We start from the raw sequence: 144179 nt of genomic DNA on the forward strand, positions 1-144179 counted from the left end.
CGGTGGAACAACAACAACTCAGGCAGCACGGGCCGTGCCCAGTCAGTTATACATCGGGCATGCCTAGCAGACAGTTCCCAGTCTACACTATGTGAAGTGCGATGGACAATGTGAATCATGTTACTACACTTCCCTTTCTAAACAGTGGTACGATAGATCCCAACTTATTGTGCAGGTCCCCATTAGGTCATCATTTTATTTGTCAACCCAGATGTACTCACAGTCTCCAATGTACATAACTCTTCTATTTTGATAATCAAGTTGAAATATCTTAACTATGCTGAAAACTGTATTGCAGAATTCTTTTGTCTGGTGGTAGGCCCCAGCTAAACCTATGTCTCTTCACTATAACCCAACTTAGGTGTTCATCAGAGGGTCCTTTGTGCACTACTATCTCTTCACCTTTCCTTTTTCAGTTGTGAATTATGTGCAGGGAGAAAAATTGTTGCTAAGACCATGTGTGAGTTCAGATCTCTACAGTTTTACCTGCATTGGTTTCTCAAAAAATATAGGTCTAATTTTGTGATGCTATTGCAATTAGTGGTTTGACAAAGCCCTTTATCCAGGAACATCTCATCTAAAAATTTAAATGTATAGAACCTTATAATTTTCCCATAGTCAGTGGTTATTCATCCTGGTACATAACTGTACCTTGTCTAGTGATTCATTGTGTCAAAAGCACTCTATAGTCTTACTCTCTCAGACAGATCCATCACATGGCTGAGCTGCTTTTTTACGTATCAGTGCTGTTGCTCAAGTGTGCTGTGTCATCAGTGAAGTCCATGCTGACAGTAATACAATTTTAAGTATGGCATCTGATCTATATTAATTCATTTATTACTTTGTTCACCTTTCACAATAAGGAACTATGATAACCATGGATATTACCAAGGCAGGGGGGCTTGCATTCCAAATGATACATTTACCCATACTGCAGTTGAAACCACAGCGGATGGGTATCTGTGGACTGGCCAGAATGACATGTGGTTCTCGAAGAGCAGCAGCAGACTTTTCAGTAACTGCAGAAACAACTGTGGATGATTTGACTGATCTGGCCTTGCTGCGATGGTACTCCGACTGGCTAAAAGCATGGGGAAACTATATCCGTTATTTTTCCTGAGGCCATGGAGCTCTGCTGTATGCTTAAATTACGATGAATAGCTAGATGATTAGATGGGTAGATCACATAACTAATGAGGAGGTATTGAACAGAATTGGAGAGAAGAGAAATTTGTGGCACAACTTGACTAGAAGAAGGGATCGGTTGGTAAGGCATATTCTGAGGCACCAAGAGATCACCAATTTAGTATTGGAGGGCAGCATGGACGGTAAAAATCGTAGAGGGAGACCAAGAGATGAATACAATAAACAGATTCAGAAGGATGTAGGTTGCACTGGAACATGAAGAACCTGGCACAGGATAGAGTAGCATGGAGAGCTGCATCAAACCAGTCCCTGGACAGAAGACCACAACAACAACAACAGCTAGAATACTCCCCCATTTGGATCTCTAGGCAAGGACTACTTGAGAGGATGTCATAATCAGGAACAGAAGGTTATTCTACTCACTGGAGTGTGGAATGTTAGATCACTTAATCATATAGGTACATTACCAAATTTGAAAGAGAAGGTCAATAATGCACAAGAAAATAGTAATGCAAGTAAGCTACCATGAATAACATAGTGAACACATTACCATAGACAAGACAGACACAAAGCTGACACCCGCCACAGTAGTACAAGTTTATATGTCAACTTGCTCTGTAGATGATGAGAGACTGAAATGACAAATGATGGGATAAAATAAATTATTTAATATAATTAAGGAAGAGGAAAATTTAATTGTGATGAGTGAGTTGAATTTGATACTAGGAAAAGGAAGAGAAGGAAAAATGTAGGAGAATATGGACTGGGGGAACAGAATGAAACAGGAAGCCGTCTGGTAGAATTTTTCATAAAGCATAATCATCACTATCACTTTGTTTGGGAATCATGAAAGAAGGTTGTATATATGGAAGTGACATGGGACACTGTATGTTTTAGATTGATTATATAATGGTAAGATAGTTGTTTCAGAGCCAAATTTAAATCGAAGGCATTTACAGGAGCAGATGTGAACTCTGACTATAATTTAATGGTTATGAACTGTAGATGAAAACTAAAGAAATTGCCAAAAATGGAGGAAACTGAGGAGATGAGACAGGTAAGTTGAAAAAAACGTTATATTGTTGATATTTTTGGGAGGTTCAAAGCAAGTGATAGTAAACGATTGTCTGAAATATGACAAAGGAATACAGTAGAAAATGAATGGGCAGCCTTGAGAGATGAAATAGTGAAGGCAGGCAAGGATCAAAGAGGTAAGAAGACAGATCCTAGTAGATGTCATTGTATATCATAGATACTGAACTTAATTTATGAAAGGAAAAAATATAAACTGCAGCAAATGAATCAGGTGAAAGGGAATACAGATGTCTAAAAGTGAGATTGACAGAAAGTGCAAAATGGCTAAATGGGAATGGCTAGAGGACAACTGCAAGGCTGTAAAAGCATATAGAACTAGGGTAAAGATAGATCCTGTCTATAGGAAAATTAAAGAGGGCTTTTGGGAAAGGAGAAGCAGCAGTACAACTATAAAGGGCTCAGATGGAAATCAGTATTAAGCAAGGAAGAGAAAGCTGATAGGTGGAAGGGATATATAGAGCAGTTATACAAGGGAAATGATCTAGAAGCCATTATTATAGAAAGGGATTTGGAAGCAGATGAAGATGTGTGTGAAGATATGGTACTGCAAAAAGGAACTGATAGAGCACCGATCACCTCAGTTGAAACAAGGCCACTAGAATAGATGACATTCCCTCAGAAGCATGGATATTCTTGGGAGAGCCAGCCATCACAAAACTATTTCCCCTAATGTGCAGGATATATGACTTCAGAATAATGTAATAATTCCAATTCCAAAGATATCAGGTGTGAATATTACTGACCTAATAGTTTAATAAATAATAAAGTGTGATGGGAGTTATTTACAAAAGACTGGAAAAACTGATAGAAACTGCCCTAGTGAAGAACAGTTTGGGTTCCAGAGAAATACAGGAATGTGCAAAGCAGTATTGATGCAAGGACTTATCATACAAGTTATGTCAAAGAAAGACAAACCTTTGTTTATAGCATTTGTAGACTTTGAATCTTTTGATAATGTTGACTGGAATGCACTTCTTTAAAATTATGAAGGTAGCAGAGGTAAAATAAAGGAAGTGAAAGATTAAATAAAACTTGTGCAGGAAATAGATGGCAATTATAAGAGTTCAACAGCATGAGGAGGATGTGGTTGAGAAGGGAGTGAGACAGATTTATAGCCTATCCCCAAAGTTATTTCACAGAAAAATGAGTAGAAGGAATTAAAGTTCAGGGAGAACAAATAAAAAGTTTGAGGTTTGCCATTGGCATTGTAATTCTCTTAAAAACAGCATAGGACTTGCAAGAGCAGTTGAATGGAATGAACAATTTTTTGTAAGAAGGCTGTAAGATGGAACACAATGACAGCAATACGAGGGTAATGAAATATTGTCAAATTAAATCAAGCATTGCTAAGGGGATTGGCTTAAGAAAAGAGACATTAAAAGTAGCAGCTGAGTTTTGCTGTTTGCGCAATAAAGTAACTGGTAGTGGCGAAATAGAAAGGATATTAAATGCTGACTGCCAATGGCTAGAAACGTATTTCTGAAGAAGAGGAATAAATTAACATTGAATGTAAATTTAAGTGATAGGAGGTTTTTCTGATGGTTTTTGCCTGCAGTGTAGCACCATACAGAAGTGAAATGTGGATGATAATCAATTCAGACAAGAAGAGAGTAGAAGCTTTTGAAATGTTGTGCTACAGAGTAATGCTGAAGATTAGATTCATGTAGCACATGACATATATTATATGCTGAATAAAACTGGGAAGAAAAGAAGTTTGTGGCTAACTTGGTTAAAGGAAGGAATCATTTGAAAAGACACATACTGAGATATCAAGGGTTCATAATTTAGTATTGGGGGGAAGAGAGGGGTACAAATTATAGAGGGGAACCAAGACAGACGAATTATTGTTAAATAAAGACCTCCGGCAAGGCTGCTGCATATAATCAATTTTTTATGTGATACAGATCACAACAGTTTGGGTGCGAGTCCTGAATCAACCCATAGTTTTAATGTGCGAGAAAATATTCTGTTAAAGAGTATTTCAGCATTCAGAAATGCCCAAGAAATTCAAATAGAACATATTGCAAGGAAAAAGTCATATAAGATGTGTTCTTAAGATTTCCGTCTCAAACAAAGAGTCTTCAAATGTACATACTTCTCCTCCCATATGTAGCTATTACTCAGAAACTGTGGTGGAAAATTGCTGACATTAGGGTATGTGTAGAAGAGTGCAGGGAGCTGTTAATCCTGCATAGTGTCCAGGAAAGGAATAATAATTAAAGCCATTATAGGGTGACAATTATTGGACTATATGAGAATATGTAAATTACTTGCAAACTACAGCATGCACATACTTTTTTTCAACATGTAAACATCACTACAGATATTCAGATTTAGGTTATGACATCATTGGCGATGGTGTGGTGCAGACGAGTAGTGAAATTCTGCATGACCTGCCGAAGTGTCACAACATTGATGCTGTTGATGATCTCCTCAATGGTTGTTTTCAGCTCAGCAATGGTTTTGAGGTTATTGCTGGACACCTTGTCTTGAACATAGCCCCACAAAAGGAGTCGCATGTGTTCACATCCAGAGAATGTGGCGGTCCCCAGAGTGCTCCCCCAGGACATCAAACACTGATGCTTCGATGGGATCAAGCTCCGTCTTGCATGAACCACATCTTGACGAAATCAAATTAGCTTTGGATAACAAGGATGAAATCATTTTCCATAACTTTCATGTACCATTTGATAGTCATCATGCCATCAAGGAATATTGCACCGACTATTCCTTGACTGGACATTGCACATCACACAGTCACCCATTGAGGGTGAAGAGACTTCTTGACCGTGAAATGTGGATTCTCGGTCCTCCAAATGCGCCAGTTTTGCTTATTGACGAACCCATCAAAATGAGAGTGGGCTTTGTCCTTAAACTAAACCATATTCACATCAAAGTCCTGTTCGTTAATTCTGTAGTCAATAGGGCGAAACACCACCGCTTTTCCATGGTCCTGTAGCTTAATGGCTGATGGGTTTGAATTTTGTATGGGAAGAGACGAAGGTCTTCAACAACAATTTTTCACAGTGTCTTCCCGTTGATTCTCACCTATTGTGCAGTTTGTCTGATCGATTTCCTGGGGCTGGTTTGAAACACAGCGCCTGTCTTCTCGATGTTTTCAGGCGTTTTCACCCTTTTTGGACAACCGACATTGCCGACACTGTCGTCACGAACACTACCCGTTCTCTCAAACTTGAGAATCAAAATCTTGATTGCTAACACACTTGGACCAGTTGCCTTCAGCTTGAACCCGGTTGCAAACTTCTGAGTCGCAGTTGGGATGTTATTGTTCGCTTCACAAGTGCAATACCCTCAGGCACACTGCAATGTGACATTTTCAAGTGCAAATGGCTGGCAACAATAAGGCGCATGTGCACGAGCATACTAATTCCCATTATATGTCGCGGCTAATCGTACAGTCCTAATGCAAACCATTCAGAACTTATGACGATTTTATTTCATATAATTCAATAATTGTCACTCTGTACTTCGCTATGAGTACTGTCTGTAGATGCTTGCAGGATGCAAATATGTACAGGCGCTGGGCGGAATAATGCAAACACGCAGAAAAGCCTCAGTTTTTAATAGTCAATTCATTGTATACCTCAGTAGGAGATTTATAAGAATTTATTTGTTCTTCTTAAAAAGTTATTCTAGTTTCGAAAGAGATCTTGGAAGAGGGTAACAAGCCTTACTATCTACAATGGCTCGATGATATCCAAATACATCGATTTTAGAGACTAAGGAAGATATATTATTTCATGTGCACAGAAACAAGTTCTCTGTATGCCTGTCTAAGTGAGTAGTGGCATCGTCTTGGATGATGCAGACAGTACTAGAGACGATTCCTGTGACAGTGAATATGGTTGTCTAAAATACTTCTGTAAACCTTACCTGTTATATTTCCATTCAGCGTGATCATATGAACAACTGAAATCACAATATGACCCTTCAAACTGTTAAAGTTAGCCAAGCTTCAGTGTTTCAGGAAGGCAGCCAAAAACATTTGTTTTTCCTGTTGTGCTTTAGGAGCAAGTAAGCCTATGCCTTATTTTAGAGAAAAATGTAAAGTTATGCAACATTATACTCTTCATTATTTGATAGCCCTCTTCCATGTACGTTTTTTTCCTCAGCTCACTGTTTCCATAGATACTGTGTTAAGATTGTCAGTCTCTATCTTGGAATTCTGTTCTAGGTCATTCTGTCTCTAAATTTAGTTTTTATTCATCTACTGTCTTCAGCTTTCAAGGTTTCCTAGTACAATCTGTATGCTATCGTCACACTAGATATACACTCCTGGAAATTGAAATAAGAACACCGTGAATTCATTGTCCCAGGAAGGGGAAACTTTATTGACACATTCCTGGGGTCAGATACATCACATGATCACACTGACAGAACCACAGGCACATAGACACAGGCAACAGAGCATGCACAATGTCGGCACTAGTACAGTGTATATCCACCTTTCGCAGCAATGCAGGCTGTTATTCTCCCATGGAGACGATCGTAGAGATGCTGGATGTAGTCCTGTGGAACGGCTTGCCATGCCATTTCCACCTGGCGCCTCAGTTGGACCAGCGTTCGTGCTGGACGTGCAGACCGCGTGAGACGACGCTTCATCCAGTCCCAAACATGCTCAATGGGGGACAGATCCGGAGATCTTGCTGGCCAGGGTAGTTGACTTACACCTTCTAGAGCACGTTGGGTGGCACGTGATACATGCGGACGTGCATTGTCCTGTTGGAACAGCAAGTTCCCTTGCCGGTCTAGGAATGGTAGAACGATGGGTTCGACGACGGTTTGGATGTACCGTGCACTATTCAGTGTCCCCTCGACGATCACCAGTGGTGTACGGCCAGTGTAGGAGATCGCTCCCCACACCATGATGCCGGGTGTTGGCCCTGTGTGCCTTGGTCGTATGCAGTCCTGATTGTGGCGCTCACCTGCACGACGCCAAACACGCATACGACCATGATTGGCACCAAGGCAGAAGCGACTCTCATCGCTGAAGACGACACATCTCCATTCGTCCCTCCATTCACGCCTGTCGCGACACCACTGGAGGCGGGCTGCACGATGTTGGGGCGTGAGCGGAAGACGGCCTAACGGTGTGCGGGACCGTAGCCCAGCTCCATGGAGACGGTTGCGAATGGTCCTCGCCGATACCCCAGGAGCAACAGTGTCCCTAATTTGCTGGGAAGTGGCGGTGCGGTCCCCTACGGCACTGCGTAGGATCCTACGATCTTGGCGTGCATCCGTGCGTCGCTGCGGTCCGGTCCCAGGTCGACGGGCACGTGCACCTTCTGCCGACCACTGGCGGCAACATCGATGTATTGTGGAGATCTCACGCCCCACGTGTTGAGCAATTCGGCGGTACGTCCACCCGGCCTCCCGCATGCCCACTATACGCCCTCGCTCAAAGTCCGTCAACTGCACATACGGTTCACGTCCACGCTGTCGCGGCATGCTACCAGTGTTAAAGACTGCGATGGAGCTCCGTATGCCACGGCAAACTGGCTGACACTGACGGCGGCTGTGCACAAATGCTGCGCAGCTAGCGCCATTCGACGGCCAACACCGCGGTTCCTGGTGTGTCCGCTGTGCCGTGCGTGAGATCATTGCTTGTACAGCCCTCTCGCAGTGTCAGGAGCAAGTATGGTGGGTCTGACACACCGGTGTCAATGTGTTCTTTTTTCCATTTCCAGGAGTGTAGTACATCTGAATACATGTCCGCCCCTGGTAGCTGAGTGGTATAGCTCAGTGTGCTCGGTCAGAGAGCTGTTTGGCCTCTGTAATAAAAAACTGAGTGGAAGGATCAACAAACGAACTTGAATGGATGTCATGTGACGTCCACAACGTCCAAATACATCCATCAACAACGAACAAAATGGGAGGGGGGAGGGCGGGGGGAGTGGTCACCGCGACAGGCTGTCAATCCTAAGGGCTCGAGTTCGATTCCCGGCTGGGTCGGAGATTTTCTCCGCCCAAGGACTGGGTGTTGTGTTGTCCTAATCATAATCATTTCATCCCCACCGACGCACAAGTCGCCGAAGTGGCGTCAAATCGAAAGACTTGCACCAGACGAGCGGTCTACCCGACGGGAGGCCGTCGTCACATGATATTATTATTATTATTATTATATTATCTGAATACATACCACTAGTAGATTTACAACTGTTGTTTAGAATGCACCAGTTAAGTGGGATCCTCTCTGGAAAGTCCGACCTCAAGCCAGATCAACATTATGGCGATTGTAGGTCTACTTATGTATCAGAACACTTACAGAGATTGCTGATATTTGTTTTATGGGCATAAGACTGTGGTCCAAGGCGTAATTATCTGCCTAACATTTCGTCTTCCATGCTGGACACACCATCAGAGAAAGCAGCTAAGCATGTTGAACTGTTATGTATCTACGTGACGGACGGTCTGTGACGCATCAGACCACTGCCTAAGATCGTGGAGTCGTGGGAAACTGAATGGTTGCAGCCGTTGCAGGTGACAGACAACAAACTGCGGTCGCTCAAATCGACCACAAAGGCATGGCGGACTTCAAGTCAGCCTCGCCACTGGAAGGAGGTTTTGCTTACCAGACTGTGCATCGGACATAGCCCTTTTAACACATGGCTTCCTTCTCCGGCTGGAGGAACTACCACTCTGTGAACTTTGTGACGTGGTGCTTTCAGTTCAGCATATTATAGCTATATGTGTCCTGTATACTGATGTTAGGGCAGCCCTCAGTCTCGCTGGAGATCTGCCCACCATCCTCGCAGATGCCGATTCCAGTGTTGCAAGGGTGGTGAAATTTTGTGAACTCACTGGACTCACCCCTAAATTGGCGGGAAAGGGCGGCAGGCTGTAATACATTATACACCTGTAATACATTATACACTGCTCCGCATGTGGGGACAGCCTTCGTCCCCATCCATTAGATTTGCATGCTGACTATTCGTCAGATCGCTGATGACCATGATGTCGAGCGACCCCTCAGCCCCTCAGTGCGGATGAGTTCGTGCTGTTTGTTTTATTTAACACTAAGGCCGACAATTTGTCTAATTTCAATCCTTCTTCTTTTCTATTAAAATTGTTTTTGTGGTTTTGAACTTTTGTGGCCTCTCTGTACATTCTAGCGTAGTAAACATGAGACATTAGGGCTTGCTAAAACCACGGTTTTAGAGAAACGAATTTGGTGGTTAGTACTGACCAAGAAATACTGTCATACCAGCAATTGATGTAGCACCGGAGCAGTAGTCAGTAAGTACGGTTGAATGCTCGAGACTTTTGGTTGTACATATTGATGAAAACTTGAACTGGAAGAAGCATATTACTGAGCTTCTCAAACAGTTAAGTTCAGCTACTTTTGTTCTTCGCATAATTGCTAATCTTGGCAACAAATATCTCAATCTCCTGACGTATTTTGCATATTTACGCACAGTAATTCGTACGGAATAATTTTCTGGGGTGACTCGTCACTTGGAAAGTAATGATTGCGTAAAAATGAGCAGTAAGAGTAATATGTGGTGTTCATCCACGGACGTTATGTAAACACCTCTTTAAGGAACTAGGCATATTAACTGCGCCATCATAATACATGTTTTCACGAATTAAATTCATCATAAATAATCCATCACAGTTTGAAAAGAACAGTGATGTACATACCTACAATACTAGAAGGAAAAATGACCTTTGTTAAATCTGTCAGTGAACGAGAGAGGGCTTCAGAATGTAGCGACAGAAGTTTTTGATCATTTTCCCAGTAACGCATAGTGTCTGACAGGCAGCGAAGTAAGGTTTAAATCAAATTTAAAATCATTTCTGCTGGACAAATCCTTCTATTCCATTGACGAATGTCTACTTAAAAACCGATACATTGCCAGTATTTTTTTTTAAACTTGTTTTTAAGTGTAGCTGTATGAGTAGGAATAAAATGATAATGTATTCATTAATGTTAACACTTATCAAGTATACATATCCAGTAACCTGACTAATTCCATATCATTTCGATAAAAGAACAGTTCAAATGATCTATGGAATATGTAACGAAGTACTTTGCTGGTGTGATCTGTGACTGTTTCTACAAATGGAAGGAAAACTTTCCCATAAGTTAGTTATTTTTCATTAGAAGCTATAGACTTTTTAGGATGCAGTGCCCTATTTAACTCTCTGTCAGAGAAGCCATCTCTTTTAGCCCAGCCACATCAATGTTTTGACCATTCCTCTTTCCTGCCTCGGATGGAATTTCCGTGTGGGTATCTATCTGTTTGAGTGGGCTTTCTGTAGACTTTATGAGGGTTTCTTCTCTGCCATCTGAAGGGCTGCTTCTTCACTTGCACTGAGTGAGTTCCGCCTAGCCACTCTATCAGTTTGCTCATAGATTTGTAGTTCCATTGAAAATGTGTTAATATGAGTAATTGTTAAAAGATATGTTCCGTATTAGTTTCCGAAAACACTTTCAACTGTGAGAATAACTCACGAAGAAGTGATACAACATCAAATCTGGTTATAGTATCACCTGGATTCAGCCTGAAGAATTTTAATTTTTCGTTAAATGACCGGAATCTTTAATACAAGCGTCAGTGTTTCTTATAAACGGCTGTAGGACAGCGGCTAGGTTTTGGCAAACCCACAGGTCAGACAATCAAGTGGCGCTAAGTGAGCTTTCATTTCACCTTTCGTTAAGTTACCACTAGGTAGTTTGCTCCTAAGGAATATCTTGCTTGATTCTATGTATAAATCTTTTGCAGCTTGTTCAGGTAGAAAACGGATTCCAGCTTCGAAATTAGCAAGAATATCTTGCAGAAAGTGCAACCATATATTTTCTTCCTTTAGCAAGCATGTCTATTTCATTCTTAGACAGAACTCTGTCAGACTTAAATAACGGCATGACTCATATCTGAAGGTGGGAAAGTTACTGTCTCCTCTTGCAGTCTATCGAATTTTTCTTTCTGTCTATTAACTGATATTCCAGAACCTTGTACTTCCATGGTTGGGTTATGTCTGTGGTTTTATAGATGTATTCTCATAAAACAACCACAGTCTAACATAACAGTCGCGACACTCACTGCAGTAAAAGTTGTTGCCGTTTGACAGATGGAGCGACACTAGCGCTCCAAGCGGCAAGTAAGGTGAAAGTCAGATGCGTCGTAAGCATAATGTTTGTTTGCGTCCATTTCCTACGTAATTTCCGAATTATTCGAGTGAGTTTCTTGCCTCCAAGAGTTTGTACAGTATCAGAAGGCATATATGTTTCTAAAAATGATTCTAAAATAAGCGCAAGTGTGGACAAAAACCATGAATAGAGTGACAAGGTACAACACATTCGTGAAGAAACACTTGTGACATTGGACAGAATTGCAGCTTACCACGTTGATATCAAAAGAATATCAACACACACATGTCTGTGCTTCTTACATGTGAATCTGTGTGGTTTTTTTTTTTTCCTTTATTGTAATTTTCAGCACCTCATACAAGGCGGGCTGGCAGCAGCTTAATACGCCGCTCTTCAGCCGTATGGGGTACAATAATATGAGATAGGTGACACAGAAAATACAAAAAATGGCGGGCAAAGAAAGTTTTTTTTTTTTTTTTTCTCCTTTATTGTAATTTTCAGCACCTCATACAAGGCGGGCTGGCAGCAGCTTAATACGCCGTATGGGGTACAATAATATGAGATAGGTGACACAGAAAATACAAAAAATGGCGGGCAAAAACTTTCTTTGCCCGCCATTTTTTGTATTTTCTGTGTCACCTATCTCATATTATTGTACCCCATACGGCTGAAGAGCGAAGAGCGGCGTATTAAGCTGCTGCCAGCCCGCCTTGTATGAGGTGCTGAAAATTACAATAAAGGAAAAAAAAAAAAAACTTTCTTTGCCCGCCATTTTTTGTATTTTCTGTGTCACCTATCTCATATTATTGTACCCCATACGGCTGAAGAGCGGCGTATTAAGCTGCTGCCAGCCCGCCTTGTATGAGGTGCTGAAAATTACAATAAAGGAAAAAAAAAAACTTTCTTTGCCCGCCATTTTTTGTATTTTCTGTGTCACCTATCTCATTTTATTTTACCCCATACGGCTGAAGAGCGGCGTATTAAGCTGTTGCCAGCCCGCCTTGTATGAGGTGCTGAAAATTACAATAAAGGAAAAAAAAAAAAAACCACACAGATTCACATGTAAGAAGCACAGACATGTACCTCTACATGCAAAAGCGATGGACAGCTCGTTTATCGTTCTGTAGGCCTACTGTGTTTGTGATTGTCGCCTGTTGCAAGTACGACCGTCATCTTTATATTATTCTAAGTGGGACAAGCAACTGACAGATAGTGGGAGAAATATGCTGAAAACATTATAATGAGCTGATTACATTACATTTCACGAAAAACCACATATTTGAATAATTTTCAAACAATCTGTCTGTAGGCACTTTCCTTGTCCTATAATAGTTTCGCTCGAAGTCTAGCGATCTGCACATTCTGACACTTCACACGCTTTTGTAAGACACGAACAGCTGCCCTTAATCTAACTACTTTTCTTAACAGATGGCGCCTAGTGTAGATCGGGAGTATGTTAGTTCCGTACAAAAGTCAAAAAATAACCAGGAAAAGTGTTCGATATGCAACAAATTCTGTGTGTATTATGACAGTACATGTATTCCATGTTATATTATCGCAAAAGTAGACGCCAAAAAAAACCTGGTAACAGGAAAATGTTATAATCAGGCATCTCATCCAGCAAGTACTTCGACTCATTCGTGGGAAATGGTGAACTCTGATACAACAAGAAACGTGTTGTAAAAGGTATAATGTGCTTAAATTGTAAAACGGTTTTTCATTATTCGTGTGTTAATGTCAGTCCTGAAAGGAAACTATGGTTCTGCAATAGCTGTTTCAAAGGCGACTTAGGCCAAAAACCTAATATGAGAAACACCAAAGACGAAGTTATCAGTGCTCTACTGGAAGAGTTTTCAGTTATAAAACATCACGAACACGAACAGTATGAAAAAGAAGCAAAGAGGCTTAGCGTTTTACCTCAAGATACTGTAACTTTTGTTAATAACAGTTCTGTTGTTTATGTTTGTAGAAAGTGCGGGAAAAACACAAACAGTGGTGTAACCTGTTGCGAGTGCGAAAGAAAACATCAGTCTAAAACTCCCGTCCATGTTCCAAAACTTTACATTTTAGGCGATAGCCACAGCCGCGGTATCGTCTCACGCATAAATAAAGCTTCAAATGTGAAATCGATGAGCTTTGTAAAGCCTGGGGCGCCCCTCTCAGAAATAAGAAAACTAGTTTTTTCTGAAGAAATAAAAAAGCTGTCTTCGAAAGATAATGTTGTCCTCTTTGGTGGATCTAATGACATTTATCAAAATGATACATCTAAAGCCTGTTGCGAATTAAACAAGTGTTTATCTGAACTAAGTCATACAAACGTTATCCTTGTAAATATACCACAAAGGTACGACTTGATGTCCTGGTCGTGTGTAAACAAGGAAATTAGTGCCGCCAATGAACTTTTTTCCAGTATATGCAAACAATATAGAAATGTTTCTGTTGTTAATATTAATACCATTGGACGCAGATTCCACACTACTCACGGGCAGCACTTAAATGGCCTTGGAAAGCAACTTGTTACATTAAAGCCAATGGAAATTATTCAGAGACTGCAATACTTACCAACAACATCATCAGTGGTACCTGTATCATCATCACAGAAAGTATCTCTAGGAGTGACTAATGCAGAATCAGATACAGTAACAGAAAATGCAGCAGAAGTACCTAAAGAAGCAATACCAACAGAAGTAGAATCAACAGCAGCGTCAGAAGAACCACGTTCAGTAACAGCAGAAGTAACTCCTCCAGCATTAGAACGAGCTCCTACAGCAGTAACACCATCTCCCTCACCAGCAGTAACAGCACAAACTACTTCACCAGAAATAGCAGAAGAAACACCATCGGCAACAGCAGAAGCAACTCCTCCAGCAGTGGAACTAGTTCCTATAGCAGCACCACCATCTCCCACACCAGCAGTAGTAGAACCAACTCCTTTACCAGTAATAGCAGAAACAACTCCTCCACCAGCAGCACCTAAACCAACTTCACCAACAGCAGAAACAGTACAAGCTCCTCCTCCATCACCTTCAAGAGTAGCAGAAAAGAATAGACCAGTCACAGTAAGTAAAGTATCATCTTTGTCTCATGATGAAGTGATACCAAATGATTTGGGAAAACATGTTCCTATAAAACTTGTGGACAGTAAAGTGAAACAAACTTCCAACCGTGTTTCAAACAGACCCAAAAAATTACCTAAGAGAAATGGAGATTTTTTATGGTTTATCCCAAGGAAGTCCAACCGCCACCTAACATAGATTCCAGGGCTGAAAAAACAATTAAATGTTCTCCATTGCCCCATAATACTGTACTCCTCCCCTCCTGTGACAGTAACTCTATCTTATTTCTGCACTTAAATGTCAGGTCTCTGAAAAATAAAGCTGATGAGCTTGGTATACTATTAAAAAGTAACAAAAGAATGATTTTATGTATAAACGAACATTGGTTAAAGGAAGAGGATATAAAACTGTATGTACCATCAGGTTTCAGATTAGCTACATACTTCTGCAGACCCAGTGAATCCTATGGGGTTCATCCATATATATTAGCAATGATCTAGACCTAAAGTTTTCTGTTCTTGAAGTTAGTGACCTATGCACTAAAGGTGTTTTTGAAGCAGCTGCTTTTATTATACCTAGTATACAGCTCATAACTGTGTCTTTATATCACACTCCTGAAAGTAATGTAGAACAATTTATAGAACGTTTAGAAAAACTTGTGATCAGTATACAAAAATATACTAAATACAAAATTTTAATCTTTGGGGATCTAAACGTAGACATTAGGAAAATGACAGCCAGAAATGTTAATTTAGTAAACATGTTAAGATCCTATAATCTCTTTTGTGCTAATGAAAGTCCTACAAGGCACTCCTCCTGTCTTGACAATCTAATAACAAATGTATACAAATGTGATTTTGAGCTAGGCTTACTTAATGTGGATTACCTGTCAGACCATAGAGGTATATGGGTGAAACTAATTACTAAAAAACCAAAAGAAGACGAGGAACAAACTCAGTGTGTCAGACTATCTACAGATACAAATATTAGCAAGTATAGAGAAGAACTTAAGTCTATAGATTGGAATACTGTTTTACATTCCTCCAGAAATGTTGATGAAGCCTTCAGCACATTCCTCAAAATCATTTCTGAAATCTTCCACACATGCTGTCCACTGGTTAAAAAACAAAAAAACAAAAAAGTTAGGAAACCTAGCCACTCAACTTTACAGAAGTGGTTTTCACTCCAATTACAAAAACTGAGAATATTGGTAATTACTTGTCACGATAAGGTCAAAAAGGGAGCAGTAGATAAAGAAACTTACAAAAACCTGAAAAGAAAATATAGATCTGAAATTAAAATAGCCAAGTGTAAGGCAAATGGTGATTTCATTAAAAAATCACACAATAAATGTAAGACTGCATGGAAAGTAATAAAAGCAGAGCTAGGTATGGATATAAACTACAAAGACAACACAAATGCTGCTAACATCACTGCTGATGATTTCAATCACTTTTTTGTCAACTCTGCCAATCTTAGCCTTCCAACCCATAGCAACCAGAATTCCAATTCAACACATACACCTATTTCTCACCCCATATCTGGCAGAAATTTTCAACAAAACATTACAAACATAGTGTCAGCTTGTAAATGGAGAGAAGTACAAGTAACTGATATAATTAAAGCAACCTCTAAATTAGGATACTCTAGACCTGAAGATGTGTATGGCCTGTCAAACTATGTAATTAAAAAAGTTGTAGATCTCATAACATACCCTCTTTGCATACTGATAAACTGGATGCTCTCGAGTGGACACTTTCCAGAATGTCTCAAAAAAACAGTTGTCATACCATTATACAAAAAGGGTGACAGGTCCTGTATCAATAATTATGGACCAATTTCACTTGTGCCTATTCTCTCAAAAATAATAGAACATTGCATAATGCAGCAAATATGCATACACCTATCAGACAATATTATATTAAATGATTCTCAGTATGGATTCAGGTCAAACTTATCAACAGTCAAAGCAGTTGAAAACCTTATCTCTTTTGTACTAAGCGCATTTGAGTCAGAATTATCTGCTGAAGCCATTCTAATTGACTTGAGTAAGGCTTTCGACTCAGTTAACCACAAATTATTATTAGATAAACTGTGTTGCTATGGAATCAAACGCTTGGAACTCTCACTAATTGAATCATACCTCAGCAATAGAAAACAAAAAGTAAAGCATAATGACCAACAGTCACAGACTTTAAGTATAAAACGAGGTGTTCCTCAGGGCTCAGCGCTTGGCCCTCTACTATTTATATTGTTTGTAAATGACTTTCCGAACAACTTACCCTGTAAATCTATCCTCTATGCTGATGACACAACATTAGCTAATTCTGGAAAGGATATAAACATATTGAAGGAGGAAAGTGAAGAGTGTCTCAAAATATCTAATATCTGGTTTAAAGCTAATGACTTATCTATGAACCATGAGAAGACTGTCAAGATAATCTTCAGTTTATCAAACAGTAACATGGAGTTATCTGTTAAACTACTAGGAATACACATAGACTCAAAATTAACTTGGGACACACATACAGATTATGTATGTCGAAAGCTATCACGAGTTATCTACCTACTAGCCAAACTACACACATGTGTTACACAAGATTTATTGCTTCAGTCATACTATGCCTTCTCTCATTGCCATCTACAATATGGCATTCTTTTATGGGGTAACTCTCCAGGAGCCAAAAAAATTTTCACTTGGCAGAAGAAAGCAATTAGACGCTTGTACGGAATCACTGACAACAAGACCTCATGTAGACCTTATTTTAGAGACTTAAAAATTCTCACAGTCCCATCTCTTTACATATATTGTTGCCTATTAAACATAAAAGAAAACTTAAACCACTACACTATAAGGAAATCAGTTCATCAACACAATACTCGACAAACAAATATGATTGATATACCCACAACCAGGCTTAAGAAAACACAATCTAGCTATGAATACATAGGCATAAAATTATTCAACACTTTACCCGTACAGGCTCAATTGGTTTCAATGGATATTTTCAAAACTAAAACCAAAGTGTGGATGAAGAAAAATACTTTCTACAGTGTAGAAGAATTTCAGAATAGTTGTAAAGATGATCTAATTTATTGATAAACTAAGGCTTACTGTTATGTATAGTTATGGATGTAGAGGCAGCTAGCTATAAGCTAATAGGGTACAACACTATCTTTTTTTTTCCATGTAATATTTTTGCTATATGAAACATAATGTACAAATAGCTATAATACTTCTGACAACATTGATTGCATGTTAATGCTGATAAATTATGGCTTACTGTTATGTATGGATCTAGGTGTAGAGGCTGTTGTAAGCTAATAGTTTACAACATTGCTATATTTTTACTATGTAATATTTTGGTATGTAAAACATAATGTACAAATAGCTGTAACTCTTCTGACGACATCGATTGCATGTAGGTGCTGAAAGATGGATAAAATAAATAAATAAATAAATACTTCATCGTCAAAGCAGGTCCGTGTTGACGCTTCTCACGAATCTGGCACTAATACATGGAGAGTTGAACTGGCTGCTTCTGCGTCATAGGACTGTTTTACAGCTTTAGATTGACTGTCGAATCTTTGTGGCAGTTTCCTCTTCATCGTCAGTTGAGGTGGCTTATTTGGAATGTCAAACAGTGTGGGTACTGCATTCCACACGAGTTTGTTATTGTCTGCGTTCATGAACTGGTTTTGTTCGAAATGTAGCGAACAAAACCTAATATTATTATACAGGTAAACCGGGTCTTTCTTCATAAGGTCTTCTTGTCTGCTATTAACTAGCCATTTTTTTGCTCCTAAAACGAAACATTCATCATTTATACACATACATTTGCAAGTGAATCCTGACGATACAGTTTAGTAACATGATGGTATATACCTCTCAGGATCCTTAGGAAACCTAAAAAAGACGGCTGTGGTGTCTTCTGCCTATTGCTCCTGCAATTAATTGCGCTACAAACGCTCCAGATGGTAAAAACCATTGTATAAATCAATATAACAATCACTATTCGCTTTCACGATCGCGCCGAACTCACAGTTCAACCTACCGGCTGCTGCTGGCGCTGAAGGCAACAAAATCGAGGCGAAGTGTCGCGACTGTTATGTTAGACTGTGAAACAACTATCAGTTATGCAAATATCGACCATGAATGCCTGCATTCTCTGATTCAGAGATGGTAAAATATAGCAGAAGGTAACACTAGTGTGTTGCATGTATTTCGTAAAACGAGATTCAGGAATAATGTGTATATACTGCGGACTACATTTATTTCTTTTGGTTTTTTCACACAGAAAACTACAAGATCAACTGTGATAGGTAATGAAATTGAAGTACTACAACGAGAAAAGAATGACAACATAGGTGGTGAGAGCTGACACAAAGGTCGTCAGTAGCCGGAAGTCCAGCGTGGCGACTCCAAAGATGCTAAACCTGGGGCTGCGGCGCTGCACTTGGAGGTCAAAGAGCTTCAGCTCGGCTTCGGGTCTGCTGCCTGATGGTGTTTGCAGCAGCACATGGAATACGGCAGTAGATGTGTCTTCCAACTGCCGAATCGTCATGTGGGCTGGGAGCAGCACCAGCAGGAACTGGGTGACTTGCACGAAGTGGGCACCCCACGTGTGTTCCGTTGTCTGGAAATTATCCCCGTATTTCAGGCGCTTGCACGTAAGGAAAACGGTGCACACCGATTCCATAAACAGTGTAGGCAGCAACAGTGCCAAGAACACCTTGTGCGCCGAAAATATTTCGTCCGAGAGGCTGCAGAGTGCCTCGAATCCTCGCCTGAGGGATCTTATACTTTGGCAGAAGTGAACCTCATCAACATCATTAGCCACTTGACTGAGAACGGTAAAACACTCTCTCTTAGAGCTGCCTTCAGTGAGTCTTTTCCTGCCATACTGCCGCATACTCATACTGAACAAGCCATTGTTGAGTGTAATTATTCTCTGTCTTGCCATCAACAGCAAAAAATAAAATTTGAAGAGATTTCCTGATGTTACCAATGTGTTCACTATGTAGGCCAGCATCAATTGCAATGTATTCACAGATTTCATTTTTATGGCAATGATAACAAGTTGCATGCTTGAGACAGTGATATTGATAAGTGGTCCCACAATCCACCCAATGCTCATTCTGTCAACAGCACCAATCTGTGATTGCGAAAACTCCCGATCACAGTTGCCAAGTAGAAGGACCATTTTCCTGTATCTGGAAGTATTGACTAACATTTCTAATAATACTACAATGATGTTGATGAATAAGAATACAAACGAAGAGATTGCATTTAAGTACACAGCAGCTGGAAGACCATGCATATGGACTCCCATCCAGGTTAGCACTAATGGAACTAGTGTGCTCACAAGGCATATGAAGATGGCCAGGGCATAAACAATATCTGTTGCCTTCATGTCCAGCTTGACGTTCTCCATGTCTATGCTGAAGGGCACTAGTCCTACTGCCTTACAGAACAGATGAAGGCGTCTCACTTCTCTCAGAATCTTCTGTCTCCTGGATATTTCTGCCATCTCCTCGTTGATTTTCAATCGGAAGATCTGAAAATGAAACAGAGAACTACTTAGCAATGTCCAGGAGCATCTCAGATGTACTGGACAATTGACAGGGAAGTATGAACGATGTAAGTAAGTACCTTGCAAATGGACAGCAGTGTGTGTAAGTTAGGAATATCTGTGGAGAGAACTTAAGATGTGCAGAACGAAATTTTTGTCGCCAACATACACTAACATCAAATGTCACGTAACCGTGGTGGGATGTAAGGTTTGTTCATAAACGCAGTGTACATTTTGAATGTCATTACATCGCCAGTGCAGTCAAAGGTACAATGTACTTGGATCATGCGTTTCATAGGCAACCTAAAAATTTGCATTTTAATCTAGAATGGAATTGACTTAAAGCCATAAAGAGGTTTGTCATAAGTGTCACAGTTCATGTGTCGATCTTTTGTAATAGAAAAAGAACAGTTAGCCACAGTACTGCACTTTATTGTATTGATTTTAAATGGCTTTCTAGTACAACAAAATGAAAGTGTGCCGAAAAACTTCGAATTTCAAGTAATGAAATGTAGCAGTTTGGCACTCTTTGCAATTATTTGCATCTTAATGTTGCAATTATTTACATCTTAATGTAGTACACTCTTCAGAAAACCAAAATACTAACTGAACATAATCAAGCACCATGACTCAGAATCTTTATGACTACAGTAAAATAACATAATAATTTGGAAAAGAGAATAACACGTCAGAAATGACCTATACTGTCATATATACTATCTGATCAAAAGTATCCAGACATCGATTGGTGGCTATTAATATGGAGTGTGTCCCTTTCTGACTTTATTTCAGCTTGAATTCTGCTGCAAACATTATTGAGTGAGGTGTCTGAATGTCTGTAGAGGAATGGTAGTCCATTCTTTCTCAAGAGCGGAAACCAGAGAAGGTAGTGATGTTGGGTGCTGGGGTCAGGAGCAAAGTTGATGTTCAAACCCATACCAACAGTGTTCCATTTGGTTCAGTTAGGGACTCTGAGCATGTCAGTCCGTTTTAGCAATGTTATTGTTCACATAACATTGCTTCACAGACGCTGATTTATGACAGGATTTGTAGTCATGTTCATACAACCATCATCTCCAATCTATTCCTCTGTTGTATTCTGTACACAATGTTGTAAAATGTATTCCTATTCTTCCAAATTTATCGTTTTATTAAGCAAATTTAGGGGACCACACTCTAACACCAGTCTTCCCGCGTCCGTGTTCCCGGGTTCGATTCCCGGCGGGATCAGGGATTTTCTCTGCCTCGTGATGACTGGGTGTTGTGTGATGTCCTTAGGTTACCAGAATGAGATTTTCACTCTGCAGCGGAGTGTGCGCTGATATGAAACTTCCTGGCAGATTAAAACTGTGTGCCCGACCGAGACTCGAACTCGGGACCTTTGCCTTTTGAGGGCAAGTGCTCTACCAACTGAGCTACCTTCCAAACTTTACAGAAGCTCTCCCAGGAGAGCTTCTGTAAAGTTTGGAAGGTAGGAGACGAGGTACTGGCAGAAGTAAAGCTGTGAGTACCGGGCGTGAGTCGTGCTTCGGTAAGCCATGTCTCCACAATATCCTTAGGTTAGTTAGGTTTAAGTAGTTCTAAGTTCTAGGGGACTGATGACCATAGCTGTTAAGTCCCATAGTGCTCAGAGCCATTTGAACCATTTTCTAACACCAGTCTCTACCTACTTCCCTGTTGGCATCATGCACGACGGCAGGTAACGTCAGTAGTAGGATAAAGCTGGCACAAGGACATTTTGTTAGTGTGGGCTGTCTACACCAGAGCCCAGCATTCATTCAGGGGCAAATGTATTGTTCTCTTTTGATTGACAGGTCTTTAACCTAATGTTTTGCCAAGTGGATTATGACCCCTGTGGATAACCCAACCTTCTGAGAAACCTCCCCCCACCCCTCCCTCCCCCTCATCCTTCCAACTTCTCTGGAAACCTCCAAACCATCCCTCCTACTCGCCAATACCAGTACACTTTCAGGCCTGAGTTATTCGAATATTCAGGCCTGAGTTATTCGAATAGACCCATTCTATCAATTTGATTGACCAACTAATTAAATTGATCAATTAATTAACCCATCCCCCTCTGGTAAATCCCCAGCATTCCCCTCCCCCACTTCCTCCTCCCCTCCCACCTAGAAATTGGCGTCTCTGTACTTGAGGGGAAGGATCTCAAGACAGGAAATTCAATTACATAACAAGGGTATATTATTTATTTATAAAAAAATTCAATTTTCAAGCTGGAGCTCTCTTGATCATCGTTATCTGGCGTTCAGAAAGATGCAGGTCTTGTAAAATACATCGAAAAGAAATAATTAAATCGATCGTTATTTTAATTTGATCATGCAAGGAATACCATTGACAAATCTTATCAGACATTAATTTCTATCCTCATAATAGCTCAAAAACAGGTTTACAAAGACCCATGGTCTAGGGGTAGCGTCTTTGATTAATAATCAAAACGTCTTCGGTCCCGGGTTCGATCCCCGCCACTGCCTAAATTTTGATAAATAATCAGCATTGGTGGCCGAAGACCTCATAAGAAGTCAGCCTCATTCTGACAACAGCCTTGTCAAAGAGGGCGGAGGAGCGGATAGAGGTTCAGGGCACTCTCTTGTCCTAGGGGTGGGAAATTGCCCCTAAAGGCGGAAGAATCAGCAATGATCAACGACATGAGGATGCAGAAGGCAATGGAAACCACTGCATTAAAGACATGTAACGTGTATCCACAGGACATGTGGCCTGTAATTGAAGAAGTGTCATTATGATCTCTCCATTGGCAAAATATTCCGGAATAGTCCCCCATTCGGATCTCCGGGAGGGGACTGCCAAGGGGGAGGTTACCATGAGAAAAAGATTGAATAATCAACGAAAGGATAACGTTCTACGAGTCGGGGCGTGGAATGTCAGAAGCTTGAACGTGGTAGGGAAACTAGAAAATCTGAAAAGGAAAATGCAAAGGCTCAATCTAGATATAGTAGGGGTCAGTGAAGTGAAGTGGAAGGAAGACAAGGATTTCTGGACAGATGAGTATCGGGTAATATCAACAGCAGCAGAAAATGGTATAACAGGTGTAGGATTCGTTATGAATAGGAAGGTAGGGCAGAGGGTGTGTTACTGGGAACAGTTCAATGACCGGGTTGTTCTAATCAGAATCGATAGCAGACCAACACCGACAACGGTAGTTCAGGTATGCATGCCGACGTCGCAAGCTGAAGATGAACAGATAGAGAAAGTGTATGAGGATATTGAAAGGGTAATGCAGTATATAAAGGGGGACGAAAATCTAATAGTCATGGGTGACTGGAATGCAGTTGTAGGGGAAGGAGTAGAAGAAAAGGTTACAGGAGAATATGGGCTTGGGACAAGGAATGAAAGAGGAGAAAGACTAATTGAGTTCTGTAACAAATTTCAGCTAGTAATAGCGAATACCCTGTTCAAGAATCACAAGAGGAGGAGGTATACTTGGAAAAGGCCGGGAGATACAGGAAGATTTCAATTAGATTACATCATGGTCAGACAGAGATTCCGAAATCAGATACTGGATTGTAAGGCGTACCCAGGAGCAAATATAGACTCAGATCACAATATAGTAGCGATGAAGAGTAGGATGAAGTTCAAGACATTAGTCAGAAAGAATCAATACGCAAAGAAGTGGGATACGGAAGTACTAAGGAATGACGAGATACGTTTGAAGTTCTCTAACGCTATAGATACAGCTATAGGGAATAGCGCAGTAGGCAGTACAGTTGAAGAGGAATGGACATCTCTAGAAAGGGCCATCACAGAAGTTGGGAAGGAAAACATAGGTACAAAGTAGGTAGCTGCGAAGAAACCATGGGTGACAGAAGAAATACTTCAGTTGATTGATGAAAGGAGGAAGTACAAACATGTTCCGGGAAAATCAGGAATACAGAAATACAAGTCGCTGAGGAAGGAAATAAATAGGAAGTGCAGGGAAGCTAAGACGAAATGGCTGCAGGAAAAATGTGAAGACATCGAAAAAGATATGATTGTCGGAGGGACAGACTCAGCATACAGGAAAGTCAAAACAACCTTTGGTGACATGAAAAGCAACGGTGGTAACATTAAGAGTGCAACGGGAATTCCACTGTTAAATGCAGAGGAGAGAGCAGATAGGTGGGAAGAATACATTGAAAGCCTCTATGAGGGTGAAGATTTGTCTGATGTGATAGAAGAAGAAACAGGAGTCGATTTAGAAGAGATAGGGGATCCAGTATTAGAATCGGAATTTAAAAGAGCTTTGGAGGACTTACGGTCAAATAAGGCAGAAGGGATAGATAACATTCCATCAGAATTTCTAAAATCATTGGGGGAAGTGGCAACGAAACGACTATTCACGTTGCTGTGTAGAATATATGAGTCTGGCGACATACCATCTGACTTTCAGAAAAGCATCATCCACACAATTCCGAAGACGGCAAGAGCTGACAAGTGCGAGAATTATCGCACAATCTGCTTAACAGCCCATGCATCGAAGCTGCTTACAAGAATAATATACAGAAGAATGGAAAAGAAAATAGAGAATTCGCTAGGTGACGATCAGTTTGGCTTTAGGAAAAGTAAAGGGACGAGAGAGGCAATTCTGACGTTATGGTTAATAATGGAAGCAAGGCTAAAGAAAAATCAAGACACTTTCATAGAATTTGTCGACCTGGAAAAAGCGTTCGACAATATAAAATGGTGCAAGCTGTTCGAGATTCTGAAAAAAGGAAGGGGTAAGCTATAGGGAGAGACGAGTCGTATACAATATGTACAACAACCAAGAGGGAATAATAAGAGTGGACGATCAAGAACGAAGTGCTCGTATTAAGAAGGGTGTAAGACAAGGCTGTAGCCTTTCGCCCCCACCTCTTCAATCTGTACATCGAGGAAGCAATGATGGAAATAAAAGAAAGGTTCAGGAGTGGAATTAAAATACAAAGTGAAAGGATATCAATGATACGATTCGCTGATGACATTACTATCCTGAGTGAAAGTGAAGAAGAATTAAATGATCTGCTGAACGGAATGAACAGTATAATGAGTACACAGTATGGTTTGAGAGTAAATCGGAGAAAGACGAAGGTAATGAGAAGTAGTAGAAATGAGAACAGCGAGAAACTTAACATCAGGATTGATGGTCACGAAGTCAATGAAGTTAAGGAATTCTGCTACCTAGGCAGTAAAATAACCAATGACGGACGGAGCAAGGAGGACATCAAAAGCAGACTCGCTATGGCAAAAAAGGCATTTCTGGCCAAAAGAAGTCAACTAATATCAAATACCGGCCTTAATTTGAGGAAGAAATTTCTGAGGATGTACGTCTGGAGTACAGCATTGTATGGTAGTGAAACATGGACTGTGGGAAAACCGGAACAGAATATAATCGAAGCATTTGAGATGTGGTGCTATAGACGAATGTTGAAAATTAGGTGGACTGATAAGGTAAAGAATGAGGAGGTTCTACGCAGAATCGGAGAGGAAGGGAATATGTGGAAAACACTGATAAGGAGAAGGGACAGGATGATAGGACATCTGCTAAGACATGAGGGAATGACTTCCATGGTACTAGAGGGAGCTGTAGAGGGCAAAAACTGTAGAGGAAGACAGAGATTGGAATACGTCAAGCAAATAATTGAGGACGTAGGTTGCAAGTGCTACTCTGAGATGAAGAGGTTAGCACAGGAAAGGAATTCGTGGCGGGCCGCATCAAACCAGTCAGTAGACTGATGACAAAAAAAAAAAAAAAAAAAAAAAAAAAAAAATGACGCCTAACCAGAAAATAATTTCCCTGGCAGAGACAACACTTGCACTAACGCGGGATAATTGAACCTGTGATTCTTGCAGGGTTAGTGAAGTTAACCGGAGAATAAGTTTTGACAATGGCAGGAATAGTTTACAGGCTTATTGATGACAAGGTAGTATATTAGAACGAAGAAAGAGAAGAAACTGGGACATCACACAAATTGTATGGAAGAGTATGATGATTCCAAACTGATATAAAAATTTCGTGCTGCTACTTTTCGATCTCATGCTTGAGAGACTGGAGCTTATGAATGAAATGTGAAACTATTTCCTATCATAAAACGTTTGACTTGTAGTAAGCCTAAAAGGCATTTGATATTGGTACTTTGTGAATTATATTCTGTCGTGTTATTTATGTAAATGAAGTTCATAAAGAGAACATTTGTGCCAAAACAGTCTTCTTTATTTGGCATGTGTTACAATTGCTGCAATATTAGAAAGCCCTATTTCGTTTTATCTAGCAGACAGTGACACAAAGGATTTAATCAAATCGAGAACCTACACCAGTCTTGTGTATATTCGTACGAACGGCTTTTTCAGTACTTGACAACGACATTTTGATTTTTCGTGTAGCAAAACGTTTGACAAACTTTGATTCTTGTCTCTTGTCTTTACTGGTTTTATGATTCCTATATTCTCTCACGCAAAAGAGAAAGTTATTAGCTAATAGGTGGGGCCTAATAAAGAGTGAAAATATTCTGAAGAGTTCTTATTTTCCCGATCACAAATAATCACTCATAGTATTAATTGCGAGTTTTTTTTAAAGAGAGGTGGGATGTCAGACAGGCATACTTGGAGCAGAAGCACCACAGGACGTTTTAATTTCCACTGTCCTGAATATTAAGACCGAATACCATATCTTACATTTCCTCGATCATATACTTTTATATTCAGAAAGACGTGCGTGATAAAATGAATATATTTTTGAAAAATCGAGCTTTTTAGAATTTCTGACGTCCTATCTCAAACACTCAAGGGGACTGGGGACACCACTATCAAGGTTTTGCCTCGGGGCTGACAATTAATAGTGATTAACTGAAAACTAACAATTTCCTGAGTGCGTGGTCTTACGACAGAATTAGTTCGGAACGCATTCTGTTGCCAACTGGCGACTGTGGCGTGCATGCTTGCACTTGTGATATTTCGTAGCCGTTTGTACATTTTAATTAGCTTAAAATAATTAATTTAATTATTAAATTATCGCTTTCTGGCATTGTTACATTGTTGTAAGAAAATACTTACGACCTGTAGGCTTCTCCTAATATCTGTATTGGAGAAAGCGACTTTTATTAGCAAATGTTTATTAAGCAAGATTACTTGCTTCGCGCTAGAATGTGCTTTCCCTTTGTACCTTGCTGCTGACGTTACGGGCGTTCTTATGTCCAACCACAGCGCCTCACACCACCATCCATTGCCAAAGTCATATGGTCCACCGGCTCCTTCAGTCAGTGTGGGAACTGATATCTCACTCTCAACTGTATGCGTTCTGTAGTACCGCTTCACTTACTGAAAGCTGCATGAATCTGCAGACGCGACACAAAATTGTAAAACTGGAAAATAAGGAAATGAAATTTGGCTACAAAGTGCATGTCTCTTGGCAACCCGTCACCAGCTGTTTTCAACTACAGAGAGATCTGCCGACCAGGACAACAGTTAAACACACTCTGTATTGAGATAAGTCTTGATAGAACAGTAGTTTACGGTCTTGCGCTACCTTGTTGAAAGATAATCCACCGGCTTTAGCACTTCAAAATCGTAACAATGCCTGCTGCCCAAAGTGCAGACTATGCAAGTCTTAGATGATTGTGTTTTGTACCCAATGGCAGCCCAAAGTCTTACACAGAATGGTGGGACCGCATGACGATAAAGAATGCAGTGTGGCAACATTCGTTCTCTTCGGAGCCTTCACACAGGGATCCGTCCCTCCTGTTAATGTACACAGCACTTGGCATCGTCATAAAAGGTGGCATAAAGCCAAGCATGTCTCCACGCTCGTCGTTGGGTGCGCCACTTGAAAATCCTCAAACCACTCAGCTTGTCTCTTTTCATTAAATACGAGGGTCACTCCAAAAGAAATGCACACTATTTTTGTAAAAATACAGAGTTCATTCTGCATCTGTGAAAGTTTTACAGTGTGTAGATACATCCTTCCCGCTTGTTTTCAAACTTAGTTCAACCTGTTCCCGTGAGTGGCGCCGTCACAGCATGTCTTCAAGATGACTGCTACACTTGACGTTCGTCAGAAGCAAGGTGCTGTCATAGAATTCCTGTGCTGTGAAAATTAGACAGTGGGAAACATCCACAATAGGTTGAAAAAGGTGTATGGAGAGCAGGTTACGCGATGAAAGCGGGCCCGGCAATATTGAAGATTGTCCTCGCAGCGGCAGGCCTCGTACTGCACACACTCCAGACAATGTGCAGAGAGTTAACGAATTTGTGACTACTGACAGAGGCATCACAGTGAACAAATTGTCACGTTATGTTGGGATAGGGGAAGGAAGTGTTTGCAGAATACTGAAAGTGTCGGCGTTAAAAAAGGTTTGTGCCAGGTGGTTTCCCAGGATGTTGACAGTGGCTCAGAAAGAAACAAGAAAAACGGTATGCAGCGAACTTTTGGAACAGTACGAGAATGGTGGAGATGAATTTCTTGGAAGAATTGTGACAGGTGATGAAACATGACTCTACCATTTTTCACCAGAGACGAAGAGGCTATCAATGGAGTGGCAGCATGCAAATTCACCCAAGGAAAAAAAAAAAAATTCAAAACCACACCTTCTGCTGGAAAAGTTATGGCTACGGTGTTTTTCGATTCTGAAGGACTCTGGCTTGTGGAGATCATGCCAAGTGGAACCACCATAAATTCTGATGCATATGTGACGACACTGAAGAAACTTCAAGCTCGACTGAGTCGTGTTCGACCACATCGGCAAAAGCAGGATGTTTTGCTGTTGCACGACAATGCACGGCCATATGTCAGTCAAAAAACCATGGAAGCGATCAAAAAACTCATATGGACGACACTGAAACACCCGCCTTACAGTCCTGACCTGGCTCCATGTGACTATCATCTCTTTGGGAAACTGAGAGACTCCTTTCGTGGAACAAAGTTAGAAGATGATGACTCCCTTGTTCACGCTGCGAAACAGTGGCTCTAACAGGTTGGTCCAGAATTTTAGCGTGCGGGTATACAGGCGCTGGTTGCAAGATGGCGTAAGGCAGTTGAGAGGGATGGAAATTATGTGGAGAAATGAAAATATTGTTCCTAAAGAATGTATCTACACACTATAAAACTTTCAAGCATGTAGAATAAAAGATGGATTAAAAAAAAAAATAGTGTGCCTTTCTTTTGGAGTGACCCTTGAATGATAATTCAGCTAGAGGATGATGAAAAGACAGGCTGTAAAAATAATAGCTTTGGAGAGTAAATATGATTGCAGTGACTGTATGTGTTGAATTCTTGGTGACTTCTTGTCTAAACCAACGTTTTCACATTTAACCTGGTGCTGCATCTGTACTTGGCTTTTCTGAGATACCTAGGGAATTGCACACATGGTCGACACAGGACAGGTGATGCAGAAAAAAGCAGGCATTGGTATGCAGCTGGAACACTGGTGTTCGTGAAAACAGAGCTAATTCATGCCGCATGTAGGCAGAAAAGTGTTGCTATGCTGAAAATTGCGTCGCCAGCCAGCTACCTGGCGGACTGCAGCTACTGTTCACTTTTATTGTCTGTTTCCACTTTGCCCAACGGAGCAGCTAACTGTGGGATAGGGGGAAGGACTTACATCAGCAGGAGGTCAGTGCAATGCCCATACTAAGAATAGTGCCTTCAGTAGATAAGAATCTCCAAGATTCCAAATCTCATGAAGATGCTGCAGATGCGGACAGCCTTGGGCAGAATTCTTTAACTTTCCTAGGACCTAGGAAGTAAGACTAGCTACTGGACGTGAAAATGCTGACTGGTAAATGTCATGAGGTCAGATCACTTAGAGGGAAGCTTTTTAGAGAAGAGGAGAGGATGGAGAAGTCATTGGAGTTTTTAACATGATGCACTTTCTTGATGGGGCATTTTGCTCAGCAAGAGTACTTGTGAAATGATTGGTGGTCATGTTTTCTTGGTGGTAGGGAAATAGGAGGCTGTTGGATTCAGATAGACAAGAGAGAACTTCGATGCAGGTCATGACACTGATCATATCGTCGGCAGGTTGAGGTCTCCACTGGAGCGGCTGATTGGGGATCCACAGTTCGAGTCCGGGGTAGGGCGCTCCTAGCACCATACGCTCTGCTCGTCTTGTGGTGATAATTTGTGGTGAGCAGTAATAGCAGCACCGGCACGTTAGAACGGTTTCCCAGCAGGATTCTGTCTGAACATTGAAGTTAACTGTTTCACATCCGTCGATGCATTGGTAGATGAAAGCGCTTTATTTCCAATTTAACATTCCTTCACGCAGTCTCTGTAATCAGTCAGTACGAAACTCTTAAGTTATTTCAGCACATCAGCTGTGGTTTTAGGTGAACAATTCAGATGTTTGAAGTATATTTGTCAACTGTAAGGTTAACTTTATTTGTAGTTTGTGGTCAGTTTTTATATGTTTTAACTTTATTTATTGTCAGATAATCAGATGCATTTCCGTATTTGTTCTTTCTTTGAATAAATTAATGTTCTCATTCAAATCTTGTTTTTGTTAGCACCGGAAATATTTTTGTTTTTGATATTAGGCAATTCCGTCCGTTTAGGATCCACAGCTTGGGCCCTAAAATTTCATTGCATTAATTAACGTGATTGTGTATAGTAATTTAGCTTAGGTCTTAAAAGCATGTCCTTCTCATAATTAGCTCTTTCATTGCTGTAGGCCGTTCTCCAGGTGTTGTGGACGCATATACAGAGTGATTTTTTTCACTGTGCGCAAACTCTAGAAGCTGATCAACGAGAGGATACGGACCAAAAAATATCTGGTGAACTTATGTCCGGAAATGCATGATTCCCATCCTAGAGATCATTTATTCAGTCATACTTTGTTACAGAGATTGCGGTCCAATGCATGCTGTACCATGCAGCGACGGTTACTGTATGTATGGTTTCTTCCTATAGGGCGGTACTATTCCTCATACATCATGCCTTAGCGCCCTTTCCTACCATAGTAATTGGTAATGTTGTATCACTTCTCTTGCTGACTCACCTTGCAGTGGATGTGACACAGTGTTGTACACAATGGTTCTGTTTTCTAAACGAGAACTTGTCGACATGGTGTTTACTTACTGAAAGGTAAATGGCAACTGGCGACGGACAGCAACGTTGTATCAAGAGACCTATCGCCAGCGACAACAACCAAAGCATTCGATGTTTGCAACAGTGTTTCACCTTTTGTCTGAGACAGGAGGTAGGAGATCAGATCTGGGGCAAAATGTGCTTAGCACTGTGAAAGGCGACCGCCGTGTCAGTACCAGGCAGTTGGCCCGCCAGTACAGGGTAAGTGTTGTAGTTTATGCAGGTCAACGCAGCTAAATGACAGGTAACACGATTTAAGGGACAAAACAAACTTATACTTTATTCACACAATACATATTAATACATCTGACTACCAAATTATATTACGTTGGCCCAACAACAAACACGGAACATGTATATTCCATAGAGTCTAATGCAGTCTGCACATCATATCTTGTGCGCCACTATGCACACTGGAAAATGTTTGTTCACGTATCCCCAACACTCCCCCTTGAACAAATATTTTTCAGCTACTCAACACTATACATCCCAGGTTAAACCATAATGTTTCACCAGCTTCTGAAATTTGTCCTTACTGAGACGCTTCGTTAGAAGATCAGATAACATTTCTTCCGTGCATAGATAACAGGATTATATTCCCCTGTTCCAAATGATGTCTTCTAAAGTGGTACCTTACGTCAATATGTTTGGATCTTACACTGGTGACATTATTTTTTGCTAGTTTAATAGCTCCCATGTTGTCACAAAATATCACAGTTGGTTTCAATGTGGGAGGAGATTCTATTTCACTCATCAGTGTACGCATCCAAAGAGCTTCTTGGATAGTGGAGGACAAGGCCATATATTCAGCTTCTACAGTACTCAAAGCAACAGTTATTTGTCTCTTACAAGACCGTGATATCAATCCTCCCATTAGTCTAAAACAACTTCCAGTGATGGAGTGTCTGCTTTCCAACTCATTTCCCCAGTCTGCATCACTGTGTCATTCCAAATTTATGTTTCCAGTTTTAGAATATTTTAACTTATAATCAGCAGTTTCATTTAAATGTCTGAATATTTTCTTGACTGCCATCCAGTGCTTTCCTCTCGGATCACTGCAAAACTTGCTTACTGCATTTGTGGCAAATGCAATGTCTGGTCTGGAGGTCTGTGCTAAGTACAGTAGAGTTCCTACAGCTTCCAAATAGGGTATACTTTCCTTACATTTCTTGTCATCATCAGTTATTAGCAGTTTTGCATTGTTTTCCATAGGAGTAGAAAGAGGTTTACAATTTTCCGTATTGAACTTTTCTAAGATCTTCCTTGTGTATAGAGACTGATCAATCCATAATTCTTCTCTGTTGGCACTTCTTAGAATCTTCATGCCTAAGCATTGATTAATTTCCCCTAAATCATGCATATTAAATTCTGACCGTAATATCCATCTGGCTTTCACTATTGGTTAAAATGAAAAATCATCTACCCATATGGCCATGATTGCAATTTCTTCATTGCTCCTTTTATGATATATATACTGGGATCTGCCTTTGACTGTAACATGCCTAGTTTTATCAAACTTTTATGCAAACATTTATTCCAGCGATGGCCACTCTGCTTTAATCCATATATGCCTTTCTTCAAACGCCAAATTCTCCTTTTCCCTTGATAAGGTCGCTTAACTTCATCAGGTGGAATCACATATATTTCCTCTTCCAGTCTTCCATTCAGGTAGGCTGTTTTCACATCCATTTGATGAATTAATAAGTCTTCCTTTACAGCCAGAGCTAAAAGGTATCTTAATGATGAATACTTCACCACTGGTGAGAAAGTTTCATTGTAATCTATTCCTTTTTTCTGGGAACATCCTTTAACTACCAATCTGGCTTTGAATTTTGGTATTCCACTCTCAGGATTTTTAATACTAAACACCTATCTTGTTCTTAGTGGCTTCTTATTTTCAGGTATGTCAACCCATTCATATGTATCATTATCCACAAAAGATTGCAGTTCCTTTTCAATAGCTTTTTTCCAGTCTTGAGCATTTGAACTTGCTAAAGGTTCCTCAACTGCGACTGGTTTATTGTTGATTGTTTGGGCAGCATACATTTCATAATCTGGATATTCTTTCGATTTTGGTATACGCGAAGACCGCCTTAAACTGACTTCCTCTGTTGAATCTTCTTCCTCAATTTGGTTCTCGGGTAGAACATCAGCTTCCTCTTTATTCTCGTCTTCCTCTGTTTCAGTTTCCATCTCTGTTTCAGCACTATCACACATTATGCTTGGCTGCATTACTGCGTCATTTTGACTACTTTATTTTAGGTCTATAATCCTCCAAAAATACTACATCTCTACTACTTATTATCTTCTTATTCACAGGATTATAAAATCTGTAGCCTTTTGAATCCTCACAGTAGCCAACAAAAATATATTTTTGAGATTTTGCACCCCACTTTCCTCTTAATGGTTTTGGAATCTGAACCATGGCTTCACATCCAAAGACTTTTAAGTGCTTTAGATCCAGTTTCTTCCCAGTCCATACTTCATAAGGTGTCTTGTGTCTCACAGCTTTGGTAGGCGATCTGTTAATTAAATACACTGCTGTTGACACAGCCTCTGCCCAAAAACACTTGGGTAGTTCAGCATCGCTTAACATACTTCTTGCTTTTTCTACAATGGTTCTGTTGGCTCGTTCTGCAACTCCATTCTGAGGAAGACCGTAGCGAATGGCAGTCTGATGCCTAATACCCATTCCATTCAACTGTTCCTTAAACCGTCTGTTAACATATTCTGATCCATTGTCTGACCTAATGATTTTAATTTTCTTCCCAGTCTGTCTTTCGACCATTTGGCAATAAACAACAAACACATCATTCACTTGATCCTTGTTACTTATAAAATAAACATGCATGTATCTAGAAAAATCATCTATGAACGTCAGGAAATAGAAGCTACCTCCTAAGGATTCATTCTCCATAGGTCCACAGAGATCTGAATGTATGAGTTGCAAGACTTCAGTAGATCTGCTCTGACTCGATTTAAATGGCAATCTAGCCTGCTTCCCTTGCAAACACACGTCACACTGAACATTATTGATTCCATAATTTTCCACACCAGTTGCCATATTCTTCACTAAAGTCATATTTTTCCTATTCAAATGTCCAAGTCTCCTATGCCACAAGAAACCTTTTGCAGCATAAACAGAGTGATTTCCTATTTCAGCAGTATTTTGAACTGTATTCACTTTGTAAATACCTCTAACATTACTTGTGGTAGCTACAATGTCACCACAAGAGTCTATCACTTTGGCTCCCTCTATATCGAAGATAACTTTATTACCCTTCTTTACTATTTCGCTTACTGACAACAAATTAGTTACGATATTCTTTACATAATGTACATCATCAACAGTAACAATTTCCTTTTCCCCATTCACAAGCAAATTAAGATCCACTTTTCCTGCGAGTTCACATCTTAACTTAGATCCGTCAACTATAGAAATTCCAATTGACTGAACATCATACAAACCTGACGGAGCTTTGGTAATGTGCACAGATGCTCCTGAATCTAGGAACCATTCTGCATGATCGTCACTCGCTTCATTAAAAGAGTAAAAAACAGAAAATGCCTTACCTTTATCGGTAGTCTTTCTCTCAGGACTACTAGAATTAACATGCTTCTTTTCTTTTATACTTAACTTTTCGTTACACTTTGAAGCAATATGTCCAATTTTCTGGCATCTGAAACATCTTATTGGCTTCTTCTTCTTGTACTACTTAGAGTATAAAGCCGACACTGTTTCTTTTTCTGAAGCATTAGTATCTGGTTCATTCTTCACGTCCTGTAAAATCTTTACCTTAACACTATTCGCTGTAATGGATATTCCCGAACTTTCCAAATCCATAATCATTGGCGAATATTTCCCAGGTAGTCCAGCTAACAATAAAGTTCCAATCGATTCATCCGCAATTTCAAAACCAATATTCCTCAGACGATTGGAGATTGAAATTATTTTATTCACATATTCATCGACGCTTTTACACTTATTCAATCTTGTGGTTATCAGCTCACGAAGTAATCCTACTTTTCTGGTTAAACCACCATCTTCAAATGGGTTTTTCAGTTTGTCCCATACCACCTTTGCTGACGTAGCCTTTTCTATGTGAACATAATTCACTGGATCAATCAAAAGGTTTAGTTCTGATTTCGCCTTGCGATCCTTAGTAGCAAAACTTGATTCCGTAGGTGCCAATTTACCGTTTACGACGTACCATAAGTCATCCAGGTGCAAATTCGCCTCAACGGAAAATTTCCAGGTCGCGTAATTTTCGCGCCCTACAAGCCGCTCTACTTGCGGTATCTGTGTTGTACTCATTTTACAATTATTTTCTTCTTCGTACAGCGTACACCATCCAAGTTTATACGAACTTCGGCGCACCTTTTGCGCAAATACACGTCACCTTAAAGCTTATTATTTCTTTAATCCAGTACCTGGGCCCATAACCTGTTGTAGTTTATGCAGGTTAACGCAGCTAAATGACAGGTAACACGATTTAAGGGACAAAATAAACTTATGCTTTATTCACACTATACATATTAATACATCTGACTACCAAATTATAGTACGTTGCCACAACAACAAACACGGAACATGTATATTCAACAGAGTCTAATGCACTCTGCACATCATATCTTGTGCGCCACTATGCACACTGGAAAATGTTTGTTCACATATCCCCAACAGTAAGCCAGACAATAGTGCGGAACATTCTCTATCACAACTGATACTACCCTTATCACTTATAGCTTTTGTTGGGCTTATTAGCGACAGAATTTACACATCGGGAGCAGTTTTGTTACTGGTTTCTTCAATAGGCAACCACGAATCCGAGATTTGTGTCATCCACCCTATTCACAGATGAGGCCCCCTTTGCGTGGAGTGATATCTTCAGCTTTCACAACAGTTATCTGCGCGACAGTAAGCAGAACCCTCATGACAGCGAATCATAAGCACCGGTGCACCAGGAATGTGTGGGCGCGATAATTGGCAACGGTATTTTGGGACTAATCTTCCTTCCACGTCGCCTAATGGTTTCTTACGGGAGACTTCGCTTTCCCTGCTGGAAGAAGTGCCATTGATGATTAGAAGGCTGCTACATGATGGTGCTCCACCCCACTTCGTCGTTAACGTCTGGAAGCATCTCAATCGTGTCTTCACTAGTTGATGGATCGGAAGATGGTGTCCAGTTCCATGGCCTGCTCGTTCATCAGATCTCAACCCATGCGATTTATGGTTATGGGGCCACCTCAAAAGTATCGTGTATGCAGAGCTCACTCCAGATGTGGAAAGACTGGAGCAGTGTATTCATGGTGCCTGTGATACTGTTCGGGTGCAGCCTGGCCGATGTGAACGTGTGATACAGAACATGTATATGACAGTACATGACAGTATATGACAGTACACGGTGTTCCAGATGTCCTCGCATTGTCGAAGTAGATACTTGTCTTACTACAACGCATGCGTTGAGGCGTGTGGAAACCATTTTCAGCACATACTGTAACTGTGGCTGCATGGTACAGAGCGTATTACACCGCAGTCTCTGTAACAATGTATGATTGAATAAATGACCTCTAGCATGGAAACCATGCATTTGCGGGCATTTCACTAGACGTTTCTTGTTCCGTGTCCTCTCATCAGCAATCTCTAGAGTTTGTACACGGCGGAAAAAAATCGCCCTGTACACACGCCGCTTACATTTTGTGACAGTGTTATGTATGTGTGAATGCGTCCTGAGCTACCATCCTCTCACTGCTGCGGACGAACTACGTTCATATCTCGGCGAATAAAAAAAGTTTCGGTTATTTATCGTGGAGCATATGTGCCTCAGTGTGTGCTATCATTTGCAGAAAATCGTCGTTTCGATATTTTGTATCGTTTATGAGATATGACAGTTGTTATGACCATTTGATTCGCGATGCACAAGGATGTAAAAGGACACATCTTACATGTCCATCCTTCAGATACAGAACCCAATAACTCGAGAACGCAATGAGATATCCTTCTGCTCTCAATTTGAAATAAAATTTCGATATCTTATCTACATTTCAATGTATGAGCTAAAATCAGCTACAGGCAAAGTTTATGCAATACATTTTTCCCTCTGGGAACTCATAAAAATTTCATGCAACGTTTTACTTAATTTAATGCAGCTTAGTAAATATGATGGATAACGAAAAGAAATTAAGTTCTGTATCGAGTGAAGATATCAGAGTGTAAGATGTGCAAATTTTTTTTTTACTTAATAGTTTTCGAAAATCCGTATGCTACATTTTTTCATTTCGCCAGGAACGCCTTTCTCAGCAGAGGTACCAGCATTTGGCGAGCAGTACAGCCACGACAAAAACAGCCTCAGCACGGAATACAAAGAGCTCGTCTGTAGCAGCGATAGGGTTCACTTTCTGAGCCACTTATTACGTTCTACATCCGTGGGGCTTTACACACTGTCAGCGTGCCTCTCTCAGCTGCAACGTCCAGGGAAGCTTCAACAGTAAGCGCTGTCTTCACAGTACACGGTGTTCCAGATGTCCTCGCATTGTCGAAGTACATACTTGTCTTACTACAAACAGGCAAACTCAGGGTGCGTGGCGCTACTATACAATCCAATTCGGCTGAGCGAGAAATATGTATGCCCCCCACGTGCCAGTGTCTTGGAACCCTTGAGTTCCTGCATGGCGTCGAGTGTAGCGCTCTTGAACCCACTGATTTCCTATTCGGATGAATGTTATGGGATCCTCACCAACACGAGCCACAACATCGTAGAACGTTAAACCGAAGACTCGATACGCCACAATCTTGCAGCTGTCGAATTTCGGCACGTGCAGGTACACATTTCTCCTTTTTACACGATCATGCAGTACGTTTCATGTCAGAATGACGTTTACTGAATGACGCGTTCATGGCGTTGCAATAATGGCCAGCAGTGTACTAATACATCAACTGTCAGAATTACTTCTTCGCGGTAAAACGTCATTGTGATGTAGATGAGATGAAGTTGCCGACACGCTTGAGAAGGAGCAGTCCCGTAGCAGGACGAAGACATACGACCATGTTCCAAAGGTAGACCCACTCCAGCGACAAATTGCATCCAGCTGGAACAATAACCTACGTCATTCACGCCAATAAATGGGACAGAAATATGAGGAAACGGTCCAGAACATTCCATGACGACCATGGAATGAGCCTGACACATATCCTAGAAGTTTCTCCTAACATTGTTCGCCTGCGCTGCAGTCACGGAAATTTTGGACAGCACCTTCATCGATTATAAGGCACTACATCACACTGTGGATGTGCGGTGAAAATGACTATGGATATCTTATGTGATCACGGAAACTAGCATGTTTAATAAGTGTCTAGAGAAGTGTTATTTGTTATTTGTTGTGTGTGTGTGTGTGTGTGTGTGTGTGTGTGTGTGTGCACGAGAAAAAGAGAGAGATAGAAAGGGAGAGAGATTATTGTGGAACTAGCTTTAGAATAATTTACGTAATATGCAGTACGACTCCGCTTGTATACTGAAGCGCCAAACAAACTCGTATAGGCATGCGTATTCAAATACGGAGATATGTAAACAGGCAGAATACGTCGCCGCGGTCGGCAACTCCTATATAAGACAACAAGTGCTTGCGCCGTTGTTAGATCGGTCACTGCTGCTACAATGGCAGGTTATCAAGATTTACGTATGAACGTGGTGTACAGGTAACACGATTTAAGGGACAAAATAAACTTATGCTTTATTCACACAATACATATTAATACATCTGACTACCAAATTATACGAGTAGTACGTTGCCCCAACAACAAACACGGAACATGTATATTCCACAGAGTCTAATGCACTCTGCACATCATATCTTGTGCGCCACTATGCACACTGGCGCATGATCTCTAGCATGGAAACCATGCATTTGCGGGCATTTCACTAGACTTATGCTTTATTCATATGCCCCCCACGTGCCAGTGTCTTGGAACCCTTGAGTTCCTGCATGGCGTCGAGTGTAGCGCTCTTGAACCCACTGATTTCCTATTCGGATGAATGTTATGGGATCCTCACCAACACGAGCCACAACATCGAGTGAAGATATCAGAGTGTAAGATGTGCAAATTTTTTTTTTTTTTACTTAATAGTTTTCGAAAATCCGTATGCTACATTTTTTCATTTCGCCAGGAACGCCTTTCTCAGCAGAGGTACCAGCATTTGGCGAGCAGTACAGCCACGACAAAAACAGCCTCAGCACGGAATACAAATGGTGTGGGACGTGTGCAGTTGGAGTGATATGGGACCCATGTTACGTCTATTTCACGAGTGTACCGTGAATATCAGGAATTCGGTAAAACATCAAATCTCAGACACACTGCGGCCGGAAAAAGATATTGCAGGAACAGGTGCAACGACGAATGAAGAGAAGCGTTCAATGTGACAGAAGTGCAACTCTTCCACAAATTGCTGCAGATTTCAATACTGGGTCATCAACAAGTGTCAGCGAATCATTCAACGAAACACCATCGATATGCGCTTTCGGAGCCGAAGGCCCACTCGTGTACCCTTGATGACTGCACGACACAACCCTTTACATCTCGTTGGGCCCGTCAACACCGACATTGGACTGTGGAAGACTAGAAGCATGTTGGCGGATCGGGCGAGTATCGTTTCAAATTGTATCGAGCTGATGGATGTGTAAGTGTATGCAGAGAACCACATGAATCCATAGACCCTGCATGTCAGCAGGGACTGTTCAAGCAGGTGTAGGCTCTGTAATGGTGTGGGACGTGTGCAGTTGGAGTGATATGGGACCCATGTTACGTCTAGAAACGACTCTGACAGGTGCACAGCAACATGTAAAGTTTTCCTATGTAAACACTCTGTAATTTTTTTTATCTTCTGTACAAATAGTATCTGTGTAAGTCGCAAATTATGTTTGCCCGTGTTAGGCCGGGCGGAGTGGCCGAGCGGTTCTAGGCGCTACAGTCTGGAACCGCGCGACCGCTACGGTCGCAGGTTCGAATCCTGCCTCGGGCATGGATGTGTGTGACGTCCTTAGGTTAGTTAGGTTTAAGTAGTTCCAAGTTCTAGGGGACTGATGACCTCAGAAGTGAAGTCCCATAGTGCTCAGAGCCATTTGAACCATTTTGTCTGTGTTACTGGTTATAGGTTCCGCCGTTTATACAAAACACTATTTTAACTGCAAACACGAAAAAATACAATAGCTGCAAAACCAAAACATGAACATGTCTGATTTGCGACATTCAGTTCTTATCTGAAGGTGGTCTGCGAAACCGAAAGCTGGTTCGTAACCAGATAAATACAATTTTGTAGAACATTAGGAAGTTTTTTCTTTTTTAATACTACTTAAAGGTGATTTTTCTTAGTTAACAATACTGCCCCCTTTTATTGGAACCTACCTAATCAATATGCTTGTAGCTGGGAAGAGAAGTGAATCGAAAGAGACCCTTCATCTAACACTGGATATTAAATAGTTGTTGATGATGACGTAATATGAACTACATGTTCGCAGCTTCGCTGGTAGAACAAGATTTCCCTGTGGTACACGCAGAATTGCTCATTCACCGACGTTTATGGTTGTAGATTATCACCAAGCCAAAACCATCTGCGAAAAGGCGGTGTTCTAGAAAGGAATACTCGTCCTAGCACATTTTCTGAAAAAATAATAAATCGGTTGATAAATGAAAGAACCACAGAAAAGTTTCTAAAAGTCTGAGATAAGAAGATACAAATGAAAAATTTGCAATCTTTCTCATTACTTTACTTTAGTCGTATATCACTAACAGTACAAACGCGTGCAATAAATTATCCCTTAAAAAGTGGCTTTGTATTAGCTACAATGTTGGTATTAAATACGCACCTATCAATGTTTTTCCCAGAGTTGCAGCTTCGGATGGAAACAATGCGAGGTCCGGAGTCGTCTCCAGAAAATGGCCTTCATACCCGAGAAGACAACTGAAGTAGATTGCGACGGTAATCTACGAAAGTGCTACTCGTGTTCGAGACAAAGCCACTAACGCGGTCCCTTAACTAGAGCCTGTCACTCAGCCTGTGGGAAACGTACTTGACTAACAACACTTTCGTTAATGACATTCAAGTCATTTACAAGACATTGGTTTACGGAAGCATTGAACTCTGTTCCGCAGTGATTGTCTGTTCGCGTTGTGCGATATTTTTTTTTTTTTTTAATAGTCCATTGAATCGGACAACCCTCTCCAGTAAATGTCAGTGAAATTACTTTATTGTTATACTCATCTAAGCACACTCACAATAGTTTTTTGTCTGTGATAGTACAGTTCTACTAACAAATTAAAATACATCAAATGCTGCAGTTTTGAGGTGATTAAGACAAATGATAATCCGCTTCCCCCCCCCCGCACACACACGAAATTGGAAACCAACCTTGCTCGCAGGTAGCTGGGATCTGGTAAAAAGAGACGAGAGTTCTTAAAAAAGTGATTTGAAATCTATAAATCTATGAGTAAAAGTAAAGCAAGTCACCAGCTTTGCTTTTGCGAAATGAAACTTTCACTCTACAGCAGATATGTGCTGTTTTGAAACGTTCTGACAAATAACTACTGTGTTCTGGACCCGCAAGGGGCAAAGCTCGTAATGATTGATACAACTAGGCTTTTGTAAACACACACACACACACACACACACACACACAAATGCTTGCACACGCATACACTTCAAATGAATTTTTTTTCTCCTTTATTGAATTTCAATTGCTGGCAGCAGCTTAGTACGCTGCTCTACAGCCTACAGACTTTTTAAAAACGTAAGAAGAAAAGAAACAAGAAAAACGGGCGACAAAACAGTGACTTAAATCGTAAAACGGCGGAAAATTGTGGGAAGTTAAAACATAAAGCAAAGGGGTTGGCAATGTTAATAAAATAGACTGGAATCAGGCAAGTAACATAGTAGACACACAATTAAAAAAAACATGGCGACAGTCTGGTTTCTGTTCGCAAGAGATAAAAAAAATCACACCCAGCGACCGTATGATGGCCGTTCGCAACACTTCCCAAAAGACACACAACACGGAACGGAGGGGAGGGGACCTGGTTGAGGGGGAAAACAAGGAGGGAGGAAAGGAAAAAACGAAAGGGGGAGGGGAACCAAAGGAGAGAGAGGGCTCATAAGGGGGGATAGGGGCAGGGCAGACGCGAGCGGGAATGGGAAAAGGCAGAGGAGGGAAATGCAAAAGGACTCAGGGGAGAGAAGAGGGGGGGGGGCAGAGAGAGGGTAGGTGGGGAAAAAAGAGGATGGAAGGGGGAGAGAGGGAGCCCAGGAAAAGGACAGAGGAAAGGAGGGGGAGTGAGGATCAGAGTTGATAGGAGGGATAAATGGAGGGAGAGAGGGCATCATCTGGGAAGGGGGAGTTGATGGAAGCCACCTTGGGAAAGGAGATGAAGGGTGTAGAGATGGAGGGTAGGGGGGACGCAACAGTGAAGACGTGGCAGGGGGCAGGCATGAGAGAGGAGAGGAGCAACCAAGGGGTGAGGGGGATCAAGGCGGCGGGAGGTGTAGAGTATGCAGATATGTTCGAGGAATAGGAGCAGATGGGGGAAAGGAATGAGGTCATAGAGAATCTGCGTGGGGGACGGGAGGCGTATAGGGAAGGCGAGGTGGAGTGCATGATGCGCAAGCATCTGGAGGGACTTATAGAATTTGGGAGGGGGGGGGGGGCAGATATCCAGGTGGGACTGGCATAACAGAGGATGGGACAGATTAAAGATTTGTAGGTGTGGAGTATGGTAGAGGGGTGTCTGGCCAGAGAGGAGTGTGAGGAGTCAGAGGCGGTTGAGGGCTTTGGATTGTATGGAGCGGAGACGAGGTATCCAGGTGAGGTGACGGTCAATGGTGAGGCCAAGGTAGGTGAGGGTGGCGGTGAGGCGGACGGGATGGGTGCAGACAGTAAGGGAGAAATCCAGGAGCCGGAAGGAGCGAGTGGTACGACCTACGATGATTGCCTGGGTCTTGGAAGGATTGATTTTCAGGAGCCACTGGTTACACCATTTGGCAAAAAGGTCAAGGTGATTCCGGAGAAGGCGTTGGGACCGTTGGAGGATGGGAGCGAGGGCGAGGAATGCGGTGTCATCGGCATATTGCAAGAGGTGTACTGGAGGGGGGGGGGGGTTGGGGCATATCTGCCGTGTACAGGAGGTGGAGGAGAGGAGAGAGGACAGAGCCCTGGGGCTCACCTGCAGAGGGGCAGAAGGTGTGGGAATTGGCATTATGGATGGTAACATAGGAGGGGCAGTGGGGGAGGAAGGAGGCCATCAGACAAATGTAGTTGGCAGGAAGGGCGTAGGTCTGGAGTTTAAACAGGAGACTGGGATGCCAGACACGGTCGTAGGCCTTTTTGAGGTCGAGGGAGACAAAATGGCGGAGCGATGGGAGTTAAGCTGGAGGGAGAGGAGATGAGTGAGGCGGAGGAGTTGGTCATTGGCAGAGAAGAAAGGTCGAAAGCCACATTGGGTGTCGGAGAGGAGGTTGTTTTGGTGGAGGTGGTGAAGCATTCACTTAAAATGAAACAGTATGAAACGTCTTAATAACCAAACCGGTCGAAACGTGCATGTGCCGCTTTGGGATACTGTAGTGAGACATATAGGCGGTGGAAGCACGCATCATCACTCTCTTCTAGGAGATTCAAAGAAGTGAATAACCATATATATATGCAGGGTAGTCCACTGATAATGACCGGGCCAAATATCTCACGAAATAAGCGTCAAACGAAAAAACTACAAAGAACGAAACTTGTCTAGCTTCAAGGGGGAAACCAAATGGCGCTAGGGTTGACCCGCTAGATGGCGCTGCCGTAGGCCAAACGGATATCAACTGCGTTTTGTATAAATAGGAAACCCCATTTTTTATTACATATTCGCGTAGTACGTAAAGAAACATGAATGTTTTAGTTGGACCACTTTTTTCGCTTTGTGATAGATGGCGCTGTAATAGTCACAAACGTATAAGTACGTGGTATCACGCAACATTCCACCAGTGCGGACGGTATTTGCTTTGTGATACATTACCCGTGTTCAAATGGACCGTTTACCAATTACGTAAAAGGTCGATATCGTGTTGATGTATGGCTATTGTGATCAAAATGTCCAATGGGCGTGTGCTATGTATGTTGCTCCGTACCCTGGACGACATCATCCAAATGTCCGGACCGTTCGCCGGATAGTTACGTTATTTAAGGAAACAGGAAGTGTTCAGCCACATGTGAAACGTCAGCCACGACCTGCAACAAATGATGATGCCCAAGTAGGTGTTCTAGCTGCTGTGGCGGCTAATCCGCACATCAGTAGCAGACAAATTGAGCGAGAATCGGGAATCTCAAAAACGTCAGTGTTGAGAATGCTACATCAACATCGATTGCACCCGTACCATATTTCTATGCACCTGGTATTGCATGGCGACTTTGAACGTCGTGTACAGTTCTGCCACTGGGCACAAGAGAAATTACGGGGCGATGACAGATTTTTTGCGCGCGCTCTGTTTAGCTACGAAGCGTCATTCACCAACAGAGGTAACGTAAACCGGCATAATATGCACTACTGGGCAACGTATAATCCACGATGGCTACGACAAGGGGAACATCAGCGACCTTGGCGGGTTAATGTATGGTGCGGCATTATGGGAGGAAGGATAATTGGCCCCCATTTTATCGATGGCAATCTAAATGGTGCAATATATGCTGATTTCCTACGTAATGTTCTACCGATGTTACTACAAGATGTTTCACTGCATGACAGAATGGCGATGTACTTCCAACGTGATGGATGTCCGGTACATAGCTCGCCTGCGGTTGAAGCGGTATTGAATAGCGTATTTCATGACAGGTGGATTGGTCGTCGAAGCACCATACCATGGCCCGCACGTTCACTGGATCTGATGTCCCCGGATTTCTTTCTGTGGAGAAAGTTGAAGGATATTTGCTATCGTGATCCACCGACAACACCTGACAACATGCGTCAGAGCATTGTCAGTGCATGTGCAAACATTACGGAAGGCGAACTACTCGCTGTTGAGAGGAATGTCGTTACACGTATTGCCAAATGCATTGAGGTTGACGGACATCATTTTGAGTATTTATTGCATTAATGTGGTATTTACAGGTAATCACGCTGTAACAGCATGCGTTCTCAGAAATGATAAATGATAAGTTCACAAAGGTACATGTATCACATTGGAACAACCGAAATAAAATGTTCAAACGTACCTACGTTCTGTATTTTAATTTAAAAAACCTACCTGTTACCAACTGTTCGTCTAAAATTGTGAGCTTTATGTTTGTGACTATTACAGCGCCATCTATCACAAAGCGAAAAAAGTGGCCCAACTAAAACATTCATGTTTCTTTACGTACTACACAAATATGTATTAAAAGTGGGGGTTCCTATTTAATAAAACGCCGTTGATATCCGTTTGTCCTATGACAGCGCCATCTAGCGGGCCAACCATAGCGCCTCTGGTTTCCCCCTTGAAGCTAGACAAGTTTCGTTCTTTGTAGTTTTTTCGTTTGACTCTTATTTCGTGAGATATTTGGCCCGGTCACGATCAATGGACCACCCTGTATGTATATATTTACTCACAAGTAGCTCTGGGGTTTCTGAAGACATTTGTACGAAAACTGCGAGACCTATAGGAAACAGACACATATCAGTGCGTTCTGTTTTTAACTCTCATCACAACATGGGCACTATTCGTGACGTTACAAACATCAATATGTGTGTGTATTTCATGAACGTCGTTGGCATGAATTACTTGGGGCGGCGCGTTAGTAACACGCGTTGGAAATCCGTTCATTGGGTTACCTGCCTGCAGACACGAACTGATTCGATACAGCAATCTGTAGGATACGATTTGCTCACATGTTATGACTCGCTTGTCGCCTACTGCATCTACACCACGGCCTGTATTACGAACAGATACTTGGAGGGATGCTCTGTCCATTGACGTGTGTCATTTTTATGCACGCCTCGTAGTTTTCGTAAAGGCGTCTTCTGGAACCTCAGAGGTACTTACGAATAATCCTGTATATAGTCTAACTACAGCTTTTTGACTGGGACGTGACTGTATAGACGTTAAGTTAAAATAGCTCCAACCCCTCCGTTCCAGGCAACATTTCTGAGGGACTGACAGGAAGTGAAGGGAGCTGGTGTAGGTGAGGTTCTCGGATGGTTAGTAATGTTGTAGCTTTAGTGTATTGTGGGAATTTTATTCAATAATTATAAAGTGGAATTTCCACCTCAGTTCACATTTCATGTTATTCAGTATGTTAATTAACTGGACATGACAGTTATAAAATGTTAGGTAGAAAAAAAACAGCCATCAGCTCATTCTGTGATGGTTGCCTGGAATTTGGAAAGGTTTATCTCAAGGAGCCATTCGTTGCATCATTAATTAAACTGGTTACGATGGAGTAGGAGGGATCATTCAATCTTCTGGAGTGTGGAGAAGAGGTGGCTCAGGAAAGCAACAATGACGTCGTTGGTGTTCGGTACAAGGTGATCCAGATGTGCTGATGGCGTATAAACTTTCTCAAGTTCAATACACACAAAAATGGTGGATTATCTCTTTGTTGTTGATGGGACAAGAGTTGGTTATGAGAGGGAAGTTGGAACAAAATCCTCCAGTTTGACAGGGGAGGATAGGTGCAACTTTTCTTACATATAGGATGCCCCAGGAGAAACCGTCAATATTCAGTGATACGACAAGAACGATCATTTGAAGCAAAACAGTCTAGTAAACATGAGTTCTAAAACGGCCATCTTAGGAACTATGAGAGCTTTTTCTCTTAGACATTGCGAAACAAATCTCTTCTACAGAAATCTCTTTGCTTTCCATATTTTGTAAGGGGGTAGTGTGGACCAAAAAACGAAATACATTGTCTAGAAAACATGGACAGTAAAATGCGTACCTTAAGGGCCATGAGCACTCGTTCGGTAGAAGAGAACAGTTGTTCATTGCTCTTAAGTTATATATTTTATTGCTCATGTTTACTAGACTTTTTTTGCTTCGAATATTCGCCCCTGTCAAATCTTTGAATATTGACCACTTCTTGGGGGACACCCTACACTAATGCACCGAATGGAAATACACTGTTTGTGGTCACCAATACAATATTTATTAACATTTCACCGTTGTGCGGTTTCGGATATCCTCATCATCAGGTCTCTGGCATAAATATACATTATAAGACCAGAAATGAAATTTCAAGATGCACATTTCTACAACACAATAAAGCTGACAACCATATCTGTCAAAAACCACGTATGTACGTCCCCTGTCCCATCCTTCTACGTCCCTGGCAGACTATCAGTGCCCCATCTGACACAGGCATTACAGCACAGCACAAAGTAAACAATTTTACCAGTGGGTATACTTCTAACGACAGGCTAGACTGTTGTTTGACAAGGCTTATTGAAACTTGAATTACTTAACCAACACATATATAAAATTTTGTTAATAAAGGAATATGAATTTTTTATAATAAAAGAAGCACATTTTAATAAAGCGGCAGCTATGGGATTCCAAGCTACTGGATTTTAAATATAGCCTGTGACACAACGTTAACAGCAAGTGGCACAAGGAAAAGACAAATACACTCCTGGAAATGGAAAAAAGAACACATTGACACCGGTGGGTTAGACCCACCATACTTGCTCCGGACACTGCGAGAGGGCTGTACAAGCAATGATCACACGCACGGCACACCGGACACACCAGGAACCGCGGTGTTGGCCGTCGAATGGCGCTAGCTGCGCAGCATTTGTGCACCGCCGCCGTCAGTGTCAGCCAGTTTGCCGTGGCATACGGAGCTCCATCGCAGTCTTTAACACTGGTAGCATGCCGCGACAGCGTGGACGTGAACCGTATGTGCAGTTGACGGACTTTGAGCGAGGGCGTATAGTGGGCATGCGGGAGGCCGGGTGGACGTACCGCCGAATTGCTCAACACGCGGGGCGTGAGGTCTCCACAGTACATCGATGTTGTCGCCAGTGGTCGGCGGAAGGTGCATGTGCCCGTCGACCTGGGACCGGACCGCAGCGACGCACGGATGCACGCCAAGACCGTAGGATCCTACGCAGTGCCGTAGGGGACCGCATCGCCACTTCCCAGCAAATTAGGGACACTGTTGCTCCTGGGGTATCGGCGAGGATCATTCGCAACCGTCTCCATGAAGCTGGGCTACGGTCCCGCACACCGTTAGGCCGTCTTCCGCTCACGCCCCAACATCGTGCAGCCCGCCTCCAGTGGTGTCGCGACAGGCGTGAATGGAGGGACGAATGGAGACGTGTCGTCTTCAGCGATGAGAGTCGCTTCTGCCTTGGTGCCAATGATGGTCGTATGCGTGTTTGGCGCCGTGCAGGTGAGCGCCACAATCAGGACTGCATACGACCGAGGCACACAGGGCCAACACCCGGCATCATGGTGTGGGGAGCGATCTCCTACACTGGCCGTACACCACTGGTGATCGTCGAGGGGACACTGAATAGTGCACGGTACATCCAAACCGTCATCGAACCCATCGTTCTACCATTCCTAGACCGGCAAGGGAACTTGCTGTTCCAACAGGACAATGCACGTCCGCATGTATCCCGTGCCACCCAACGTGCTCTAGAAGGTGTAAGTCAACTACCCTGGCCAGCAAGATCTCCGGATCTGTCCCCCATTGAGCATGTTTGGGACTGGATGAAGCGTCGTCTCACGCGGTCTGCACGTCCAGCACGAACGCTGGTCCAACTGAGGCGCCAGGTGGAAATGGCATGGCAAGCCGTTCCACAGGACTACATCCAGCATCTCTACGATCGTCTCCATGGGAGAATAGCAGCCTGCATTGCTGCGAAAGGTGGATATACACTGTACTAGTGCCGACATTGTGCATGCTCTGTTGCCTGTGCCTATGTGCCTGTGGATCTGTCAGTGTGATCATGTGATGTATCTGACCCCAGGAATGTGTCAATAAAGTTTCCCCTTCCTGGGACAATGAATTCGCGGTGTTCTTATTTCAATTTCCAGGAGTGTAGTTCCATACATGAAGATTGTATAAAGACGGTAGTATATAACAGTCAAAATAATAAAATATCAGAAATATAATTTCAAGAACTGTGGTAAGGAAGCGAGCAAAGTATTTTTTATGATAAAAGGAACATCAAAAATTCATGGCTAATAAAACGTCAAACTCCTAGCATCAAGGCCATTAATTAAATTCCATTTCATTTGAAAAGGTGGACAGGAATGGAGCAAGTGCATTTTATCTCAATATTAATATTTATAGTAGGGCGTAGTATATGCAATGAAGAATCACTACGAGCCGGCCGAAGTGGCCGAGCGGTTAAAGGCGCTACAGTCTGAAACCGCACGACCGCTACGGTCGCAGGTTCGAATCCTGCCTCGGGCATGGATGTGTGTGATGTCCTTAGGTTAGTTAGGTTTAAGTAGTTCTAAGTTCTAGGGGACTTATGACCACAGCAGTTGAGTCCCATAGTGCTCAGAGCCATTTGAACCAATTTGAAGAATCACTACGGTTTGACTTTAAAATGATGTATTGATACAAACTGTTTGATACATAATGCAACATACATCAATAATGCTGTCACAGTGGTTGGCTGATACGACTTTGTTATGTGTTCAAAAAGAATATACCATCGTCTTTTTCAGATATAAAAATGGTACAAACTTCTTCCCTAGAAGTGCTAAATCGGAATTTAATTACTTTTCAAGTGGTCTTGTCATTGTTCCTGACAGCAAGACGTAAGGGGATCTTCTGAAAGGTCAGATATATCTAATGAGGGCATTATATACTTCCGACAATGCTTGATACAGTTATACGTTCTGTTATCGGGAGCTCAGCTGTTCTTCAAAGTGGAATTGAAAACAAAACAAAAGTAATTCTATGAAAACAAACACGAGAAAACACATAAAAGTTGAACAACATCCTACGACTAGAACATGCTTCAAAATAATTGCAGAATAGCATTTCAGAACACTGTTCAGATATTAAAAATGTTTTCAATATGTGACCTCTCGTGATGCATGGCTATTGACCTACGGCTGGATCAGAAATGGCCACCATATATCTGGTATTCACTAGCGGCTTCGACTTGTGGCTCATTTACTTCCAAACTCCACAGAGACTCACCATCAACACTCTGGGAATGTCATTCCATAAGAATGAATACGGCGATGAGTTTAACATCAACGCTGCCAGAGGTTTGTAAAATGAAATAAAATATTTCTACTCTTTGCGGTTTATGGCGCTGTATGCATGGTTTATGATGTGTGGAGTTTGGAAATGATGTGGTGTAATCGACAAACGGATTCAGTAACTTGTGACACGTGCATCAATCGGAAGAAATATGACCACGATGGGACTGTGCAGATTTCACACAGTTATGTAGTGTCTAGGATCTGGGTTGAAAGACGGGTGGGTGTGGCGGGAAGGATAGGAGGAGAGGGAGAAGGAGGAGGAAAATGGCAGGGTGAATGACTTAATAGTTTCGATATTTAATGATAAATATTTGTATGTAAATTTGCTGGTAGTTAGTATTTTTCTCCGTTCTTCAAACATACTGAATTATCCACTGCCTGACGAAAACGGGAAGCACCCAGAAGACATGGTCACATGCCAAAGTAATTTCGTACATGGATACTCTGTCGATGGGTATGTAATTCTCTAGAGTTGCAATTCTCTGTGAATGCCACCAGAGTCCATTTGTATTGCTCGTCTTTAGTGTTTTTAGCAATCCAAGTAGGATACATAAGGGTGTGAACACCATCAGATACTGAATTATCGCCGTGAAGGATACGGAGATGTCGTGTACTCGTATGAGACAGAGTTAACAGTGCCTGACAGAGTTTAAATGGGTCGTCACTGTTGGTCTCCATTTGGTCGGCTGGTCGAATTGTGTAATAACCAGATTTGCGGAGCATTCGGATCTGACAGTGGCTCGATGTTGGACTACATGGAAGGTTGAGTGCTGGCGTATTTATCGTCCAGAGAGGGAGGATCGCCATACTATGTAAGAAGCACATCATAGCCTCATCATATTCGCACCATTGGTCGGCGACTAGCGGTAGCCCGACTAGCGAATTACAGTCCTATGCATACACTCCCATTAACACCAAAACACAAAAGTCTGCATTTCGAATGGTGCCGTGACCTGGAAGCGTGTTCCTCTGATGAATGGTGTCGTTTTGTGTTGAGCGATGAATATTGGTTGTGCGCTATCCCAGATGACCGTCGTCGGCGAGAATGGCGGCGATCTAGGGGGAGGTCCCATTATTCCAATGTTTATTAGAGGCACAGCGGTATTACTCGTGGGTTCATCGCGTGGGGAGCCTTCAGGTATGACAGATCACGGCTGATAGTGGTTGAGGGAACTCTGACGGGATGACGGTACATCACTGGTATCGCCTGTCCTGACGCCTTGTCATGCGACAGTATCATGGTGCCACTTACGCTCGTCCACATTTGGCACATGCCAGTGTGAACTGACTATGTGGCGTTGAGGTACTCGCGAGACCAGCAAGATCTCCAGATATGACCCCAATTGAAAAGTGCAGGACGACATCTCTGTCCTATTGACAGTGTTCAGGATTGGAGGTGCGACAATAAAGTAATGAGACTGATTTTCTTTGCAAGGTGTGGCAACCCTGCAGGCTTGCGTAGGTACAATATCTTTGACCTTAGTCTATAAGCTGCTTCTAGTCCAAGTGGCACATCGATGCAACTGCTCAGTCGTGAGTTGTGCTGTAATAAGTTAACACATGTTTGTGTCTCTCGTCACCGAAATGGAACCGCATAATATTGCGCAACGGTATGCCATTTCTTTTTGCGTTAAATTGGGTGAAAACGCGACGACAACTTACAGTAAGCTTCAGAAGGCTGTTGGAGATGAGGTTATGTCAAGAGCTCAAGTTTTTCGTTGGCATAAAATGTTTAGTGAAGGCAGAACGAATATTGAAGATGAAGACCGCAGTTGACGACCATCAACCTGACGGACGGATGTCAACTTGGCCAGGGTGGGTGAACTCGTACGATCTGATCGAAGATTATCCGTGAAAATGATTGCAGAAGAACTGAACATCAATCGAGAAACGGTTCATCTAATAATAACTGAAGATCTTGGTATGAGAAAGATTTATGCAAAAATGGTCCCCAAAAATCTCACACCCCAACAGCGAGAAACACGGAAAAATGTGGCAGCCGATCTGTTAGCACAAACGGAAGTCAATCCAGAATTGTTGAGTCATATTGTCACTGGTAATGAAAGTTGGTTTTTTCAGTACGATCCAGAGATAAAACGCCAAAGTTCGCGATGGTGCTCAAAGGGATCACCCAGACCAAAAAAAGCTCGTATGTCAAAGTCAAAAGTGAAATACGTGCTTGTGTGCTTCTTTTATTCCAAGGGAATTGTTCATAGAGAGTGGGTGCCTCCTGGACAAACAGTTAACCAATATTACTACATAGAAAGACTTCGTAAAAGAGTTCTTCGTGTCCGTGCCAGCATTGCTGATAATTGTATTCTGCATCACGATAATGCGCCATCCCAAACTGTTCTGTCAGTACAGCAATTTTTAACCTCAAAACAAATTTCAGTACTACCACAGCCACCTTAATCACCATGTGCGACTTTTTTCTATTTGCAAGAGTCAAAACGGCGGTCAAGGGACATCATTTTCAAACAGCACAAGATGCCCAAAAAGCTGTGACGAGGGTCTTAGAGGATATTACAAAAGATGAGTTCCAGAAATGTTACCATCAATGGCAGAAGCGCTGGAAAAAGTGTGTGCAATCAGAAGAGAACTACTTTGAAGGAGACAATATTAAACTTGACTAAAACGGTAAGAAATATTTTTTTTCACATCATTACTTTATTGTCGCACTTCGTATAAAGGACCAGTTGCTGAGTGATTCAGCTCAGTGGTTAGAATTTGGGAGGAAGACGGTTCAGATTCGCGTCCGGCCATCCTGATGTAGGTTTCCCATCATTTCCCTAAATCGCTGCAGGAAAATGCCAGGTTAGTCCCTTTTAAAGGAAACGGACGATTTACTTCTGCATCCTTCCTTAATCTTGTGCTCCGTCTCTAATGATCTCGTTGTCAATTGTACGATACACTTCAATCTTCGTTCCTTCCTTCAAGGACGAATTGTAACAGTTACGGGTCGGCTTGTCACAGGAGAGGATACAACGCCTTCATGACACTGTTCCCAACCGAATAAGTGCATGCATCCACGACATAGGGGGCGCTATGTCACTCTGATAAGTGGGCTCAAATACTGTCAAGTTCTTTGTAAATCCAACTGGATATTGTAGTCACAGAAATAACATTATATACCTTCTCAGCCTGTTAAATTTAACTTTTTTCCTCCCTCCCCCCCTTCCGGATGCTTCACTTTCTTTCGTCAGGCAGTGCACTTTACATAAGGGCGGGTGTTCGATTTGTGAAGATAATTTTTTCTACCTGGGAGGGGGCACGTAGACAGTTTTAATTTGGCACAGATGATCGTTACATTTTCAGTTGTTTTATGTTCGTGCATTTCATTTTCGTTGATTTATAATAAGTTGTTAAAATATAAGTTATTGGAATTTGCCGCAATTTTACTCGGATGCTAGTTTGATGTTTCTTTCTTTTCTTTAAAATGGTAGTAACTTTGCCCTCCGTTGCAAGTGAATTTTACTTTCTACATCTAAATTTATACCCGGTAAGCCACCTGACATGTGACGGTGGGTATCTCTGGTACCGCTACCTGATCCCTGTTTCCTGTTCGACTTGCGAATGGCGCGTGAGAAGAATGATTGTTGCTAAACCTCCGTATCAGCTCAAATTTTTTCTCGTAGTGTTCATTTCACGAGACGTACTTTGGAGGAAGTTGTATGTCGCCCGACTATTCACGGAAAGTATTCTCTCGGCATTTCATTAGTAAACCTCTTGAGATGCACAACGCCTCCCCAGTAGCGTCAGGTGCTGCAGTTTGTTGAGAATCTCCATAACGCTCTCGCCCCGACTAAATGATCTTGTGACGAAACACGCCGCTCTGCGTTATATCTCTTCTACTCACAAAATCTGGTTGAGTAATACTCAAGAATCAGTCGAAGAAGTGTTCAGTAAATCACTTCTTTAGTGGATGAATTGCGTTTCCTTAAGAGTCTTCCAATGAACGTCAGCCTGGTATCTGTTTTTCCTACAGTTTGTTACGAGGGCTGTCCAATAAAGAATGATCATAATCTTTTATGGTCATAATTTCTCGTACTAAAATTTAATCTTAATGTGCAACAAACACGCCGTAGTAATTTCATTGTTGGGTCTCCTGGTTCCCGCCTGTGAGAGGCAGGCAAGGTCAGACATGTTCAATATCGCCTATCGCTGCAATGGAGGTAACACGCGAGGAATAATATGCGACTTTGAAATTCTGCTTTCGTCTCAACAAATCTTCAGCTGAGGCCTATACAGTGTTACAGGAGGCCTATGGAGAGTCTGTTCTTCCCTACAGCAGAACTCGAAGGTGGTTTAAAATGTTTGAAGGAGGGAGACAATCAATTTCAAAGGAAGGTGGACCCGGTGCTCCAGTTACTGCTCTTACGGAAGAAAACATCAACACTGCTGCTGTCATTGTGAGAGAGGGTCGACGAATTACCGTAAGAACACTTTGTGAAATACTGAACATTTCATTGGGTGCCACTCAAACGTTAGTGACAGAAAAATTACACATGACACGTGTTTGTGCGCGAGGGGTTTCAAGACTGTTGATTCCCGACCAAAAGGATATTCGCTTGCAGATCTGCATGAAGTTAAAGTTGATGTTAGTGAAGATCCGGAGTTTCTTTCAAATACAATCACTGCTGATGAAACTTGGCTACATAATTTTGATCCTGGGAGCAAACAGCAAAGCTCAGTGTGGAAATCTCCTTCATCACCAACCCCCAAAAAACAAAAGTGGTTACTTCTGCTGGGAAAGTTACGGTCATCTCATTCTTCGATATTCATGGAACGGTTTATCAGCATGTTGTACCTGCACACACATCAGTAACTGGACAATACTACAGGGATGTCCTGAAAACACTGCAAGTCCATATCAGGCGCAAAAGTCCACATTTCCGTGAAGCAGGCTGGATGCTGCACTACGACAATGCGCGGCCGCATATTGACAATGTTGTTGCTGAATATCTCGCAAAAATCAACGTGAAGCGCATCCCTCATCCTCCCTATAGTCAGAATTTAGCCGCATGTGACGTTTTTCTATTCCCTACCATGAGGAAAGGCCTTCGTGAGAGGCATTATCAATCATCAGAAGCAGTGGTGAAGACTGCGGAGGCGATTTTGAAGGACCTCTCAAAAATGGTTTCCAGCATGTATCTGAAGACTGGCAGAATAGCTGGGACAAGTGCATTGCATTCCTGGGAGACACAAACGTGTATGTTTGGCAATGGAAGTCATCAAGCCTATATCCAGGGCAGTGGAAATTAAAATGCCCTGTGGTGCCTCTCCTGCTCCCAGGCGGTCTACTTTGCGAAGGACCATCAAAATTATGAGGATGAGTAAAGGTATGTTGTAAAAAAAGAAAAAATGACCATTCTTTGTTGAACAGCCCTCGTATATGTGGTCATTCCACTTTAGGTCACACCGGATGGTTGCTCCTGGGTATTGTACGATAATTTCTCTCCACGTCTTCCCGCAGTTCGCTGTAGGTTTCTGGCGTTGCTACCTCCGCGTGATGCTCGAACAGGTTCATGGCGATTCCGACGTTATTCAAGAGATAATTTACGAGGGTTGTCCAGAAAGTAAGTTTCGATCGGTCGCGAAATGGAAACCACTGGGAAAATCCGGTAAAGCTTTGCGCAGATTTGTTGGGTAGTGTCTCTAGTATGACCGTCGATTCCATCAAGACGCTCTTTTCAGTTGTGAGGGCACTGTGAACGAGTAGAGGTGCCTAGAACAACGATGTCTCCCGCCAAGTCGGAGGGCCCGCTGAGAGGCTTCGCCTTAATGAATGCAGCCCACCTAACACAACTGCCACACACTTCTTCCTTCATGGCAATTCTCAGCCGCACTCTGCAGGGGCAGTGAAGACGCTCCTGCAGCCTTCTTGATGGGAAGTGTTCGATGACCCACAACACAGCCCTAATTGGCTCGTCCTGAGTATCATCTCTGTTCACATGAGACACTGCATACGAAGACATCACTTGGTCACAGGCTACGCACTATAGTCCAGCTTAGAGAATTATCGGAAAGCACAGGCGGTTGCCTTCTTTGACGATGGTGTTGGAAAGCTGGTATAACGCTCCGGCAAGTGTCTAAGTCGGAGCGGCGACTATGTAGAGAAGTATCTGGAAAGTGTAGCTAACTCTAGCAAATAAACTGTTTCTTTCACTATGGTTTCCATTTAGCGACTGATCGGAACTTACTTTCTGGACAACCCTCGTATATACACTGCGCAACACAATTAAACGGTCGCTTTTCGAAATCCCGTAATTGTCTACACTGCGAAGCAGAAGTTTGAAATTTGACTCAAAGGCGCCAACAACCTTCTTCTCTGCGAAGGCATGGACCCCTAAGAAGTCACCTTCGGGATCGGCGACGCTTTAAACTGCAAGATGTCGATATATCCGGAAGAAAGGCCACACCTCAGAAGTTCATGTGATGTGTCAGGTGGATTACCGACGTCACATCGCCACCAAATTTCACCACAGTTCTACCCAACGCCACGGTGGACGTGTTACACAAAGGAAAGATCGTCACATCTCTCGCCACTTCCTTCGACGCCTCTGCGAAGGAGGTCAAAACAGCAACGCCCTGCGTTGAAATCAGGCGGTTTCTTTGTGGGTGAGCAGGAAAGCATTTCAGACACACTGCAGCCCAGTGCCGAGATGAATAGGCCACAGGGGGCGCCTTGAACGGCATCTGTGAAACTACCGCTTCCCTTTTGGCATTAATTCCCACGTATTTCGCTGTCGAAAACGACAGTTCTCAGTGTAATGAGCAACAAAAACACGTTCCTGACAACTTTTGCAATTTCTTATCCCCCTCCCCGGACCATTCAGCCTCCTCTAAGGACATCACGGGCCTGCAAGCCCATTGACAGTGATGACACTCTTTTGGAGTGTAGCGTGACAGCAGTTATTGCTCTGGTGTACAGAGAGGACAGCTCAAAACCATTCCACGAAATCTGATGGGAATCGGGATCAGCAAATGGTCTTTATGCTTTTCCAGCCTTCCTGCTTGGGGCCCTTGTGTGGCGTGATTACGGTGAGGGGCGATGTGGGTAGGGAAGTGAGGGGGGGCGGGGGGGGGGGCAACATTGACACATGCATGAATAAAATGGCAAAGGATCCCTCTAAGAACCCCCTCCAACCCCAACCCCCCCTCCCATCCCCCATTTCTACATATACATCTGCGTCATAAAGCGCAAGCCACCTAATGATGTGTGGCGGAGGGTACTTTTTTTACCACTAACTGAGCCCTCCAACCTTGTTCCATTCCCGAATAGCTCTTAGGATGAATGATTGTAGGTAAGTCTGTATTGGATTTAATTTCTCAAATTTTCTCCTCGTAGTCACTATGCGAGACATATGTGGGGGAGGGGGAAGTAACATGCTGTACGACTCTTACTGGAAAGTGCTCTCTCGAAATTTCAATAGTAAATATCTCCGGGATGCATAACACCTCTCTTGTAACGTCTGCCAGTGGAGTTCGTTGAGCATCTCCGTATCTCCGTAACGCTCTCGTGCCGACTATACGATCCCATGACGAAACGTGCCGCTCTTCATTGGATTTTCTCCATCTCTTCTATCTCTCCTATCCCGTAGGGATTCCAGATACATGAGCAACACTCAAGAATCGGTCGAGCAAGCACCTTATAATCCACTTCCTTCTTGGATGAGTTACACTTCCTTAAGATTCTTTCTTTGAATCTGAGTGTTTCATCTGCTTTTCCCGTTATTTCTTTTGTACTGCTGTTCCACTTAAGGCCGTTCTGCATAGTTACTCTTTGATATTTTACGGCAGAGACTGTTTCCAGCGGTTTTTATCAATAGTGTAGCTACACAGCAGTGGATTTCTTTTCCTATGTATGCTCAATATGTTACATTTATTTACGTTCACGGTCAACTGCGAGAGTCTACACCATTAATCAATTTTCTGGAGGTCATTCTGCAAATTATTACTATCTCCTGGCGTTGCTACTTTGTTACAGACAACCGCGTCATGTTCGAACAGCCTTAGAGAACACCCGACACTTTCTACTAGATCATTCGTATATATTGTAAACAGTAAAGGTTTTATCACATTTCCTTTGGTACTCTGGAAATTACCTTTACATCTGTCTATTTTGTTCTGTTAAGAGCTATGTGTTGAGTTATTCAAGCGCGTCGCTTGAGACACCCCAGGTGTCGATTGCTGCGTCCGCTGACTCAGCCGCCGAGGCACCTTCTAGTGTACCGGCATGTTGGGGCCGCCCTCACCTCAGGGTGAGTGGCGGACTGCAACGCGTTCGCGTCGCTCGAGGCGGAGGGTCAATGTGGAGGCTGTCCGGCTGGCCTCGCCCGTTCGTCCTGTCAGTGGGCAGGTGGCCGCTCCTACAGCAGGGCCCGAGCAGGCACACGGGGGCACAGGCTTGCTGGTTATTGGGAGCTCCAACGTTAGGCTGGTGATGGAGCCCCTTAGGGAAATAGCGTACAGGGCTGGAAAGAAATCCAACGTGTACTCGGTTTGTCTGCTGGGGGGCCTCATCCAAGATGTGGAGGCGGCATTGCCTGCGGCTATCGAGCGTACGGGGTGCAGTCGTCTGCAAGTAGTTGATCACGTCGGCAAGAATGATGCCTGTCGCTTGGGTTCTAATGCAATCCTCAGTTCGTACAGGCGGCTGGCGGATTTGGTGAAGATCGCTGGCCTCGTACGCGGGGTGCAAGCAGAGCTCTCTATTTGCAGCATCGTTCCCAGAGTGGATAGGGGTCCTTTGGTTTGGAGCCGAGTGGAGGGTCTCAACCAGAGGCTTCGTCGACTCTGTGATGGTCTCGGCTGCAGATTTCTAGACTTGCGCTATTGGGTGGGGAATTGTAGGACGCTCCTAGATATGTCAGGGGTGCACTACACAAAGGAAGCGGCTACTCGGGTAGCAGAGTACTTGTGGCGTGCACATGGTTTTTTTTTAGGCTAGGCAGTAGTGCGAGGTGTCCTGATGAACACTCACCAATCGACGTGCAGGCAGGGGAATCAGGACGCGCTCAGTGTAAAGACACTTCAGCTATCAAGATATTAGCAGTAAATTTTCAGAATGTTTTGAACAAAGTTCCTGAATTTACTGCCCTCCAGGAAGCGTGTGGCGCGCAAATTATTCTCGGGACTGAGACCTGGCTGAACCCTGAGATAGGAAGTTCTGAAATATTTAGTGAGGGTTGGAACGTGTATCGGAAAGACAGATTAGACACCGTAGGAGGTGGTGTCTTCTTTGCAGTTGACAAAAATATTGTGTCTACTGAGGTCGAAGTAGAGTGTGATTGTGAAGTTATCTGAACACGTTTAACAGGGCTAGGGTTCAAAAGTGGCTCTGAGCACTATGGGACTTAACTTCTGAGGTCATCAGTCCCCTAGAACTTAGAACTACTTAAACCTAACTAACCTAGGGACATCACACACATTCATGCCCGAGGCAGGATTCGAACCTGCGACCGTAGTGATCGCGCGGTCCCAGACTGTAGCGCCTAGAACCGCTCGGCCACTCCGGCCGGCCAGTGCTAGGGGAAATAAAGTTAATTGAGGGGTGTTATTATCGGCCACCAGGTTCCACCGTGACAGTTGTAGAATCATTCAAAGGGAGTCTACATTCTGTATCGCAGAAGTACCCAGATCATGCTGTATTAGTTGGAGGCGACTTCAGCCTACCTAGTATAGACTGGGATGTCTATGGATTCATTACAGGTGGTACAGACAAGCCGTCGTGTGAATTCCTTTTGAACACATTATCCGAAAACTGCCTTGACCAGCTAAATCGACAGCCAACGCGTAATGGAAATATTTTAGATCTGGTAGCCACGAACAGACCAGACCTCATCGACGGTGTCAGTGTTGAGACAGGGATTAGTGATCATGATGTTGTCATTACGACTATGGTTACGAAAGTTAAAAAGTCGGTCAAGAAGGCTAGGAGAGTATTCTTACTAGAAAGAGCAGATAAGCAATTGTTAGCATCTCACTTAGTAAATGAATCGACGTCATTTACTTCCAGTACGATGGACGTGGAAGAATTATGGACAAATTTCGAACACATTGTAAATCACGCATTGGACAAGAATGTGCCGAAAAAGTGGGTTACGGACGGAAAAGACCCACCGTGGTTTAACAGCGCAATTCGGAGAATGCTCAGGAAGCAAAGGCAGTTGCACTCGCGGTACAAGAAAGATCGGGAGAATGAGGACAGGCAAAAGTTAGTAGAGATTCATGCTGCTGTAAAAAGAGAGATGCACGAAGCATTCAACCACTACCACCGTCATACCTTAGCAAAAGAACTTGCTGAAAACCAAACGAAATTCTGGTCTTACGTAAAATCGGTAAGCGGGTCGAAGGCTTCCATCCAGTCACTCACTGATCAGTCTGGCCTGGCAACGGAAGACAGCAAAACGAAAGCTGAAATTTTAAATTTAGCATTTGAGAAATCTTTCACGCGGGAGGATCGTACAAACATACCGCCGTTTGAGTCTCGTGCAGATTCCCGTATGGAGGACATGGTGATAGACATCCCTGGGGTTGTGAAGCAGCTGAATGGGTTGAAAATAAATAAATCGCCAGGTCCTGATGGGATTCCAATTCGGTTTTACGGAGAGTACTCTACTGCATTGGCTCCTTACATAGCTTGCATTTATCGCGAATCTCTTGCCGAACGTAAAGCCCCGAGCGACTGGAAAAAAGCGCAGGTGACGTCTGTATATAAGAAGGGTAGAAGGACGGATCCTCAATATTACAGACCAATATCCTTAACAACGGTTTGTTGCAGGATTCTCGAACATACTCTCAGTTCGAATATAACGAATTTCCTTGAGACAGAGAAGTTGCTGTCCATGCATCAGCACGGCTTTAGAAAGCATCGCTCCTGCGAAACGCAACTCGCCCTTTTTTCGCATGATATCTTGCGAACAATGGGTGAAGAGTATCAGACGGATGCCATATTCCTTGACTTCCGGAAAGCGTTTGACTCGTTGCCCCACTGCAGACTCCTAACTAAGGTACGAGCATATGGGATTGGTTCCCAAGTATGTGAGTGGCTCGAAGACTTCTTATGTAATAGAACCCAGTACGTGGTCCTCGATGGTGAGTGTTCATCGGAGGTGAGGGTATCATCTGGAGTGCCCCAGGGAAGTGTGGTAGGTCCGTTGTTGTTTTCTATCTACATAAATGATCTTTTGGATAGGGTGGATAGCAATGTGCGGCTGTTTGCTGATGATGCTGTGGTTTACGGGAAGGTGTCGTCTTGAGTGACTGTAGGAGGATACAAGATGACTTGGACAGAATTTGTGATTGGTGTAAAGAAGGCAGCTAACTCTAAATATAGATAAATGTAAATTAATGCAGATGAATAGGAAAAAGAATCATGTAATGTTTGAATACTCCATTAGTAGTGTAGCGCTTGACACAGTCACGTCGATTAAATATTTGGGCGTAACATTGCAGAGCGATATGAAGTGGGACAAGCATGTAATGGCAGTTGTGGGGAAGGCGGATAGTCGTCTTCGGTTCATTGGTAGAATTTTGGGAAGATGTGGTTCATCTGTAAAGGAGACCGCTTATAAAACACTAATACGACCTATTCTTGAGTACTGCTCGAGCGTTTGGGATCCCTATCAGGTCGGATTGAGGGAGGACATAGAAGCAATTCAGAAGCGGGCTGCTAGATTTGCTACTGGTAGGTTTGATCATCGCGCGAGTGTTACGGAAATGCTTCAGGAACTCGGGTCGGAGTCTCTAGAGGAAAGGAGGCGTTCTTTTTGTGAATCGCTACTGAGGAAATTTAGAGAACTAGCATTTGAGGCTGACTGCAGTAGAATTTTACTGCCGCCAACTTACATTTCGCGGAAAGACCACAAAGATAAGATGAGATTAGGGCTCGTACAGAGGCATATAGGCAGTCATTTTTCCCTCGTTCTGTTTGGGAGTGGAACAGGGAGAGAAGATGCTAGTTGTGGTACGAGGTACCCTCCGCCACGCACCGTATGGTGGATTTCGGAGGATGTATGTAGATGTAGATCTGCAAGGATGTCTTGAATACAGGTATCTAGTCTGCTCTGATACTCGATAGGCTCGTATTTTTTTTCACTGAACGGCAGTGCGGGACGGTGTCCTGAGGTCAAGGAGCACGGCGTCAGCCTGAGAGCCATTGTCTACGGTGCTGTGGCCCTCATGAAGGAAGAGAGCGAGCTGCATTTAACAGGATCTCTTTTTGTGGAATCCATGTCGATTTTTGTAGAGCGATTTTACTTCTCCAAGAACGTCATAATTCTTGAGTATAAAACATGTTTCATAATTCTATAACCGACTGACGTCAACGATATGGGTCTGTAATTGTAGGCATCTGTCCTACGGCCCTTCTTAAAACGGGAACGACCTGCGCTTTCTTCCAGTCACTAGGTACCCTTCGTTGCTCAGGCGATCTACGATAAACTACTGCTAACAAGAGAGAGACTTTTTTCACATAATCTCTGTCGAACCTCACAGGTATCTCATACTGTCCAAATATCTTTCCATTATGAGCACTGAGGTGCTTTTCTATTTCGCGTTCATTTACCTCAATATCTGACATTTCGAGGTTAGTGTGATGATTGAAAGTCGGAACTGTTCTTCGATCTTCTGCCGAATTGCTGAGACATGGCGAACATGCAGTGATGGCAACACCTTTCCTTGTATGTCACACAGTGAAGAATCGTCAAATCCCATGGATTTGTTAAGACAAGTACTAGTATGTCTCGTTGAAATGAAAGCGAGCAACATTATCATGAGAATGAGTCGGTTCAAGAAAAGGCAACTCGTATTGTTTTGTCACGAAATAGGTGAGAGAATGTCAACTGATATGATATGCGAGTTGTGGTGGCAGTCATTAAAACAAGGGCGTTTTTTGTTGAGGCGAGACTGTCGTAGCGGCGCCTTATCGGTTAGAGGGCCCGCACAACAGACAAGCAATGTGGGCTGCTGACCACTCTTCGAGTGTTCATATCAAAACATCGCCAGTGAATGTGAACATCAATAGACCTTCCGCATACACACTGCATTACTTCGAGAAAAGCCATGTGACAGAGATCGAGCAATTGGAACTAATGTGACTAAGTGTAGCACTCCGCCGCATCAGTGTTATAAGCACGCCAGCAGATTCAGACCGGCAGTGTGTACCCACAGTTACAACAGCTCCGGCCAATACCTACTCGACTCTAGCCCAGTAGAGACTGGCCGTAGTCTTCTGTAGAAATTTGTACATGTTGGGCGTAACGCCACTTTGGAATTGTGCAGCATAGTATTTTGGTTGTTATTATTTATTTTCATTGTCTTGTAACTTTCATCTGGTTTTGCCATCACTAGAATTATTGTTTCTTGTTGTCCTTGGGTTTGGAAATTAGTGCACGCCACGAAGGGGTTTTAGTTAAATAATGTGTGTTCAAACTTAAAAGTTAGTTCTTTTCTGCCGACTGCAGGACGCTGCAGTTACTGGTGACGAGGATGAAACTATCATTTTCAGTCGAAATGGCTACCTTAGGGGAATTTCTTCATTCCTTGACGGAAACTGTACAGAAGGTTCAGGCAGCACTCACAAAGTCAGAATAACGCCTTCACTCCCCAGCGTTGCAAGATGTAGCTCATAGAGTTGATTTCATCACGGGTAAATTACACACTTTGTACGTGGCTTCACCGACGCTTCCAGCTTTCGATAGGTCTATCTAACCATCGTCAAATTATGTCGGACGGTTGGAACAAGATTTACTAGCACATGGGATCCACGACGAAAAACGAAGTCGGGCTTTTTTTTTTAGCAACAGTCGAACCACAAGTGTATTGTTTAGTTGGACAATTGAACCCTGAGCAGTCACCTCGAGATCTCTCGTTTATCCATATTAATGGCTGCCTTTTTGAGTACTTTGGCGCATAAATACACGTCACCTCCGCCCGTCAGACTTTCTTTTCTTGCTGAAAGTCCACAGGTCAGACATATCGGAAATGGATTACGGCGCTCCAGGGTCTCTCCCGCGATTGCAAATTCCGGTGCGCCAACATTGCCTGCAAGCAGTCTTATGCCTCTTCGTTGATTCCCGATATGGTGGTGTTTCATGCACCATACGAGGGTCTTCGAGCTGATATTTTGAAGTTACAGGACCCGACCCTCGACACCTGTCTGCCGATCAATCGTGCGTTTGAACAGTTTCACCATCGGCATTATAGTCCCATGTTAGTTCCGCTACAGTTCACCGCCTGTCCTGTTTTAACAGTCTCTCCAGCCTACGATGTTCGACATTAGTCATAAGGGGTGGCCACCCAACCCCATGATGTCTGCACGTGGTTTCACCACGTGTTGAAGACACTCACCACAGCACTTCTCGAACTGCTGATAAGTCGTACAGGTTTTGAAATGTTCGTGCCGAGCCTCTGGGTCATCACAATCTGTCCTCGGTCCAACTCAGATCGAGCGCCTTCCCCACTCTACATTTGAGCAGCACGCTAACTGATACTACATGCACCGTGCGTGTATCTGACTAACAGTCATTTTTCGCCAGGTTTATGTCGATTGTAGGTCGATGGTCATAATGTTCTGGCTGATCAGTATATGTGGAGCTACGACTGCGTCTGTTTGGAGAGACGAATGCAGCATGTGGTGAGGAATTCGCCTTCAATATTACGATCAAACAGCAGCAGCGCAGTGCTTACCATGCGCCACCGGGGTGAACTGCAGGCGACAGTGGTGATTCGACCGAAGTACCACAGCCTCTGCTGCTCGAAACAGGACTCAGAACTGCATCTCCAAACCTTGTGAACCAAGGTTCTCGTTCAGAAAATTCGCTGAAATTTGCTTCACGGCAACAAACCGAAAACCGACAGAGTAGCCTCACACCTAACACTGAATGTATGGTGGGCCCTGCAGCTAGTACACAACACTTACACCTCTGTCTGATTACGAGTCTGACTCCAGCAGTCTGATCTCGACTACCCTCCATCTCTCCTTCGTACTCTCCCGAAACGTTTACACTCCACGTGGAGCTTCTTCAAAAAGCCCAGTTCACCAATGGCGATGTTTTTCGCCATGAGCATGTTTTTAATACCCAGTGCTGCCTCGCTCCAATAGATGGACACATCCTTTTCCATCAATCCTTTCTTTATTCTGGCATCGTACAGGGTGCCATCCGGTACAAGCCATTATGTCACAGTGAGCTCGTAAATCGAGACAGATACTGACAGAAAAAAATCACAACATCAAGAGAGACTTGTGTGACGTAAACGGAAGTTGGCAGGCGTGTTTCTGCGTCTGGAAGATGATGTCTGTTCAAATTACTCGCCAGTCGCATAAGAATGGCGCTAGTAGCGCCACTATCAGGACGCAAATCGCGTTAGCTTTAAATACACTCTATAATGATCGTGAGTGTTTGTTACCTTTGAGATTGGACAGGGTGAGTTGATCAATGCCTTTATGGCGACAAAGACTCCATTATCAACACCTCACTGACTTTGAACGAGTTCATGTAATAGGACTACGGGAAGCCGGATGTTCCTTCTGCAATACTGCAGAAAGACTTGGCAAGAATGTAGCCTCTGGAAACAACAGGCTTAAATATGTTACCTAAACAAAAGTATTCCCAAAATTTCATTACTCTGCATTAATTATTTTTGATGGTCGCGATTTTTTTCACCGTGTGCGTGGAGAATCAGGTGTGGGTGCGTACATGTTTCTCAAAACACGCAACAGTTCTTGGAACGCCTGTGCAGTGGACGTCAAGGTGTGTCTGCCCATTATGGCGAGCAAAGCAAAATGTTTTCTTTCACTAGCCGATACGGAGTTTTAAGAAAAAAAACACGAAAAAAACATTGTCAGAGGTACCTGCTAAAGCTGGTGCTTGCTCTCTCCTCTGAAGGGATCACAATTACAAGAGTCCCGGCACGTCTGCTACTGTTCCTCCCGTAGCGAGAAGTGGTGACAAAGAATCCTCGCCCGTCGCCCCTTTGTACCTGAGCTCTGTCTTCGACGATCTGTAAATTGCCGCGAAGAAACTGGCTGTCGTGACATCTACGTCGATGGGCGGCTGCCGCGCCGAACAGTGCTTTTAGCTGTCCGTGAGCAAGACAAATGTCCAACATCGGCACAGTTTGTTCACCTAAAAACGTTGCACGCAAAATTACATTACAACCAATACCGTGCCTAATCACTGTCAATCCCCTATACTGTTCACGAAATTGGTCACTGTGCCTTCTTAATGCGACAAGAGTGTTCTAACCCGCATCCAGTCCACAAGTGTGGTTGATTAAATGAAAAAGAGGCGAACCCAAAGATCTAGCCACCATGACAAAACGATGGCTACAGCAACAGCTTTTCAGGGCTCGAATATTACGAAGTCCCTGAAAACGAACACTGGAAAACCTTAGAGGTTGTCAGATGGGGATTATATGGAATCCAGTTATTGCAGCTATCGGCTCTCGGTGTAGACAGCAAATCCGGAGAAGCTCTCAGTGAGCGGCAACCAATTGGAGAGCAGTGATTTACATTTTCATCACTGATGGCGTTGCCTGTCACCAGTCAATGTGATTAGTCTCGTTATTACGATCTTGACACACGTGCGAAATGCGTGCGGGGCACTTAGAAATACACTATCCGAGAAAAGTATCCAGGCACCTTTATGTAACGCAAGACTGACCGCCAGAAGTCACGTGAGGTTGACAGGCCAACACAAGAGGAGGCGGGGAGTACCGAATTGTCAATAGAGTAGCTGCAACAGCACAATTGGTCGGTCAGGAGAGCTCAGTAACTTCGATCATGGACTAGTCATCGGATGTCACCTGAGTAACAAACCCACCAAGAACATTTCAACCATACAATGAAGGCTTTCACGACCGGATGTTTCAGCTGCAGAGAATTTCTCCGGGTTGTATGGCCGTGGTCCATGGAACTCTTCTATCCCTAACGTTTCGCCCAAGGCTACGTTGGACATCTTTGGAGGTGTTCCTGGTTGTGCCGAGTAGTCGGCAAGACATGCTAAGTAAGGAGCCAACGCCGAACAGTACTCTTTGTAAAACCGAATTGGAATTCTATTTGCAGGTGACGTGTTATTAGTTTTCTACTCCTTCAGTAGCTTCTCAAGATCAGGGATGACGATCATATCATATGATATCTTTGGTCATCTTTGGTCATCAAAAGCCATATAGCATTTAAAAGGAAATTAAAAGACTTTCTTAATGGCAACTCCTTCTACTCATTAGATGAATTTTTGGATATGGTAAGTGGGTAATTTCCCCAACCTCCACAAAAAAAATTAACTGTCATGTAACATTTTGTGTAATGTAATATCTTGTATAGACACCTTTTATTAACCTGACACGTTCCACATCATTACGAAGTGTCGTATTCGTGATCTATGGAACAAGTACTAATCTAATCTAATCTAATCTATGAGGTCATGCTGAAAAGTAACGGCCTCCCAATTTTTTGTGTGAAAACTGTTAACATTCTACATCATTATTTTTCACGTCTAGTTGTTTATTTATCAACATGCTCCTCTTACGACGAACACATTTCTACCAAATAGAGATCAATTTGTTGTTACCGTCAATGTAGAGTGTTAGACTTTGTTGTCTGAGCCACAACCTAAACTCTGCATGCACCACTTCGTTACTATTATAATGAAGTCGCCGATGGTGTTCTTTAAGTTTCGGAAACAGATGAAAATCGGGTGGGGCCAAGTCGGAACTGTATGGAGGATGATCGATGACAGACAGGGAACCCAAGGCGTCGGCTAGTTGCGGATGTCGGAGTGCTCATATATGGTCTGGCATTGTCAAGTTGAAGGAGAGAGTGCCCGATTTGTGGACGATATCTTCGAATTCGAAACTCGATTACAGCACGCTGTTTCTCACGCACCAACATAGTTAGGTTATAATCCGCCATATTACGTACTGCAGTTCGAAGCTCTCTAATAGTAGAGGTCTGCAAATATATAGACCTAAAGAGCAAAGGTGTAGAATGTTAATAACGTTTGTTTTTATTTAAAAGCTGTAAAAGTTTTCACATAAAAAATTCAGAGGCATTATTTATCAGTGCACTCTCGTGATGAGGGGAAATAGATCACACTTTTTCGGGGCGCACAGTAACTTCGTTCTTTCCAGGAACTGTTCCAGCACAGGAAATGCGCAATATTTTGCTCTCCAGCACGCTAAACTCGTCATGTTGGCACTTTGTTTCTTTGCGCTGCCCTTATTTATTGGATAGCTAATGAAAAATGCGTCACTAAGTAAACGCTTGAGAGCGTTTTGCCCATTAAAATAGTTTCGTCACGAGTATTCTAGCTGAAAATTACAAAAAGTCTCATATTTGAATTAAAGTACTTGTAAACGGAATGTATTAAAAGTCTGATTAAAAACTGTTGGATGCAGAATTATAATATTTCTTGGTTTGGACCACTTTGCACCCCAGTCTTATCCCAGGATATCCTACCTTTTTTCCCCCATTCTATCTGACCTCCTGCAAAGAAAGCCTCAGTACTATAACCTTTAGTCCCGTTAATTAACATCTTTTCACTCCATACCACACGTGATTGTTTCTCATATATCGTGAGTACCACGATTATATCATAACAGCATCAACACTGCCGTCTCTGTGCATTTTAGCTGTCATTTAAGTCGTCTCTCTGTGTTTTAAATTTCTCAGATTGTCATTTATCTTTACTTTCAAAAACAAATTATTGTCTCATATATTTTATATAACGCAACATCTGCAAAACAAGTAAACTCTTTGGCTAAATAGTGGCTTTACCTGTTGACAGCTCAGCCATTCGTTCGGAACTGAAAATTTGGAAATTTGTGGTAAGTTCTCATGGGACCAAACTGCTGAGGTCATCGGTTCCTGAGCTTACGCACTACTTAATCTAACTTAAACAAACTTACGCTAAGGACAACTCACACACATCCATGCCCGAGGGAGGACTCGGACCTCCGACGGGGTGAGACGCACGGATCCTGATGAGACGCCCTAGACCACGCGGCTACCCGCGCGGTCGGGAACTAAAATGAGAATTATAAAAAGACTATATCAATCCTCTTCGAGTCACCTGAAGAAGACTGACAACTACCCAGCTGACACATCGTGTTCGGAAGTAACCGACGCCTGTCTGCAAAACCGACAACTCACCTAGTAAGTAAAGAATGATGTGCAGTGAACAGCTGAACGATGCGTATCAGAACACTGGCAAATGGGTTCGTGCATCCTGCTGCAGCAACCGACTACAGCCGCCTCCCACGCGCGCCCTGTTGTGGCGACAAAGGCCGTGGGTGGACAGAGAGACTGCTGTCGTTGTGGTAGGGCAAAGTTTATCGTTGCACAAGCCGTACGACGTATACGTTTCACATCCGCCTCTAAGTGCCATATGGAGTGAACCGGTTTTCTTACTCCCCAGCAGACCTGGACTCCTTGTACCTGGTGCATAAAGTCACAGCTCTATCAGCATCGCATGCACGCTGGGGATCACTTAAAGCTCTGAGATAATAAAGTACTAAACGGCAGCAGAAATTTTAGGTGTTTTTCACGTCAGAAAACAGTTCGATGTAAATTATTCGGTTTATCGACGCTGAGACTACAGTCGTCAGTCCGAACACTAGATCAATGGGGACCACAATCCTAGTCTATTTTATACAAGTTTTTTACATCAGTGTAACTGCTGCTCCATACATCCATTTGAACCTGCTAAACTCAATTCAAGACTTGTCTCCCTCTAATATTTCTACACCTGCGTTACCAGATCCAGATTGTGTCCCACCAATCAATTATTTCGTTTGGCAAACTTGTATGATAAAGGTCTTGTTCTTAAATTCGATTCACTAACGCTTCATTAGTTACTCTACCCCTCTCTACATTTCATAAACCCCTACTGTCTTTTTGTCTGTACTGTTTATTAACCATATTTCACTTCCAGACAAATACTTGCAGAAAAGACTCAGCAACACTAACAATTTGTGTTCGATGATACCGTACTTAACATTTATCTTATTCAAAAAAGCTATTATTGGCGTTAACAGCCCACTTTTTATATTCTGTTAACTTCTACGGCCGTCGGTTACTGTATTGTCCATACAGGAAAATTCGTTTACTACTTTCAGCTGCTCATTCTCTTATCTAACGATTCAAAGCCTTCAGCTAGTAGTTGCGATCTCTGGCCGCCAGAGAAATAAGTCGTTTACTATCTACACGGTACAGTCACATTAATGTGACGACCGCCTGTGTGCGGCGTCAACGTGGAATAAACACTCACAGATGCCAGATGGCAGCACTTGCAGTGGAGGGTATGTGAAGCGTGTCGTGGGAGGGCGCAGAAAACAGTGCAGTCATTGTCGCAATGCGGAAACGGAGCGATTTACCTGACGTCGGAAGGACGTGATCATTGGCGTTTGGGGCAAGCGTGGAAGCATTTTACGAAGCGGCTAAGTTTTTAAACTGTTCACGCGCCGTTGTGATTAAAGTATACCGTGCATGACAAAATGGCGTCATCGAAAACCGGTGCCGAGGTGGCTGTGGTCCACCATAAGCCATACATGATAGGGGTGAACGAAGGCTGCGGAGATATGTTTGGGAGAACAGACGTGCCACTGTTGAGCAGTTAACCACCCAATGAATCAAGTGGCTACCAACAGTAGTACCCATGATTGGTTGGTTTGATGTTTAAACGGACCAAACTACGTGGTCATCGGTCCCACCCATGGCTGACTGTTGTTCATTAGCGACGAAGGCTGGACTTTTCACGGCAGTACCGTACCTATACGTCCACTGAGTAGAGACAGGTGATCTCTTCAGATGTAAGTAGGCTGTTTAGGTTTTGATGTTGGTAACGCCACGTAGCGCTCTGTATGAAAATCACTGACTGTGCTGGATGCAGTCTGTGGCTGGTTTGCATTGTTGGAATATTCTAGTGTTGGGCAGTTGGATGCGAACAGCGCGTAGCGTTGCGCAGTTGGAGGTGGACCGCCAGCTGTGGTGGATGTGGACAGAGAGATGGCGGAGTTTTGAGAGCGGATGATCTGAACGTGTGACCATCAGAGACAGTAAATTTGTAAGACTGGATGTCATGAACTGATATATATATATATATATATATATATGACTTTTGAACACTATTAAGGTAAATACATTGTTTGTTCTCTATCAAAATCTTTCATTTGCTAACTATGCCTGTCAGTAGTTAGTGCCTTCAGTAGTTAGAATCTTTTATTTAGCTGGCAGTAGTGGCGCTCGCTGTATCGCAGTAGTTCGAGTAACGAAGATTTTTGTGAGGTAAGTGATTCATGAAAGGTATTCTTTTGTAGGTATTTTTGAAAGTCAGATTGAGTTGCGCTAAAGATATTGTGTGTCAGTTTAGTGTTGATCAGAATAAGTAAAGAGCGAAATATCTGAGTACGTTCAGTTCTGCTCAGCTGTTTGAAAATCAAATAACGTAAGGGGTTTACCAGCGCAGGAATTCAATAATTTTTCTAATGGGACGTTTCAAGATGAATAAAGTTTTATGCTCCGTCGGACACATATCCGTTGACGTATACAGCGTGAAACGTCTGAAAGCAAACACTCTGTAGGCGCTATGGTCTGGGGAATGTTTTCATGGCATTCCCTGGGTGATCTCGTTATTCTGGAACGCGCAACCGATCAACACAAGCATGAATATATCCCTGTGGACCATGTCAACCCCTACATCCAGTCCCATTTTCCTCGGAACGATGTCATCTACCACCAGGACAAAGCAAGGTGTCACAGCCCGTGGTGAAAGTCCGTGATTGGTAGAGCACCAGCTTGAGTTCACCGCACAGCCCTGGACACAAAATTTTCCCAGTTAAAACTCAGTCGAGAATCTGTGGAACCATCTGGATCGGCATGGTTCCACATCCCTGTCGGTACCTTCCTAACCTGACTGACTCTCTTCCTCCACTTCCCGCAGCGGTCTACGATGCAAAAAGTGATTTTTAAGGTTTTTGACAAGTGATCACATCAATATGACTGGACAATGTGCATACACACTGTGCAAACGGCGGGAAACCTTGTACCGCTGCTAGTCATTGCCTGTCCTATTCTGCTTTCAAATGAAACGAGGGAAACAGGACGTCTTATGCTTCCGTACGAGTCCTGATTTCTATTGCCTTCGCGAGATGTTTATTGGCGGCAATAGGATCGTACTGAGGGCTGTCGCAAATGCCGGTTCTCTGAACATTCTCAATGGTGCTTCGTCAAAAGAACGTCTTCTTCCCTTCAGGGAATCGCATCAGAATTCATTTCTGTAATACTAGCGTGTTGATCTAATCTACCGGCAACAAATCCTGCAGCGCGCCTATGAACTGCTTTGTCGAGAGAGGTGGCGCAGTGGTTAGCACACTGGACTCGTATTTGGAAGGGCAACGATTCAGTTCCGCATCCTGCCATCGAGATGTAGATTTCCCGTGATTTCCCTAAATCGCTGCAGGCAAATGTTGCGATGGTTCCTTTGAAGGCAGAAAGCCGATTTCCTTCCCCATCCTTAAAGCATTCCGAGCTCTTGCTCCGCCTCTAATGACCTTCTACATCTACATCTACATCTACATCTACATCTACATCTACATGGATACTCTGCAAATCATCTTTAAGTGGCTGGCAGAGGGTTCATCGAACCACCTTCACAATTCTCTATTATCCCAATCTCGTATAGCGCGCGGAAAGAATGAACACCTATATCTTTCCGTACGAGCTCTGATTTTCCGTATATTATCGTGGTGATCGTTCATCCCTGTGTAGGTCGGAGTCAACAAAATATTTTCGCATTCGGAGGAGAAAGTTTCGTGATTGGAATTTCGTGAGAAGATTCCGTCGCAACGAAAAACGCTTCGATATCGACGGGACGTTAAAGCATAGCCTTCCTTACTTGCTTCCTTCTAAATTGCTTCGGCATCTTCCTTTAATTCGACCTGTTGGAGATCAGAGATACTGGAAGAGTATTCAAGAATGCTTCCCCTAAGTTTTCTATACGCTGTCTCCATTACGGATGAGCTACACGTTATCAGAATTCTCGCAACAAATACAAGTCGAAAATATTCGCCTTCCCTACACCCGACTTTACGAATTCGTTCCATGTCACGTCGTTTTGCAATTTTAAAATCTAGGAAGGAACGTTTAGCGTCCCGTCGGCAAAGAGGTCATTAGATTTTCAGTACATGGTCGGAATGGGGAAGGATGAAGCCGTGCCTCTTTTTCAAAGGAACCATCCAGCAATTGCCTGTTGTGGTTTAAGGATTGATCTGTCGTGTTTTTCAATGTGAACATGGTTTCTTAGCATTGCACCACTATCTCGGTCCCAGGTTACATGACGAAGCCTATGAAGTATGTGCAACTGCCTACTTTCAACAACAATTTTAGTATTTGCTTGATCTACGTTAACTATTGCCCTCCAAGAAAATTCCATAAGAAGAGTGGACGTGAAAAATTTGTAAACTAATATAGTTGATTGTCTTCAATATGACACAGTAAGAGGTATTACCAAGTGGAAAACATAGTGACCTGATACGTTTACCTACGTGCTCACTCCCTTCTCGATGAACTCAGCCGGACGGAGTTAATGTTACACACAGTCTCCTATAGTGTTCGGCTATTAATTTCTATTTGTGATACTCGTAAGACATTTTTGTTGGTGTGCAATTGCCTAATGAGCTTTTCTGTTATTAAGACTAAGAATGTGTGCTGTAAAGCAGCTTTGAGAAGAAAAAGAAGTTTGGGATTTAACGCCCCGTCGACGAAGAGCTTATTAGAGACGGAATACAAGCTAGTGTTGAGGAAGGATGGGTGGAAATAGGCATTCAGTTAAAGCAACTGAGGAGAGCCACGGGATCCTAAATCTGAATAGACGGACCGTGGTTTGAACCCTGTTCTTCCCAAATGCGAGTCCAGTGCCAATTCAGTTGGCGGACAAGTTGTAGGCTTCTTCAGCTGTTATTTGGCTGTGTCTGACATGGTTCAGTTTTGGTTCTTGATTATTTTGAATGTATAATTAGCAAATATTACCGTTGTTGAATAGTTCTTGAAATTCATTACATGGTCACTAACGTAGATTAGGAATATGAGCATAAGAGCTGCATATAAATTACTGTTCAGTCTACAAATAATGGACTTCTCCTCCCCGCTCCCTATCAGCAGATTCTTAAATCCGCAAATCTCGTGTATATACCGGATGGTTATAATTAAACTGACGGTGTTCCGAGGGCTTCAGCGTAGGCTGTATGCACCGCAGGGCGCTGAAACATGTATGTTCATTAATGGATGCGCTTGCAGAGTATGATTACGAAATAACACTTTCACTTTTTGTCACCAGGGGAAAAAGTGGCACCGTAAGCAGTCAGGATGTGAAATGTTTCCTGTTTTGACGTCAATACGCTGTTTGTCGTTTGGTTACGTCTGTTGATTATTTTTGAAATGTAACTGTTCGTGTAAAAGCTTAAGAAGGTTGAAGTTTTCCGTAGCCAACGCGATGGATATTACTAGAGACCGTGCACTGCTGGTAACATTGTTTTACCAAAGAGGCAGCAATAGCAGCGACGCATTACGGGAATATCGCGACGGAAACGACAGCGAAAAGGTCCCGTGTCAACAAAAGGCTAAAGAAAATGATCAAGTAATTTTAAGAAACAGATCCCCACTCCCATGGCAGTTGTTGATGAAGTTGCTGTAGCTATAGCCAACCGTACAGCACATGCTTCAAATTCTGCAGTCAGTGCTCGACTTGTGTCATGGGAATTGTCTATTGTCTCTTCCCTGGTCAGCCGGGGGGGGGGGGGGGGGGGGGGTTAGCCGAGCGGTCTTAGGCGCTGCAGTCATGGACTATGCGGCTGGTCCCGGCGGAGGTTCGAGTCCTCCCTCGGGCATGTGTGTGTGTGTTTGTCCTTAGGATAATTTAGGTTAAGTAGTGTGTAAGCTTAGGGACTGATGACCTTAGCAGTTAAGTCCCATAAGATTTCACACATATTGAACACTGAACTTCCCTGGTCAACAGTTCAAAAGATTTTGCGGTGCATTTTACACTGGTATCACTACAAGATTCATAAAGTGCACTAAATGAAGCCTCAAGATAGAATAAAACGCCAAGACTTTACCTTTCGTTTTTCAGCACCCATGAAAATGGATGACATGTGGCCAGGGAATATCGTTTGGACGGACGAGGCACATTTTACTCTGCACTATACCGTGAATGTACAGAACAGTCGCTTATGGGGCTCTACTCCGCCACGGCGTGAGCAGGAACATGAACTACACTCAGCTTAGGTGACTGTGTGATGTGGTTTCACAGGCTCCTTCATTCTCGATCCGTTTTTCTTCGAGGAGATGACACCGCATCGGTCTGTTAGGTGTACAGTGCCATCTACACATTATAAGGACCGCCTTGTGCAATACATGATTCCACATTTGCAAAAACGCAGAAGCCTTCGTTAATGACCGCATCATCTCTAATCAATTTCAAGATGTGTGGTCTAGATCCGTCGACCTAAATCCACGTGACTTCTGGTTATGGGGATATCTGAAAGACCGTGTCTACCAGGGATGTATGAGGAGTCTTCCTGATCTGAAGGATAGCGCATGATGACATATCGCTTTGATTAAACCGGATAGGCTGCGAGCGGCTGTCGACCACACCATGTCAAGGATGCACTAAATTGGTGAGTTGGGAGACGATATTGAATACAGGTTGTCGCTTGTGACCATACCAAGAAAAAACGTGCCAGAACCACCGTTATAATGTATTTGACCATTCCTCCCATTCCCTGCACCCACACCATACTGATTTTTTACAGCATCATCTTTTCACCTGGTGGCAGAAAGTGGAACTATTATTTTTGTCAGCATACTCCCATAGCGCACTGATTAATGAGCACACCTACAATGTTTCAGCGTCCTGCGATGTATACAGCCCAGGCTGCAGCACTCGGAATACGATCAGTTTAATTATAACCACCCAGTACTTAGCTTGTGATAGCGGATTGTTTACAGCACCAGGTCCAAGGTCTTTGACTTTTGTTTTTCAACTTTACAAATAAGAGACAAAAACTTAGTGTTGTGTTTTTTGTTATTGTTTGGTACAAAAAATATAACAAGAGTGTGATATACTGAAATATATCACTGCATCAGTGGTGCCTCCTTCACACTAGGCATGAACTTGAAAACATTCACAACTGTAGCTGTCCAAGTGAATCTTTGCTATATCTGTAGATATCATGTCAAGCCTCTCACCACAACTGCCCAGCTGAGGCTGCTTTGTTTATTTCAGTGGTTTGTAATGTTACTCCCATGACGCCAACAGTCCCTACATCAGGAATAAAATTAAGTTTCCTACAGTTTACGATTACGCTGATGGCTATAATCATGAGGCTAATTCAATGCATCCAATCAATATTCCGGGACCCTCAAAGATTGCTATCTCTGTTTGCATGCAAATCGTCGTTACAATATAGTGTCTGAACTGCGATGAAAGGGAGTGAAATGGTTAAAACATACAAAAACAAAAATCACCAAAACTGTCAAAATAAAGTAAAAAAGAATGTAATTGTGATGTAAATCAAATTCCGTTTGATCAGAGAATTACAAGACTGAAACTAGGTTTCCTCCAGACAAATTTTTACAATGTTATCAATGTATCTTTATTGATATCTTAAATATTCAGAACATCTTTAACTGCACTGGGCAGCGCAAGTGCTCATTGCCATTATCACACCACTTGAAATAATCAGTTAGTGAAGCATTTCGCTTTCATACCTGTCTACTCATATGACCCCTCAGTCACCAACACTATTACCAAAAGACTCATTCTTCTGGAGCGTTGCGGCGAAAGGCTATGTGACACCTGGGGCATCTTCTTCTCAAAGTGCTCCATGCTGGCACGTATAAATATCATCCAGCCTACAAGTGGCACTAAATCGGCAATTGCTTTGGAGTGGACTACTGCTGTGAATGGCTCTGAGCACTATGGGACTTAACATCTATGGTCATCAGTCCTACTGCTGTGAAGCTGAGGAGACATTATCATACACCGGCTATCCTCTGGAGACCCTATCTCCGTTCGCTATCCAAGGGGCCATCGGGCTCGGGGATCTAGCTTCATCACCAGTTGTCTGAAGGCTGAACTGTAAGCTTCCCATCCGCTGAACTGTTCAACCCCTACCACTGTCAAGTTCTGCCAGGTAGACGTCGAGCCGGGGGTTTGCTCTGTGGATCACATACTCGCCACCAGGCCTCCAACCTGGCTTGCTACCAGCATAGCAGTGCCTCACCAACTGAACAGCAGCTGCCGCAGCTCTGCAGCAGGCCTGGAATGCCCGCCGTGCAAAATCGCTCCACTCCTGGTCTGCACTGAGCATAGGATAGACCTCTGATGATGATGTATCACTGCTGAGGACCATGGTTGGTTGTTTGGTTGATCTGGGGGGAGTGGATCAAACAGCGAGGTCATCGGTCCCATTGGATTAGGGAGGAAATCGGCCGTGCCCTTTGAAAGGAACCATCTCAACATTTGCCTAAAGCTATTTAGGGAAATCATGGAAAACCTAAGTCAGGACGGCCGGACGCGGGTTGGCACAATACCTTTGTTGTAGACTGGATCAAATAAATAAATCAACTGATACCAGGCTGAACTTGACTAGATTTGCCCTCACCAGCGCACTGGAGAACTACGAGACTGTACATTAGATTTCTGAAAAGGTAGTGTGCCCTACAGTGGATGTCTGACATCAACATAGAGTAACAACGGAAGATCCAGGAGCAGCAGTTTGGTGTTAAAGTTCAACAGAAAAGTGCAACTAAGCGCCAATCATAAACACTTTATAGGGTTGTAGGATTGTTTGTTTTGGCTCCTGGCAGTAATAGATTAGCATCAAATAAGAGAGAAGAAGGTACAGACTCAGGAAGCAATCCTCCTCTTAGCTAGGAAATTGAAGAAGTTGTGGGAGGAGAGAAGGGAACTGTTCACTCCTAGTGTGTCCCTAGCTGTTCTAGATGCTAGCACTGCCACATTAGGTACTCCTTTTTCTGGTAAATCGGGGGAGGATGTTTTGACTTTCATGGACAACCTATACACGGCTGCGAAATTAGTGGGATGAAACAATGAGCAGTTGTTGAGCATGACTCACCTAAGATTAACAGGAGATACAAGACCATATGTTACGCATCATGAAAAGCTTAAGAATGTGTATTCACTCCATGATTTGCAAGAGGGTTTATTGGAGCACTGTCGAAGGAAGAATACTACTAGGTACTATTGGGTACAGTTTAATGGTATGTCGGGGGAAATACATACATAATTTTGTGGACAGAATTAGGAGATTAAATATTAATATCCACGAGGTTACAGACAACGAACACATTAATAAAGGTATTCTTCTGGAAGACGAGCAAAGATTATTTGACTCCTTCTTTGGGGAGTTTCTGGCTGAAGTTTCCCATCAGGCTACAGGCAGAATTTCTGTAGTCATTAAATGAAGCTGTGGCAACTGCAATGGCTCTGGCCAGACCAGATATACAGAGAGGGGAGTGGTCTTTAATACTGAAGTCACGTGTTATCAGTGTGGTCAGCCTGGTCACATTCGGTGCAATTGCAGGAAACGTTAGTGTGAGAAGTGTAAACAGGTTGGACTTTCGAAGTGGGAGTTTCCACAGGCACGTGGTAGATGGATGTAGGATGGAATTCGCACTCTGACGCTAAACAGTAGCAGGGACGTTACTACCACTGTGTGTTGTTCCTAGCAACCTTAGAACAAGAGACCCATCCATTTGCGGAATCAGTCGTGGATTATGGTTGAGTGGTGTTGTAGGAAGAAGAGAACGTAAGTTCTAGCTGTATGCAGGGTCGCAGGTACGTGTAGCAAACAAGACGTACTTGGGGTAAGAAATTTTGACCCGCCTTGTACACTGAATGGCCTGTGTGGTAGTGACTTCTGGGTTCTTGTTCAAGTTCACAGCAGCAACAGTGTCATACTTGGACTGGATATTCTGAGTAAACGTGACACTGAAGACGATCTAGAATGGCGAACGGTAGAGCAGGATGGTACATTGTTTGATTTAAGTCTTACTGCAGAGAATACCACACTGTCACAAGGCACGAACCTAGGTAAAGGGAAGCCACCTAAACGGCGTGCATCAGTCCTTAAAATCGACTCACAGGATTAAATGCTGGAAAGTGCAGGGAATATATCCTCAGTAGTCGTAGGAGATGATCTGCCAGTCAGCACTTGGTGTGTAGCGAAATCTTCAGTGGAGGTTGAAGAACCGCACAAGGTGCAGTGTTTTGTGAGCCATGATGTATCATATGTGAATGAGGTGGGTGTGAACCGCGTAGTTCCTCTCAGTGTGGATAGTTTTGGTTTATTAGAGGTCGAACTATCATGACGTGTACTGATAGACGACCTATGGTACTGGAGGAGGAAAATCTGGATAGGAACTGGAGTATAGAGTATTTTGAGCTGGAACAATCTGTAAATTTAGCTGCACTACGGCAGGAATTATCACTTTTACAGGAAAGTGATGGGGAGGAAATAGAAAAATGTTAAAAGAATATGCAGAGTTGTTTAACCCTCCCTGACCATTGAGAGAAAATCTGATAACTCTGCATAGGAATCCCACTGGAAATCAATTTCTGATGTACAAGAAACCAGTAATGGAAGAATTCATAAAACAGCACCTCTGTGATGGGATTGTTCAAGAAAGTACTGGCCTTGGGAGTAAGGAATGTCAGTTTCTTCATGACTGTCGGTATTTAAATCATTTAAATCGGTAATTTTAAAGGGTTTGTTGCCATATTCCGGCTAGAATCTATATACCCGCTAAGGTCAAAATAAACCAATCTCTCGTGTCCAATTCAACCGTTTCTTGTCTTACTGGCATCCACACTTGACCAACATGGTAGTCAGAATATGCACAAGAAATGAAAAAAATCTTTATGATAAATAGAAACCTCTCTCTCTCTGCTCACGACACCGAACAGATAAACGACATCGTATGAAGTTATGAAAAGAGGCAGAATATTAAATGAGTCGCATGAATCTTTGAAAACATGCTGTTACTGAACCGGTATTTCACTATAGACCTTTCACTACGTATAAGTTGCCTTTATGCAGGAAGATAAAATTATGTCAAGACAAGAAACACAATACATTATTATGCCTGATACGATGTAGGAAACCCAATGACACTCAAAACAGCTTCCAGTCCTCCCAGAATAGACAGATACAGGTCCTTAATGGTATTCAAGGGAATCTTATGCCATTCTTCTTATAAAAAGACGAAGATGGACGCAGGTAGCAATCCCGCACCCTTTTCTCCGAAGCAGCCCACAAAGATCAGGTGACTGTGGTGACCAGGTGAAATGTTACAGTTTATCGCCGTGCTCACAAAACGAGCCCTAGAGGATGCGAACTGTCGTTTTGGAACGCAGCATCACCATTGGGGACTAAACATTGTATGATGGGATGGACCTGATCAGCGAAAATGGTCACATAATCCTTGGCTGTGATGCGGCCTTGCAGAATAACCGTGGGTCCCATGGAGTACCACGATATCTCTACCCAAATCATCACGTAACCCCATCCATATATCAATAATTGGACGTAAACTCGGCCACAAGTTGGAAACAGTGTCCTACAACACTCATCTGACCAAATGACTTTCTTTCATGGTTTGTGCATATCGTTTTCCTGATACGGGCATTTGCGTCGCCGATGAGTGGCTTTGATATTCTAGCTCCACCTGTAATTGCCTGATTGCTGAGCCCCCATCGTGCTGCCGCGGTGCTAACAGGGTTCGCAAGTACTACATCCGGTTCTGCAGTGATTTTTAAAGCTGTCGTTTTCTTATTTTTCGTAAATAACCTCCTTAACGATCATAAGTCAAATTCAGTCAACAACTACTTTCGTCCTCGTTGTGACTAGCAGATGTTTTGTCTATTTTTTTTTCTGTCGGCGAAGTGAACGTGCCATAGGGTCCCTTTTGAAACACCATAAACGTCGGCTGCCATGGTTAAACAAGCATTCACGACACGAGAACCAACCATTTTCCCATGTTCGAATTGACTTAGCTCTGACGTAATGAACTGATGGCTGCACACAACACTGTTCTGAGCACAACTGATACTTTTAAGACGTACTGAGGACATTCCAAGGGTGCCGTTCGGGGTAAAATACAACGGCGCCACCGGCAGATTCGGCTAACATCTGCTTTTATGTTCAAGCGTGCATTTCTCGCGGCGTTTCCATACTTTTGTCCAAGACAAGTTGTAGTCACGTAAAATAGAACTAATATTTTAAAAACAGAGTATGTAACATACTCTCATCGTAAATCATTTCCGGTAAACGAGGACGATGATGAAGATATTGCACCTATTCGTTTTCGGAATAGCAGAGCTGGTCATTGTGGAGGAGGAAGGTCGTGAAACGAGCGGTGTGTGTAGCGAATTGATGATCGCCGGTTCCAGCACAGCACAGCAGTGACCTGGATGCGGCACCCCATGGAGCTGACAGCTGGACAGCCAAGGTGAGCCCCCCGTCGCATTTCCCGTGACTCGCCGCTTAGTTTGTTCACTACAAGGTCCTGCCGCTGTTATCCGAATCTCTCCGTCTGTAAAAGCCTGGCGCAACAAGACGACTCCTCCTCCTTCTATCCTGCCGTGTTTTTCCAAGCCTTGTTGCCACGATGTCCGCAACGTCCAACATGGAGCTTAACTTACTTCGGTTCAGCAATGGTAGCTGTTGATACTATGTAAGATAGGGTGTTAGGTTTAGTTAAAAATTTTCTTGCGTTATTATTCTATTTCCTTTCAGTTTGTTTCTGCGTCTCTGGTTACATTGACCTCGACAGAATCTTATCGAAGCAAATGTTAGTCATCTTCTTGCACATTTATCTGTTTGGAGCTACATAGATGGTACTGAACTGGTACCAGGTAGACATGTGACTACCGCTGACTTAAGTTACGTCAGTGCCAGTCTGCAGCATGGAATCCGCGAGGTAGGTTGGCTCGATGTAGATACGTGACACAATATCAGAAAGGAGCTATCGTTTTGGATATGCCCATGACCACACGTGAATGAGGTTGCCAGATTTATTGGTGTATCTACACGGGCTATCCAAGATGATTACAAGGAATGGTGTACCATTCGCAGCATAATGAAGAGTCAAAGAAACTGGAACACTTGCCTAATATCGTGTAGGGCACCCGCGAGCACGCAGAAGAGCCGCAACACGATGTGTCATGTCTGAAGTAGTGCTGGAGGGAGTTGATACCATGAATCCTGAAGGGATGTCCATAAATCGGTAAGAGTACGATGGCGTCGAGATCTCTACTGAACAGCACGCTGCACAGTATAACGGATATGCTCAATAATGTTCATTTCTGGGGAGATGCGTGGCCAACGGAAGTGTTGCGACTCAGAAGAGTGTTCCTGGAACCACTCTGTAGAAATTCTGGACTTGTGGGGTGTCGCATTGTCCTGCTGGAATTGCCTGAATGGATGCAGGTGATCAGAGAGGACGCTTACGCACGTGTCACCTGCCAGAGTCGTATCTAGACGTATCAGGGGTTCCATATTACTCCAACTGGACACGCCCCACACCATTACAGAGCCTCCGCTAGCTTGGATAGTCCCCTGCTGACATGAAGGGTCCACGGATTCATGAGGTTGTCTCCACACCCGTAAACGTCCGCCCGCTCGATTCAATTTGAAACGAGACTCATCCTACCAGGCAACATGTTTCCAATCAGCAACAGACCAGTGTCGGTGCTGACGGGCCCAGGCGAGGCGTAAAGCTTTGTGCCGCGCAGTCATCAAGGATACACGAATGGTTCTTCGGCTCCGACAGCCCATATCGATGATGTTTCGTTGAACGTTTCGCGCTCTGACACTTATTGATGGCCTATCATTGAAATCTGCAGCAATTTGCGGAATGGTTGCACTTGTATCACGTTGAACCATTGTATTCAGTGTCGTTGGTCCCGCTCTAGCAGGATCTTTTTCCGGCCGCAGCGACGCTGGATATTTGATATTTTACCGGATTTATGATATTCACGGTACACTCGTGAAATGGTCGTACGGGAAAATCCCCATTTCATCGCTACCTCGGAGATGCTGTGTCCCATCGCTCGTGCGCCCTATGAAACCATGTTCAAACTCTTGATAAACTGCCATTGTAGCAATAGTAAACGATCTAACAACTGCGCCACACATTTGTTATCTTATATAGGCGTTGCCGACCGAGCGCCGTATACTGCCTGTTTACATAGATCTGTATTTGAATGCGCATCCTATACATGTTTCTTTCGCGCTTTAGTGTGAATAACGCGGCTTAAGAACAATGCTCCTGAAGGTCATACGGGAATGGGAAAGTGAGCTTAGAAAACGTGGCCTATGGAAACCAGTGAAGATTGGAAGGAAAACTGAAGTCACGTGCCTAGCCTTTGCTGATGACCTTGCAATTTTGACAGACAATGAACAAAATGCAATAAATCAAATAGAAATACTCAAGGAATGCGCCGAGAAGGTTGGCTTCCAAATTTCTTTTGAGAAAACGGAATTTATGTGTTCACTCTTAAACACACACAATCTGACCACAAAATATGGACTGATAAACAGAGTTCCACTTTTTAAATACCCGGGGGAAATTTTGGAACCCAGTGGACTAGAAAAAAATCTCAACAAACTCGAGCACAGAAACTAAAGAGAGACTAAGGTCGGACACACCACTTTATAACAGAAAGTGCATGTCCAAGCATGCAAAAATCAGGCACTACAGCACAGTCATTAAACCCGAGGTGCTGTACGCAGCAGAAACCTTGTCACTCCATAACAAGATGCTACTACAAAATCTACAAAATGAAGAACGAAAGATCATTAGGAAAATACTTGGACCACGAAAAACTGAAGCTGGATATAGACCGAAAACCAACAAAACTTCAGAGGAAATTTCAAATATTGCAGCTGACATTAGAAAAAGACGCCTTAAATTCTGTGAACAGACACACAGACATTCTGAATGTAGACTCACACGCCAGGTACTCACAGCCACTGAAAACCTTAAAGCTATGACATGGGCCGAACAAGTACGAAGAGACCATTCAGGACACTGCAGACCGTAACATCTACAGAAAAAAAAAAGATCGGTACAAACTGGACGGATGAAAAAAAGAAAGCTATGAGCGAGAAAGTGAAGGTCTCATGGAAAAACCGCAGGAAGAACATGATCCACAAAGGGTATACTAAGTGTATAATAATATATTAGTACACCTGAAGATGACGTTGATTTTGATCCGATGACGGCGTGTGCCACCCTGGGGAATAGTAGGTGTACTGGTAATGGTTTCAACGTCGCCTGCTAACAGATAGTGCCATAGGGACCAGAGCGCCATCTATGTCTATCACTTAATAGGGAATGCTCACAGCCAGAAAGTTCAGAGAGGTACAAACGTGTGAAGTGTGAAGTAAGCAGGCAACCATGCCACGGAGAGGAACTCGTGCTTCCTACGGCCAACTGAGCGAGTTTGAAAGGAGTCAAATTACAGCCTTCCGAATAGCAGTATGGTCCTTTCGGAGAATTGCTACACAAGTTGGAAGTGTTGCGTCTGAGGGTGCGATAAGCTACAACTCTGGTTCACCTTTCGTGTTTTTGGAGAGAACACTAACCACCGCTCGGTACGTGTAGAATGTCGTTAGACCCGTCCTTTCCGTTCTAGCAACAGCAAGGTGAAGTGTTGTTCCAACAGGATAATGCACGCCCATACAATGCCCTTGAAACTCAATGTTCTCTGTAACATGTGCAGCAACCCCCTGACCAGCACGATATCCGGACCTGTCTCCAGTCAAGCACGTGTGGGACGAGAAGTGACTCGTGCGATTTGTCAATCAACAACTCTAACTGTATGAACAGGTCGAGCAGGTGTAGCATAACGTATCCCAGGACAGTATTCGCCCTCTGTACGATCGGCTAGATGCCACAGTCAGCGCCTGCATTGCAGACTTTGTACTTCAACAGCAGTGAGACTAAAGAGGACCATACAAGAGAGCTTGTACCACAGCACATAGAAGCCTAAGTTAAGTAGCTCTTTGTTTATGAATAAAGAACCCAGTTAATAATTGTGTGTAGTTTGTGTTCTAGAAAGAGGATACCGGCCACCGATCAACACCCTCTCGTTGTTTCCCTTGGTACAGCTGCACAGATACAACGAGACGACATAAAAGCTGGTAACGAGGATTCGACCATATTTACCCAGTAGAATAGGGCTTTGTGGGAGAGATCTTCCATAGCGTACAGACACAGTAGACAGGCTTCTAAGAAAACGGAGACCACTGCATAAAAACAAAGCATAGGGTTGTAGAAAGAGAGAAGCTTAATGACATGCGTTTGGCAATAAATAGAGGAATTTGTGAAGCCTTCAGTGACTGCCACAGCAGAATATTGTAGAAAGATATTCATAAAACCAAAAGAAATTCTCGTTGTATTTAAAAGCTGTTAGTGGCACCAAACTTCGTGTCCACTTACTTAGAGGCAAGACAGGAACTGAAACTGAGAGTACCAAGGCAAAAGTAGAAATGCTTAACTCTGTTTTCAAGTGGTTCTTACAAAGGAAAACCCTGGAGTATTGCACCAATTTAATTCTTATACCAATGAAAAGATGAGTGAAACTCATATTAGTGCCAGCAGCTTTGAGAAACAACTGAAATACTTAAAACTGAAGAAAGCCCCAGGGCCCGATGGCATCTCTGCCAGGTTCTATATACAATTTGTGCTTGAGTTAGCCCCTTTGTTAACTACAATATATCGTGGATCCCTAGAACTAAAAACCGAGTCGAGCAGCTGAAAGAAAGCACAGTTCGCAGTGTTTACAAGAAGGATAGCAGAAGAACAGCAGGAATAGCAGAAGAAATCCACAAAACTACCGTCCAATATTCTTGTCATTTCACTTGTTGTAAAATCTTAGAACATATTCTGACTCAAACAAAATGAGGTATCTAGAACCGAACAACCTCATCCATGCCAACCAGCATTGCTTTCGAAAACATAGAGCATGTGAAACCCATCTCTCACTTCTCTTACATCAAATTCTGAAAGTCATGGATCAACGCAATCAGGTAGACGTAGCATTTCTCGGTTTCTGGGAAGCATTTGACTCAGTACCACAACTGTGCTTATTACCACAAGTACGGTATCATAGTGTCTTATGAATATAATCTCAGTGAGGTACAGCTGAAATCGATGAACTCAGACAAATATCTGGATGTAGATGAAATGGAACAATCACATAAGCTCATCAGATAAGCTCAGTTGTTGGCAAAGCAGGTAGCAGACTTCAGTTTATTGGTAAGGTACTAGGGGAAATATCAATCTACAATTGTCATTCGTACAACCAACCCATCCTAGAATATTGCTTAAGTGTGTGGGACCCGTACCAAACGGGACTTAATAGGGGATACCGAACATAAACAGAAAAGGGCAGCAGGAGTGGTCAGAGGTGTGTTTGACCCCTGGAGAGTGTCACAAAGATGTTCAATGGCAGACTCTTGAAGATAGACGGAGACTATCCCGAGAAAGCCTACTTACAATGTTCCAAGGACTGCCTTTAAATGATGACTGTAGGAATATATTACAAACCCCTACACATCGCTCCCAGAGGGGTCGTGAGGACATGATTACACTAGATACAGCACGCACACAGGCATTTAAACATGCATCTTACCGCACTCCCTGCATGAATGGAATGGGAGAAAGCCCTAATAACTAGTACAGTAGGATGTACCTCTGCCATGTGCTTTACAGTGGTTTGCAGAGTATAGGTGTAGGTGTAGTCATTACTGGGGTAGTGAAATATCTTCTCCGTGTGTGAAAGGTCATTTAGTGGGCAGACTTAAATTTGTTATGTGGGCTATTCTTCAAACCACGAAATAGTTCTTGTGTTCGATGAAAGTTTAAGGCAAGGGTGATGACCTTGGGCAACCGCAGGATTTTATTCTGGGGGGGAGAGAGGGGGGGGGGAGGAGGGGGAAAAACTGACGCCTAAGTTGGCCACAATTTATAGTACGTTTAGTATGTTCAAATTATGAACAGACAGACTTCAGAGAGGGAGAGTGCATGTAAGATTTATGTACTTCTTTCTCTCGTGCGAAAAAACTTACGTTTCTATGTTCGTTCACGGAGAATCATTGTATACAAAATTGAATTCTTTTTGTGGATCTGTGAACATTTTGGGTGCGTCGTAAGTGTTAATGCCCAATGCTTGTCTTTTGGGGGGTTATTTTTGGATTTGTAGTACGTTCAGTTTGCACATATTGAACATTTGTCGCCACAGGGTAGAGCCTTTGTGAATTGGGAGTAGATCTATCAACAAAAGTGCTGATTCAAAGTTTTTGAGAAAATTGTGTATATTCTACAGCTCAATTTGTGTTCAAGCGATGATCAATTAGAGCTGTAAAGATTGTGTACAGAACAGCTGCTTTCAGACCGTTCTTTTCTTAGAGTGAAGCCAGAATATTTTTGTGAATGTATTAGTACCCTGCATACTTTGTTTTCTGGTATTGATCAAGATGTTAGTGTTGCCTGAATCACACAAGATAAGATCAATGTTACTGAATGTTCCTCTGTGATGGATATGTCAGATTTTTTGAATATTCTTCAGTTCCATTCTACAACATTTTCAGATGCTTGTTCTACCATTAAACATTTTGAGTATGCCTTTCGTATGAAAGATTACAAGCCATATTTTTTTCCATTGCATTAATTCACAGGGGAAAGGATGAAGCAGAAATCAAGACAAGGCAACAGCGAAGTGTCACAGAACCCGCTGTCAATTCTTATAATAGTCCTCTTTCTGTTGTACCAGAGAAGCATAATTCTATTCGGCTTGTATTGAATTCATGACAAAAGGAGCAACATTTCAAAACACATGTCTCGGAAAGTAAAATATTTAAGAGAAGGAATAAAAGTGTAGCAAAAAGAATTTTATAATTTTTTTTGAATTTTTCACAAAATACCCGGTAGGGCTGTTGATAGGTCTGTTTATTAAAATGTAATTTTTTCCTACTTTCAAGATATGCGGATTTTTGTGATGGACTAAATGCAGTTTGTTGTGTTCCACTGGACAATTCTCTTCTCATTCGTCTTCTCGTTCCATGATTCCTTTCCTCTCTAATAGACATACATTCACTCTCTAGTACACTCTACATCTTAACAAAACAAAGTTTTCACATCTGACTTCTGTATTTCTAATACTCATAACGGAAAAAATGTGCATAACAATGCTGTAATAATGAAAACGAATACTACTTGATCGTTGTTGGTCAATTAAAAGTTTTCACATGTGGTCACGAGTATTACATTCTAGCCACCATTGCTTAATGAAACAAAACAGTATAAATTGACGGGGGCATGTAGTTTGATTCATTCACATTAGAGAACAAAATGCTATTTTTTGCATTGCCTACTTTTAAAGCTCTGCTTGAAGATTCTGAAACGCGTTTTGAAGGGGTCTGACTGAAGAAGTGTGTAGAATGGGTCAGAAAATACATGATTTCATATCAAACTCAATTTTATTCACCAGTGAACACTATTCGTTTCGAGAAAGCTACAGACTTTTGAATTTTGACGTGCTATTGCAACGTTTTCATGGTGTTAACATTTATCCTCAGTAAACTCCTGTGAAAGTTATTGGAAAATAAGGAACATCCATTATTTCACTGTGTACTGCTTTTCTTTCTTTTGGAAATGGTTATCAATTTCATAAGCTTCCTTTTGGTTGGAATGTGTGTTCTGCTGTTGTTATTCAAAGTTTAAATAGTGTTTTATCTGATGATTTGAAAAAGAAAGTTACTTAATGTGAATAACATATCTATAAGAGAAAAGCCCTGACCAGAGCATAACAGAAGAGCAGATAAGTAGCTACATGTTTTCAGAGAACGTATGGATTGTAATTTGGATAAGTCAGAGTTTGGTAAACACAGTATTAAATTTTTGTGACATTACGTATTGGCTGCTGGAAATCGAACAGATTCGGTTGAATTACTGCCGCTTATAGAATTTCCAGTGTCCAGAACTAAATGTCTAGTACTAGCATTTCTCAATCTGGTTTATTAATTTAAACATTATTGCAACACTCAAACTATATGCACTGGCTGGAAAGAGAACGCCGTGGAGCTGGTATGCAGAAGCCGGAGATGAGTTTAAAAATACTAAAGATGCGCTGCTTGCTGCTCCTCTCCTTTCTCATCCTGATTGAGATAAGTAATTTTATTTAGCTCAAAAACTGATCTTGGTATAGGCCAAGAGGTGTTCTAAGATTAGAGGAAGATGGTATTACGTTTTGTACCAGTTTAATTCGCTCACATTAATTTATCAATTTTTTTTACATTTCCTTATGCTAACAAAAGCTATGGCATTCCACACAAAATGTTTAATGCAATTTTGTGTAAGTCTCTATTTTCATATATTTGCGTAATGTGAAAGAAATCTAATGAGATTAGGTTGAGATATGTGACTATTTTGATAAACACTTCGTGAATTCGGACCTGGCCAAGCAATTCGGAAAGGAGCACTACGGTGAAGCCTTGTGTCGCCCATAATGAGAATTTTCTGTGAAAGCAGAGAGGAGAGAATATTATTGAGGACAGAAATATTTATTGCACAAATGAGTCACGAAGGTGTACACTGATCGTCGTGCTTTTCAATGCTTAACGTCTGTTGACACATGTACGACTAGCTCTCTGGGCCTGTATTTGTCTGAATTTCGTTTTGTTGTTATTCACGTACCTGGAAAAGCTGATGCTGTTGTCAACTCTTTTTCAAGGTTTCCTGTATGATTAGTGAGAGGTACAGGCGAAGATTCTCAAGAACACAATGTCAATATATTGTACATGACACAGGTAATTTTCGAGATTTTTGCTACAGTGTCTCTTGCTGACATTGGACGTGAGCAGACTAAGGATCGTGTTATACGAGAAGCGAAACAATATTGAATAGACAAAGAAAATGTAGCCATGCGACCGCGTTATTTATTGAGAAATGGGATTTTATTCACGCGTAGTGATCATCGACATTTTCGTTGGGTAGTCTACATCCTTGAAGAACTGATAAACACTCATTCGGAGCAACTCGACTGAGATAACCTCATTTGGCTTTCACATATGTTTTCGCAGGTTACGTGAAATCTGCTACTTCATTCAAATGGAGAGACAGATTGGAAATGCGCTCTCCTCATAAGCCATATCAAAAGACCAAGCCACCCACAATATCGCATCACACCCCTTTATTTCCAGTTATTTCAGTGAAACTGACTTGAATCTTTAGGTGCGTCACTTATGGACCGCCTGTCGATTTCGTTTCATTTTCGTAGCAACTGAGTTGACATGCAACCTTTATCACGATTCCAACTACAACTGCCATTTATATCACGAATGCATTCTTGCAGCATTTCCTCCATCAGGCTGGACATTTGGACAAGATAATCTCCGGCAGGAAAGAAATCACGAAGAAAATTGTATTACAACCATTTAATCAATTTTCAGAATACCATCAACGGAATTCCGACTGATTCAACCACTTTTCCACTTGTCCTAGTTTTCAATAATCGTCCACAGTCGGTTGTGTCGATGTTGATGGAATGCCACCAGCGTCATCGAGAGGTAGTGCAATTAGCACTTGGCAGTATCAAGAAACGAGCAGAAAGAGACAGGTAGCATGTGAAGTGCAGCAAAAGAATCTGTAGGTTGGGGATGAAGTGTTAAAGAGATCTCATAGCCTTTCAAGAAGGTTATATGGAAATTTTTAAGGTCTATGTGGGACTCCAGATAACGTATCCTGAAGCTATTGAGGCAGAGGCAATGATGAAAGACGTGAGGTCCTCACCTATCTATACATTAGGTGACGTGTTGGTGATGAAGAGTGAGCTTGTATGAGAACGATGAGAGACTTCACAACAGAAGCACCTATCTGCATTTTTGCATACTTTTTCAGGGGTACCAGTATTTTTTATAACTTTTTGTACGGTATTTTTTGGCGATCATATTGAGCTACAATTTATTGTAACCTTAATAGGAATTTGGACCAAGATATGATTATGTTACTATCTTTCTGTAATATCTTTCCGTGCAGGTTGTAGACCTTAGAGTAATTACAATGAGAGAACAGTAACACATTACGTTGTGTTACTGTTCGAGACGTGTTTATCTTTTGTCAAGATGTGATTTTTTTCTCTGTTTAACCACTAATTAAATTTTGTAAATTTCTATTCAGTATCGTAAGAAAGGATGAGAGACTTCAAACTTAAACCTTAATGATTTTTTGTGTCATTGTCTATTCCCTTTTGTAGGTGCGAATATCATATGTTTGGCAAATTCCTTGTTCTTATGTGTATACATGAATACGTGCATATTCTGATGCAACTCCGTCATACATAGTGACAGACAAGATCTCTTAGGATTTAGACTGATCCTGTAGAGGCGAAGAAAGTAGTGGCGCTGTAGTAAAGTAGCCGGCCAGAGTGGCCGTGCGGTTCTAGGCGCTACAGTCTGGAACCGCGAGAGCGCTACGGTCACAGGTTCGAATCCTGCCTCGGGCATGGATGTGTGTGTTGTCCTTAGGTTAGTTGGGCTTAAGTAGTTCTAAGTTCTAGGGGACTGATGACCTCAGAAGTTGAGTCCCATAGTGCTCAGAGCCATTTTTTTTTGTAGTAAAGTAATTAAATGCATATATGTTGAGTAGTGACAGCAAAACTGCCTCATATAAAAGTTGGAGGGAGCGGCGAACGTGTGAAACTTCATAGGAAGGCTGGTTGGATTATCTATCGGCTAGACCTAAGTAATAGGTACACGTGTTTTTCTAGATTGTATATGTCATGCGTTTTATTTAAGTCTCTGTACAGACGTTAAGAGAAATTGTCTATTACTTGCAAAAATATAGGGACATGATTTGTGGGGCATGATTTTTTTATACAGGCACTTCCTAGTGATATTGGTCGTGACTGTATATTTTCTTCTAAAAGTCAGTACGATTATTCGAAAAATCTTGTCGTCTGCGTATTAAGATACATAAAGCTTGGCTTGTAAAGTAACAGGTAAATTTTTTTTTCCTCATGTACAATTTTGTAAAGGAGCTGGCGGCCATCATGAGGTACAAGTGCACAAATGTCTCTTCATAAGAGGATCTAGACAAAGCCAACCATTGCCGAGGGTGAAGTTACACTACTGGCCATTAAAATTGCTACACCAAGAAAAATGCAGGTGATAAACGGGTATTCATTGAACAAATATATTATTCTTTAACTGACATGTGATTACATTTTCACGCAATTTGGGTGCATAGATCCTGAGAAATCAGTACGCAGAACAACCACCTCTGGCCGTAATAACGGCCTTGATACGCCTGGGCATTGAGTCAAACAGAGCTTGGATGGCGTGTACAGGTACAGCTGCCCATGCAGCTTCAACACGATACCTCAGTTCATCAAGAGTAGTGACTGGCGTATTGTGACGAGCCAGTTGCTCGGCCACCATTGACCAGACGTTTTCAATTGGTGAGAGATCCGAAGAATGTGCTGGCCAGTGCAGGAGTGGAACATTTTCTGTATCCAGAAAGGCACGAACAGGACCTCCAACATGCGGTCGTGCTTTATCCTGCTGAAATGTAGGGTTTCGCAGGGATCGAATGAAGGGTAGAGCCACGGGTCGTAACACATGTGAAATGTAACGTCCATTGTTCAAAGTACCGTCAATGCGAACAAGAGGTGACAGAGACGTGTAACCAATTGGCACCCCATACCACCACGCTGGGTGATACGCCAGTATGGTGATGACGAATACACGCTTCTGATGTGCGTTCAGCGCAATGTCACCAAGCACGGATGCGACCATCGTGATGCTGTAAACAGAACCTGGATTCGTTCGCAAAAATGACGTTTTGCCATTCGTGCACCCAGGTTCGTCGTTGAGTACACCATCGCAGGCGCTCCTGTCTGTGATACAGCGTCAAGGGTAACCGCAGCCATGGTCTCCGAGCTGATTGTCCATGCTGCTACAAACGTCGTCGAACTGTTCGTGCAGATGTTTGTTGTCTTGCAAACGTCCCCATCTGTTGAGTCAGGGATCGAGACGTGGCTGCACGATCCGTTACAGCCATGCGAATAAGATGCCTGTCATCTCGACTGCTAGTGATACGAGGCCGTTGGGATCCAGCACGGCGTTCCGTATTACCCTCCTGAACCCACCGATACCATATTCTGCTAACAGTCACTGGATCTCGACCAACGCGAGCAGCAATGTTGCGATACGATAGACCGCAATCGCGATAGGCTACAATCCGACCTTTATCAAAGTCGGAAACGTGATGGTACGCATTTCTCCTCCTTACACGAGGCATCACAACAACGTTTCACCAGGCAACGGCGGTCAACTGCTGTTTGTGTATGAGAAATCGGTTGGAAACTTTCCCCATGTCAGCACGTTGTAGGTGTCGCCATCGGCGCGAACCTTGTGTGAATGCTCTGAAAAGCTAATGATTTGCATATCACAGCATCTTCTTTCTGTCGGTTAAATTTCGCGTCTGTAGCACGTTATCTTCATGGTGTAGCAATTTTAATGGCCAGTAGTGCAAAATTCTGGGAGCTCGGTGTCAGGGACACACTAATTTCGTGACCACAAGAGAGACGATATGGAGACGCTCGTGCCTCTAACAGGAAGAGCATCAAGCGAACGCCTGCGACGTCGGTGTCATTGCACTGGACATCCTGTGCGTGGGTGGATGCATGCATGTCATCAGGTCAGCTGTGGGTGTCATCTTAGCTTTTGGCTTGACTACCACAGACGATCAGCACTTGAAACCATGTGTTGTTACTTTATCACCACTGCTGACTGGCGTCTCCAACAAGTGATAATACGCGCTATAGTTGCTGTGCAGTCAGCAGTGTGCGCACTTGGCTGGGTGACAGTAAAATGTCAGTTCTCTGCACCGCAACTGAGAGGGCGCGGGGAGTGCGATGAAAAAATACGTTTACTAGGGATGTGTCCTCTGACGACAGAGGGGAAAGTATACAGACAATGATGGGCTCTTGTGTAGTTTTCCGTCTGTGAGATATAGCTTTGCTTTTTGTGTGAAATGCATTGCTCCAGTTGAGGCTTCTGATGAGTTTGCACGAGTGACCACATGAGCGAATGTATCCAGTCAGTATTCATCCATCCGCATCTATATCGGGTCTAACTATCCTCTTTCAAATGGAAATGAGAAGAAATTCTCGTTTGCAGATGATATCTTATGATGACAGCCTGTAGATTTTACGCTAGGATGTTTTGTGATATTATCTTTTTTAATATGACCCATGACCGGATGAATTGTGAGTTTGCTTTTCCTTTGCACGACACCTCTCATGTTTACTTTGCATACATGATAGGAAAATTATTGCTGGTGTTTTTTTGTTAACGTTTCTCTTGTCATTTTTCTGTGTGTGAATAACTTTTTATACCGTCTTCTGAATTTCAGTCAGAGAATTCATGTGTCATAAATGTTGTTTCCATTGCTGGTTGGCGAGAGCATCAATAGTGCCCACACGTGTAATTTCTTTTGTAAATGTACTGATGTGTGTAAATTAATATCTACCTCACGAGTGTAGAAGCATTCCCCCATCACCATCACCAGATACCAGCGTTATCTTATGCCAGCTCCTAACTATTCTGATAACTGTAATTGTTTGTTTAATCTATTCTCTGCTATAAGCATCCACAGCAGCAAAACTAGTTTTCTTGCTTTTTGTACTTCTTTGCTTTTGTTTGTAAAGGTAAGTTCAGCGAGCCGAGTCGACGTGCAGTACAAAACTTTGAATGTGACTCAGCTCTGGAATTCAGCTGCGGCCTACAGAAGCAGCCAAACACTTGACAGTGCTTCAGGATTTTTGGCCTTGTAGATAGATCAATGGACATATTATTATCCTAGTTATATGTATTAATATTTTTTAAATAAATTATTCTCTACATAGTTTTGACTTAATACAGATAGCACAGACATTTACCTTGCAAGGGTTATTCCCATAAGGAATGACCTATTAATTATTTCATTAACCTCTACTGTGTCTATCTCAAGATAGAACTAGAATCAAGCATTACACGCTTCCAGGGCTTAACCGTTTAAATTAGTTATTTTATTCAAACCCTACGCTGCCTACTTCAAGGCCAGTTCAATTATAAGATCAAACTGGCAGCAACTGTGACGTGTTCTGGAAACCCCTATAAAAATTAAACTAAACCTATACCACACACGTAAATGTGAAGTGTAAAGAAAGTACAAAACTCAATGTATTTCTGTCGATAAAAACTGTAGCTAATACGACAGATAATCACAAAACCTACAACTTGTTAATATGATAATTTTTGCTAAAAACGTTGATAAAATATGTATTTCAGTATTAAAGAGTAACAATATTGTGGAAAAACATTCTATGTAACCATGGAAATCCTATCTCTTTAATGTTAAAGAGACTTGGTTCAAAGATCTAAACCTACATTTTTTAGTCTCTGCTACTGAACAATTAAGTCGCTTAGCTCAAACTAAGTATTTGATGTACGTATTTTCTGTTACAATATATATGATAAAAAGTGAATTTCTCCTGTTCGTATTCAAAACCTTTCCCTCCCTGTGAAAACATTTGCAAATAATTATTTAAATTGAGTTTTGTGGAAGATTGCCCATCTGGCTTTCTGTTGTTCTAATGGCGCAAAGGCGGCCAATTCGTGGAATTTAATTAAAATGTTAAACATTGGGCTTCACCATCAAGTTAACACAATAAATACTTTTAATATTGATAGTAATCTTGAAGTATTAATATTAACAAAGTTCATTTTATCAGAATTTTTCGGAATTGCGTAGATAAATTTAACTGCATTGGGCAAAGCTTAGGTTTGCTTCACGATATCTTGGAGTTAAATTCATTAGTGTCAAGTACATGCTTAAACAAACTGAAGCCAGTGTGATATACATGAAATTATTTAGCGTGGTTACAAATCCTTACGCTACGTAGGGCTTATATTGCCTCTCTCTTCGTAACAGTTAATTTAGAAGACAATGATAGCAATAGTCTCATGCTACTTCTGATTATCTTTGAGCTAACCGTGAGTTTGGATAACGTAATTAATCCCTTGCAAGCAGAACTGTACCAATTTTTACTAAAATATTTGCCTCCGAAGCAACTTTGATTATCGTCTGCGTCCATGTAAGCAGCATTTTGGAGCGTGCAGTGTATTAAATAGTGTATTACAGTGTATTAAATATCCCTTACCTTCTTCCAAACAATCCCGACCACATCTTGGATTAAAATCAAAACTTTAACACCAAAGAAGAGAGAGAGACGATATACAACACAGATAATTCTCAAGTTCACGAGAGACACATATACGATGGAGTTAATAACTGTTTTTAGTTGTTGCTGAATCATGTGCCTATTCGCAATAGGGAGTATTTATGTCCTATGCAGATAATGCAACTCCGGTTACGGAAAAATCTTGTTAGTTATTTAGGGCCATTCTTTAACTTTTTATCTTTCTATTTTCCTGTTTTTGCTGTTATGCTTAATATCTGACATCGAGAAAAAACAAACAGTTGTAAGTAAGGAAACTTTTGAAAAGAAGATCTAATACTCATATTAATATCTGGAGACAATTCTATATGAATTATTTGTGTAGAATTATATATTAGCAATTAAAAATTCAGGTTCGAATAGCTCAAAGTGTTAAGCAGGTACTTGGCACTTAAGAGGAAAGTGTTATACAAAATGAAAATCAAGTATTCTTAACAGGAATGGGAAAAAATACGTTTGTTCCTACGGCGATCTGTTAATCTGAGCAATTTTCAGAATGAAGTTTTGAACATATCTTTAAAACAGTCTTTGAAATTAGTATAAAATACTTTAGAAGTCTATAGCTGGAAAATGTTTAACTAAGCAGGAAACATATAAGAATGAATTTTGGCGTTACGAATACACATAAATGAACTGTTCTAGCCAAAGACATGTCTTAAATATAGCATGTGTGGCGCTACTGTTTTTTAAAAACCAACAAAAGTGATGGCAATTTCGCACGATAATACTGTTGTCAAGATATTCTGGATTACTGAATGCTGAGCGTTGCAATTTATAGTGCAATGTAATAAAAACAGTAACTCTGTGCTACATGGCGAAAGTAGTACTAGTAACATTAAAAACTTTGACCGACAGCAGATATTTTACAGTCGTCCATGTGGATATTTTTATTTCAGTGAAATGAGGGATACTGGTGACTGGAAAACAGGAATCGGTTCCTTGAGTAATAAAACAAGAAACCAAACAAATCTAAAGTAAAAGTGTGTTTTATTACAAAAATTCGTACAGTAAGTACGTACATTTGATGAGTCATGTACTCTAAGGCATATGGTTGCATGAAAAAAACGTGTATAGACAAAATGATCCTTGCGTGTATGTTGGCACATGTAACACCTGTACTTAACTCTGACTACTGAGAATTAAATACGTAGGTGTCTTAATATCACGAAATATTGCACATGATAGAAAATAAATAACGATAAACATTGTTCTCACAAAGTCGTCAAACATATTTAGATCAATTTCAACAGGGAACTGTAGAAAAATCACAGAAATGCTATCCTTTGGTTGGTCAGTTTCTCCACGTGGGATGTACGTCGCAGTCGAATCGAACAGTGGTAAGTAAACCTTGTGACCTCATTAGCATCCAGACAGTTTACATAGGCTTCCAGGGAAGCCAAAGTGTGGAGCAGGTAACACTGGCTGTGAGACGGCGAAACCACCGCTAGAACTGGAACTGGAGCTTGAACTAGAACTTGAGGAGGAGGAAGAGAAGCCACCAGATGAGGAAGATGAGCTGAATGAAGAACTGCCGAAAAGCTTCTGGAGGGGTGAGCCAGGCTGCCCAAAGTATCCGTGAGGACTTGCAGAAAATCCTGAGCTTGAGGAACTGCTGCTGGAGCTACTTCCACTGCTACTGGAACTAGAAGACTTGCTATGGCTAGAAGACCCAGAACTGCTAAATCTACCACCATCGATATTTGCCAGTTGATTTACTAGTGGCTGGTGACTACCGAGAAACGGGCCAGGCACGACAGAGGGTAGAAAATTGCCGATTAGCGGGTAGTTACCACCAGGTACATTGGTGGCTCCACTGGAACTGCTGGAAGAGGAACTGCTGATACCATTCTGAGCTTGGCTGTTTGAGTATGCTTGACTTGATGATCCTGAACTGGAGGAGAGCCCACCACTGTAGCCATCAGTGCTACTGCTCGCTTGAGACGCAGAGGCAATGTGAGATACTGCTGGAGACAGAATTTTTGCTACAGTAGGAAGAGGAGCACTTCCGCCTTGGCTGCTCGACTGGCTGTAGGATGCTTGACCTCCCAGTCCTAGAGACTGACTGCCGGAGGAGCTTTGTGAGTAGGCTCCGTTTGCTCCAGCAGCCCCACTTGCTGACGATGATGATGCAGAACTGCCACTGCCACTGGCGCTAGTCGCTTCACTGCCACTAGTGCTGACGGGGAAACCAGTAGGATATGTCAGGGCACTGTTTACCTCTCCAGCTAAGGGCAATGTCTGAATCGGAATCTGAAGATCAGCTGGGCTGTAAATGTTGCCAGTGTTGTGGTTAAATGATTCACTCGACGACTGTGACGCCGAGGCAGTGCCCTCAGAAGCGGAGCTACTTGACTGAGAGGAGCTCGCACTGTAAGACTGACCATTGTTGTAAGGCACAGCATTAGTCAGCTGTCCCACAAATTCAGTTCCTTGTATAGGTATCTGCAGTTCTCCACTGCTGAGTCCGTACTCACTGCTTAGACTACTAGATTCACTTGATGCCTGCGATGCTGAAGCTGCGCTGCTTAATTGGCTTGAACTTGAGCTGGAAGAATGAATACCAGTGACAGGCACAACAGTATTTGGATGTCCTACGAATCCAATGTTTTGAAGAGGGAGCTGCACATTGCCAGTCGAGATAGTATGTCCACTGCTTTGGCTGCTAGATTCACTTGACGACTGAGCTGAAGAAGCTGCGTTGCTTGATTGGCTTGAACTGTAAGAAGAGCTGCCATAAATGGGTTGAACATTTTCTGTCTGTCCCACAAAGCCAACGCCTTGTAGAGGTGCCTGTAGGCCACCAACAATATGTGCCTGCCCACTACTGTGACTGCTCGATTCGCTCAATGACTGCGATGATGCAGCTTCACTCTTTGACTGGCTCGAACTTGCACTGTAAGACTGACTGCCTATTGTCGGAATGACTCTATTCACTTGTCCCACATTGTCATAGGGCTGAAGAGGCAAGTGCAGGTCGCCAGTAGTGAGTGTTTGTCCATTACTTTGACTGCTGGTGTGGCTCACCGACTGAGCACTGCCTTCAGAATTACTGTTGTGGCTTGCGCCGTACGAAATACCGTTTGGCAATATGCTGACTAAATGTCCGGTGAATCCAGAAACTGGAACTTGTGCCTGTATGTCACTGGCGAAGTATTCATTGCCAGCACTTTGGCTGCTAGATTGACTCGCCGACTGTGAGGATGATAAACTGCTAGACTGGCTGTTCGTATGCGACGCTGCTGTCGATCCACCAGGCACAACATCATTTGTGAGATCTATTAAGCCGAAGCCTCTGATGGGAACCTGCACATTATCGATGTTATACAGTTCTCCGTTGCTGTAACCACTTGCCTCCCCTGAAGACTGTGATATAGCTGCACTGTTGGACGTGCTACTGGCCTGGCTGTTGCTGAGCGAATGACTATCAGCCTCTGCCCCCGCATTAAGAACTGGTACAGAGAGTTGTAATTGCTGGACAGGCACAAGTGCGTCTCCATAAAAAATTGGTCGAGCAGCTTCCTGTGGTATGGATTCACTCGATGCGTGAGATGAAGAGCTACTCTGGCTTAGGCCGTTAGATGAAGCTCCACTGCTTTGGCTGCTGCTTTGCGAGATAACTCCTCCGCTCGAAAGTGCCTTGCTTGTACCGTGGCTGCTACTCTGAGATGCGGAATTGCCACCAGCTGCGTTTGTGAAACTCTGACTGAAGGAGTAACTGGTTGGTACCCCCGGTGCAGGATGCCCATAAACTGGGCTCGTACTGTGGCTGGCAGAGTGAGATCCACTGTGGCTCGAGGCTTGCGAACTGGATGACTGAGAACTGCTTTGACTTGAGGCCTGTGAACCTCCCTCCACTTGGCTGACGATTCCTCCATGAACGAGTGCAAGACCATTTACTGGGCTTCCAGGGGCAACCAACACAGCACTCGGTTGAGAGATTAGTTGTTTTGCGGATGATCCTGATGATGAACTGCTGCTCTCGCTGCTGCTGTGAGACCCCGTGTTTCCTTGGCTATAAGAGCTACTCGAACTCTGTGAAGAAGATGCGGCGTTAGCGCTGGCCTGTCCACCGTGGTGAATTACTCCGGAATGGTAAGTCGTCTGTGCAGATGGTAGCACAGTCAGCACACTTTGGGGAGAGCCTCCTGATGCCAAGTGTTCAAAGCCGTCCCCGTAGTGAATAATTGTTTGCTGGTAATCGTCATCTCCATCTGGCAGCAATACAGCTCCACTAGTGTACTCTCTGTCTCGGACAAGGATGGGGACTTCTCCGGAGCCTCGTGCAGCGCTTTGGCTGTGGCTCTCTGATTGGCTGGAGCTGGAGGAGCTGCTGGCTGCTGATTGGCTGGCGCTGCTGCTGTGGCTGTTGCTTCCGCTGGCGCTACGGTGAAGGTGGTGGTGACCGCTGATGACTTTTCCGGATGGTCCATCTCTTAGGGACCACACCACGCTGGCGGAGCTGTCGTCGGGGAATACGATGCCAGAGCGCGTGCTTCGTAATCTGGATCCTGCACAAAAACAGAATAAGAAATTAATCTACTTGGTTCTCTAACATCTGCATGTTATCAGAACTGTAACGTGCCACTGCGAAGAAAGTAATGTGTCTATGGCTCACTTAGACTATTTACAGAAGCTGCTGTTGTTTATAGGAAGGTGATGTAAGAATATAGAGCTGCGTTGCTGTTCGTATAGAAGCTAGAAGCCAAATAACTGCCCTGCCATCTTTAGTGGAGACACTGTCTGTCAAGCGAAAGTGGCATCATTGGCGTCAAGTCGCATTAGTTCTCAAGCACGGGAAATTCTTTAGGTCACAGTGGCTGTCATTTTTCCAGCCCAATTTACCGAAACTCTTTACTCTCTGTACCATCACTTACTCCTTTGCCGAGGAACGGCGCTGAGTACAGCGGCCAGTGGTAGAGACTCACCATTTGAAAAACAACAGAACAGAAACGTACAGAACATCTACGACAATGTTTAAGTTCAGCACCAATCGATAACAGCAGAGCAACTAGGCACGTTAGATATTGAAGCATGATCATCCGAAAGTGAATTTTACAGTCTCGTGAAATTGACGATGATGCGTAGGCGGCCTACGAAGAGGCCATTCCCAAAAATTTAGTTCGAATTGATCTCGAGAACAGTCCATCTGCGTGTCATCCTCTATCAGAAAGACTGAAGAATAGGGAAAGTATACCTAGGACTACGATACTTGCAGCGGGGTTAGAGGGTCAGCTCCAGCTTACTTCAAGAGTCTAAGAAGATTTATCATCCGAAGTATATGCACCTCGGTCGCGAGAAGTATTGATACCGATAGTGGTAATGTACCAACTCTCCCGTAAATAAATATCAAAATTATTGATTTAAATCACATACAAGTTCATACAACCACTTTACTTCAAAAGTACTGACGAAGTGTGCAAAGTGGTGACCACGAACCGAACACGCTTACATGTAATGATGAATGACGTCCTGATATGTGCTCTCAACAATCCTTGGTGTTTGTTGTGTGAATTATCTGTTCACAGTCATATCTAAGTGTCTGGACTCTTGTATCGCCTGTTTCATTTCGAATCAATAAATTGGAGAATATATGGTCACGAAATTGAAAGTCAGCGGCTACACTTGTGATAAAGAAAGACTTGCAAGTGTTAGTAAGAGGTAAACAGCATCTACCTTGACATCCTGTAGCGGCACAGGCGAACCGTGGACCGTTTGCATCGTATGCCGAGGTTCGCAGGCAATTTTGCATACTCCAACCTTACGGAGCTTCAAGTCACCCTTGACGAAACCTAAAAGCGCAGCTGTTCTCGATGGAGGATGAATGATCACTTTTACTATACGGGGTGTTCTGAAACTCCCGTTACAAATTTCTAGGACTTGTAGAGGGGAGTGACTAGACAATATTATGAATTTTGAATTGTACCCCTTGCCCTAGGGGCAGGGGGGGGGGGGGGAGGCGCTTACGTCGAATCGGATCATGCCATTTGACGTATGTCCTACCTTCCTGACCTGGTTCAAACCTCATTCACATGTCTGTGGGTGTCAGAGCAACATAGTTGAGTACACGTCTGAGGAATACACCGACTTGATCCTTCTGTAAGGCGGAGCCCATGGTAATGGAAGAGGTGCTCGCCGCCTTTATCCGGATCGTTATCCACAACGTCCGACTGTATCGCATACCCTTCCCCCCCCCCCCCCCCCCAAAATTACACAACGGCTTCAAGAAAGGGGTATCTTCACTATCAGCCGGCGTGACTGTGGTGTTCCAGGAAGAGGCGGCACACACGAACTGGAAGAGTGTCTGTTGTGTTGGCGAAAACGGGTTAAGTTTACTTTCTCTTTCTTTGGTTATGAATGAGTGGACTTGTAAAATAAGTGACTTACTGGGTCAAGCCTAATCAATTACTTGCAAAAGTAGTCGTGTTATCAACATGTTTTCAAATGGTTCCGTAAGTTCACTTTAGATTTTATCCGTAGTGCGTTGCGTATCTGTCGTGAAGAGTACTCGTTTACTTCAAAAACTCTTTTTCAATGTAAATGCTCATCCTGCAGACTGTTCTCGTCAGCAGTGCCGTATGGCATGCGAACTAAAGTTTTAAGAACACTCATCGCAGCCGTTTGCATTTAAAGTACTGATCAGTACGAGTCAACATGGGATAAATTGCTTCTCCCAAGATGTCATCATCTTTGCGACGAACCAAAAGTTTGATAGGATCGTCTTGTCATGGATTCTGTGTGTACAAAGTGCTTTGTAACCGAACATGTCTATTCTGTGGCCGCAAGTACGTTGTCTGAAATGACGGATTCGAGTGCTGTAGCTGCAGTCGGTCAGCCCACTCGGAAGATGGGCGAACATTGATGTATCCATCATTCAGAGCTGAACACGTCCCATCTTTTCTGCGGTACAGCTTTCTGTTTCCATGTGGGAGCCAGAAATTGTTACATGCTTTACTGACTGTGAAAATTGCAACATGTTGAAGGAATGATCAGAAATTAATTGAATACACATATGAGCAGTGTGATTAAAAGTAACCATGAAATCTTCAGACCAAATATTTTATTAGAGGATGAGTATTTGATGAAGCCTAAGAACATATTCACGCAGTAGAATCGAACCAAACAGGCTTTGCATGTATCTTTGAGATATGACATTTCAGGTATCTTTCATCTCAAGTATGAAAGTTCAGTTTTATTGGCTTCTGGAGAAGCCCCATGAACGAGTAGTCAATGGATAAAATCCCATTTATGTTCATTGGAGGGTGCGTCGGCTGAATTGGATGATTAAGAGGAAGGAATATCTCTCTAGTGCAGAAGTCACCTTCGACATTTATATGGACTGGCTGCGTCCTGTTGGAATAATGCTACAAGAGTGCACTGAAGGAAAGGTCCCATTTTGGAATGTTTAACTTCGATGTCAGAAGTACCGGGAACAAGGAGCACCTAGGATCACTGACGGTAGTCATCCGATGGTTCGGCCACCATTACAGATCACGCATTGCACCTAGGGACTTAGCGCTTACCTCTGCGGCTTCTCACAGGCATCGCCATCATTCAGACTGAAGGGAGCATCGTCGCAAAAGGTGCTGTCAACCGGCGCTTTACGTCTTTGTTAACAACTGTTATTGGGCCTCTTTCGTTTGGCATCAGCGTTTCCTCTGCCCAAGAAACGTCTCTGAAACCTCAAAGTGGAGAACTGTAGAACTGTGGCCCTGACTGCAGTCGAGATGAAGCTACGCGTCATATCACGTGGATGAAGTATTTGTCACACATTCTGACGTTGCTCCCGTGTTCTATTGCTTGTTTTACGATTTGTCTTGTTTTCTGAATCCCAGTCTCCATTGGACTTCATTACGCCCAATAATTCTGCAATCTGTTGAAATGACGGACCAAATCTACGAAGACGGACTATTAGGTTCAATGCAGATCAACTGCAGTAAGCCAGAGCACAATTTCACGACGCGAGAAACCATACGCATGCAGCCGTTCACATTTTCTAACTCGTTATTTGCCTGATACACAGCGTTCTGCGCTCTTTTGAAGCCCTTTACATGAGTGTAAATGGATTATAACAAGGCAGTTTACACGCCATCCATAGTCCTCAGACGCGCTATATCTATTTAATTCTTATAATTTTCGTTTCATTTGCATATTCGTCGTGACAGAGTTTTTGCGCTCAGTAATGCAGTGTATATTGGTATGCATCCATTAACATTCGATCAAGATGGTAGATCACTGCTCGAAATCTGATCTTTGTGCCCATGAGCTCTTAGCTACAAAGGTAAGCAGGCACACCTGATGCAGCCTAAGAGTTCTAGTCTACCAAATCCTCTATTTTACTTGCAAGCACCAGTGCAGAACGAAAGATTCATTCTCGGACGCAGGTCCTATCCGTGGGCAATCGAAAACTCCTTCCTGGATCGGTACCTTGTACCTAAGTTGGGCTCCTAGTGCCAGCTCCTCACATAGATTGTCTATATTAAACCATTCAAGTCCGGCTCTCTTCTCCTGTTCAAACTCTTCAACACACAACACTCACGCCTCTGACGTACTCAGCCCTCAGCCCTCTATATCGTACCCCATACCTGCTACCTTCATTAGCAGCTGTCAGCCACAAGATGCATCGACTGACTACCACCACGAGCATCGTCAGCCTCAATGCGTCGCCACCTCAACATCAAAAAATTCTGAGATCAAGGTCAACAGTGTTTTCTAAACAAAAATTCGTCATCGTAAATTGATCTCTTACTCTATTTTATTCACACCGTTTCAATATTTTTCAACTAGAAGATAAATTTCAGTATGAATAGCAGCAATATGGCCGCCATTGGATGCTGACCCCCTCCGCTTGATGAGGGGAAGTGGAACTATCAATGAGGATAAGGACAGTTCTTCAACGAGAGGTCTGCAGGTATTGCCGTGCCTGGCAGAGTAAAAGGTGATCTCGAAGCTCGACCATTGCCTTTCTCCCAGAGGCGTGCGCTGATGGGTGGTGAACAGATCGTTGTGTATGAATGACCACAGGTACTGGGCCGAGTGCCTCCCTGGCAACGCGTTTCGGTCTGTCGGTAATGCGAAAATGGTGTGTGATCTCAGTTATACCCACGTTGTTAACAGTAGGTTCACCGTTTCGACCCAGGTGCTGTGGTTCCTGCATCCTTCGCGGATCCGGAAGACGCCCACGCAGTATCGGGCGCAGGCGGACATCCCCGGTGAACGCGCCGGGCGCCGCTGAGTCAGCGGCGGCCGCTCGTTGCGCAGCCACCGCCAACACTTTCTCCGCTGCTCCCCACGCGTCAGGCGGCGACGTCATGCGTGCCCTCCTTGTACGGCGCCCGATCTGTCATGTTCCACCTCCGCCACTACGCAGGACGTGTCCTCCACGCGCTGTACGTAACAACTGAACCGTTCTGAAGCTTTCCGTTGTCCTTCCCTACTAGGCAGCCGATCGTTTGCAAGCGCGATTGCAAAATTCTAACATCAATTAAGCGTAGAAGACTGGAGCGAGATGCAGAAGACGGCTTCGGGGAGGATCCGTTTGGGTTCCGAGAGATGTGCAGGAAGACGTGAGAGTAATATTGACTCTACGATACATCTTAAAGGTTTGTGAGACATGACGTTGACGGGTGAAGGAGTACAGCGATCTGCATTATTTGCTAAAACTTTTATCGGTATTGATCGCAGTAAAAACTAAAAATACAGTATGCTGATTACCGGTTTCGATTTATTAGCAATCATCTTCGGATCATGTTCATTAAAGAATTAGTACCTAAGTACACTGTTCGGCGTAATACCATCGTCACTAACAAGGGAAACACCCCCTCAGATTTAGTGGTAAGATGCCACAGTGGACAGCCCGTCAGAAATTGAACAGAGACCAGTCACGAAAACAGGAAGAAGGTGTATTAGACAGTGAAGAAAAAAAGGCAAGACAGAAACAGTGAACGGTCCAAGAACAAGAAGTGTCGTTAAGAGCACTCTCTTACAACAGCTACGTCGTGGGTAAGTGAAAATGTACGAGTTCATTTTTGTTTTGGCAGGGATACAAGTGGCGGTGTCCCGCTAGGATGGCTATGATTCTGTCTTATTTCTTTTTGTTAGGTACCCCACAAAAAAAAGATGGATAGACCGTCTGCATGTAAGCAGGAGATCCCGGGTTCGAGTCCCGGTCGGGGTAAAAAAAAAGTGGTTCTGGTGTTGGATTGCCAAGTGGGCGACCCCTGTTCGGAACTCCCCAGTGCTATTTTTTTTTTTTTTAGCGAAATTATGAACTGTGCGTCCGATGATTGAAATGTTTTCTCTTTCTGTAGTCTTGGCACTTGCCATACAACACATTGGTTATAGAATGTGAGTCATGTGGTAAAAATACGTTACGTCGCGAGCAAATGTGATGAATAGTGAGAGCAGGCGAGATACCAAATAGACGTCTCACAGAAATGAAAACAACAAATAAACTGGTGTGAACTATGTTACAAAAAAGCAATTCAAGAGTCAAGACTTCCGAAATGGAACGCAACTTCAAAAACGTTAAAAACATATGTTTTGACAGAGCACAGAGAAACTGTGTGATTGTGAAACTGTTGCGTTCACTTGTCGCAGCTTATGCGACAAACTATTATATTTTCATTATTTCCTTGGGAGTGATCACATTCATACGAACACCTAAATCGGGCAAGGAGGCATATCCCACTCACTTACCAGGCGTACAAATTACGTGCGTCGATAAGAGATTGCTGTAACATGACACACGTACTGTCACTAATGCCGTGGATGACACACGAGACTTATTTTCCGGTGGAGGATTCGGTTAACTTATCGCCTTGCCATCAAACGTTTGCGGTTTCCATTCGAAAGAAACTTCCTTTCGGCTGCTAATAGAGTCGTTGTGTAGCATCAACTGTTATTTTAGGTCCCTACCTTTACCCTTACGACTCGTTGTTGCAAACGGACGCTACAACACGACACAGACACAAATTTATATTAAGTGAACAGCCGAAAAAAGGCTGGCTCGAGGATGATTTGAACACGGCTCGCTCCCGGATAGGCCAAGACCGTAACCACTTAACCACGACGCCATGTCGCTTACAATCTACTGTAGAGGCGACGCCACATCAATCCAGCTTCCAAAGTGACATCGCCTCTAAGTTTTCTCTTCTTCCACAGGATAATCACAGCATTTACGAAAAGACTATGTAACATCAGAATGACCTTATTGTAAAGTTGTTTTTGTAATGCCAAGATGAGGTATAACACTCGAAACATGTCGCTAAATAAATAAGTAATACAATAGTTGACAAAGTTTGTGACTGGTAGCGGTAACTTAATAAAACCTTTACATATTTCTTGAGACAAGTCACGGTCGAAAAATAGTCAAAATGGCTTCAAATTCTTCTGTGGGGAAAATGGATGAAAATATTTTCGGAACTATATGACCCTAGGACAAATGTAACAGAAGACGAGCAAATGGAACGTAAATATAAAATTATAATAACTTTGAATAATTAAAGAGTATTATGCCGTTAAATAGCATAAAGAGCATACGCGTACAGATTATTTAAGGAAACGTGTTAAAGTAGAGCGAACACATACATCCAGTCTTGAAGAAAGCAGTTGACACACATGCATGTTCAAAGGAACATTGCATCGTAATTTGTAACAACACAGGCACTGTAGTGTCGCATTTATCTACCAACACCGGATAAGCGACTGTCAAGTAAAATGTCTCGCCTGTAGGGGAATATACATAATGGATGTAAGAGTACAGGTTGCAGGTATACGGTTGACGATGTATGGAAGTTTGATTCTGGGCATGAGTCGTCGTCCGATAGCCCAATGGTACCTGGCACGGTAGCTCAGCGTGTTCGGTCAGAGGGTTAGCCGCCCTCTGTAATAAAAAAAAGAGCTAATGGAACGATGATAAACTTGAACAAGCGTCGTGGGACGTCTGCCCCGAACAAATAGAACGAACAATCACGAACAAAATGAGATTAAAAAAATTGGTGAGGCGACCGCTCGCGATAAGTGAGAAATCAGGGTTCGAGTCCCGACCCTGCACAAATTTTCGCAGCCGTTATTCCCTTATACAGCTGATGGTTGTCCGTTTTTACAATTACGTATGAATTTAATGAATAAGGACATCACTGCATTTGCATTTCCAAATGACGTAGTAATTTGTGGTAAGACAGAGAAAGAAATGCAACAGCGGCGTGCCACCTGAAATGACCATCCAAAAACACACTGATTCACAACAAAGAGGGCCAAAACGGTTGCAGCCTCAGTGAACAGGCACAGCAAGAAAGGAGAAATAAGGCTGGAAGATACACTGTTGGATCCAGTAGACAAGTCCAATTATCTAGGGATCATAATTTCATGGGCTAACAGGATACAGCATGAGATCAATAACCGAACTGAAAAACCAGTTCAGTTCTACTTTCAAGTTCGGAATCTACACCGGAACGAGCAAGTCCCTCTAAGATCAAAACAGACTCTCTTCCAGTCATACTTTGTCCCCATAATAACATACGGTCTGGAAATGAACAGAACAACCAAACAGGTCGACAGCAAACTCCAAGCCGCAGAAACGAAGTTCTTACGAACTATGGTCCAGAAAACTAGGAAGTATAAGATAACAAGCGAAAAAAATAAGGGAAGAAGCTGGAGTGCACGTATACCTGGAAGAAAAAGTGACAATGATCCGTCTGAGATGGTTTGGTCATGTCAAGCGAATGGACGATGGAAGAACAGCGAAACAATGGCTACACACAACTGTGATCAGTAGAAGACCGGTAGGAAGTCCCAGGAACAAACGGCTGGACCAAGTGAAGGAGGATATAGGAACAAAAGGAATCAGCTGGAATACAGTCCTGAGAGAGGAGTGGTACATGGGCAGGCACGAATAAAGAGCTCGTCAACACACCGGCCAACTGCAGTGGAAGACTAATGATCATTTTCTTACACTGTACACGTCTAGTTCCGGAGGACCCAATTAAGCAGCAAATGTCCTTGGTCATGGAACTTGTCAATAAAAGAAGTTAACATAAAAATTAATAATTTATAAAATTAAATTTACGTGAATCATATGCAGATGACAAACTGTTAAGATATGTTATCATAGTTAAAAATATAGCACAAGAATTTACTTAATTTTTTCCAGGAAGTGCCTGACAGAACAGAAGTAGCGAGACAAGGAGGAAACTCTTCAATTTATACTTGCATGTGCGAGAATTTCTGCTAAGGATTTTCTTTTTTAAAATTTATTGTGGTAGCTTATTGAGCATGGATACTGTATAAGACATAAGGAAGTTCGATCCAAATTCAGAATTCCCAAATTCCTGAACAAGGATCGACAAAAGGTTAGCAAACTTCTAGCTCGAACTACCCATTTCTGAGCAAAATACCCTTAGTAAATTGGAAGCGTCAGAATAGAATATAATGCCGCATGTCATAAGCGAATAAAAGCAAGCAACGTAGACTAATTTTCATGATGGATTGTCAGTTCAGGCACTATTCTAATCGAAAACAAAGCAGAATTCAGTTTCTAATAAGGTCCTGAGCATGGGCTCCCCACGGCAGATTACCATTTATCTGAACGTCTATAAATTTGGATTGTTCAGACTCGCTAACCACATGCCCATTTTGTGTAATCAAAATATCAGTTTCAGTTGAAATGTATGTTAGAAACTGTAAAGACTGAGTCCTGTCGTGATTTAACATCGATTTACATCCTACAAGCTATCAACATATCATCTGCTCTATTTGATACATTGCCTATGTTGCACTCAACATCCTTCACTACCAAGCTAGTGTCGTAAGCAAACAGAAATATTTTAAAAATCACCTGTCTTATTAGAAGGCATATCATTTCCGCATATACAAAGTAAATCATCTAACAAACATCGCTAGTATTTCAGACATGAAAGGCACTGTTGATACACGGTTACAACACAGCTAAATTGTAGACAAGGGCGGGTATATACAGCCAATACACATATTTTGAGACATTGACAAAAGTGCATATTTTATGCAAGAGTTACAGATTTTTAAATGGGACAATGCCTATTGACAGTAAAATCCTAAAAGTAGCGTATATGAGAATGTCAATGGTATTTGTTGTAGGAAGCTACTACAAGTAGTTTATTAGTTATCGTGTTGTAAACGACAGCTGTTTATTCCATCGTATTGCTTAAATGCTAGCCGTCGATGCTATGTTTGTTTATGTTGTGTTGTGTGTACACTACGACTGCACTTATTGTGTAATAGTGGACATAGTAGGACGTGCTTAGAAGGTGGTGTATCAGAACGCGAAAAAAGCGGACATGCCTATGGTTTATGATGAATAAAGCAAGTATGCCGTTCGTTCGTGTATAGTGTACGCCGAAAGATATCCCAATAGAGGTAAACCTCTTCAACCTCTACAAACAATTATAGATGATATGAATCAGCGTATTGCAGTTGCCTGCGCTGCAATTTCCGCTGAGATACTAGAACGTGTGCACCAATCGTAGCATGGCGGACTGCAACCTTGTATTGACACTGGTACGGTCATTTTGAGCACAGGCTATTAGGGTATATTGGTTCTTTACGTGTAAAACCTCACAGAGGTTCACCTTCGTTTTCTTTCGTTTGTCTTAAGCAATGTCCCGTTTAACAACACGACAACTCTAGAGACTTATTAACATCTATGTAGGGCTGCGCATACGCACCCATACAAAATTCACATTCGTTTGTGCTACAACACGGAACAAACAACTATTGATCTTTGAAATAATCAATCTACGATGTAAACTATTTGCGCTATAGCCATGCAACATCATGTGATTGTGGTACTGTCAATAGACATTGTTGCACTGAAAACTTGTACCTTTTCTTAAAATAAATACGCATTTAATATTCATAACACTGTGTGTATGCGATGCATAGGTGAGCCCCTACCTCCCATTCTAATCTATGAAATCCTTATATCAGTGGCGCCTCCCATTACCGAAATATTTGTGGTGCAAGTTCTAGGTGATTCACTGTATAAGAAACAGTAGTGGTCCCAGAACTCACCCCTGAGGCACCCCCACTTAAACGAGACGCCACCTCGTAGCTGTTCTCATTATGATTTGCGAAAAAACATTAATATTTTGGAGAATGCGTGTTTTTTGGTCACCGATGTCGTTCAGGTTTAGAATTCACCCTGACAATCGCGAAATTGCGGTACTTGCAACGGCAGCTCGCAAGTGCGTCTGCAGACGTCCAAGTGTGGTATGTTGCGTACCTGCAGTGGTGACTGCGGCGGCTGCGCCGATGAAGAGAGCGAGGGCGACGGCAACCGCCTCTGCAGCGTGTGTGTGGTGCCGCCGCATGCTGTGCTGCGCTGGTCCTTTGCTGCCGTGTGCTGGAGTTGCGAGTGACTGCAGCCGGCGTGTCGCGGCGTACTTTAAATACGGCGGCCGGCGTGTTGACGCCCCGCCCCGTCACCTCCCTCCACCCACGCGTCTGGCCGACCGCGCCCACCCCGCCGGACGTGCCGGACCCCGGCAGCGCCAGCTGCCCTTTCCCGGATGCTGGAGTCCCGGCTTACCATCTCTGCGGTGACCGCGCTCCTCCATCGAGTTAACCCTGCCCGCCGCTCAGACCGCCTCCCCCCTCCTCCCGGCCAGCACTTCCGCTACCTGACCGTTACTCACCGCACTGGGACTGACGAACCATCGTTACCTGAAGGGAGACAGTCTACACTGACGGAAAACAATCTCGACACCAGGACGAAGTTGTGCGACATAAACGAAAACTAACAGACGTATTTCTTCGCCTGAAAGATGAATAAATTTCGTGCCACTGGCATAAGAGTGGCGTCAGTAGTGCCACACGAGGAAGAAAATTGATGTACTTTAATTGCACGAGGCAACGGCCTTGCCCCAGTGGATACACCGTTTCACGTCATATCACCGAAGTTAAGCGCTCTCGGACGTGGCCGGCACTTGGATGGGGGTGACCATCCGGGCTGCCATGCGCTGTTGCTATTTTTAGGGGTGCACTCAGCCTCGTGATGCCAATTGAGGAGCTACTCGACCTAATAGTAGCGGCTCCGGTCAAGGAAAACCATCATAACGAGCGGGAGAGCGGTGTGCTGACCACACGCCCCTCCTATCCGCATCCTCCGCAGAAGATAACACGGCGGTCGGATGGTCCCGGTGGGCCACTTGTGGCCTGAAGACGGAGTGGTTTTTTTAATTGCACGCTCTAACGGTCGTGACCTTTAGATATCTTTGAGACTCGAGATGATGAGGTGATGTTAGTCAATAACTTTAAGGCGACGAAGACGCCGTGCCGGCCGCTGTGACCAAGTGGTTCTAGGCGCTCCAGTCCGGAACCGCTGCTGCTAGGGTCGCAGGTTCGAATCCTGCCTCGAGCATGGATGCGTGTGATGTCCTTAGGTTAGTTAGGTTTAAGTAGTTCTATGTCTAGGGGACTGATGACCTCAGATGTCAAGTCCCATAGTGCTTAGACCCATTTGAGGACGCCGTTATCAATGCCTCACTTAGTTTGAATGAGGTCGTGTATTAGAGCCACGAGAAGCTGTATGCTGCTTCTGCGATATTTCAGAAAGACTTGGCAGGAATGTAGGTAATGTAGAAGACTGCTGGCAGAGGTGGTCACGAGAATGTACACGGTCGCTAGAAAACCGAGGCCCAGACGGTCATGTGTCACTATCGGGAGGGAAGACCATCGCGTTCGGCCTATGGCTCTGGCGAATGGTACTGCATCTGCAGCAACAATTTGTGCAGCAGTTGGCACCACAGTGACGCAACGAACTGTTACTTCAGAGATAGCTCCGAGCCAGATGCCCTGTAGCGTGCATTCCAATGACCCCAAACCACCACCATTTGCGACTTCAGTGGTGTCGAACGAGAGCTCTCTGGAGGGCAGGATGGAGCCCTGTTGTGTTTTCTGATGAAAGCTGATTGTGCCTCGGTGCTAGTTCAAATGGCTCTGAGCACTATGGGACTTAACATCTGTGGTCATCAGTCCCCTAGAACTTAGAACTACTTAAACCTAACTAACCTAAGGACATCACATACATCCATGCCCTCGGTGCTAGTGATGGCTGCGTGTTGGGTAGAAAAGGGCCAGATGATGGCCTATAACCAACCTGTCTGCCTGGTAGAGACACTGGACCTACACCTGGAGTTATGGTCTGTGGTGTGATTTCGTATGACAGCTGGAGCACTCTCGTGCTTAACCCTCAAACCCTGACTACAAATTTGTACGTCAGTCTGGTGATTAGACGTGCTGCCATTCACAAACAACATTCCAGGGGGTGTTTTCCATCAGGATAACACTCGGCCACATACCGTTGTTGTTCCCCAATCCCGGAGTGTCGACATGTTGCCACGACCTGCTCGATCACAGATCTGTCTCCAATACAGCACATATGGAACAACTCCAGCGTCATCCACAACCAACATTACCCGTCCCTGTACTGACCGACCAAGTGCAAGAGGCGTGGAACTCCATTCTACAAACTGTACAACACAAAGCATGCACATTTGCATGCAACGCCGGTTATTAATGTACGTGCATTTCACATTTGCAATGGCTTAGCTTGCACATTACATTAAAATGTGATCTTGCAATGTTAACAACTTTTATTTCACCTAGACAAATGTATTTCCGAAATTTCATTATTCTACATTAATTATCTTCGGTGTTACGATTTTTTCCGTCAGAGTAATTTAAATCAGTATCTTTATTCTACAATTGTATCCATACTCCGCAACACAAGTATCGGCGTTTTACGGTATATGCTACAGGTATCACTATAATGTAACGAATGGTACTTGGCAAGAACGATTGTTGCTAAGCCTCGATATGAACCCTGATTTCCCAGTTTTTCTCATGGGTTTTGTTATTTGTATTATTTGTTGTTGTGGTCTTCAGTCCGAAAACCAATTCCACGCAGCTCTCCACGCAAGTCTGTCATCTGCAAGTGTCTTCATCTCAGCCTAACTGCTGCAACCAACAGCCGTTTGAACCTGTTTACTGTACTCAGGACTTGGTCCTTACCGCCAACACTTGCTTCCATTACCAAATTGTCAATCCCTTGATGTCTCATAACGTCTCCTATCAACCGACCTCTTCTTTTAGATAAGTTATCCCATAAATTTATTTTCTCCCCATTTCGGTTAAGTACCTGCTGTTTAGTTACCTAATCGACCCATACAAACTACAGCATTCTTCTGTAGCACCAAATTTCAAAAACTCGTATTCTATTCTTGTCTGAACTTTTATCGCCCACGTTTGAATTCTGTGCAAGGTTGCGCTCCAGACGTGTACTTCCAGGAAAGAATTATGAACACTTTCTCTTGTATTCGATGTTAACAGCTCCTTTTCAGGCACGCCATTACCAGTCTACATTTTATATCCTCTCTACTTGAGCCATTGTCAGTTATTTTTCTGCCCAAATAACAGAATCCAACTACTACACTTAGTTTCTCATTTTCCAGTCGAATTCCCTCAGGATACTTATTCAATTTCACTACTTTCCATTACCCTTGTTTTGCTTTTGTTGGTGTCTAATAATCAATTTTCAAGAACGCATCCATTACCTACGACTGATATTTCACGTACTTCGCCGTCTCAGAATGTAGTACAATGTCATCGGCAAACCTGAAAATATTAAGCTGTTCTCCCGGAACTTAAAATGCATATTAAAATTTCTTCTTTTTTTTCAGAGCTTGCCAAGTACACTGACTGAGTATCACGGGGGAAATGCTACAACCCTGTCTCACTCCCTTTCAACTACTGCTTCCCTTTTCTCTTTGGCTCTTATAACTGCAGTCTGATTTCTATACAAGTTATAGACAGTCTTACACTCCCTGTACTTTGTCTCTCTGTTCCACTTAACGTTGTGTATAAAGTTTTCTCTAAATCTTAAAATGCTCTATGCGTAAGTTTGCATTTCTGCAACCTTGAGGTATAAGGTTGTTTCGGTTGTTTCATATACTTCGCATATCAGGTGGAATAGTGTTGCCTTAGTACGGTTTTCCACATGGCGTCAAGTGGTAGGGTCACTTTTGTCACGCGTATTCCTACGTTTCCCCAGAATCCAAATTGATTTTCCCCACGTTCAACTTCTTCCAGCATGACTTGCTAAACTGAGGGGTCGGTCATATTCACACCTGTCAATAGCTTCCTCTTTTTAAATTGGCCTCATTACATTCTTCTTGAACTCTCATGCTATTTCGCTTGTCTCATACCCTTCGTATATCAGGGAGAATAGTTCTGCCTTGATATGTTGTTCCAAGTATCTCAGTAATCAAATGCCGACTATACTAGGTGCCTTGTTTCGACTTCGGTATTTCCATTTTCTGCCAGATTCTTTTCGCAGTATCTTGTCTCCCATCTTATCGTCAATAGCTTCCTCTTCCTTTCTGTCTATTGTCTTTTAGTACATTTACCTTGTTATCCATTTTATATATTCCTTTCAGCCTTCCCTTATTTCCATATGCTGGTGTATCACCTGAGGTTGTGATATTCATACAGAGGCATCTATTTCTCCAAATATTTTTATTTATTTTTCTCACAATCATGAGTTGTTTTGCAAAGTTGCAGTTTTCCTCAGTCCATTACTGCTTAGCCATTTTGCACATCCTGTTAGCCTCAATCTCATTTTTAGACGTATGTATTCCATTCTGCCTTCCTCACATCGTTTTTATAATTCCCACCTGCGACAGTTAGATTCAGTATCTCATGCGTTGTCAAAGGATTTCTACTGGACCTAGTCTATTTTCTGTTTGCCTAGTTGTTCCTCTGCTACCTTCACTATCCTATCTCACAAAGTATCCATTCATTTTCTAGTATGTTCATTTTCCATTGTCTTAGTCAACACCGTAGTTGGCTAATGCTCTCTTTGAAACAATCAACAACCTGTTATTCTTTCAACTTATCCTTACCTCTCCGTAATTTCTTCAGTTTTAGTCTGTAATTATAACAAATAATTTATGGTCGGGAGCCCACATATGCCATCGGAAATGTTTTTTAAATTATAAACTGATTTCTAAATCTCTGTTTACCCTTATATAATCTGTTACCTTCTCTTGTCTGCACGACTTTTCCGAGTGCACAACTGTTTCTGTAATTCGAAAATGATTAAATCAAACAATGGAAACTACAGGTTGGGATATCAACAATGTAAGGAAAAGATAGATTACTACTTACCGTAAAGAGGTAAGTTAAGTTGCAGACAGACACAACTAAAAGGCACTTACACACCAGCTTTCGGCCACAGTCTTCTTCAGAAAAGGAAACATGCACACACTTTCATTCACACAAGCAAGCATACGACCATCGTCTCCGGCAGCTCTCATTCATAATAATGAATAAGAAGATTGGAGCGTGAGTGAATTACTATTATTATCTAATAAGACCTAGTCTCTATTTCCCCTATTTGATTTTGTGTTGATACCCCTGACTCACCTGACCATGAATCGTTTCCTTCCTGCCACCGCAATTTCTCTCAATTTCCACTATATCTAATTTCAACCTATACATTTCTCTTTTTAAATTCTCTAATCTACATACCCGATTACGCTATCTAATATTGCGCACACTGACTCGTAGAACTCCAGTTTTGTTTATCGTGATGACTACAACTTGACCAGTACGATGTTCGTTACTGTCATATTCAGTAAGCAGAGCTTAGTCTCAGGGGTTTTTCACACAATACGTCACACAACGATGATGTATGTGATGAAGGTTGACACGAGCGATAAGAGGTTCAGGTATTTTTTTTTTTTATTACGGTGACTACTGCTATTTTCAGCACTTGCAACCAATTGAAAACGACCAAACGGGCGAAACACCAATTGTAGATATTGAAATAAATGTACAGTCAGTGTCTAGTACAGTACTGAACCCAAAACAAGCCGCAGTTTTTATCCAAATTTTACCATCGAAAAGTTAGGATACGGCTTGTGTTTGCTACGAACAATTTCTGTACAAAAATTAATCTCATTTGAAACAATACAACTTGCGTCTATAGCCGAAACTGGCACTTTATTATGCAAAAATGCGGTGTTTTACTGGCGTTAACATTGTGCAGCTCTACTAGTATGGTTTCGTTAGCTTGTAATATAGTTTCAATCGGACAGTGGCAAGGAAACGTGACTTATGACGATATGAACGACGATTTAGAGCGAAAAGCATCATGAAGTCAAGGAATTCGATGTAGTTACGATGCAAGTATAAAATATACAGTTGTGCGTCATGCCAGTACCAAAACCAAGAGAGGCCAAAAGACTGGACGAATCTAATGAGCGACGTTGGCTTGCTTCAGAAGAAAACTGGGAGGAGGCAGTTTCAAAATGGGTCAAATGGCTCTAAGCACTATGGGACTTAACATCTGAGATCATCAGTCCCCTAGACTTCGAACTACTTAAACCCAACTAACCTAAGCCATGCCCGAGGCAGGATTCGTACCTGCGACCGCAGCAGCAGCAGCTCGGTTCCGGACTGAAGCGCCTAGAACCGCTCGGCCACAGCGGCCGGCGGAGGCAGTTTCAACGAGAAAATCGTTCAAGGGGCCGAAATGTGGCAAGTATCCGGAACCTGAAGCTAAGGTAAGATAAGAGGAAAGATGGGATGCCTATCTCACGAGAAATTATTCAACTGAAGGTCTTGGAAATCGCAAAAGTCTTAAATGTGCCACAACGAGAATTTCGTGCGAGTGTTGGTTCTTGTCGTCGATTGATGTGGAGACATGGCGTTATTCTCCGAAGTACTACACTAGCACAGAGAATTCCAGCACATTGCGAAGAGAAGGTGGTCGACTTCCAGCGTTATGTCACCCATTTGCGGAAGTGTCACTCTTACCCTATTCATCAGATTGGCAATGCTCAAGAAACGCCAGTATTTTTGGATATACCGAGCTGTACGATAGTAGACAGGGAAGTGGCAAAAAGTGTCTCATTAAGAGGGACCGGTAACGAAAAAAAATAGAATAACTGTGATGCTAGTTGTCACAGCCGATGTGGCATTGTTATTCCCTTATGTAATTCTGAAGAGAAAAGCCATACCCAAAGAAAACCTTCCTATGGGCTTAGTGATTCACTGCCAAGAAAAGGGCTGGATGGCAACGCAATTGATGGTGGACTGGTTCTCTGCTGTTTGGAATTGCTTGCTAAGAGAGCCATGCTGGTTTTGGGTGCTGTTAAGGGTCATCTAACCGCTGAAGTAAAAGATAAATTTTCAGCACAAAAGACAGGTTTTGTCGTAATACCTGAAGGAATGACTTCAAACCTACAGGTACTAGATGTGACCATAAACAAATCGTTCAAGGACAAGCTCCGAAATATATATACGGATTGGCTCCTGGAAGAAGATCACGTTCTTACACTGTCTGGTAAGATTAAGAAGCCACCAGCCACCGTTTTGTGCGAATAGGTTCTTCCTCCATGGTCCTTAATATCATCAGAGTCCATCACCAAGGGGCTCCAATAATGCTGCATATCGAATGCCCTGGATGGCATTGAGGATAACGTAATGCCGGAAGAGAATGAAGAAAATGATAGGAGTGAGAGTGATGAAGCGAATACCGGCACTGATAGTGATGAGAGCAAAAAAGAGAGGTATGTTGTCAATTTGTTGCATCAAATGTTAGAACAAATGTTTACGGTACATACCTACACGTAAGTACAAACAATTTTTTGGTAATTTTTCTCATCTCAATTAGTGTGAGGCTTATTCTCGTGCAAAATCTTTCTTTTTTTTTTAATTTCTTACTCGAAGTTTAGGGGTGCGGCTTATACAGGGTGTTGCAATAAGACATTCCTCACACACAAATAAAGAAAAGATGTTATGTGGACATGTGTCCGGAAACGCTTAATTTCCATGTTAGAGCTCATTTTAGTTTCGTCAGTATGTACTGCACTTCCTCGATTCACCGCCAGTTGGCCCAACTGAAGGAAGGTAATGTTGACTTCGGCGCTTGTGTTGACATGCGACTCATTGCTCTACAGTACTAGCATCAAGCACATCAGTACGTAACATGAACAGGTTAGTGTTCATTACGAACGTGGTTTTGCAGTCAGTGCAATGTTTACAAATGCGGAGTTGGCAGATGCCCATTTAATGTATGGATTAGCACGGGGCAACAGCCGTGGCGCGGTACGTTTGTATCGAGACAGATTTCCACAACGAAGGTGTCCCGACAGGCAGACGTTCGAAGCAATTGATCGGCGTCTTAGGGAGCATGGAACATTCCAGCCTATGACTCGCGACTGGGGAAGACCTAGTACGACGAGGAAACCTGCATTGGACTAGGCAATTCCTCGTGCAGTTGACGATAACCCTAATGTCAGCGTCAGAGAAGCTGCTGCTGTACAAGGTAACGTTGACCACATCACTGTGTGGAGAGTGCTACGGGAGAACCAGTTATTTCCGCACCATGTACAGCGTGTGCAGGCACTATCAGCAGCTGATTGGCCTCCACGGGTACACTTCTGCGAATGGTTCATCCAACAATGTGTCAATCCTCATTTCAGTGTAAATGTTCTCTTTACGGATGAGGCTTCATTCCAACGTGATGCAAATTTTCACAATCAGCATGTGTGGGCTGACGAGAATCCGCATGCAATTGTGCAATCACGTCATCAACACAGATTTTCTGTGAACGTTTGGGCAGACATTGTCGGTGATGTCTTGATTGGGCCCCATGTTCTTCCACCTACGCTCAATGGAGCACGTTATCGTGATTTCATACGGGATACTCTACGTGTGCTGCTAGAACATGTGGCTTTACAAGTACGACACAACATGTGGTTCATGCACGATGGAGCTCCTGCACATTTCAGTCGAAGTGTTCGTACGCTTCTCAACAACAGATTCGGTGACCGATGGATTGGTAGAGGCGGACCAATTCCATGGCCTCCACGCTCTCCTGACCTCAACCCTATTGACTTTCATTTATGGGGGCATTTGAAAGCTCTTGTCTACGGAACCCCGGTACCAAATGTAGAGACTCTTCGTGCTCGTATTGTGGACGGCTGTGATACAATACGCCATTCTCCAGGGCTGCATCAGCGCATCAGGGATTCCATGCGACGGAGGGTGGATGCATGTATCCTCGCTAACGGAGGACATTTTGAACATTTCCTGTAACAAAGTGTTTGAAGTCACGCTGGTACGTTCTGTTGCTGTGTGTTTCTATTTCATGATTAATGTGATTTGAAGAGAAGTAATAAACTGAGCTCTAACATGGAAAGTAAGCTTTTCCGGACACATGTCCACATAACATATTTTCTTTCTTTGTGTGTGAGGAATGTTTCCTGAAAGTTTGGCCGTACCTTTTTGTAACACCCTGTATGCAGGGGCCCTCATTTACACGTCAATACGGTAGATGGAGATGATTTGCTGCCCAATGTACTCTGTACATATGTATAATAAGAAGGTAATATCGTACAACTTCGCTGCAATACTCGGATGGTGAAAGGACAGTCGCGAAGGTTCCGGCCGGAGACGAAGCATGCTGTCAGGGAAGTCCGACGAGGAGGACTCTCGAGCAGGCCCGCCAGTCGGCTGGAGTGGTGACACCGCGGCGACGCACCGGCCGCTGCCTGCGCTGCGACACTCGACCTCGCGGCCCGGAGACGCGATGCGCGGGTCTTCGGAAAAGCCGCTGCGTTTCTGAGGACGCGCCGTGACCAGTCGGCGGCGTTCTTCCCAGCTGTGGTGAGGGAGTTCCCTGCCGCGCTCTGCCGTACTGTTTACTCTTCGCACGTACGTGTCAAGTGTGTTCCAATCCAGTGTGGTCTACCGGAAAAAAACACGAGTCATAGCCGCGCTTGTGAAAATCATCGTGAGTATGGATCTTTGACGGGAGCGGGTCTTCCAAACTTCGTGCTCCATAACGAGCGTTTCATGTCGAATATCCACGTATGAACTTTTGCTAGTTGAGGAGGATGATACATGAAAGAATCGCTAATCAAGATGTAAAGCCGAAAGATGTGGTCATCTGACATAATTCCCTTATTTGCCATCAATATCCTTACTAGAGGTTACATTGTAAGTAGTCTGTTTAGGTTTTTATATTGGTAACGCCACGTAGCGCTCTGTATGGAAATCACTGGCTGTGCTGTGTTCAGTCTGTGGCTGGTTGGCATTGTTGAAATATTCTCTATTGTAGTGTTGGACAGTTGGATGTGAACAGCGCATAGCGTTGCGCGGTTGGAGGTGAGCCGCCAACAGTGGTGGATGTGGGGAGAGAGATGGCAGAATTTTGAGAGCGGACGATCTGGACGTGTGTCAATCAGAAAGAGTAAATTTGTATTATTGGATATCATGAACTGATACATATATATGATGACTTTTGAACATTATTAAGGTAAATACATTGTTTGTTCTTTATCAAAATCTTTCATTTGCTAACTATGCCTATCAGTAGTTAGTGCCTTCAGTAGTTAGAATCTTTTACTTAGCTGGCAGTAGTGGCGGTCGCTGTATTGCAGTAGTTCGAGTAACGAAGGTTTTTGTGAGGTAAGTGATTCATGAAAGGTATAGGTTATTGTTAGTCAGGGCCATTCTTTAGTAGGGATTATTGAAAGTCAGATTGCGTTGCGCTAAAAATATTGTATGTCAGTTTAGTAATGATCAGAAGAAGTAAAGAGAGAAATGTCTGAGTACGTTCAGTTTTGCTCAGCTGTTTGAAAATCAAATAACGTAAGAGGTTTATCAGCACAGTAATTCACTAATTTTTCTAAGGGGACGTTTCATAACATATGTACACTAATGATTCCTTGATCGTATTCGAGACCAATAGACTATTCGTTGCGTTGGGTTTCACAGCCTACTTTCTCTCATCAACAACACCGCTCGCTGTTTACCTACATCATAACGATAAACATAATCTTCAAGCACTACATTCAGACTGCGCGGATTGGCCTCGTTGTTTGAGGCGCCATGTCACGGATTGCGCGGCCCCTCCCGCCGGAGGTTCGAGTCCTCCATCGGGCATGGGTGTGTGTGTGTTGTTCTTAGCATAAGTTAGTTCATATTAGTTTAAGTAGTGTGTAAGTCTAGGGACTGATGAGCTCAGATGTTTGGTCCCTTAGGAATTCACACGCATTTGAACATTTGAACACCACATTCACATTTCGCTGCAGTAAGTGGCCACCGTGTGTCTAAGTCTCAGGCGAATAGCTTGCCCGGTTCTCACAGCCTTTTTGTTGCACATTCGAGACAAGTGGTAGCCGAGTAACGAATTGCGCACTGTATTCGGTTGGTTTTTAAACAAATAAGCGGTGTTCCGAACTTCATTGTCATCATAACTATTCTTGGAACATCAAAAAAGAATTGTATACTTCCCCCACTCTCAAGCATGGAAGACAATGGGAGACATCAGAGTGGAACATCAGATGGAAGTCATAAATTTTTATTGTACCGAGTGGTTAAATGGCACCAGGGGAAGAAAATTCAGCGACACAGAGATATGGAGCTACGTGACCAAACTGCCCACAAATTTCGAGCGCCGGAGCTGGATGAGCGTTGCGATATTATTTTGACAAACCGGCTCTTTTGAAGCGCAACTCTCGCCCTAAAAATTGTCTCTGTCAATTTCTACGAGAGTGCCTGAGAAAAATACATCACTAGAAAGCATAGAGACACAGAGGAATTAAAGCTATTAGCTGCTGGTGGACACTAATTTACATCAATGGCGCAATGAAAATTTGGATTGGTATTTGAACGCGGACCACATGCTTGCCAGGCAGATGCAACGACCAGTATGCCATCCGGACGCAGTGGTCACCATAACCGCACGGACTACCTTGAAACTTCTTTATTTAAATGAGAGTGCCTGTACTTAAATTGCAGAATGACTGAGAAGATGAAACTTCTACGTTATTTGATTCTGAATCAGCTGAGTAAACCTGAACGTACTGAGCCTACTTTCTCTTTACTTTTTCTTATCATGTCAACACTGACCCACAATCTAGCGCAACGCAATCTGACTGCTCAAAAATATTACAACCTGACTTCAAATAATTAATTCAGAAGAATGGCCCTGACTAAAAAGAAATCTTAGCAATAGGTTATACATTTCGTTAAGCACTTACCTCACAAAAATCTTCATTACGCGAACTACTGCAATACAGCGAGCGTCAATAGTGCCAGGTAAATAAAATATTCTAACTGCTTAAGCCACTAACTACTAAAAGGCATGTGGTTAGAAAAGGAAAGATTTTGTTGCAAACCAAATAATGTATTTTTTACCTTAATAATGTAACATCCAGTTCAAACACGAATATAAATCGTCATTGACATCTAGTACAAAGATATATAAGCATGAAAAACATTTAGTCTCCAAGGTGAACATGTACAGATCGTTAGCCTACGCTACCACTTCAGACCTCTACCCTCCATCAGTGCTAATTTCTCACATCTAACATCCATCACTGCTGGCTGTTCACCTCCAACTGCCCACCAGTATTTCCATCACTGCTGGCAACCAACTTCAATCTGCTCAACAGTACTGGTGATTAACTTCCAACAACGAGTCCGACCAGCCACAGAGTGTCTTACAAAGGAAGCGCAGTCAGAGATCCAATGTAAAGCGCTACACAGCGCTGCCAACACAGAAGCAGCCCACTTACAACCTTCGCAAACTTCCTGTCAGACCCAGATTCTCAAATTACACCACACACTACTGGTGTAGTGTCCCTGTTCATTAGCCTCATTACTCACCGCATGTCACCGATTTTCGTAAGAGTTCGCGCTTGGTGTGCATCTGCACCGAACGTGTCATTGGCCGTCGTTGCCTTAATTACGTATATGGCGTCTGTTCTTTCAGACTGATGGGGTCATTGGCGATCATCACCTTTACCAATGACGGAGAGTGAATCCTTCAGTGCAGATGCACATCTAGTTTGAACTCTTTCGGGAATCGGCGGGATGCTGCGAGTAATGAGCCTAATGAACAGGGGCGCTACATCAGTAGTGTGTGTTGTAAGTTGAGAATATTGGCCTGACAGAAGCAGATCTAGGTAAATCCGTGCGGTTCTGGTGACCACTGTGTCCAGATGGTGTAATGGTCAGCTTATCTGTCTAGTAATCAGGACACACAGGTTCGAACCCCGGTCTGGCCCCAGTTTTAAACTTGCCCCACCTATATAAATCAGTGCTCACTGGCAGCTAACGTCTTTCATTTCTTTATGTCTTGATTCATAGTGGTTGCAGGATCAAAATGTTGTCTGTTGTTTCGGACATGTCCAAAAGAACAGACACCGCATGTATAACAGTACGAATAGGCCGAATGTATCAACATGCGAAGGCTACGTGGAATAATGCGCCAATATAAAAGGATTAAGGTCGTGGAGGAAAAGATAGCTTTCAGTCTTTACTTATGCGACTGCAGTGATGATTATTATACCAAACACGTACGGTGAAGAGTCGTCAAAAGGCGTGAGAAGCCAATGTCAGAGTGTTCGGCCTCTCAGGACACAAATCGGCAAGTGTTCTAGTACGGACGATCCAGAATGACCGGGCTCCGAGAAATGCTTTTATTATAACGTCACTTTCCATGAGTGCAGGCGCATTCCACCAGGCCAGTGATGCGTCCGTGGGACGACTGGACTAGAAAAAGATTGAAGTCAACGATCACGTACACTGACTACATCGTCGGACGCCCGACGTCTTGTCCACTAGATGCTGTTTCATGCACATCGTTGATTCGATGTTGTGAATCTTCTTGTGTGGAGGGTTCGATGCCGTTTGATACTTGACTTCGCTGGTGGCAAGCATATCAACGTATCGTCTTCCTACGTCCTAACTCCAAGACATCAATGGGTCCTTGCACTTATTCGCTAGCGTGCTGAGTTTCTCACTTCAGTCTGTTCTGCAGTGATGGTCGCATTCGGTTTTGTCACTACGATGATAGCCACAATCTGATAGCTGTAAAACAGCGGACATACGCCTTGTGGGGTTGTTGGAATGGCACTGGATAGCCAAGAACGTGCGATGTGGGCAGCTCCGTATTGAGGACGATCTGAACAGCTACCGCTACATGAAGACAGCCTCAGAGGTACTGGCTTTCATTGAGGCAACCCCAAATGCTGCGTTTCGGAAGGACAATGCAAAGCCAGATGTGGCGAGGAGCGTGCAAGCCCTCTTCCAGGATCGACGGTACCACTGCTTTTCGTGCCTTCACGTTTATTTGAGCATTCCGCCATGGAACGTGCCTCGCATTTGATGGTTCGACAATTGTTTCGTTGAATTCCCCCCAGCGACAACTATTGATGCTTTATGACCACGCATACAACTTCATGGAAGACATTCTCCTGAAGCATATAAAGATACTCCTTGATCCCATATCACGACGTTTAGAGCTCGCGAACACAACACGTTAAGTTTCACACTATGCTAATTCACAGTGTCAGAGATCCTGTACAGTTCCATCAGCCAAACTATATGACGTGTTCTTGAGTATAAAACTAAATTTCCATAACTTGTATATTTTCAGTGTTATGAATTTCACAGAAATTAGTGATTTTGTGAAATATAGAATGTTTGGTGCTGGTGGCCTGAAATTCACTTTCACTGCTTAGTAGTTATAAACGTAATACTGGCCAAAGATAGACACTACTACCTCATCTGCTGCGTGGAGCTACGCCACATAATCGTGGGACAGAGGAAACACGGTATGTATACCAGTGAAACATGTCGTATCTCCTATAGTTTTGACGGAAGCTTAGAATATCCACTAACCATCACCTGTCAATCGTAGTAGAAACCCACTGACAGGCCAGTACTGAGGCAGTAACAAGGCCGGCCGTTGTGGCCGAGCGGTTCTACGCGCTCCAGTCCGGAACCGCGCTGCTGCTACGGTCGCAGATTCGAATCCTGCCTCGGGCATGGATGTGTGTAACGTCCTTAGGTTAGTTAGGTTTAAGTAGTTTTAAGTCTAGGGGACTGAAGACCTCAGATGTTAAGTCCCATAGCGCTCAGAGCCATTTGAGCAGTAACAGAGGGGAACAATGCAGAAATCCTATACTGATGTTGTGAACAATGAACTTCATACGAGATGTTTCGAAAAGACAGATATTTAGCCGATTCGTGCGTTTGACTATGAAAAGCACTTCTGCGGCGTATAGTTAATTTATACTTTGCTATGGATCTGTGGGGAATAAAGGAAAGGCAAAAAGATGAAATTAGGCGCCTTTATGTAGCACACTCCTCTCTAATAACACAAAGGAAGCCGCCGATATTAGTGACCCCAGACGACGACTAATTTCCACCAACAGGCGATCTTACTTCATGAGTCCTCGACAAAGGTATATTATTTATGTCTGGACAATTCCGTACGCACTAATGAGAAGACCAGTTCATCATCTCTCGTCCGCTTGGAAGCCAAATACTGCTTATGAATTATTTTCAACCCACTAACATGAGTTATCAATCTTGGCAGAGTAGACTTATCGTCTGTGCTGTGCCAACTGGGACGTCTGTTGTTGCTCCAAGTCTTCTGGCTCAAACTGTCAGTTACACTACGGTGCTGGCTGTTAAAACCGCGACACCGTGGGGAACAGTAAAGAACGAAATTTTACCTATTGTGCATATACAGTGTACTAGGAATAATACATGATTAAATTAGAAGGTGATTTAGAGGTGTATATGGAGACCAAAGTTTCGCGCACAAAGCTGCCAGCTTCGGCAGCAACAGTGGATCTAAAACGACTGTGCATCGAGTCGATCTGAAATTGGATGTCAGATATATTATAGCATGTTGTTTCAGCTTTATCTTAGAGTTCATTAGTCGTAGTGACTGGCGAGTGGTGGTGTGCCCGTTCTCAGTAATCCATGACCAGTTGTTTTCTCTGGGTGAGAGGTATGGAGAACGTGCTGGCCAGAGCAATTGTGGAACACCCTCTGCAACGGGATAGGTCAGAAAAACATTGGAAACATGGCGTCTTGTGTTACCTTGCGGAAAGTTAACGTGACGGAGTGCTGGAAGATACGGCACAGCTACCTACCTTAACACGCCAGTAATGTGATGGATGTTGTCCAAATTACAGGCCATGCTAAATAGAGGACAACTTGTGTTCTCTGTCGGATCCCGTACCATCAAATACATCGTGATGCTGTACGCAGTACTGGAACTCGTCTGAAAGACGACGTAGCGCCACACCTGTATCCGGTGTTATCGTTTGGCGCGTCGCTAGCGACATCCTCTCTCTCTGCCTCTGCAGTGGACGTCTATCTGAGAGTTCATGGTGCTCCAGACGTCATGACACTGTCCCTGTGAATACTTTCCTTATCATAAACAAGCCCATTTCCAGACTCTAGATACGTGGAGTGGCAAGTGAACTGTGTCTGTCCTCTTGGGGGCTAGTCGGGTGGGGCCACTGAGATCCTGCATGGCGTTCATTATGGCCCTCCTGAACCTCTCGATTCCATATTCGCAAGGTAGTCATCAGATACCGAACTCTCCGGTCAGCAATATGGAGGAATATTAAATCATAGTCCCGATAGGTCACGATTCTGCCACTGTCGAATCCTGACACGGTCTGGTAGATGTTTCCCTCCTCACACGAGGTGCAACGCCATCTCCTCACAAACAATCAATATTCAAACGCGGGTTCTGAATGCGAAAACGTTTGGGTGATCTTTCTTCATACCAGGTGTCCCAAAATGTTGTGACAGGCTTAGAGGGCCGTAGAGGGTTCTTGAGGAACAAATCGAGGATAGGTACCTGTGTCCGGATATGTCATCCAACGACGCTAAAGAGTGTAGAGACTATGGGTGCTGTCGCCTGCCGTTAGGCCAACCCTTTGGCAGCGAATGTGACTTTGTACACTAACAGACTGCAAGCAGAACGTCTCGCAGTGTTGTTTGTTATTTGTCGATCACAACTGATTGCCACGATTGACAGCGGAGTTGCTGTATAGAAGGGCCTTGTCTCCTATGAACGTGAATCTTCGTTGCCTTTGTGGATGACGATTTCAGACACACATGCCCAATTCAAAGAATTGGGCATATTAACCACAACTTCTCAGTATATTTATTCCTTAATGAAGTTTGTTGTAAATAATACATCTCTTTTTCTAAATAACTGCTTAGAACACAGTATCAATACTAGGAATAAGAACAATATACATAAAGATATAAAATCACTTACTCTTGCCCAGAAAGGAGTCCAGTATTCAGCATGCATATTTTCAGTAAGTTACCAGCAACCATTAAGAGTTTAGTTTCAGACAAGGCACAATTTAAACATAATTTAAAAGAATTTTTGGTGGCCAACTCCTTCTATTCCATCCATGAGTTTCTCAACAAGTGCAGTAGACCATTTTAATGAAAATTTATTATACTTCAATTTTTGACAATACTTGGATGTAACAGCCAAGTAACTACCTACTGTGTGAGTGATGGATGTATGGAAAGCACATGTAAGTCTTAAGTCTGTAAATAGTGGAAGTTTAATTTTAAATCTTGTACATAATCTGACTGTTCTTAACTGAGGGTCACTGAAATGAATAATTTACTTTAATTTTTGACAATACTTGGTTGTAATAGCCAAGAAACTAGCAAATGTCTGAATGATTGATTTAATGAAAGCAGATGTAAGTAGTAAACCTGTAAATATTAGAAGTTTAAATTTAATTCATGTACATAATTTTACTGTTTATTGACTGAGGATCATTAAAATGAATGAATCCCAAGTTTTTCTAATTACATTTTTGTAATGTGTTTATCTGACATGTTCCACACGCAGGATTCCCTCTTTTATGGGTTTATGGAATGAATAATTAATCTAATCTAAACAGCTTTCCAACAGCAGTTTATTGTTCTCCTGGTACCATCTAAAATCTCCAGTGTTTTTGGTACACAGGAGGAAAATATACTGCAGATGGAAACTCGTATTCGAAACCGTCATCTGCCAAGGCAACAGGGGATTGCATTCATAGGAGACAAGGTTTGTTTACTCAGCAGCTAGCTCCAGCTTTTCCACTAGCGATCGTGGCAACGATTCACGATCACTGAATAGCAAACAACATTGCGAGACGTTCCGCCACGGTCCGTCAGCGTACAAAGTCACGTTTGTTGTCGAAGGGGTGGTCTAGTAGCAGGCGCTGGCTACTGTAGCTTTGACACTGTGTACCGTCATGGTATACGTTTCCGGACACGAGTTCCTATCCTGGATTTGTTCTTCAAGACACACTCTACAACGCCTTGAAGCTTGTCGCGACATTTCTCGGACACTGTGGATACAGAGTGTTGACGGCATTAATTACAGAATTATGTAATAAACTGCAGATAACCGTTAAAGTTGCAATATTTATTTTCTTTCTTACATGCTTACTAGTTTTGAGCCTAAGTTCATCGTCAAATCATCCACTAAGCTATGCAATAACATAAATTTCGACATCCACAGAACTGTTAATTCTAGTTAAACGCATCTTGTAAAATAGTACAAGGCTGAACTTCATTCGCCTTCAGGTATTGCACTGCTTTACAAGACATGTTTAACTAGAGCGAACAGTCATGTGGATTTCGTAATGTATATTACTGCATAGCGTAGTGGATAATTTGAGAATGACTTTCGGCTCGGAGCTAGTCATCAAGTAAGAAAGAAAATTAATATTGCAACTTTGACGGTTTTCTGCATTTTATTGCATAATTTGGTGAACCACACAGTTGCTGACGTCATACCTTCCAGAATGCTGGAAAAGTATCCTACGTGCTTACTGCAGTTGCGCTGAAATGCTAATCAATCATATGCTTATACAAGTATGTAGAACATTTCTTGTCAATTTCACGTCTGTTGTTAGTTTCCTTGATTGTATCGCAATTTTAATGGCTAGCAGTGTGGTGTTCTGATCGCTTACTTCAGAACTACCAAAGACGAACAGTAAGCAGTTTGTCTCTCAACGTTAAAAAGGACTCCCACTTTCAAGTTCACAAGAAAATGACTTTCAGTGTAATAATTTACAATTAACATACATTGCTACACGTAAGCCCTTTTCGTTGAGTTAAAGTCTCCTTGAAATGATGTCAAAATCTCGCATAGTTCAGGTCAAACCCCTCCGAGGAGGGTTTAGCTCATAGCGAGGGCTCCCAGTTTGGAACAGGACCGAGGTTATTTAAATTCTCTGAATTTGCTGAGTAGCCAAGAGCATCCTCCCGAAAACTTTGCGTAGATCTCTAGAATATGGAATATGCTCGGAAGTCATATGCTTCTCTTCACTTTCTCTTTAATTCAAAAAAAAATTTTATTCTGCAGGTGGCGAACAGAAATACACTGTTATTTTTCAGAGTAGGCTACAAAATTTATCTTTTTTTTACCATCTCCTCTTCAGAGACCAGAACACGCATTGTAGCAAACGTAGTGAGTTCATTGAATACGTTGAGTCCTAGAAAAGAAAAATGACGGCTTCATCACTAATTTAGCCATTTAGACTCCACTATAATGGAACTTAAGTTACGAAAGGTAAATATTATCACGATATATTTTCGAAACATCGGAAATGAGAAAAACTTTAATCACAAAAATTGAGTCTGATTATGCCACTTGTGGATAATCAGTGTGAGTTAGTTTCGATCCTGAATCTTTCGGAAATCTGAATTTTGAACAAATATATTCAGGCGGAAGCACGTGACTGACAAACATAAAATGTTATACCAGCCCTTTAATTTACAGAAAAAGAAAATCTTTTGACTATATAAATAGTGGTTTATCCGGATAATTGGATCAGACAAAATTGGTCGGCATCTCAGGGGTAAGTACATATTTGATTCTCGCAACTGGTTGAAGACACCAGCGATCCTACATGTGTTGTTCTCTTCATTGCCAGTGTTACGCTGTGTATTTATGCCTGTTTCTGGAGGTGTACTCTTTTGCGACACCACGCTAGGCTACAAATTTATAGAATGGGCTGCAATATATTTACATCGAACACAGAAAAGTGAAAACCGGAAAATGAATCGAATAAAAAAAGGGCTAGTAATAACTTGTTCTGAAGCGGAAATCAAACAGGATGTAGCGCACATCTGGCGTTCGCCGGCGCAGGTGGAACGCTTGCTCGTTATTAACTGAACGAGAAGCCCCCAACTTTAAAACTAAATCTGCCTGCCAGCTGTTGTGAAAAAATAAAGCTTCCAGAAGGTTCTAATCCAGTTGTTCCCTATCTTTCTGAGACCATTGCCCCTGAGTGCATTCAGATATTAGCTAGTACCTTCCCCTCTCCCCTTCCTCCCCTCCTCCCCTAGTCTCAACATTAGCGATTAACTAAACTCCAGAAGGAAAAAGAATTTTCTTTGAACATTTCTATTTTCAAAATGACGAAAGCGTGGGTGCCCATACCTTTGAGTAAGGAGTGTCCCTGTCTCGCCCCCCCCCTTTCCCACCTGCTCTTTGGGAAAAGAAAAAAATACAGTGGATTCAGGTGTTTTTCTTTCAAAAAAACGATTTAAAAGTCAGTGTACACTGGTCTTTAACACTGGCTGATCTGAAATTATTTTATGGGCTCTTACAAGTCGCCATTTGGCTTCCAAAATGTTAAAAAGGTCTACCCCCCTCCTTCCAGCCTTCATAAAATATCGCGTGGACGCCCCTGGACGAAAGGAAAATGATATTTAGCTTTTTTGGAGTTTTATTAAACCACGAACTAACAAGTCAATGACACATTTGGTACTGCTTATTTCTAACAGCCTGTTCATAAAATGACGAAGCAATACTCATCGCGAATGATATTTACAATTCCTTCTCAGAAAAGAAAGCTAACTATCCATATTAGGAGTAGATACGAGTTACAAAACAGGCTCCTTCTACACCACTACTCTTACTATTCACGCTTGCGTCACTCACACTCTCCACCTTCGTTTCAAGCCACCCAAGTTAAAATACTTGCACTATACTTACCGTTTGTTATTCGCTTGTGCTAGACTCCTTACTTCTCAAGTAGGAGAAACTGAAAGACTTCACACTGCCAATGCTTTGTGTCTGACCATTGTCACTAATAATAATAATAATAATAATAATAATAATGCTGTGTACGCCATGCAGCGATGAAATAACCGTAACAAAGTTACTGCCGAGATGAACCCTCAGTTACTTCATTTATTGTTGTAAAGTGAACAATGAAGCAATTTCTGGCCTATTGCTGCAGTTTTCATGAGACAATTAAGCATATGTGATGCATGAGTCTCGATTTTACTATCATAGTTACTTGGTCCGAAGTATGTAGCAGGTACTCTGCATGAGGAAGATGATGATCATGCATTCGTTTCACAAGCTGTAACCTCCACCACACTGTCTCACGTGTTGACGCTAGAATCTGAAACCAAATGTTCAAATGGTTCAAATGGCTCTGAGCACTATGGGACTTAACATCTATGGTCATCATTCCCCTAGAACTTAGAACTACTTAAACCTAACTAACCTAAGGACAGCACACAACACCCAGCCATCACGAGACAGAGAAAATCCCTGACCCCGCCGGGAATCGAACCCGGGAACCCGGGCGTGGGAAGCGAGAACGCAACCGCACGACCACGAGATGCGAAACCAAATGTAATTACTGATAACTTATGTAATCAGTATTAGATACAGCCTTACGGAATAGTGATAAAATCAATGATATTTTAAAATTAATTTAGTTTCGTGACCGAAACTTAACTGATCACTTATGTTTTTACCCGTCACAAAATTTAGTTTTACCCCTCGGCGTTACCGCCAGATTAGGAGCAACTTTTCTAATCAGTATGCTCAAGTGTGTTCGAGTGTGTTCGTGAGGAGTTGAAGTATACGTGTACTGACGCCATTTTTAACGTACTGAGCAGACGTCATCTCTCGGTGAAAATTTTAATAGCGTCTTTCTCCTCAGAAACTTTCTAACTTGTCGCCAGCGTGGAAGAGATGAGTGAATACGTCATAACGATGACGGCATGCAACAGATTCATGTGACGACATGACGCAGAAATGTGATGTGATCGGCTGCCGGTGGAAAGCCCTAACGAAAGATGCGATCTGCTTGCGAAGTGAGAGTGGGGCACAGAGAGAACCAGGAAGAGGAAGTATACTACTTCCACAAGAGAAGAACAAAGTCGTCATCTGCTGTGAAAGAAAAAGCGGGATCACGAGCCGAAGAGGACAATACTCTCATCCAAATTTCTGCATTTTTGTGTTTACGAGTATTTTGTTTTACATTCTGCAACAAATTATGTCTGATGAAGATAGTTCAGGGCTTCATACTCGACCTCATTCGGAGGCTTCTTTGTTGTTTTATTTAACTGTACGTGGTACGTGTTTGATGTTTGAGGGATATGACTATTACCTCCAATGACTGTGGAATAAAAGTTGGAATCATATTGGAGACGAGGGGCTTTCGAATCACGGATGTGAATCCGGAGTTAGATTTTCCATTATTTCTAGTGTCACTTACGGTGACCGCCGACAAAATTCTTTCGATAGCGCTACGGCTGATCACCTTATCCATGGTTTCCGAGCTATTGCTCCATCGGTCTCCATTAATAATACTGTCGCTGGAACGATAATTTCTAATCTTCCTTTTCTCTTATCACTTTAGAGAGAAATTCTGAAATTCTGACGGTTTACATCTGTATATACATCCGTACTTTGGAAACTACCATGAAGTGCATGGCAGAGGGGACTTCCCATTGTACAAGACATTAGAATTTCTTCCAATTCCATTCGCGCGTGGAACGCGGGAAGCTGATACCATTGTGCGCGTTGTAATGAATAGTTTTGGCTTCGCCGTCCCTACGGCAGAGAAACATGAGGGGGGGGGGGGTGGTACTATAATCCAAAATTCCTCACTTACTACTAGTTCTTGAAACTATATAAGTTGGCTTTCTAGGAATAGCCGACGGTTCTCTACAAGTGTCGTTTTTGAATATCTCCGTGGCGTTCTCCGACGGGTCAGACAAACTTGTGCCCGTTTGTGCTGCCTTTCTCAGTATATGTTCAATAGCTGCTGTCAGTTCTATTTGGTACGTGTCCCACACTCTTGAACAATATTCTTGGATTGTTGACACAAGTGTTTTGTATGCAGATTCTTTTGTACACTGACTGCAACTCGCTTATTCTAACAATGAACAGAAGTCAGTCACCTGATTATCTTTGACTGTACGTGTGTGTTCAGTGCATTCCATACCGCTACAAGTCTTTACACGCACCTTCTTGTATGAGCTGACTCGTCCCATCCGCCAGTCACTGATGTTTTTGTCTTTGGATACTACGCTTTTGCTCTACCCCATTCCACCCTCTACCACCTGGAGCGTTGATCTCTTGTTATACACTGAATTACTGACATCAGATGTGATACCACTCGACCGCATTTGTCGATATACTGGATTTCATACTACTGCATAAACGTTATGTGATCAAAAGTATCCGGACACCCGGTTGAAAATGACTTGCAAGTTAGTGGCGCACGCCATCGGTAATGCTGGAATACAGTATGGTGTTGGCCCACCCTTAGCCTTGATGACAACTTCCACTCTCGCAGGCATGCGTTCAATCAGGTGCTGGAAGGTTTCTCGAGGAATGGCACCCCATTCATCACGGAGTGCTGCACTGAGGAGCAGTATCGATGTCGGTTGGTGAGGCCTGGCACGAAGTCGGAGTTCCAAAACATCCCAAAGGTGTTCTATAGGGTTCAGGTCAGGACTCTGTGCAGGCCAGTACATTACAAGAATGTTATTGTCGTGTAAACACTCCGTCACAGGCCGTGCATTATGAAGAGGTGCTCGATGGTGTTGAAAGATGCAATCGCCATCCCCGAATTGCTCTTCAAGAGTGGGAAGCAAGAAGGCGCTTAAAGCATCAATGTAGGCTTTTGCTGCGATAGTGCCAGGCAAAACGACAAGAGGTGCAAGCCCCCTCCATGAAAAACACGAACACACTATAACATCACCGTCTCCGAATTTTACTGTTGGCACTACACACGCTGGCAGACGATTTTCCTGCAAACATCCATGCCTTTATACTAATGTCCACTACTATAGTACCTCATTATTGATAACTGCATCATCTGCAGAAGTCAAAGAGTACTACTAATAGGGCCGGCCGGTGTGGCCGTGCGGTTCTAGGCGCTTCAGTCTGGAACCGCGAGACCGCTACGGTCGCAGGTTCGAATTCTGCCTCGGGCATGGGTGTGTGTGTGATGTCCTTAGGTTAGTTACGTTTAAGTAGTTCTAAGTTCTAGGGGACTGATGACCTCAGATGTTAAGTCCCATAGTGCTCAGAGCCATTTGAACTATTTTGAACTACTAATATTGCCTGCAAGGTCGTTAATATACAACATGAATAGCAAGGGTCTAAACCCACGTCTCTGGGTCACACTTGAAATTATTTCTACATTTGTCGATGAATTTCCATCCAAAATAACGAGCTGCATGCTCCCTAGCAAAAAATGCTCGATCCAGTCACAAACATCTCGTTGTTGTTGTGGTCTTCAGTCCAGAGACTGGTTTGATGCAGCTCTCCATGCTACTCTATCCTGTGCAAGGTTGTTCGTCTCCCAGTACCTACTGCAACGTACATCCTTCTGAATCTGTTCAGTGTATTCATCTCTTGGTCTCCCTCTACGATTTTTACCCTCCACGCTGCCCTCCAATGCTAAATTTGTGATCCCTTGATGTCTCAGAACATGTCCTCCCAACCGATCCCTTCTTTTTGTCAAGTTGTGCCACAAACTCCTCTTCTGCCTAATTCTATTCAATACCTCCTCATTAGTTATGTGATCTACCCATCTAATCTTCAGCATTCTTCTGTAGCACCACATTTCGAAAGCTTCTATTCTCTTCTTGTCTAAACTATTTATCGTCCATGTTTCACTTCCATACATGGCTACACTCCATACAAATACTTTCAGAAACGACTTCCTGACACTTAAATCTATACGCGATGTTAACAAATTTCTCTTCTTCAGAAATGCTTTCCTTGCCACTGTCAGCCTACATTTTATATCCTCTCTACTTCGACCATCATCAGTTATTTTTCTTCCCAAATAGCAATACTCATTTACTACTTTAAGCGTCTCATTTCCTAATCTAATTCCCTCAGCATCCCCCGATTTAATTCGACTGCATCTAGATCTAAATTTACATGATTACTCTGCAATTCACATTTAAGTGCTCGGCAGAGGGTTCATCGAACCACAATCATACTATCTCCCTACCATTCCACTCACGAACAGCGCGCGGGAAAAACGAACACCTAAACCTTTCTGTTCGAGCTCTGATATGTCTTATTTTATTTTGATGATCATTCCTACCTATGTAGGTTGGGCTCAACAAAATATTTTCGCATTCTGAAGAGAAAGTTGATGACTGAAATTTCGTAAATAGATCTCGCCGCGACGAAAAAGTCTTTGCTTTAATGACTTCCATCCCAACTCGCGTATCATATCTGCCACAGTCTCTCCCCTATTACGTGAGAATACAAAACGAGCTGCCCATTTTTGCGCCCTTTCGATGTCCTCCGTCAATCCCACCTGGTAAGGATCCCACACCGTGCAGCAATATTCTAACAGAGGACTAACGAGTGTAGTGTAAGCTGTCCCTTTAGTGGACTTGTTGCATCTTCTAAGTGTCCTGCCAATGAAACGCAACCTTTGGCTCGCGTTCCCCACAATATTATCTATGTGGTCTTTCCAACTGAAGTTGTTCGTAATTTTAACACGCAGGTACTTAGTTGAATTGTCAGCCTTGAGAATTGTACTATTTATCGAGTAATCGAATTCCAACGGATTTTTTTTGGAACTCATGTGGATCACCTCACACTTTTCGTTATTTAGCGTCAACTGCCACCTGCCACACCATAGAGCAATCTTTTCTAAATCGCTTTGCAACTGATACTGATCTTCGGATGACCTTACTAGACGGTAAGTTCCAGCATCATCTGCGAACAACCTAAGAGAGCTGCTCAGATTGTCACCCAGGTCATGTATATAGATCAGGAACAGCAGAGGTCCCAGGACGCTTCCCTGGGGAACACCTGATATCACTTCCATTATTCTCCTTTTGCTTTTGTTGATGTTCATCTTATATCCCCCTTTCAAAACCACGTCCATTCCGTTCATAATCGATTTTTCGATAAAATGCGTAGGTGAAGATCTGAGGCCAACGCTCGTCGGAAATGATTTCACGTAAACTTCAGTCCGAAGTGTAACATCAGAGAGATATCTAGCGAGCGCGACGTTGCATAACGTACAGCCCACGCGCTCGAGTCAACACGCATCGACACAACGCAGCCGAAATCCCGGCGCGTTACGCGAGCGCGCGGTGACGCAGCCGGCCGCTGCCCGCAGCTCCCGGATGGGTGGCTGCCACGGCTCGCCAGACCACGAGCCGGTCAAGCGCCCAGCGGCCGACACACAGCGGGCAGCCCGGGCCTCAATGGACCAAGGCCGGCCTTCCACGGCCTTCCAGCGCTGACTCACCCGCTGCCTGCGCCTCCGCCGCCGCTACCGGGCCACTGCGGGACGGAACCAGACGCCGACACGCAGCTGCTGCGCGCTGCTTCGCTATTGCACAAACCTCTCTCTCTCTGACTGAACCCAGACGAAAATAGAAAGTAGAGCGCTGAGTAGCGTCATAACCGGACCTCGACGCCGATCATTACAGACTTATCTTGGTGGTCGAGTTAGCAGTGACTGGACCAAACACGTTCATTCAAGTAGGTGATTCTAGAACATTAAATACTGCACTGTCCGCACCCTGTAGCTGAGTGCTCAGCGATACAGAATGTCAATCTTCAGGGCCCGGGTTCGATTCCCGGCTGGGTCGGAGATTTTCTCCGCTCAGGGACTGGGTATTGTGTTGTTCTACTGATCTTTATTTCATCCCCATCGACGCGCAAGTCGCCGAAGTGGCGTCAAATCGAAAGACTCGCACCCGGCGAACGGTCTGCCCGGCGGGAGGCACTAGTCACACGACATTTACATTTACAATACTGCACTGCAGTTGCTTACCTTTTATTAATGCCAAACTGAGTGATAAGAGCAAGTTTAATAACACTGAGGGGACAAAAGTCATGGCATACCACCTAACATTGTGTGCCCCAGCCCCCCTTTTAACCGGCACAGTGCAGCAATTCGACGTGGCATGGACTCAACAAGTCGTTGGAAGTACCCTACAGAGATACTGAGCCATGCTACCTCTACATAACTGCGGAAGTGTTGCCTGTGCGGGGTGTTGTGCACGAACTGACCTCTCGATTGTTGTCTGTAAATGTTCAGTGGGATTCATGTCCGGCGATCTGAGTGGCCAAATGATTCGCTCCAGCTGTCCAGAATATTCTTCAAATCAGTCGCGAATAATTGTGGTCCAGTGACATGGCCATTGTCATCCATTAAAATTCCAATGTTGTTTGGGAACATTAAGTCCTTAAATGCACTGCCCTCTTATACCTTGTGTAAACGGTACTACCACCATCTGTATAAGTATATACTTCTATCCCCTGGCTTCCGTCAGTTCAGTGCAGTATTATAGCTACAAGAAAAAATCAAATGTAGCCCAGACAAATACTCACGGAAACAGTTAAACAAGGACAAATTATTAAGTTAAAAGTGAATTTTCATAAATTCTATCTCCGACTTTAATGCACTTTCGAGCTCTCTTGATTAGACCATGGGTAACTCTTCTGTGGTCGCCTTGGGGTTCCCCTGAGGGCACCGCTATTCGTAATTCACACGATCATCTCTGGTGTTTACTCTTTTTTTTAGACGTCACCTGTTAACCATTTCCGCAGGTGAAAATCTAGAAGGGTAAGGTCAGGGGCCTTGGTGGTTGCTGGTTTATCTTCCGCAGTGCCTTATTTTTAAGAACGTTTCTCTGTAAATATGTCGTGTCGTATGACAGACTATCAGTTGATTGGGCCTGGTGTGTTACCGCATCGTCTTACAGGATCCATTTATCTAAGACTCTGTTGACAACGAGCTTCCAGAATTACACTGCTGTGCTGTACATGGCGAAAGTTATTTTCGTTGTTAACATAGTTCGATGAAACGTGGACTATACATAGAAAAAAGTGCTACGGTACAGTGCAGAGGGTAAACGAAAGAAATACACAATGAAACGAACAGAAATGACGCTTCTATTCAAACAAAATAACTACACTGATGTCATCGAGGTTTATTATGCTCCTCTGGACATTACAGAAGGCGGAACATGGCTCTTAACATGGCGTGTGATCATCACGTATGCGATGTGCTCCATGTTCGCCAAGCGGTATGGGGCGTTCCATTCCTCTGCCACAGCAGCTGACAAGTGCTGGATGGTCGTTGATGCACGTGCACTTGCTGCAGTACGTCTCTCCAACGCATCACACACGTGCTCGGTGGGATTCAAGTCGTGGTAACGGACAGGCCAGTCAGTTCGCCGAATATCCTCTCGTTCCAAGAGCTCCTCCACACTTGCTGTTCTACGCGGTCCCGTATTATCGTCCATAAAACGCAGCCGGACGCATCCTTGAAAAGACGCACATGGGGTAGGAGCACAGGGTCACAATAACGTTCACCGATGAGTGTACCGTGTTCAAAGATGTGGAGGTCAGTACGCCCGCGCAACTTCATCGCTCAGCCACACCATAACACCTGGACCACCAGAACGACGATGTTCCACAAAGTTCCTGGCTGCATTACGTGTTCCTACCTCTCGCTATGTAAGAGTACGGCCAGAATCGCTACTCACACTCAGTCTGCTCTCATTCTAGAAGAGTACTCGGCTTCACAACTCGTTGATCCAGTCCCTATGTAAACAGCGCCGCCGATGTGTGAGTGTCAGCGGAACGAAACGTACTGGTCGTCGGATAAAGAAGCCACCGCCATGCAGTCGGCATGCCATTGTGGAGCGGCAAATTGCGTGCCTTGAAGTTGTGTTAAATGTGGTTCCAATTGCACCTACGGGTATCAACTGCGTTTTTTAAAAATAGGAACCCCCATTTTTATTATATATTCGTGTAGTACGTAAAGAAATATGAATGTTTTAGTTGGACCACTTTTTTCGCTTTGTGATATATCCCGCTGTAATAGTCACAAACATGTGGCTCACAATTTTAGACGAACAGTTGGTAACAGGTAGGTTTTTTAAATTAAGATACAGAATGTAGGTACGTTTGAACATTTTATTTCGGTTGTTTCAATGTGATACATGTACTTTTGTGAACTTATCACTTCTGAGAACGCATTCCCGCGCCCGGGTTCCGGGGTTCGATTCCCGGCGGGGTCAGGGATTTTCTCTGCCTCGTGATGACTGGGTGTTGTGTGATGTCCTTAGGTTAGTTACGTTTAAGTAGTTCTAAGTTCTAGGGGACTGATGACCATAGCTGTTAAGTCCCATAGTGCTCAGAGCCCTTTTTTTGAGAACGCATGCTGTTACAGCGTGATTACCTGTAAATACCACATTAATGCAATAAATGCTCAAAATGATGTCCGTCAACCTCAGTGCATTTGGCAATACGTGTAACGACATTCCTCTCAACAGCAAGTAGTTCGCCTTCCGTAATGTTCGCACATGCATTGACAATGCGCTGACGCATGGTGTCAGGCGTTGTCGGTGGATCACGATAGCAAATATCCTTCAAATTTCCCCACAGAAAGAAATCCGGGGACATTAGATCCGGTGAATGTGCGGGCCATGGTATGGCACTTCGACGATCAAACCACTTGTCATGAAATATGCTATTCAATACCGCTTCAACCGCACGCGAGCTATGTGCCGGGTATCCATCATGTTGGAAGTACGTCGCCATTCTGTCATGCAGTGAAACACCTTGTAGTAACATCGGTAGGACATTACGTAGGAAATCAGCATACATTGCACCATTTAGATTGCCATCTATAAAATGGGGGCCAATTATCCTTCCTCCCATAATGCCGCACCATACATTAACCCGCCAAGGTCGCTGATGTTCCACTTGTCACAGCCATCGTCGATTATCCGTTGCCCAATAGCGCATATTATGCCGGTTTACTTACCACTGTTGGTGAATGACGCTTCGTCGCTAAATAGAACGCGTGCAAAAGATCTTACATCTTCCAGTAATTTTACTTGTGACCAGTAGCAGAACTCTACACGACGTTCAAAGTCGTCGCCATGCAATTCATGGTGCACAGAAATATGGTACGGGTGCAATCGATGTTGATGTAGCATTCTCAACACCGACGTTTTTGAGATTCCCGATTCTCGCACAATTTGTGTGCTACTGATGTGCTGATTAGCCGCGACAGCAGCTAAAACTCCAACTTGGGAATCATCATTTGTTGCAGGTCGTGGTTGACGTTTCACGTTTGGCTGAACTCTTCCTGTTTCCTTAAATAACGTAACTATCCGGCGAACGGTCCAGACACTTGGATGATGTCGTCCAGGATACCGAGCACATACATAGCACACGCCCGTTGGGCATTTTGATCACAATAGCCATACATCAACAGGTTATCGACCTTTTCCTCAATTGGTAAACGGTCCATTTTAACACGGGTAATGTATCACGAAGCAAATACCGTCTGCAGCTACGTGATATCACGTACTTATACGTCTGTGAGTATCACAGCGCCATCTATCACAAAGCGAAAAAAGTGGCCCAACTAAAACAATCATATTTCCTTACGTACTACACGAATGTATAATCAAAAATGGGGGTTCCTATTAAAAAAAACAAGAAAAAAAACGCAGTTGATATCCGTTTGGTCTTTGGCAGCGCCATCTTGCGGGCCAACGATAGCGCGATCTGGCTTCCCCCTTCAAGCTAGACGTATTTCGTTCTTTGTAGTTTTTGCATTTGACACTTATTTCGTGAGATATTTGGCCCAGGTACGATCACTGGACCACCCTGTGTAGCCCAATGCGCAGTGCGCTACCTTTACGGACACGGAAGTGCCCGTTAACGACAGTTGGTTTAGTACACTTCTCAGACTGAATGTTGTATTTAAACAGTTTTTCATTTTGGTTGGGCAAATGATGGTATGGTACTCATTCTCCGCATCAGAATATAGGATACACCGACAGCTAAAATACGATAACAGACGGTCAAAGTTTAGACGATTCACAGACAGATGACGCTTACGAATTCCCTCCTGTAAAGTAACTGACAATTGGAACGAAGAAAAGAGGTTCCGGCCACAAAGCTGAAATACAATGAAATTTTCTAAACTTTCAAAACAACCCGCTAGTTTGGTGGCAGCTGTACCCCACTCGCCACCTCGTCTGGTTATGGCTGAGAAGAACCAAGGATCTGTAATGGATCTGGTCTAAAACGACTTGCAGCAGAGAAAAAAAAAGAAATGAATAAAATCAATCTTTCAACAACGTATGAGTCTAATTCCACTGACGTTACTCTCTTACAAAAACTCTCTAGGCCTTCATATTATTGTATCGAGCGAAATGAAAAGAAAAAAAATTAAAATTAAATCCAATTATCCCCCGTACCGATCATGTTACAAGATGTTTCCCTTAGCTGTAAACCAATGCCGAAAAAAAAAATTTAAAAAGTAAGCTCTACAGTGGGGCGTATCTCAAACACCACTTACAATATTGGGGATAAAGTGTTAAGAGCACAAAAAATGAAGTAAAGAAAGAACGTTATTTAGTGATTTCCGCCATTGAACCGATGTTACTTTGAAGCAGTACACCGCCAATTTCTGTTTTGATACATCACCTTCCACCGGCTTTTGATGGCCTGTCTCCGCCATTATAATTCTGAAACAGTTGGGTGCAAGTGATCAGTTCAGTTCTTGTAGCAATGAACAGCGAAGCAGGCGAATGTTAAAGTGACGGGAATTTCTGAGAATAGTTGAATGGGCGATTAAAAACACGAGCAGAAAGTGAAAGTAACTATCATCATTAAGATATTACCACATGTAGAAAAATAATGCTACTACATTACGCTTTGTCTCTTAGAAATGGATACAATTATCCAGAAATGTAATTGAAAGTTCAAGTTTGCTTGCACAATAAACAACATTTTTATTGCTATTTGCTTAGATGAGATTTCTAGATTGCTATCAAACCTATCTTTGTAGATGATTCTGCCTGCACTCTGTCTCAATATATCATTTTAGGTCTGTTACCCAGAGATTCGCATTCTGTGTATATAACAATATTACGTATGGTTTTAGTGTATCATAAAATATTTGTATCAATAACCACTCTGATGCTACATAAACGAAACAATGGATTTCTCATCTACAATGCACGGTTTTAGTTCATAATTTGCTGGTGAGTTCCTGTCTCGTTTGGAGCAGGATGATATAAGTCATCATCATTTTCTTTGGCCTTTGTCCTACTTCAATGTGGAGCCAGCCCTGTTACTATGGATTTGGCAATGTTAGTGTCACAGGGGGGCTGGATGCCCTTCCTGTCCGTGACACTTATATTGATTACGAATAGGTTTATGTCATGTAACTGTGTATCTGCAATTTATAAAGTGTGTATTCTGCGTTATTTAAACTCTTAAATCTATGGCAAGAAAATTAGAATTTTGTAATGTACATAAGGAAAAAGCAAAAGAATATGTTGAAATGGTAAATTATTATAATAT

The 144179-nt window shown here is 43.0% G+C and overlaps 3 protein-coding genes and 1 non-coding gene across 4 annotated transcripts; 1 reads left to right on the forward strand and 3 right to left on the reverse strand.

Moving 5' to 3' along the window:
* Window positions 1-8430: 8430 nt before the first annotated feature.
* On the forward strand, window positions 8431-18736 carry LOC126474100 (uncharacterized). The gene is made up of 3 exons (XM_050101560.1): window positions 8431-8497; window positions 14027-14494; window positions 18708-18736. Exons 1-3 carry the CDS (start codon window positions 8431-8433, stop codon window positions 18734-18736), a joined length of 564 nt encoding a protein of 187 aa, XP_049957517.1.
* Window positions 18737-18749: 13 nt separating this feature from the next.
* On the reverse strand, window positions 18750-77687 carry LOC126474179 (uncharacterized). Its single transcript, XM_050101675.1, has 3 exons — window positions 77450-77687; window positions 66261-66406; window positions 18750-19967 (listed from the first exon to the last, which is right to left on the reverse strand). Exons 1-3 carry the CDS (start codon window positions 77685-77687, stop codon window positions 18750-18752), a joined length of 1602 nt encoding a protein of 533 aa, XP_049957632.1.
* Window positions 21335-21410, reverse strand: Trnal-caa (transfer RNA leucine (anticodon CAA)). The gene has a single exon. It is a non-coding gene; the product is annotated as a tRNA-Leu (tRNA).
* Window positions 77688-97616: 19929 nt separating the features above from the next.
* Window positions 97617-112029, reverse strand: LOC126470749 (serine-rich adhesin for platelets-like). The gene is made up of 2 exons (XM_050098759.1): window positions 111903-112029; window positions 97617-101154 (listed from the first exon to the last, which is right to left on the reverse strand). The coding sequence occupies exons 1-2, from the start codon at window positions 111988-111990 to the stop codon at window positions 98006-98008; spliced, it is 3237 nt and encodes a 1078-aa protein (XP_049954716.1). The 5' UTR covers window positions 111991-112029; the 3' UTR covers window positions 97617-98005.
* Between the last annotated feature and the right edge of the window lie 32150 nt (window positions 112030-144179).

The sequence above is a fragment of the Schistocerca serialis genome, chromosome 1, assembly GCF_023864345.2.
Source record: "Schistocerca serialis cubense isolate TAMUIC-IGC-003099 chromosome 1, iqSchSeri2.2, whole genome shotgun sequence".
NCBI lineage: Eukaryota > Metazoa > Arthropoda > Insecta > Orthoptera > Acrididae > Schistocerca > Schistocerca serialis.

What these genes read in the sequence shown, in the direction of transcription:
- LOC126474100 (XM_050101560.1), top strand. Translation starts at nt 8,431, where the DNA reads ATGCACCAGTTAAGTGGGATCCTCTCTGGAAAGTCCGACCTCAAGCCA. An exon ending in AGATCAACATTATGGCGATT is followed by an intron (nt 8,498 to 14,026) that starts GTAGGTCTACTT and finishes TACCTAAAGAAG; the next exon opens with CAATACCAACAGAAGTAGAA. An exon ending in TCCTATAAAACTTGTGGACA is followed by an intron (nt 14,495 to 18,707) that starts GTAAAGTGAAAC and finishes TTTTTCACACAG; the next exon opens with AAAACTACAAGATCAACTGT.
- LOC126474179 (XM_050101675.1), bottom strand. Translation starts at nt 77,687, where the DNA reads ATGGTCCTCAGCAGTGATACATCATCATCAGAGGTCTATCCTATGCTC. An exon ending in CCTGGCAGAACTTGACAGTG is followed by an intron (nt 66,407 to 77,449) that starts GTAGGGGTTGAA and finishes CAACGTTTTTAG; the next exon opens with GTGAACAAACTGTGCCGATG. An exon ending in TCGTCGAAGACAGAGCTCAG is followed by an intron (nt 19,968 to 66,260) that starts GTACAAAGGGGC and finishes TTTCATTTTCAG; the next exon opens with ATCTTCCGATTGAAAATCAA.
- LOC126470749 (XM_050098759.1), bottom strand. Translation starts at nt 111,990, where the DNA reads ATGCGGCGGCACCACACACACGCTGCAGAGGCGGTTGCCGTCGCCCTC. An exon ending in CGCCGCAGTCACCACTGCAG is followed by an intron (nt 101,155 to 111,902) that starts GTACGCAACATA and finishes GTTTTTGTGCAG; the next exon opens with GATCCAGATTACGAAGCACG.